Consider the following 144,179-nt stretch of genomic DNA (forward strand, 5'->3'; position numbering starts at 1 on the left):
ATTTTGCTTCCTCGTGGAGTAACCATCACTACTGACATTCACTGTTAACAAGTGAGAGGTCTTGCAGACGCAATCCAACAACAACGACGAGGAACACTGAGTCAAGTTCTACTAATCCACGATAACTCCAGACTGCATTTACCTAGACCGACGAAGAGCACTATACAGCAGTTGGGTTGGGACGTCATTCTACACCCATCTTATTCACCTCATCTTGCGCCTTCAGATTTTCAGATTTTTACCTTTTCCGTTTTTGTCGAGCAGCCTTCAAGCAACCTCTTTTCCGGGTGAAAATGTGCTCCGAACATGGTTCCTCGCCTCAAAACCACGTGATTTATACAGTAAGGAATCGGAAAGCTACCGCAGTGTCGGCACACTGTTGTTAACAGTGATAGAGAATATATTATTTATGACTAAAGTTTCTGTTATGTGTATCTGTTGTGTTTGTTAAACTTACGAAAAAACATTACTACGCTATGTTCCAACCCAATGCAACGGAATGGTGAATGTGTTTTGTGTGTGTGTGTGTGTGTGTGTGTGTGGGTGTGTGTGTGTGTGGGTGTGTGTGTGTGTGGGTGTGTGTGTGTGTGGGTGTGTGTGGGTGTGTGTGAATGAGAGAGAGAGAGAGAGAGAGAGAGAGAGAGAGAGAGAGAGAGAGAGAGGTGGGTGGTTCATTAATAAGGCGTTGTCGTTAGTATCGTGTCCGTGTCGTGACGATACCACAAACGCACAAGCCATAGTGCGTCGCCTGTTGCCGTAACACAGAGGGAAACTTATTTGTGCGGGCTACATATGTTGCAGGCGTTACTTGTTCCAGATACTTCACATGCAACAGATAATCATAATGCTTTAATTATTCCTACGAAACATTTATGTTACATTGTTAAATTTGTTGTGACTGGTCGTACACAGTGAAACCTCTGTGTCAGAGAATAGTAGCACTGCAGCAGAGGGGGCAAAAAGTGACTGCGCCAACTGATAAAGTAGTGTGTCGTGAGTAGTGTTATAACTGGTTTTCGGCAACATCGGAAATGTTCCAGCTCTTTCGTACAAATTCAGGCAACTAAAGAAGTCGTGTCGATTGTCCTAGTACAACTGCAGCATTTCTTCTATTCTGTTACAGCCTCACTATCGGCGTGATATGGTACTGTGACACGTCCGTTTCAGTTTGTGGTAGGATTGCAGAATGTAGCTGCAAAGACACAAAAAAATAATTACTTCACTTCATTTTCGATATGACGATTATAAATTTATAACTTTCGGTCTCACACACACTCTGCTGCTTCGGCCACTCCTGCGGCGCAGAAGACTTGCAAGTTGCTCTGGCAGCATATGTGGTGACAGGCGTTACTTCCTAGCAGTATTCCTAGTCACGTAAGTATACACGTAGACACACACACATTATACACAGGGTGTAAAAAAAAGGTACGGCGAAACTTTCAGGAAACATTCCTCACACACAAATAAAGAAAAGATGTTATGTGGACATGTGTCCGGAAACGCTTAATTTCCATGTTAGAGCTCATTTTAGTTTCGTCAGTGTGTACTGTACTTCCTCGATTCACCGCCAGTTGGCCCAATTGAAGGAAGGTAATGAAGTTGACTTCGGTGCTTGTGTTGACATGCGACTCGTTGCTTTACAGTACTAGCATCAAGCACATCAGTACGTAGCATCAACAGGTTAGTGTTCATCACGAACGTGGTTTTACAGTCAGTGCAATGTTTACAAATGCGGAGTTGGCAGATGCCCATTTGATGTATGGATTAGCAGGGGGCAATAGCCGTGGCGCTGTACGTTTGTATCGAGACAGATTTTCAGAACGAAGGTGTCCCGACAGGAAGACGTTCGAAGCAATTGATCGGCGTCTTAGGGAGCACGGAACATTCCAGCCTATGACTCGCGACTGGGGAAGACCTAGAACGACGAGGACACCTGCAATGCACGAGGCAATTCTTCGTGCAGTTGACGATAACCCTAATGTCAGCGTCAGAGAAGTTGCTGCTGTACAAGGTAACGTTGACCACGTCACTGTATGGAGAGTGCTACGGGAGAATCAGTTGTTTCCGTACCACGTACAGCGTGTGCAGGCACTATCAGCAGCTGATTGGCCTCCACGGGTACACTTTTGCGAACGGTTCATCCAACAATGGTACGTTCTGTTGCTGTGTGTTTCCATTCCGTGATTAATGTGGTTTGAAGAGAAGTAATAAAATGAGCTCTAACATGCAAAGTAAGCGTTTCCGGACACATGGCCACATAGCATATTTTCTTTCTTTGTGTGTGAGGAATGTTTCCTGAAAGTTTGGCCGTACCTTTTTGTAACACCCTTTATATATATATAGAAATACACGTTGCTACTATGCTCTTGACGTTGGGATGCATTCGAAATCACTAATGAATGAGCGGGACATAACTGGAGATATAAGCGGGTCGCAGAACTGTTGTGAACTGTCCCATCGTTAGTATCGCTAGTTTTATTACCCTCCGTGGTGTACTGGTGAGATTCGCTGGCTGACTGAATTGCCCCGGCAAGGATCGGATCCCAGTGACCACCTGACGGAGGAAATCAGAAGTTTCTCCATATAAACAAATAAGTAAATAAATAGTAAATAGCGTAACTGTAACCCTACGCGTCCAAGTGTCACCAAATCGTACGGTCTGGTACCACACATTTAATAAATTTCAGTGTTTCCCGTAACCTTAAGACCTTCTTGTACATGTAACCAGACATTCTTGTTAATTTATAAACAAACGTTTTGTACTGTATCATATTCGCTTTCCTGTGATCCGTTTTCCGCTATATTTAATGTCTTATTTTATTCTGTGCACAAGAAACTACAAACTATGTTGAAAATGTGGAAACGATTAGCTTTACTTAATATACGCTATGTCACAGCGCGCAACCAGAGATAAAATACGACATGCTACTGCAACACAGCATTCCACTCTCTGGAAAATGAAGAATTTTGTAATTTGAGATTTTGCGGAGTTAGTTAATGCAATTTCCAGTACATTTTATTGTGGATGGACATCTTGATAAAATTGTAACTGATAGAATTCCGTCCGATTGTGGAAGAGTTTTGAGATATGATTGTGTTAGGGACTGTTAGGACTGATTTTAAGGATATTTGTTATTAAGTTCCAGGTCGGCGCCCAGTGTTTTTCTTAAAATTACCAGAATGTCAGTTTTCATGTTTACGGATATTTTTCTACGCATGTTGCGGGGCTGAGTGAAGTATGTTGTTGCCTTTTGAGCAGTTCATTTGATTAGGTAATTTCATTTCATAAGTACAGGTAGCTGACAGCCCGTTCATTCTGTATACAGAGCTCCGTAGGGTCACAGATGCGGACTCCCTGCCGCTTAGAACGGGAGACTTAACACTTTTGTCAATATACTACTATTACCGCATTTCAGCTCTGATGCCGCACAACTTCGCTGAACATATGTAAATACATTCTTCTTAGAAGGTATTCAGGTTGGATTTCTATTGACACAACGAGGTTTCAAAGGTAATTTATTGAAGCGAAGTCATAAAATTCCTAGTAAAAAGTTTTCATTCAACCACAATATTTCACAGAAACCAAAAACTTTTCAGAGTTCCATAATTTTTCTCGTAATAAGTAATACAGTCTCATGGATAAGAAGAGCGAGCTGGCGTGACACTCTTTAAAACAAGCCTTTTTTCGTAGGGGCAAAATATTATTACGAAATTTTGAGAACACTGTCCTCTGAATGCGAAAATATTTTGCTGCCTTCCATTTACGTACATAAGATTGTGCACCGTCATAAAATACAATCCTGGAAATTGAAATAAGAACACCGTGAATTCATTGTCCCAGGAAGGGGAAACTTTATTGACACATTCCTGGGGTCAGATACATCACATGATCACACTGACAGAACCACAGGCACATAGACACAGGCAACAGAGCATGCACAATGTCGGCACTAGTACAGTGTATATCCACCTTTCGCAGCAATGCAGGCTGCTATTCTCCCATGGAGACGATCGTAGAGATGCTGGATGTAGTCCTGTGGAACGGCTTGCCATGCCATTTCCACCTGGCGCCTCAGTTGGACCAGCGTTCGTGCTGGACGTGCAGACCGCGTGAGACGACGCTTCATCCAGTCCCAAACATGCTCAATGGGGGACAGATCCGGAGATCTTGCTGGCCAGGGTAGTTGACTTACACCTTCTAGAGCACGTTGGGTGGCACGGGATACATGCGGACGTGCATTGTCCTGTTGGAACAGCAAGTTCCCTTGCCGGTCTAGGAATGGTAGAACGATGGGTTCGATGACGGTTTGGATGTACCGTGCACTATTCAGTGTCCCCTCGACGATCACCAGTGGTGTAAGACCAGTGTAGGAGATCGCTCCCCACACCATGATGCTGGGTGTTGGCCCTGTGTGCCTCGGTCGTATGCAGTCCTGATTGTGGCGCTCACCTGCACGGCGCCAAACACGCATACGACCATCATTGGCACCAAGGCAGAAGCGACTCTCATCGCTGAAGACGACACGTCTCCATTCGTCCCTCCATTCACGCCTGTCGCGACACCACTGGAGGCGGGCTGCACGATGTTGGGGCGTGAGCGGAAGACGGCCTAACGGTGTGCGGGACCGTAGCCCAGCTTCATGGAGACGGTTGCGAATGGTCCTCGCCGATACCCCAGGAGCAACAGTGTCCCTAATTTGCTGGGAAGTGGCGGTGCGGTCCCCTACGGCACTGCGTAGGATCCTACGGTCTTGGCGTGCATCCGTGCGTCGCTGCGGTCCGGTCCCAGGTCGACGGGCACGTGCACCTTCCGCCGATCACTGGCGACGACATCGATGTACTGTGGAGACCTCACGCCCCACGTGTTGAGCAATTCGGCGGTACGTCCACCCGGCCTCCCGCATGCCCACTATACGCCCTCGCTCAAAGTCCGTCAACCGCACATACGGTTCACGTCCACGCTGTCGCGGCATGCTACCAGTGTTAAAGACTGCGATGGAGCTCCGTATGCCACGGCAAACTGGCTGACACTGACGGCGGCGGTGCACAAATGCTGCGCAGCTAGCGCCATTTGACGGCCAACACCGCGGTTCCTGGTGTGTCCGCTGTGCCGTGCGTGTGATCATTGCTTGTACAGCCCTCTCGCAGTGTCCGGAGCAAATATGGTGGGTCTGACACACCGGTGTCAATGTGTTCTTTTTTCCATTTCCAGGAGTGTATATAACTCGTCGCACGCACAGAATTACGTTTTCATTTGTGAAATTTGAGTCACACATTGCTACGCTACATTTGATTATTTTTCTGCTTATTTATTTGTCATTTTTGAGTAGAGTATACGCACTACTAACTCAGGAAGGAGGCTTCATATTTTCTTGGTACAAGCGAGCAGGCAGGCCTAGATGTTCGTGGACTGATTTGACCGTTGGAGAATAGTCACAGTGGCTTCAGAGAAGGGACGTGGTTCCCCAGGACAGAGCAGTTTGCTGAAGGCGTCGTGGTTGGTATGCCCCTGCCCCGTGCTTTGTAGATAAATGCCGGCCGTTTCCTCCCCTGAAGGCATCTCTGACAAATGTTCAAATGTGTGTGACATGGGACTTAACTGCTAAGGTCACCAGTCCTTAACCTAAATTACCCTAAGGACAAACACACACATTCATGCCCGAGGGAGGACTCGAACCTCCGCCGGGACCAGACATCCTGACACTAAGCCGCTCCGAGTCCCCACTGTATAACATTTAGCTGAACGAATATACCTCCCTGTGTGCGGCTTTGCTCGACCATCGTGAGAATATTCTTTGCCTTTCACTCCGGAGTTTTGTTATCCTACCAAAGCGGGTCTCGGCCGTTACCTTACTGCGGCGCAAAGCGATCGAATAATACGCGGGAGCATGGCTAGCAGCATATATCAACTTTTTGTAACGCGGGATGCGTTCTGTACACGAAGACATGGAAACTATTGCAGAATTCCCCTGTATTCACGCCAACATAGCGATATTCTCGCTGATCGCTTCGCCAATGGCCGGGAGTGCTCCTCTCCATGTAGAGTTTTTCAAAAAATGGGGAACTGGTTTTGACGGAACAGGTGTTACGGAGTCAGAATTGCGGCATTCGTGATCGTGAGGTCTTCGGGGCAGCCGTTCGCTGCCGCCATCTAGGCCGTCCTCACCACCGTCGACTGGCGTTCTCTGGCGCACACTGGATGAGTTAGGAGTTAAAAATCATTCAGAAACCTAGATCGCGCAAAATACATTTTTTATTCAAGACAACCTGTTTCAACAGTCTCAACAGTCTTCTTCATGTCTTAAACATTGTTTAGTAGTAAAACATGTTCATTCTACGCTGACCTTGTGGACAAGATGTCAAGTGGACATGGCCTTTTGGACAAGATGCTGTGTGTTTTTAAATATTTTAGCTATGACGAACATTTATAATGTGCTGAATTTTATCCACTTGACATCTTGTGCGTGATGTCAACATAATATTGACATGTCTTACTACAAAAAAAATTTTAGACCTGAAGATGATAGCGAAGACTGTTAAAACCGGTTGTCTTGAATAAAAAATGTGCTTTGCGCGATCTTGGCTTTTGAATGGTTTTAACAATTAAAACAGATCGCCCTTAAATACTCTCATAATGAGATAATTCAATTGAGTTAGGAGTGTTCTATGTGCTGTGTTTTTCCAAGAAAGCGTAATCCACTTCTGAGCAGCTCACAATTTGTCAGATATTACTACGCAACTTATGTCGCTAAATCAGTTTTATTTTTGTGAATCCTGCACTCGCTGACTTTCCACCTGCCTACACTTTCATCAAAGATACCAATGTCATCAGCGAATCGTATCATTGATATCCTTTCACCTTGAATTTTTATTACACTCCTGAACCTTTCTTTTATTTCCATCATTGCTTCTTCGATGTACAGACTGAACAGTATGAGCGAAACGCTACAACCCTGCCTTACATCTTTTGTAATCCGAGGACTTCGTTCTTGGCATTCCACGCTTATTATTCCTTCTTGACCCTTGTATATTATATATTTTACCCGTCTCTCCCTATAACTTATCCCAATTTTCTACAGAATTTCCAACTTAATGCCCCATTTTACACTGTCGAACACTTTTTCCAGGCCGACAAATCCAATGAATGCGTCTTAATTTTTCTTTAGTCTAGCTTCCATTATCCACCGCACCGTAAAAACTGCCTCTCTGGTGCCTTTACCTTTCCTAAAGCCAAACTGATCGGCACCTAACACATCCTCAATTTTCTTTTCCGTTCCTCTGTATATTATTCTTGTTAGCAACTTGGATACATGAGCTGTTAAGATGACTGTGCGATAATTCTCGTACTTGTCAGATCTTGCAGTCTTCGGTGCACTGATTAGGAAAGCTTGTAGCTGCATTTTTTTTGTGGAGTCATATGGTACATTCACACAGTGTTAGGGAGATTTTGTAACTTCAACTGAAATTCTAGAGAACTTTGTGTTCCAATGATGTGCGTACTTTGTACTTGTTTATACAGGAGTGGAATCTTCATCATTTTATGTCATTTGTATTCAGTAATTTAATATGAATAAATATCTTTGTATTGAAAGTACGTAGCCGGCAGTCAATCCAGACACATGCAGCTCATCTCGATGCGCCACTCTTGCCATGAAGACACACTTATGCTTTTTAAAAGTCTACTCTCTTTATTACGAGTCCGCTATGATGGCTCAAAAACAAATGTGTGGTTATCACACAGCCTGATTTCATAAACTGTACAGTGTACTTCTGATGATGGCAGCCCAGTCTATACTAGTAGTCCAGTGTACCTACATTCTATCAAGCCAGTAAAAACTTCATACTTGAATCTTTCTTCATAGTGTATTCAGATTTTATTTGAATTTCTGAACCTATAATTCTCCTATAATATTAGCTGGTTGGGCGACACACTAGATATAAATGTAACCATTTTACCTGTGTTTATAATTTGTTTGTCTCATTGAGACACCATTCTGTTGCAGTACTGCGACCCAAACTTCTGATCATTCAGTTTATTCGCAGATATTTTGATCACTTGTTTAACTGATGCATAACAAGCGTTATATTTCCTCATGCAGCATGATACAGATGATGTAGGTAAAGTTGGGTAGCCACAAATTTGTGCGATAAAGAAATCTTTAGAGGCAATATTTCACATTTTCCTCCTGGGCTCTTATAGAGTGAAACGACAGAAGACAATGAAGTTGCGTCTTGCACCCTGTGACAGCTGTAGATATTGATGTATCGCATGGTTATACTAAAACTGCTCCTACTTAACACGTTACAATGCGGAAACTAATTACTACACGAGCACCAAACGTGATAGCATTAATGTCCAGTGTATGGGATGCGTGATTTCCTTGCGTCACAGCGACACAGTCCAGCTCCAACTGTGGCCACCAGGTGCCGTGATCAGTCATCCTGATTCATAGTCTCACACACCTGACCAGTCGTAGTGCACTTGTTGACGTGTCAACATGAGCTTGGACAAAAATGGCAGGGCATTATTCGTGAAGCTGTGTTATCAAAACAACATAAACGCTGCAGTTGCGCTTCGAGAATATCGCCGGCTGAAAGGATTACGGAAGGGTCCTCTTTCTCCACCTGCTGTGTGTAGCGTGAAGTAGTAGTTCGAATCAACTGGAGAACTGGGCGTCGCTTCGAGAAGAGGCCGACGACCGGTTGCACCACAGCTGGTTGATGAAATCGCTGTTGCTATGGCAGACAACGCTGGTCGCTGTTCTCGGACGTGCGCGTGCTGTGCCACGACAGTTCAACATCCCGTGGTCCACTGTAGGGAAGGTCCTTCGAACCATTCTCAAATGCTACCCGTACAAGATCCGTATCGTACAGCAGCTTGCACCACAGGCGTACAACGAAGCGTTGAATTCGATCTCGCAAGGGCTGAAGTTGCGGAGGGCTGGCCTGCACCGTCCTATGGACGAAGCTCATTTTTCTCTGCCGGGTGAGGCGAACACACACAATTTCCGTGTGTGGGGATCTTCACCTCCAGCCACTGTGCACGAAGTTCCTCTGTATGGTGAACACGTCACCGTACAGTGTTGCTTCACAGCTACGTTCATCATTGGCCCACACTTTTTTGAACAGGCTGGCGCTCGAGGACCAAAGTCGTGCAGTGTGACTGGCCAGCGATCCTGCGATATGCCTCGCCAGCATCTCATACCCGACCTAAAGGCGAGAGATGTATTGGCCTCAACAGTTTTCATGCAAGATGAGGCCCCACCGCACGTCGCTCGTGAAGTTCGCCTGCTTCTCCGAAACACATCTGGAAACGATGGAATTATCAGCCCATCGTTTCCAAATGCTTGGAAGCACGATCATCTGATCTCACTCGTTGTGATTTCTGGTTGTAGGGCTACCTGAAGGGCAGGGTGTACCAGGAGAACATTCACACATGTGCTGATACGAAGCGCAGCATACCAAGAGAGGCAGTCAGCATACCTGTGGACATGCTTCGTTCTGCAGTGCAGAATGCCATGCTGCGCTATCAGACTCTTCTGGACATTGATGGGCTCCATATTGCCTTTCTCTAGCAGTAATGGTACCGGTATGTAATGGTATGATTGTGACGTCGCAAGTTACTACGGGATAACATTTACTCCAGTAAGATACGTAGATGTGGAGCCAGTGGCTGTGACGAAGCTGCAGGAAGGCGCCTCAGCTACGGATCACCGCGCAGCTGACGCTATGTGGCCGTGCGAACGGGCTACCGTGTCACCTAGTTAGACCGTTTATTCATACCTCCTACGAATCTAAATATTTCATAGAAAATATTAACGAATTGTTTTCTAACTTGGCATACTACTTTTTGTTATTAAGTAGAAGATCTCATAAAAATTACAGCTTTGTAACTATAGTAGTTTCGGAGATTGAGAAAATTACCAACACTTAGGGTATAAAATTCAATTAGGAACAATAACCGTTTGCTTCTGTTATCAATTTAAATCATAACCACAGTTCTCAATGTGTAGAATCATTTAATTGGGATTTTTGTTTTTAAAAACTTCAATTATTTCGCATTTCGTAGTATGAAATTAATGACAAATTAATATTTGTTTACTATGTTGTTGTGTGAATGAATGGGAATGAATGAGAATGTGTATGTGGGACATACGTAACATTTGATATTGCTTTCTGTAAAACATTACGCAATCGGATCGTGGGGATGGCTGTATTTTACCCACATTGCTGATTACATATGCCAAAGTGTGATTGCATTTCTAAGAAGGCAGCCAGAATATCAGTTTGAAGTGTAATCGGTTTCTAAATTAATTTTTTTGCGGACTTTTTATTAAACATTATATTAATATTTGCATTTTAGAATGACGCAAATTACTTTCTGAGGAGTGACTGGCTTAGGGAAGTTTTAGCGCGAGAATCATCTCGAAGGATCCTTCTGATTGGTCAGAGTGATCAGTCAGTCAGGATTAAGCTGTTCCCGCACGCAGAAACTCAGATAGGGAGAGAGTGGGGAGACATCGGGAGAGTGGATCGCCAGCTATCGGACGTGAAAGGTCACGGTGCTCATTATGTGTAAAACGAAGAGATACTGAGTTCTCGCGTTTAGTACGAGTCGTGACTAAAGCTGTCGCAGTTACGAGCATTCTGATGAAAGTCTGAAGTTTCTGGATTGTATTGTTGGAAAGTTACTAGCTTGTGAACTTTCGGCCTTAGTGAAAATTCCGCGTGACAATTCTGTTTTCATTTAAGGAGTATTTGGCGAGCACGTCTTTTATGTAAACCCACTGAATAAGACCGAATGTAGAACTCGGAAATAGTGGTGAATCAGAAACTGTGAGATCGCAAACATGAACGGGTCGGACTTGTGTAGATTTCTGGCTGCTTTGCAAGTGAAATTTGTTATTTGACTGGGTACTGAGAATGATAGAATAGTACATGTGGACTTGGTAGCCATAAAAGTGTGTTATTAAGCAATAAACATTACTGGTCTTGAAATTTTAGGACGCTCATTTCAGTCAAAAAATACACCATATTACCACCCGAAATCTTGATATATAGGAACTCTCGGGAACTGTTTCCACCACTAGAGTTACGCGGCCTCTGATGAGTAGGTATTAGGCGACGTTTTCTTCAACGCTGCTTTTCCGCCTTCTTTAAGTACCTACGATTGCAGAGTGAAGGGACGTCGAGCGGAAGGCGTACTGAGATAGGTGAACATTTAATATGAACAGTACGACGAATGTTCGAGACAAATATTTTAACCCGCCCCGCCGCATGGTGTACCGTAGCAGCACATCAAAAATGTTTCTTCAATTGAGTTTATTCTGCATTATTCCTCTTCTCAATGCGATTGGCATTAACGCTACGAAGTCTGGTACTCGTACGGTAATTAGTTTCCGTATTATAACGTGTTAAGTAGGGAAAATTTAATTATAACCACCCGGTAGGAGTTCACTGAGATATGATGCACCCGATACAAAAGCTTTACTCAATCCAACATTTAGGTTTATATACTTAAGAAAGTTGCAGTAAAAATACTAATAGGTATAGCAGGATAAGATAACTTAAAATTTACATTTTTAATGAACATATAAACGAGTGAGAAAATTTATGCCTAGAGAGACAGACTTGTAAGTAGGCAGCTTACGTTTTTATGTTGGTAACGCCATGTAGCGCTCTGTATGAAAATCACTGGCTGTGCTGTGTGCAGTCTGTGGCTGGTTTGCATTGTTGTTTGCTATTGTAGTGTTGGGCAGCTGGATGTTAACAGAGCGTAGCGTTGCGCAGTTGGAGGTGAGCCGCCAGCAGTGGTGGATGTGGGGAGTGAGATGGCGTAGTTTTGAGAGCGGATGATCTGGACAGAGACAGTAAATTTGTAAGACTGGATGTCATGAAGTGATATATATATATATATATATATATATATATATTATGACTTTTGAACACTATTAAGGTAAATACATTGTTTGTTCTCTATCAAAATCTTTTATTTGCTAACTGTGCCTATCAGTAGTTAGTGCCCTCACTAGTTTGAATCTTTTATTTAGCTGGCAGTTGTGGCGCTCTCTGTATTGCAGTAGTTCGAGTAACGAAGATTTTGTGAGGTAAGTGATTTGTGAAAGGTATAGGTTAATGTTAGTAAGGGCCATTCTTTCGTAGGGATTATTGAAAGTCAGATTGCGTTGCGCTAAAAATATTGTGTGTCAGTTTAGTGTTGATCAGAATAGGTAAAGAGCGAAATGTCTGAGTACGTTCAGTTCTGCTCAGCTGTTTGAAAATCAAATAATGTAAGGGGTTTATCAGCACAGTAATTCATTAATTTTTCTAAGGGGACGTTACAGACTATGTGATCAAAAGTATCCAAACATCCTTAAAAACATACGTTTTTCATATTAGGTGCATTGTGCTGCCACCTACGCCAGGTACTCCATATCAGTGACCTCAATAGTCATTAGACATCGTGAGAGAGGAGAACTCACGGACTTCGAACGTGGTCAGGTGATTGGTTGTCACTTGTGTCATACGTCTGTACGCGAGATTTCCGCACACCTAAACATCCATAGGTCCACTGTTCCCGATGTGATAGTGAAGGGTAAACGTGAAGGGACACGTACAGTACAAAATCGTACAGGCCAACCTCGTCTGTTGACTGACAGAGAACGTCGACAGTTGAAGAGGGTCGTAATGTGTAATACGCGGACATCTATCCAGATCATCACATACGAATTCCAAACTGTATCAGGATCCACTGCAAGTACTATGACAGTTAGGCGGGAGATGAGAAAACTTGGATTTCATGATCTAGCGGCTTCTCATAAGCCACACATCACGCAGGTAAATGCCGAACGACGCTTCGCTTGGTGTAAGGAGCGTATATAATGGACGATTGAACAGTGGAAAAACGTTGTGTGGAGTGACGAATCACGGTAAAGAATGTGGCGATCCCATGGCAGACTGTGGGTATGGCGAATGCGCGATGAACGTCCTCTGCCAGCGTGTGTAGTGCTAACAGTTAAATTCGGAGGCGCTGGAGTTATGGCGTGGTCGTGTTTTTCATGGAGGGCGCTTGCACCACTTATTGTTTTGCGTGGCACTATCACACCACAAGCCTACACTGATGTTTTGAGCACCTCCTTGCTTCCCACTGCTGAAGAGCAGTCTGGGGATGGCGACTGCATCTTTCAATACGATTGAGCATCTGTTGATAATCCACAGCCTATGGCGGAGTGGTTATACGATAAAAACATCTTTGTAATGGACTGGCCTGGACAGAGTCCTGACCTGACTCCTGCAGAACATGTTTTGGAAAGCCGACTTCGTGCCAGGCCTCACCGGCCGACATCGATACCTCTCCTCAGTGCAGCACTCCGTGAAGAATGGGCTGCCATTACCCAGGAAACTTCCAGCACCTGATTGAACGTATGCCTGCGACAGTGGAAGCTGTCATCAAGGCTAAGGTTGGGCCACCATCATATTGAATTCCATAAAGTACCGGTGGAGGACGCCACGAACTTTTAAGCCATTTTCAGCCAGGTGTCCAAATACTTTTGATCACACAGTACATGTGGGGTTGTTCAAATTTCCTATTACAGGTTCTAGGGATTTTAGAGGGAGCTTTCTATAAGAAGTCTTGACGAAGAGCTCATCTCCAGAGATGCACATTTTGGATCTAAAATCGATCTGAGGATCAGATCACTTCTAAATCTCCCGCTTCATAGTACTGACTCAGCGGAGACAGCGATCTCTGTCCTGTGTGCTGCAAGAGCACCTGGCATGGCCGGTGTTTCCAGTCCTGGTCCTTGGGTTCTCTTGTACCGGTCGGAGGACGTCCTGCTCAACGTCGAGAGTGCAGTGCGTCCTCGGAGCATCACGGCCAACCCTCCAAGTTTCGAAAGTACCAAGTTTTTCCAGCTACCGTTGTTGTTGTTGTACGAAGGTGTCATGTGATGTCATTATTACAACGAGGCCTGACAACGACACTCTCTTATCAGCTCTGAACTGGGAGATTTAAAAGTGATTCGAGCTCCAAACTTATTTCATATCTAGACGGTACATTTCTCTCTACAGCCCCTGGAGACCAGTGATAGGAATTTTGAGAAAGAAATGGAAGTATAAAAGAAAGAAAAGACACCGTACAGTGACTGCAGACACATGCCAAAAATCAAGTAAGAAATTAACCACACAACATAAATGTTTTCAGGTAATAATCAAAGCTCTGGGGGGTCTATTCCAGTAGATTTTTCAGACGTATATCGGGGTCTCTGGAGATCCACAGTTACGTTATCTTCCCAGGCTTTCTTCCAATATTGTACGATATGGAAGTTGCTATTTTCTGAGTATATAGCTTCCACAAATAATGATTTTCTAGAGTGGAGTCGTTTAACAGTTATGAAATCAGACACCAAAAGAAAAGGATGTGTTATTGATTGAGCTGAATTTTTCTAAACTTTCTAAGGAATGCTTTCTACCGTCGCAGTTTGGTGGAGGCATGTAACACCAGATTGGTAGAAAATGGGAGTACCTTCAATTCTGCACAAAATAATTCGTATTGTGTGAATTATTTATAGTTCCATGTCTATTTTCTCGGTCTGGAGGTCTTTAACCCAATTGGAGCTACTGAATAGGCCGCAGCTGAAGCAGTTGTGCGAAACAAAGATGCCAAAGAGCCGGCTGTGTGATGCCACGTATCTTCCGTATGACGCCATTATCTGTACAGAGTTTCCCCGGCAGTCTCTGTCAGTCGAGGTATCACATAACCGACGCCTTCAAGCTGGACTACTCGCCCATCTCTCACACTTGTGTAGCAGCAGCGGTCGGAACAGCAGGACGTGCTTATGCTATGGTAGTTAACCAGGAAGTGACGCCTGATAGGCAGACAGCCCGCTCACATCACGGGTGCAGCAGGGCATTCTTAAGGGACACGTTCCTGAAAAACACACCGTTTTATTCTTATTTCACCTCTTCAGAATGTTCTAGGTTTATGCTTAGGGTCCTATTTCCTTTCAAGGCTTCTCTTCTGGTTCCTTGATTCCTGCCTTCTTCCGTTTGCCAGGTGTTCAATTTACTTTTTAGCTGCAAAGAAGCGCTATAAATCTATTTTCCTGAAGATGTCCTGTTTGGAATTTCCTAACTCACAGTCCATTCTCTCTATTACCCTCATCTTCCCAGCGTTCCCATCATTAAATACAAGAACTGCTACAGACGTTGCAGTTCTCACAACAGCAGCAGATGAAAATTTGGTTTTATGGCGTCGTTTCCGTATGAGTGAGTTGAGAGACTGCTTTGGATTCTCGGTTTGCTAAAAGTATACAGCGTGTTTGTAGATTTCCAGGACTTATAAGTGGGGACTGAGTACATCATATTTTGAATAGGAACCCATGTCCGGAAACGTACCGTCTCCATTCAATGAACCGAGCGAGGTGGCGCAGTGGTTAGCACACTGGACTCGCATTCGGGAGGACGACGGTTCAATTCCGTCTCCGACCATCCTGATTTAGGTTTTCCGTGATTTCCCTAAATCGTTTCAGGCGAATGCCGAAATGGTTCCTTTGAAAGGGCACGGCCGATTCCCTTCCCAATCCTTCCCTAACCCGAGCTTGCGCTCCGTCTCTAATGACCTCGTTGTCGACGGGACGTTAAACACTAACCACCACCACCACCACCACCACCACCACCACCACCACCACCATCCATTCAATGACAGATTCAATTCAGATATGTAACGCATCCACGTCTGATAAGGGAAAGAGAAAATTCTCACGCTTGCTTGTCCCGGTATGCAATAGAATAGGCTGGATCACGTGGACTACTACTTTTGGGGTCTCAAGCAATGTTTCATTTATGAGACACCTGTAGAGACAGAGGAAGATGTGCTGGCACGAGTACTGACCACTGCACTAGAAACTGAACAGACACCAGGTGGGGTGGAGAGTGTGCACCAGAACCTGCTTAGTACGTACTGTGTCTGCAACAACGTTGGTGGTCGCCACATCGAGCCGCTGTTGTAATGCATCAGTACTGTTCTGTACATAAAATACGTTGGGTTCTTCGTCTTCTTCATCCCCCCCCCCCCTCCTCCCTAAAAAAAGTTCAATTGTGTGTGAAATCTTATGGGACTTAACTGCTAAGGTCATCAGTCCCTAAACTTACACACTACTTAACCTACAGTATCCTAAGGACAAACACACACACACACACCCATGCCCGAGGGAGGATTCGAACCTCCACCGGGACCCGCCGCACAGTCCATGACTGCAGTGCCCTACACCGCTCGGCTAATCCCGCGCGGCTTTCTTCCCCTTCTTTTCTTTAAAATAATTCAGACGTATAATGATTAATACAAACAAATGTGCTTAAGTGATAAAAGGATGTTTCATTACTTTTCCTTTCGAATTGTTACCTGATAACTGTACTATGTCACAGTTTATTCAATTCCTTAACCGAAAGTGGACGAGCTAAATATCAAAATCGAAATTGTCGTAGAACAGAAACTACATTTTCATGGACACGGGATCCTATTCAAAATATTTTGTACTCACTCCCCCTTTTTCCAGTCATCAGTCTTCTCATTGCTTTAATGCGAATTCCTCTCCTGTATCAACATCTTCATCTCAGAGTAGCACTTGCAACCAGTGTTCTCAATTATCTGCTGGATGTATTCCAGCCTCTGTCTTCCTATACAGTGTTTACCCTTTACAGCTCCTTCTGCTACCATGGAAGGCATTCCCTGATGTCTTAACAGCTGTCCTTTCATCCTGTCCCTTCCTCTTGTTAGAATTTTCCACATATTCCTTTTCTCTCCAATTCTTCGCAGAAACTCCTCATTCCTTACCTCATCAGTCCACCTAAATTTCAACATCCGTCTGTAGCAACACATCTCAAATGCTTCGATTCTTTTCTGTTCCGGGTTTCCCACAGTACATATTTCACTACCATACAATGCTGTGCTCCAAACGTACATTCTCACAAATTTCTTCCTCAAATTAACGGCTATGTTTGATAGTAGTGAACTTCTCTTGGTCAGGAATGTCCTTTTTTCCAGTGCTAGTCTGATTTTCATGTCCTCCCTGCTACGTCCGTCATTGGTTATTTCGCTGCTTAGGTAGTAGAGTTCCTGATCTACTTCGTGACCATCAATCCTGTTCTTAAGTTTCCCTCTACGAGTCTTCTAGTTCGTTATGGGAATTTCCGAACACACTGTATATCACAGCTTTCTAGATGTATTCCGTGCATGTTTAAATGTGTGTGAAATCTTATTGGACTTAACTGCTAAGGTCATCAGCCCTAAGCTTACACACTACTTGACCTAAATTATGCTAAGGACAAACACACACACCCGGGCGGAGGGAGGACTCGAACCTCCGTCGGGACCAGCCGCACAGTCCATAACTGCAGCACCTGAGACCGCTCGGCTAATCCCGCGTGGCCGTGCAAGTTTCCCTGATGATAGTCTACGGAATTGTTGTTCACCATGCTAGTATTAAAGTGATGCCTCAAATAATGGGTATGAGAGGAAGGTCACATCACATGTGCGTTTTCATCATTGTTACTTTGGGACTTTATTGTCAATGATGTCTGCCAATGAATAAAAAAAATCTATGAGTTTCGTGAACGTACTCCGTTAAGGGGGTAGGACGTCAAATGGGACGACTTGGAGCAGAAGAGACACCACAGGAATTTTTAATTTCCACTGTCTATACTTTTAAAAATGAATTCATAACACTTTGTCAGAATGACCAGAAAGGATTCAGGATATACACTTACAGTGGTGGAAGTTCAAAAATATAAGAAAATAATTTATTTTTTTACATTTGTATTTCAACTTTTTTTCACTTACCATTGGCTGCATTTGTTGCTATAGGTACACTTTTCTTCACAAGTAAGGGAGATTCTTCGATGAATTTTGCACAGCATACGAACCATACTTACAGGTGTATGAAACTCTAGAATTTTCCAAACCTATTAAAAACTGTGGTAAAAATTGAGATAATGAACTATAAAATTTGAGTTCTTTCTAAACATGAAGTTTAAAATGTAACAGCACATTCATTTTTTCATAAATTAAATAATTTGTAGAGTTTCATACACCTGTAAGTATGGTTTGTATGCTGTGCAAAATTCATCGAAGAATCTCTCTTACATATGAAGAAACGGGTACCTATAGCAACAAACGTAGCCACTAGAAGGGAAAAAATGATGAACTTTCACATGTAAAAAAAAAAAATTATATACACACACACACACACACACACACACACACACACACACACACATATATATATATATATATATATATATATTATTTTTAACTTCCACTGCTATGATTGTGAATCCTGAATACTTCCTGGTCATGTTGACGAAGTTTTATGAATTTATTCGTAAAAGTATAGACAGTGGAAATTAAAATGTCCTGTGGTGCCTCTCCTGCTCCAAGTCGGCCCGTTTGACGTCCTTAAGGGGTAGGACGTTAAACTGGACGACTTGGAGCAGGAGAGGCACCACAGGACACTTTAATTTCCACTGTCTATTAAAACCTGTGGAAAATTGAGATAATTAACTACAAAATTTGAATTTTTTCTAAACATGAAAATTAAAATGTAACAGATCATTCATTTTTTCATAGATAGATTCTAGAATTTCTTCCACCTGTAAGTATGGTTTGTATACTGTGCGAAATTCGCCGAAGAATCTCCGTTACTTTTGAAGAAAAGTGTACCTATAACAACAAATGCAGCCAATAGTAAGTGAAAAAAATCATGAAATTTCACATGTAAAAAAAATTATTTTATTATTTTGAACTTCCACTGCTATGAGTGTGAGTCCTGAATCCTTTCTGGTCATCCTCACAAAGTTTAATGAATTTATTTGTAAATGTATAGACGGTGAAAATTAAAATGTCCTGTGGTACCTCTCCTGCTCCGAGGCTGCCCGTTTGACGCCCTACCGCTTTAAGTCGGATATCTCTAGTAAAAAGCGACGCCTGATATGTAGACAGCCCGCTCAGCTGTGGCGCCTGTCGTGCTGCAGCTGCGGCCGGAGCGGCAGTGTGCGCGGTAGTAAGATGCGACGCCTGATATGTAAACAGCCCGCTGAGCTGCGGCGCCTGTCGTGCTGCAGCTGCGGCCGGAGCGGCAGTGTGCGCTCTAGTAAGATGCGACGCCTGCTAGGCAGACAGGCCGCTCACCTCCGCCGCCGTTTGTGTTGCAGCAGCGGCCGGAGCAGCAGGGCGTGCTGTGCGCGCTGCAGCGCGACGCGTCGTGGAAGTGCCTGGCGCTGACGCTGCTCATCTGCGGCTGCCTGGGCGCCGTCACGTGGTGCCGCCTCGCCGAGGTCACCAAGGTCAGCTCGCAGGCCGCGCGCAGGCCCGCTCCCGCGCCCGCGCCAGCGCCCGCGCTGCAGCGCGCCAGCGGCGGTGGCGCCAGCGGTGGTGGCGGTGGCGCCAGCAGTGGCAGTGGCGGTGGCGCCAGCGGGCACGTGCGCGCCCCGCTCCGCCCCGCCTCCGGCCAGGCCGCGCTCTGCTCGCCAGTCTGCCCGCCCGTACGTATCTGGCCACACCACATCACCCGCCTCCTCCTCCTCCTACCACCATTCTCTGTCTCTCTCTGTCTCTGTCTCTCTGCACCACCTCCGTACCTCTCCAAAAAGGCACCCCCTCCCCCATTCTCTCTCTCTCTCTCTCTCTCTCTATCGCGCTTAATCTCTGTCTCTGCCGCTTCTACAAAGTAAACCGCAACCAGCTGACACTTCTTAACACACAGTCCTACTCCAAACATTTGTCATACTAAACAGTGAGACGAACTATATGCTAGGCAGAGGCAACAGATGTTTTCCAAATCGGTAGTATGTCTAATCATCATCAGAATATCCAGAAGTCACACACTTATGATATATCAATTATATGTTTCTCAAGTGGGTAGCATTGAGGTGACAAAAGTCATGGGATAACGATATACACGTATGCAGATAGCAGCGAGACGTACGACGAACATATCCATTCGGAAAGTGAGACGAAATTTGGTGTTAATGCGCTATGGCAGTAGACTACTACCATGAGTGTCTTTGCTATCAGCACGACATCGCCTGCAATACCTCTCCTGGGCTCGTGTCGATATCGGTTTATCCTAGGCCATTGGAAAACTGTGGCCTGATCACACGGGTCACGGTTTCAGTTGGCAAGAGCTGATGGCAGGGTTCTAGTGTGGCGCAGCCTCCAAGTTGTCAACAAGGCAACGTGTAAGCTCGCGATGGCTCCATAATGGTGTGAGCTGCGTTTACATGAAATGGACTGGGTTCTCTGGTCCTACTGAACCGACAGGCGGTTTGCAGCCATCCAGAAACCTCATGTTCCCAACCAACGATGGAATTTTTATGGACGACAGTGCCCCTTGTCAGTAGGCCACGGTTGTTTGCGATTGGTTTGAAGGACATTTTGCACAATTTGAGCAAATGATTCGACCACTCAGATCGCCTGACATGAATCTCATCGAATATATGTGGGAGTAACCGTGAGGCGAGTTCACGCACGAAATCCTGCACCGGCAAAGTTTTGCAGTTTCACATATCTGTGTAGGCAGCATGACGGAATATTTGTGCAGGGGACTACCAACGACCTCTTGTGTCCGCGCCACGCCGAGCTGCAGCACTACGCCGAACACTGGCAGGTCCGAAACGATATTGGGAGGTGTCCCATGACTTTTGTCACATCTGTGTGTGATGAAATGAGATGTAAAGAAGTATAATACAGAATACAAACATTTTACCAAATAAACCTATTATTTTCAAGTCATTAGCATTAAACACAAGATTGAGAAGGAGATCAATATCCCTCCGGCAACTGTCAATACAGATAATGTCATTTTAGTAGACATTCTACTATGGATATAGGGCACAGCATTTTGATGAAGGAACACGTGTTTTTCGAAAGGACTGTACGTCAGAAAGAGAGCTAAATATGTCGTATACAGGTTGCTGATATTTTGTACAGGAAGCAAATGAAGAGTGGAAATGAATATGTTCGAACAGTAATTTTTTGCACAAAACGCGTTTTCAGTGCTGCTGTGTCCTCTGTTGCATTCCCTAGACTTAATCCAGATGTCAAACCACACGTTAGTTGATGGTGCAAGGTCGTTTTACCAAGTGGTGTTTCCCTTTGGAGTCCCAAAATATGAATGATATGGGAAATGGTTTTTGTTAAATAATTACCACTGTAAATCTGAATGTGTTTACCACAAATAAAATGTAGTGACTCAAGCTTAATGACACGTGGAACAATAATTTCCTTACTGGCATTTTCTTCTATGAACTTGGAACATTCTTAGTAAAGCAGTTATTTTCCAATTTCTCTCATTATTTTTTGCGATGACGTCGCGAGCAGCATAATTCTTTGGTATCAATATATCTTCTCAATTTTCTTGATTAAAATCAGGCTGAGATAGATTGCTTTTCCGTTGTCTTGGCAAACGTGGTATTTGGCACTTAAAAAGTTTTCCATTTCCACTGTTCAAATGTTTTAATATCAGTAATATTATTTGCAAGAGTTTGGAAGGAGAACAATGTATCTTCAGCAACTAGTATTGCAAACACCGTCCTTATGGCAGACATTATACGTTGGAAGGAGGGTTACATGAAAAGGCAGAATAGAGGGAACTGATGTTTCGTAGAGGGAAAATATGATTTTCGAATCACTAGTACTGTTTACAAGGCATGGAGAGGAGGATTATGTTCCCCTCCAGCAATTGTGAACACAAACTCTTGGTAAACATTGTGCCATGGAACATAGGGCACAGAGTTTTTGTGGAACAATTTTTTGTTTATAAGTGGGTTTATGTTGGACAGGTGGGAGGCAGGAGATAATTGCTCCCCATCAACCATGAGCAGAGCCATTGCCATTTTGACAGACATGATGCCATAGACTCTGGTAGGATATAGGGGATCATCATCAGTGTTCTGCCAAAAGGCAGGTTTTCACATGGTAGTTCTCCAGGCTGTCCGATCTTCTGCCATCCTCTTCAGGGATAAATATGGTTTTCAACTTTGTGAATAAGTTGGAATTGGAGATGAGGAGTAAAATTTCCTCCTCCGTCAACTGTCAACAGTGCCAAAGCAACTTTCACAAACATCGTACTATGGTATGGGCAACCAGTTTTAGCAGAGCAAGCATATTTATTGATTCAGGCAGACACATTGTCCTACAGTATTTTACACACTGACTGACAAAAAATTGTACTCACTTTTAGGTTGAAGTTGTAAGATAATTTTGTTGATCATCCATTGATAGGTAACTGTGCTTTGTGAAGTGTCAAGTATGACATTGCATTCAGTGTATTTAAAGAACGATGTCGTGGGACAACTAAAGGGGCAGTCAGTTTCTGTCAACAGACCATCAGTTGAAAGTACGTGACAAATGCTGCAACTGGAAATAGTTACGTTTCTGACTCCAAGAAGCGAACCTTCCTTTACTGTGATGTAATGATAATTAATGACTTGAAGACTGTCACTTGACTGACTGATTCTCTGTGAATAAACACAAATTACAGTTCTGTGCACATCTAACCGTGTGTGTCAAGGTGCAAAACCGGTAATGTTCAACAGTATCATCTTACAGTCTTTCATCTGAAAATTGTTAATCAGACGTTTTTATAGGTTTTGGTAAATTGGAAGTGATGGCGGTGTCAGCTGTCCTGAATGTAAATAGTTCTGTATCAGTATCTGTGGTTTTGAGAGCTGTAGAGCAGTACATACTTTCAGAAAAAACAAATATTGTTTCATGAGTGTAGTATTGGAAGGGTAGTCTCTCTTCACAAGGCTCAAGTGCTCCTTCTGCAAATTCAGTAAACATGATCACTGACTCTGCACTGGTAGATGTCAACAATGAAAGTAAATGTTTTTCGAATGGATAATGCATTTTTAGGGGAGGAGGTGCTGGCGACATCCACTGTGTCACGAATACTGAAATGGCGATTTATTCAGCACTCTGATGGCAGCTGGTGAATGGAGACAAGTAATGTTCTTCTCATTTTCTTTCAATTTACTATCCGTTTCCAAAACATCTGCATTCCCTTACTTTCATTGTCAATTTTGGATCATTATACAAAAAAATTATTCCTGCACTTTGCACTAAAATATCAGCTGTTGGAATTTTATAACAAAGTCTAGGCGAGACAGTGACCATACCAAGTTTGCAGTCCTCCTATTGCTCTCTCTCTCTCTCTCTCTCTCTCTCTCTCTCTCTCTCTCTCTCGTCAGCTCATTGACCACGTGAACACATGTGGAGCTTTCTTGGTGTATGACTGAAACCTCCAACTGGTCTCAGGTTCCAACAAACATCAACAGAATTCCAGCAGAGTTTCTATAAACGGTCATATTCAATATCCTACAAATTAATCAAAGCACTAAGTTACCATATCTGTGACTGACGCTATGATAGCGATACAATTTACAAAGCTAGACAATGTTGTTTTTCAGCAAGCTTGTGCCTGTCACCTTTGGTGGGATACACTCACCCTACTTCCATGCACTCATAACGCTGTCACCCCATATGATAACCGATTTACTTTCCTTTGGAAGTTTGATTTCAATTGATTTCGCTGCAGTACAGAAGTTTAGCTAAGGTGTTCGAGAAACAAACAATAATCTCGTACTCACAACCTCCGGAAGCTTACATTTCCGGCAGTCTAGTGGACCCTTATCATATCTTGCCTATGAATGAATGACTGGGTTTTGAAAGGAGCAGAATTCCAACAGTGAACTTATATTTTATTACCATTCTTTTTCTATTATGGGATGTCAACATTTGAGTAGTTTATGGTGCGTCTAGCAGTTCATCCTTCTCTTAACAACTATTCTCAGGAGGATACCCTTTAAGGAATATCTGCACATTGTCGGGGATCCTGTTCTTTCTTTATATCACACACATTTTGATACGTATTTAACATAGGTGAATGGAGACAAACGTACGTAGGTGCCAAGGAACTTGCCGACTCATATGCACCAAAGTGCCGTCAAAGTTTGTGGTGACATCCATGTATAAAAATATCTCGATGTTCTAGGTGTGAAAGGTCTGCGTCAGGACTTAAGCTTTCGAGAAAAGGTTCACTATTTTCATGAGGAGCTGAGTGACTTTTGGGGCCAATGTTTGTTTCTTGGATAGCAGTTTGGCTTACTAATGGCGGCATAACACCATCTAACGTGAAACGAGATCATCTTTCGTGATGCCCAGAGGAAGTTTTGTTGTTCCTTTTGCGCCATAATTCTGATCTTGAAATGTGGGAGAGGTGGAAGAAAAGTAGGGGGCTTCGCTTACTTCACTGGACATTTGTGACATGTAAACCCCACTCACGGTATTTTACTCCACCAATGGTAAACTAGAACACTGCTAACTAAGAAACAAACTTTGGTCCCAAATGTCAGTCAGGTCCGCATGAAGACAGTGAATGTTTCTGAAATCTTGATTGTTAAATGTGACAGTTCTATAACTGCAGCTTTGTTCTATCCAGTTAAACAGGTGGAAACGACATCGTTTCCTACATCTATTATGAAAATCTGACAGTTCTTGCTAATAACACTACATTCTTATTTATAAACACGCCACACTTATTGCTTGAAATTTAAAAAAAAAATAATGTTATAATTATGCTTGAAATGGCAGCATTCTACGTGTGTTTACTCTTTAACCTTGGAAGATAGCAGATCTATGAGTTTTTTTAAAATAATTCGACATAATCATTGTGAAAACAATGGTTTCTACTTTTTACCCTCCCTCAGACACATTTGTGAAGAGTTGTATGATCACCAGCGATCAGTTTCTTTTTGTACCACTGTAAAAGTTTCATTTATCATGCATACTTTTTCAGAATTAGGATAGTATCCTTCGATTCTGTGCCGAATATTTGCAAACTCATATTTTTGTTCCACAGTTGGTTGGTTTGTACACTTCACTGTGTAGATTAATCCGTACAGTGGCTATTTTTGGAGGGTTTCTTGCGTGGAACTAAGAGAGGTTTAAAGAGCTGCATCATGTAGCTACCGAAGGTTAGTGTGATTTGCATTTGTTTATTGGTATCTGTGACACGAAGACATGATCGACCGAAAATAATTGTCCATAAATAAATACCATTTAAAGTAGACTTTGGCAGTCTCCTGGTGCTGTTCTTTGAAAACATCGAAGCTGTGAAGTACATGTTTAGAAAACACGAAGAATGCTTTAACTTAAAAATTTTTCCTGTAACCAAAAATTACATCCCAACTTACACTATTATTTAGAAAGCGTGGGCTTAAATTAGTGACCCTTAAACTTCCAAGAACACCATGTTCAATTTTGTTTCCATTTTCACTCGACCCTCGGGCTGCCCCAGTGGTATCATTACCGAATCGTCATGAGATGGTCCGTTTAAAAAGAAACGCGGGCAGCTAGATATCAGGAAACTGTACTGGAAACCGAACTAACGCCTGCAGACACCCATATACGAGTATACTGAATGGGTACAATTAAACAGTGCTGCAGTGTGGGGTGCATATATTGCACGACTCTGAAGCATCGAAGGTGCGTTCATAAATCGGTACACCTGTCGAGTATGCTGAAAGAATAGTAGTTCCTCCTTTTTGCCACCGGGGGAGAATAAGGCGCTGTTAGCAGTCAGAATGTGAAATGTCTCCTGTTTTGATGTTAGTATGCTGTTTGTCGCTTAGTGATGCGTGTTGATTTCTTTTGTGAAATGACTGTTTGTATAAAGGGTTAAGAACGTTGAAGTTTTCCATTCGAAACGCAAAGTCTGTTGAGAAGAAAGAACGCGCACAGCTGGTAAAGCTGTGTTATCAGAACGGCATCAACAGCAGCACTGCACTGCGGTATTGTGGCTGACAGCAACAGATACGAAGAGACTGCATGTCAATAAATAGGCTGATAACTATGATCAAGAAATCTTAAGAAACAGCTGAATTGGTTTGGTACAGCAGGCAGGAAGAGGCTGCACGATCCCATGACAGTTGTTGAAGTTGCTGTAGCTGTTAGGCGACTGTGTAGCACATGCCGAAAATGCTGCAGCCAGAGCTCAAGCTGTGTCACAGGAATTGTCTCTCCACTCGTCAACAATTCACAAGATTTTGCCGGGCATTTTACAATGGTATCCCTACAAGACTCAGAATATGCACAAAATCAAGCTCCAAGATATGTTACAACGCCGTTACTTTCCTCTTCGTTTTTTGGGACGCATAGAAGTGGATGACACGTGTCTGGGGATTATTGTCGGGATGGACGCGGCACATGTTGCTCTGCATAGTGCCCTGAATGCACAGAACTGTTGGATATGGCTTTCCACTCCACCACATGTTGTGCAGGAACATCGACTGCACTCGTTTGATGAGACTGTGCGGTGTAGTTTCACAAGCTTCTTCATCCTCGGTCTGATTTTCTTCGAGGAGATGACACCTCGCGAGCCTGTTAAATGTACAGCGACATCTGCGCTTTATATGGCCCTCATTGTGCAGCACATGATGCCAGATCTGCAAGAACTTAACTGCAACGATATTAGTGTTTTCACTCAAGATGGAAGGACACTACACGTCGCCTGCCAGCTGAAAGATTTGCTTCGAGGAATGATCTTTAGACAATTTCAACGTGTGTGGCCTTCCAGATCTGCTCACCTAAATCCGTGTGACTTCTGGTTGTGGGAATATCTGAAAGATCTTGTATGTCAGTGTTGTAACCACTCTCTTCGTGATTTGAAGGATAGCGTACTCGTATATCGCCCTGATTATCCCCGACATGCAGGGAACAAAGGTTAGTCACGCCATGATACAGATGCAGCATGTTTTATGACTCGGGGGACTGTATTCAACACGTGCTATAACTTGTGACCGCATCTCAATAAACGTGCCAGAACCATCGTTATCATGAGTTTCATCGTTCCTCCGCTTTTCCTGAACTCTCACCACATTCTGACTGCTTACAGCGCCATATTTTCACCTCGTGGCAGAAAGTGGAACAATCATTTTTTTTCAACATACTCCACGAACGCACTGATTAATGAACATATCTACGATGTTTCAACATCCTGTGATGTATACAGCCCACACTGCAGCACTGTCCGCCCCCGGTAGATGAGTGGTCACCGCGACAGAATGTCAATCCTAACGGCCCGGGTTCGATTTCCGGCTGGGTCGGAGATTTTCTGGAGATTTTCTCCGCTCAGGGACTGGGTGTAGTGTTGTCCTAATCATCATAATTTCATCTCCATCGACGAGCAAGTCGCCGAAGTGGCGTCAAATCGAAAGACTTGCACCAGGCGAACGGTGTACACGACGGGAGGCCCTAGTCACGCGACTGCAGCACTCTGACCGCTGTTAGTTTAATTGCAGCCAACTGGTGCGACACAGCAGTCTGTTACCTGAAGAGGCCCAGAAAGCACTCTGACGGCCGGAACTGAAGGCTACTTTTGACTATGCACAAGTTGCTAGATGTCATTTTGATTTAAAATATTAGATATGCATCATCTGGCAGAAAAAAAGAAATAGAACAAAGAAAAAAACTGGAAGAAGAGACTTATTAATAGTTATGAAAATGTATTTTGGAACGTGCTCTGTTGCAGAAATGGGTTTGTGCATTTGAGAGGTATTGTGGGTATTCTGTTAAACCTCTGTAAATTTCGGGCACTTTAAGTGTGTTTGAGTGGCATCCTTTACAAGCATCATGCTAAATATCAAAATGTTCAAGTATGTGTCCTACTTTATATCCCCATTTCTTAAAGTAAAGCTTTTTCATTACTACGTATATTTCAGAGTTCTTTGAAGTGGGCATCAAATGACCTCTATGTTTAGCCTGTGCACGATTTTGGACGGGCGCCACGTTTCATCGTATACACACCCGAGATTCTGTGAAACACTTTTCTCTAGTGATCTACTCTTTCCTAATGCGACATTTCATGACGATATTGACTGGCAGGGCAGAATACTACTGTTTTATTTTTCCCTTCCTTCTTATAAAAGGTGCGGCTGAAAAATTCGGTGAATGTTCTCATATTTTAAAAACCGCAGTGGTTAGGATGACATGCCCACTCATACGCAATGAGACACATGTCAGACCCCCTTCGCCCCCAGTCGTGAAAATGGCCTAAGTAAAGCAGTGGTGCACGGTGTGATCAAGTGGTGCACGGTGTGATCAAGCTGAGTGGGTCACTGTGGGACCTCAATGACTGCAAAATGGAGCAACGTGTTGACATGAGGTTTTGCTTCAGATTAGAGAAAAAGGCGACCGAGCCCATATAATACTAGTGTAGCTGTATGGCGTTGAAGCAGTGGGTAAAGAGCGCGTGCGCAGGTGGTTTAGATGGACTGGAACGGAAAAGAAGGTGCCGAGGACCGACTGTCACCACGCACCATGCCAGACAACACTGACTGAGTCTGACAGGTGCTTAAGGATGATTGCAGGCTTTCAGAACGAGAACAGAAGATCTGGAGGTAGGCAAAGGCGGTGTCAGCACTACTGTTACGAAAATCTGAAAAGATTGACGATTTGTACCATGTTTGTACTATACACGCTCACAGAGAGCAAACTTGGATGCGAACGACTGGAGATTTCATTGACGTGTCTGACCAGAATCCGTTCAGACACGTCAACGAGACCTGGCGCTACCAGTACGATCAGGAGACAAACCGGCAGTCGATGACGAGGTGTTCATCGTCATCCCCGCCTACCACCTACTGAAAGTATGTCGGTGACGAAATCCCGGATTAAGTGCACTTACTATGTAGCTACATACATAATTTCATGTTGATAGCTGTCAGAATATTTTATGATCTGAAGATGGCAGTAGACGAAACTGGTAGTAGTGAAGTATAAAAGTGCTTTGCAAAAACAGACATAATGTCTGATGGGATAACAGCAATCAGTGATTTTATAATCTTACTTATAATCCGTCTTGATTGCAAATTTTTTATTCATATGACCGGTTTCGGTTCATTCAGAACCATCTTCAGATCTGATATATCTGATGTATCTGATATACCTGAAATATCAGATCTGAAGATGGTTCTGAATGAACCGAAACCGGTCATATGAATAAAAAAACTTGCAATCAAGACGGATAAGAAGTAGCAGTATAAAAGTGCCTCACAAGGGTTGAGTGCGCCCAGCTTGCCAGACCCGCTTGCGCTCGGTAGACCCGGACGGTGACCCATCCAAGTGCTAGCCAAGCCCGTCAGCGCTCAACTTGGGTGATGTCACGTGAGCCACTGCGACAAGGCCGTTGGCAGGATGGGCCAACTCCAATAATGATTAACTCGGAAATGGTGCATCGTATCCATTTTTTCTTAAAAATTATTTCTCAGGACCACACACTCTGCAACACCTTCTCAAGCTTTTCAGACTATTTTTGACCAAACAGACGCATGGGATTTTATGCATTTCTGCGTTATTCCGTACCGATAAGTTACGCCATGCCACCAAAACATTTACAAGTATCCACAGGTATTCTTTTCAATGGCGAAAGACTAATCATTTCGTTTGCCACAATCAAAGACTACAGTCTCCCAGCATTGGTTTCCACTGACTTCTCACAGCCTGCTAGTGGAATTCATTTTCATATTTTCTGAAGTGTGGTCGCTATATGTTGGCTCTCATTGGACGAAGTAATGCTTCCCGTTATTTTGTTTCCATTACTGCACAGTTCTAGGTGTGACGCTAAGAGAAACACAGTCCACAGAATGTCACAAGTAATAACGTAATCGTAGGTGGTTGGCCACATTACTGAACCTAATAGTTGAAGGCTTGGAACAACTGTGATCAGCGCAGTATTTATCTGGCGTGCCACAAAACGGCATAGCTAAGAGTAGTGTGCATAATTTCCTCTGATGTTTCAACAGATATTTGCAACTTCTATTTTGCATTGTGCAATTGGAGTCAGTGCAAACAAATACCCCTCATCAAATCTTTCATCCGACGTTCGCTATCAACAGAAAGCGTCGGTTTCTTCCACGTTACTAACAATATGATTTCTATAGCGCAATTCCATGCGCCCATTACATATAAAAAGCACTTCATGCCACGAGTTGCCTAGCGGGACCATCCGACCTCCGTGTCATTCTCAGAGAAGGATGCGGATAGGAGGGGCGAGGGGTCAGCACATCGCTCTCCCGGTAGTAAGATGGTATTCTTGACCGAAGCCGCTACTATTCGGTCGAGTAGCTCCTCAATTGGCATCACGAGGCTGAGTGCACCCCGAAAAATGACAACAGCGCATGGCGGTCTGGATGGTTACCCATCCGACCACGCCCGACAGCGCTTAACTTCGGTGATCTCACGGGAACCGGTGTATCCACTGCGGCAAGGCCATTGGCAATCCCATTAGATATACCGCTCCCAAATTAGTCTAGTGCCATGTTCGTTTTATCGATATGTATTGAGAGGGACGGTAAACCACGGAGTACAGCCACTACTTGGTCAGCGACAGCACCACCCTGGCTCATTGCTGACTGCTACTGCGAGATGGCAGCGCTGCCCAGTCGTTGCTGCAGTACTGGTTATTCTCCGTGGTTTACTGCTCCTGGTAACAAACATCGATAAAACATGTATCTCACTAGACTAATTTGGGATCGCTCTATCTAATGGGCAAGTAGAATTCTGCTTTAAAAATCATTCCGTTTATAAAGCTAAACAAACGGACGCTTGCCACAGACAATGGGCTTCTGGACTGAACCCAGCCACGCATCGTAATATCTGACGAAACACCAGAGAAAATGTGCCTGACGGACGACTCATAGGATTGGTTGGTTGGTTGATTGATTGATTGATTGATTGATTGATTGATTGATTGATTTGGGGGTACGGGACCATACAGCGAGGTCATCGGTCCCATCGGATTAGCGAAGGATGGGGAAAGAAGTAGGTCGTACCCTTTCAAAGGAACCATCCCGGCATTTTCGTGAAGCGATGTAGGGAAATCACGGAAAACCTAAATCAGGACAACAGGACGCGGGTTTGAACCGAATGCAAGACCAGTGTGCTAACCAGTGCACCGTCTCTTGATCGACTCTTTAGAAGAGACAGCCTTGTATGCACACCGAGAAAAAAATTCATCATTGCCCTTAACACACAACCCCCCCCCCCCCCCCACCCTACCGCCGCCGCCGCCACACCAAACGCTACGCTAATACCGTGTAACCCCCCATCAATTCAGCGAGTAACGTGTCCGTCAGTGTCTTCTGGATTATCACACCGTGTGAACACACTCTTTGGTTAGATCTCGTACGGCCGTCAAAAACTGCTGGAATATTGCTAAATTTCACCTGCTGTTCCAGATACTTCCAGAGATTTTCTAGGGGACTGAGATCGCACGAATTAGCCGGGCAATCGACATGCGAATTTTTGTGGCCCTGAGAATACGGCTGTTGTGACCTAGGAAGATGGGCGTGTCCACAGAATACTCGTCATAAATGTGTGGAACGAAGACTGACTCCATAATGTTGCAATAAACAGCCTGGTTCGTTTTCTCTGTAGCCTGAACGAGCACACTCGAGTCGTGGTGCAAAGACCCCGCCACTGAACCACTCCTGGCTAGAGCTACACCCTCTGAAGACTGCGCGGTAAACGCCTGATTGTGTCGCTGTTGCAAGGAGCGCCTCGCGTCATTTGATAGGGGACAGAAAGTGGCCACCCGCCGGACCTCACTACACTACTCTACACTGCACTACACGCCAGCGGTCAGCATCTACGCGCTCCGTGCGTTGTCTGAGGAGACGCGCAGTTTTGTGTATCGCTCTTCCACTAGGTACCCGTCACCAAATGTCCACTGCACGGAGTTTTGCTTGCCACAGTTTCCGCTCAAAAAATCTTTGATACGGACCTGCATTCACAGAAATCATCTCTTCCTGGCGGTTTTGACAGTTCTTGACGCTCATCTCCGATCCCTGTCAGTTAGGGTTCGAGTTCTGAAACTACCGTAGACTATTATAAGTAAGCGTTGACTACAATAGTTTTCCTAGTAGCCTTGGTCAGTTAAGATTGTGACCACGTCACCTGTACGCTGCGAGAGTTGCATTCCCTATTGGGCGTTACCTCATCTCGATCGCTTTGTTTATGTTTACTTGATTCCCATAGAAACTGGAAGCGGTGAATCACCTAAAAACTATGTGCGTTTCAAAAAAGTAATGCTTTCTGTTTCGCAGTGTAGCTTAAATAGGGAGTACGTAAACATCCTAAATTCTTGCCGTAAACTAGGGTGATGGTGTCTAATGTAAGTTAACATGTTGGATAAATAAATATGGAAGTTGGACAAGATACACTTTAAGAGGCAGACCAGCTTTGTTACCTTGAGAGTACACTAGATGTACATTGAAGGGGTAAGTAATACAAGCAGCAAAAACTACACAAGACAAAACGGTGTCCTGTACAACACTAACATCTACTAACACATAAGAAATGTAAACATTGAGACCACAAAAATTTTAATGAAGAAACGTATCGGTAACCTTGCTCTAATTTTTCTGTGAATTCCTTCATTTAATTTTGTATTTCCAGTTCGATTCAGAAACTCTTACTTATCCTATACTATGTGTTACTGTCAAACAACAATAGACTCTTGACAACAAATTTCATCTGTGGATTAATGCAGTCTGAGACCGACTGACATCCTCGTAAATGAAGAAATATGTACGTCTCTGGATCCCACACATAACAGTAATTACTTTTTCCGCAATGAGAACACTTTCGCCAAGTGAGAAGTTAACCCCTGTACATTACACTGTAGGACATCAGTGAATGGAAATATCCTAACTTTTTGAATTCAAAAACCGGTAAAAGAATCTACTATACTGCTTTTCCACGTTTACTTTTCAATAATATTGGCAGTCAACATTTTCCATCTTTTGCCCTATTTATTACTTCCTGTTCTTGCAGTACGTTAATGAAATGGGGAGATATCAGCAGTAGAATACAAGATGAGGTGTGGTTATTTTTTTCTTCAAATTTCAAAGCTAGTCCACTTCAGAAAACAGTTTATGACTCGAACAAAACAATTACAATGTTGCATGTGAATGCTTCTCTGCTCTGCTGGACAACAATCTCAGTATTTTCAGCAATGAGCGCTAGTTCTGTCCCCTGGTTCAAATGTAGCAGATCATCATTGACATATACCACAAACAGTAATGGACCCATGATCGAAAACTGTGGAACACCCATATGTCAGAGAAAGGGGGTGAAATCTGATACGTCCTCTGAACATTTAGAGAATATATTCAGTGCATTCCACCACTGACCTGAAAGCATATCCTCCTGCACATATCAAAGTGCGTGGAAACCTTACCTTTATATAAAAGATAGTATTTCTTCTGATATCCAAAATACTCTGACACGCCAATTAAGTTTTAAGTAATCCTATTTCTGATGTTACCAGTACTTATATCTTGGCAGGTACGGCGAATTACTCTGTTTAAGGAAACAAATTTGCGTCTATTGGGAAAAACATTGCGTCCAAATGTTCAGATGTGTGTGAAATCTTATGGGACTTAACTGCTAAGGTCACCAGTCCCTAAGCTTACACGCTGCTTAACCTAAATTATCCTAAGGACAAACACACACCCCCATGCCCGAGGGAGGACTCGAACCTCCGCCGGGAGCAGCCGCACAGTCCATGACTGCAGAGCCTTTGACTGCTCGGCTAATCCCGCGCGGCCGTTGTGTCCCATTGTTTTCTCAACACCTGTGTTACTCTGGTAGTGGTCATATGGTTTTGTCTGGTGGCTATCGAGCATAAAGGAATTTACTTTGTATCCATTTATTTCGAACATAGTATTCGCATCTACAAGACGATTGTGCTTTCTCGACGCATCTTATTTCCTCTAGACACGAATACGTAAGCAAACAACGCCATATTGTACATTTTTGTTGCTATAGTATCGAAACTGAACCTTGTCGAACTTTAACGGTGGTAACACGTTGTGGCAGCTTTCAGCTGGACGGAAATAGAAACAATAGGACAGAGAAAGATTTTATCATTAAAAGTAAACAAGGACCTGGTCGAGATCCTGACGGCGTGCCGTCACAAGCAGTATGGGTGCAGAAGGAGGCGATACAGTCAACGCCGACCAGCTCACTAAGGCCAGAGATAGCAGCTGGTGTCACATGTGCTCACTGCAAGGTAGTATTATGTAGCTACGTTTGCTTTGAATAAAATTTCGTACACTTTAACATTTTAGTAACTACATCTTATCAGTGCTCATTCTGTTCTTTCAAAGCAGTCCATTCGTTCTTCTAATAAAATGGTTCCATAAATTTATTCCTTCTAGAGTCCAATAGGACGTAACGGTCAGAACTAAAGTAGTGATACATCTCTAAACATTAACTTACAACTCTAAACATTAACTTACTATGCATTCCAGAAACAATTTCTCTATTTATGATCCAACTTTTTTAGTAATTGAGTGGACTAAAAGATCACTTCTGTATCACTACATGTTTATAACCACAGGTATTGGAAAATTAATTCTCCATCATCAGGCATTTCATCACAGACAATTTTAACGACATGGCACAGCAAGGGCTATTGCAGCCATTGGTAGTGTTATTGCTTTGCAGTGGTATACGGCATGTGTGTGTGTGTGTGTGTGTGTGTGTGTGTGTGTGTGTGTGTTGCCAGACCCCTCTCCCTGCTACCATGGTCCATATAACTGGAGGCGGGAGACCCGTGCTATCAATTTTTTCTTCCAATTCTGTTATACACGTCTTTTTCCGTGGGACCAGATTAAGCAGAAAATCTTCATGGCCATCGAACGAGTCAGTACATGAAATTAACATCAGAAAATTTAGGAACAGATAAAATAAAATTCACACTGATCCTAGGTAGACAAGCTGCCGAGTATATATTATCACGGGCAACAATCTAACACAAGAATTCGCTTATTTTTTTCCAGGAACTCCACGACAGAATAGAAGGTGTGAGCCATGAGGAAATCCTTCAGTTTGGACATTAAAATGCGAGGTTTACTGCTGAAACGTTTTTTTTTAATTCCTGTGGTAGTTAAACAAAATGGATTCAGTAGAATCCTGTGAAACATCTGCGCAAAAGTCAAGGGGGTGCGGTCCAAATGCAGACTGGATTACTGTCTATTATTAACTGAAACAATGTTGCTAATTCTTCGGAAGAAGCTCGCATTGTTAACTAGAAACGAGCTGAAGAAAATAAATCTCGTACATCTAGCGGCTAATATCGGAATTCCCAGAGTTCTGAATAGTATTCGACAAGAGGTTCCTGAACTCTCACCAGATATTGCTCGAACTGCCCCTTATTCTGCAAATGGCAATAGGTACCCCTGAATATAATGCCATTTGTCATTAGCGAATGAAAGTAATTGACTTTCAAGTTCGGCTATCAAATATTTCGTATACTCTTCGAATGGTAAACATATCTGCATTCAGTTTTTGAACAAGATCCAGAATATGGTCTTGCCGTGACACTTCACCATCTAGCTGGACACCTAGGAATTTGGACTGTTCAGACTCAGTAATCATATGCTCATTCTGTGTAATCAAAATACCGGTTTCAGTCGAATTGGGTGCTACAAACTGTAAAAAGTTGCTGTGATTGAGCATCAATTTATTTTGTATATGCCATGAACATAGGTCTTAGACTGCAGTATTTGATACTGAGCCTACATTGCATTGAACATCCTTCACTACCAAGTTGTCCGCGCCGGTAGCTGAGTGGTCAGCGTGACGCCTTGGCGTCCTACGGGCCCGGGTTCGATTACCGGCTGGGTCGGGGATTTTCTCCGCCAGGGACTGGGTGTTGTGTTGTCTTCATCATCATTTCATCCCCATCCGGCGCGCAGGTCGCCCAGTCTGGCCTCGAATGTAACAAGACCTGCACCAAGGCGGCCGGATCTGCCCCGCTAGGGGCCTCCCGGCAAATGACGCCAAACGCTCATTTTCATTTCACTTCCAAGTTAGTCATCAGCAAATAGAATTTTTTTAGGAACACTTGTCATTTTGGAAGGTCTGTCATTTACACGCAGGGTGAGTCAGATGGCCCCACTGCTGAGTTTTATGCAGCTCACAGTGTCTTAAAATACCACACACAATATTTTCATTTTCATTCGCTCGTTTGGTGCAAACTGTTAGTCCTACAGAAAAAATGAACACTACATTTTTGTAGGAAATGTAATGTAATTAAATTTTGTACTGGGATACGTTATCGCAGGAGGCTATGATTTATAACTTATGCTATAAAAACGCGTTTGAAGGTAGCTTTTGCATGTTTTACGTGAATAATTAGAAAACTATGGCCTCTAGCGAAACGTGTCCTTGTAGAAAATATACCAACATTAAATTATACCTACACAAAGGTCCTATTCATGATTTCTGTATGACAAATAGTTTGCACATAGACAGCTAGGGAATATGAAACCCTTCCACATGGTATTTGAAGGCTTTGCGGGTTGCTTAAAAGCCGGAGTAGGGGCAGCCGCCTCACCTTATATACAGGGTGTTACAAAAAGGTACGGCCAAACTTTCAGGAAACATTCCTCACACACAAATAAAGAAAAGATGTTATGTGGACATGTGTCCGGAACCGCTTAATTTCCATGTTAGAGCTCATTTTAGTTTCGTCAGTTTGTACTGTACTTCCTCGGTTCACCGCCATGATTTCATACAGGATACTCTACCTGTGCTGCTGGAACATGTGCCTTTACAAGTACAATAGAACACGTGGTTCATGCACGATGGAGCTCCTGCACATATCAGTCGAAGTGTCCGTACGCTTCTCAACAACAGATTCGGTGACCGATGGATTGGTAGAGGCGGACCAATTTCATGGCCTCCACGCTCTCCTGACCTCAACTCTCTTGACTTTGATTTATGGGGGCGTTTGAAAGCTCTTGTCTACGCGACCCCGTTACCAAATGTAGAGACTCTTCGTGCTCGTATTGTGGACAGCTGTGATACAATACGCCATTCCCCAGGGCTGCATCAGCGCATCAGGGATTCCATGCGACGGAGGGTGGATGCATGTATCCTCGATAACGGAGGACATTTTGAACATTTCCTGTAACAAAGTGTTTGGAGTCACGCTGGTACGTTCTGTTGCTGTGTGTTTCCGTTCCATGATTAATGTGATTTGAAGAGAAGTAATAAAATGAGCTCTAACATGGAAAGTAAGCGTTTCCGGTCACATAACATATTTTCTTTCTTTGCGTGTGAGGAATGTTTCCTGAAAGTTTGGCCGTACCTTTTTGTAACACCCTGTATAAGAAACAGTAGTGGTCCGTACAGTGACTCCACGTTATAGCCATTCTTACTACTGTGGAGAATGAGGTTCTGCAGATTGTCTTCAAAATATGAAAAGAATCAATTGTGATATACTGCTCTTATTCCATAACCGTCCAACTTCTGCAGTAATATTCTGTAATCAACACAGTCGAACACCTTATAAAAACGAAAGAAGCCGCCTAATGTTCGAAACTCTTTGTCTGATGCGTCCACTGCCTTGCAGAGGAACGGGAATACAGCATTTTCAGTTGTCAAACCACTTTAATACCAAACTGTAGCTCAGTGTGTCAGTGTTGAAGTCACGGTCAAATGCCTGAAAATGGAGATTAGTCCTACATGGCCGGTAGCATTCAATAGTATGATGTGAAGGCAGACGAGAATATCATTTACTCTGTTCGGGAAACGATCTAACATAATTTCTATAAAATTCTTCTGAGTTGCATGAAGCGTCATGTTGTGGACTCACAAGCAACGTTCAGGCTTACACAGCAAGAGTGCTTCAGTTGGATGTGTGGTCACCAACACTAAACACCCTTGGCCAACGCTGCTTCATCATTTCTGCAACATGACGCTGTCTGCTACATAGAAGAATTAACTCTGCCTGTGAAAGCCCAATTGATACATGTTACCGCGATGATGGGATGTGGAAATTTATTCGATCTAAAAAGAGTTAACAAGACGTTTTAAACACCGGCTTGCCTCGCTAATTATCCTCACCCACGTGTAGGCTTCCCTTAGGTGATCTTAGCCAGTAGTATAGTGACGGTGATTTTGGTGTGGACGGGTTCTGAGGTGTTTGCGTTCGTCTTTCCCGCAGATGCTACCCTCGTGCAAACAGCGGGCCTGTTGACGTCAGAGGAACGCTCACCAATACTTACACAGAGACGAAAAGGTAAAGGGCCACGGCCACTACACGAGAATACAGCACGTACTCTGTAGCTCCGTAGATGTCTTAGTGCAACCTCACTTAGTCCCACTAGATGACTAGACACCATTAGTCGAACACAGCAGCCAAAAACCGGGGGAAAAGAAAGTAATCTAATTTTTTTTTGGCATTTACAGTATCGTTTCGATCGCAGTTATACACTGCAATGTGGGAGAAGCGTTGTAAACGATACAGTAAATCCTGAAACATATCGAATGCATGCCATTAGTAGCCATCGTAGCAAACAAAGGACTAACTAACGCTGCAGAAAAGTCACATATATGTTCTCCCTCACTTCTACACGTCAGTAAGGCAAATGAATGTGATCACATGGCTGCCCACGTTTTCGAATCAGAAAAAATGTACGAAATGTACTGTAAATTATTTGCGTAGACCACGTCGATCTGATCAGAGTAGAGGGACTAATGTTTGACAGATTAGAAATAAGCATTGTAAACAATGCAATAAATGCTGAAAAGGATTACCTCCATGCATTGACTAGTCCTGGTAGCTACACAAATGAGTAATTAAGGTTGTCGACAACACGTACATATAAAGTACTGAGCCGCAAGAATACGGCCCCCCTGTTTAACAGCGTGTCGGCCCACCTTGGAGAAGCAGCACAGTACCGATTCTGCGTGGCACGGATCCGGTAAGTCCCCAGCAGAAACGTTGAAGCAAGGATCACGCAATTCCCGTAAATTCCGCGACACAGAGTGGCAGGCTTGTTGTGTTCCAGATTAGGCAAATTTGTTGGCCGAAACATCAACCTGAGTTCGCTGTCGCGGCCCTTAGAACAACTTTCGCTCGAGTTCAGCCCTGCGGCACGGGCCCTTATCCTGCTGGAAGATGCTGTCACCGTCGACGAAGTCACAGAACATAAGGAAACGCAGTTAGTTGACATTCATGTTGATGTTCTGCGTAGCTACCACGGTGTCTTCCATTACTATCAGGATAAAATTTATTCCAATCCGTTGCGCCGCGGTGGTACAGCAACCTTCTATCGTGATTAATGTTAAAAGACAGTTCTACGTTGCAGAGTGCTCTTTACTGGCTCCCAGACAAGGAATTTCACCTGGGTAGTGACTCATCAGGTCGTCTGCAAGTACAATAAAAATTGGCGCCGTCCTATCGTGACCTTCTATACCCAACAGTGAAAATCAATGAAGTGTCTATTGTTCCTTATCTATATTAGCGATATAGGAGACAATCTGAGTAGCCGTCTCAGATCGTTTGCAGATGATGCTGTCATTTACCGTCTTGTAAAGTCATCAGATGATCAAAACGAATTGCAAAATGATTTAGATAAGATATCTGTATGGTGCGAAAAGTGGCAATTGACCCTGAATAAAGGAAAGTGCGAAGTTATTCACATGAGTACTAAAAGAAATCAGCTAAAATTCGATTACGCGATAAGTCACACAAATCTGAAGGCTGTAAATTCAACTAAATACTTAGGGATTACAATTACAAATAACTTAAATTGGAACGATCACATAGATATTGTTGTGGGTAGGGCTAACCAAAGACTGCGATTCACTGGCAGAACACTTAGAAGGTCTACCAAAGAGACTGCTTACACTACGCTTGTCCCCCCTATTCTGTAGTATTGCTGTGCGGTGTGGGATCCGAATCAGGTGGGACTGACGGATGACATCGAAAAAGTAGAAAGAAGGACAGAACGTTTTGTATTATCGCGAAATACGGGAGATAGTGTCACAGATATGATACGTGAATTGGAGTCGCAGTCATTAAAACAAAGGCATTTTTCGTTGCGGCGGGATCTTCTCATGAAATTTTAATCACCAGTTTTCTCCTCCGATTGCGAAAACATTCTGTTGCCACCCACCTACAAAGGGAAAAATGATCATCACGATAAAATAAGAGAAATCAGGGCTAGCACGGAAAAATTTAAGTGCTCATTTTTCTCGCGTGCCGTTCGAGAGTGGAACGGTAGAGAGACCGCTTGAAGGTGGTTCATTGAACCCTCTGCCACGCACTTTATTGTGAACAGCAGAGTAATCACGTAGATGTAGAAATAGGTAAGACGTAAAGGATAGGGAAGTACGTAAAAAATTTTCTGCATGCTATCCTACCCTCTACGTGTTACTTATTTACGTCACGTGCCAACAACCTTACCGCAGTCGTAACACCGCTTCCCGTCACATCACCGGAGATAAGCGCTGTCGGGTTGGCCTAGCACTTGGATGGGCCACCATCTCGGCCTGCCGAGTGCTGTCACTAGGAGTGTTGCGCTCAGCCCTTGTGAGGCCAGTTGAGGGGCTACTTGATGGCAGGTAGCGGCACCGGCCACGGAAACTGACGACGTCTGCGAGAGAAGTGTGCTGACCACATGCCCTACATAACCGCATCTGGTGACGCCGAAGGGCTCACGTTGGCACGGCGACCGGTCGGTACCGTTGCGCCTTTAAGGCCTGTTCGGACAGTGTTTCTGTTTACATCATACGAAAATGTTACATTTTCTATATACACTACTGGCCATTAACATTGTTACACCAAGAATAAATGCAGATGATAAACGGGTATTCATTGGACAAATATATTATCCTAGAACATATGTGATTACATTTTCACGCAGTTTGGGTGCATAGATCCTGAGAAATCAGTACCCAGAACAACCACCTCTGGCCGTAATAACGGCCTTGATACGCCTGGGCGTTGAGTCAAACAGACCTTGGATGGCGTCTACAGGCACAGCTGCCCATGCAGCTTCAACACGATACCACAGTTCATCAAGAGTAGTGACCGGCGTATTGAGACGAGCCAGTTGCTCGGCCACCATTGACCAGACATTTTCAGTTGGTCAGAGATCTGGAGAATGTGGCGGCCAGGGCAGCAGTAGAACATTTTCTGTATCCAGAAAGGCCCGTACAGGACCTGTAACATGCGGTCGTGCATTATGCTGCCGAAATGTAGGGTTACGCAGGCATCGAATCAAGGGTAGAGCCGCGGGTCGTAAGACATCTGAAATGTAACGTCCACATTTCGAAGTGCCGTAAATGCGAACAAGAAGTGACCGAGACGTGTAACCAATGGCACCCCATACCATCACCCCGGGTGATACGCCAGTGTGGCGATGACGAATACACGCTTCCAATGTGCGTTCGCCGCGATGTCGCCAAACACCGATGCGACCATCATGATGGTATAAACAGAACCTGGATTCATCCGAAGAAATGATGTTTTGCCATCGCAGGCGCTCCTGTCTGATGCAGCGTCAAGGGTAACCGCAGCCACGGTCTCCGAGCTGATAGTCCGTGCTGCTGCAAACGTCGTCGAACTGTTCGTGCAGATGGTTGTTGTCTTGCAAACGTCCCCATCTGTGGACTCAGGGATGGAGACGTGGCTGCACGATCCGTTACAGCCATGCGGATAAGATGCCTGTCATCTCGACTGCTAGTGATACGAGGCCTTTGGGATCCAGCACGGCGTTCCGTATTACCCTCCCGAATCCACCGATTCCATATTCTGCTAACAGTCTCGACCAACGCGAGCAGCAATGTCGCGATACGATAAACCGCAATCGCGATAGGCTACAATGCGACCTTTATCAGAGTAGGAAACGCGATGGTACGCATTTCTTCTCCTTACACAAGGCACCACAACAACGTTTCACCAGGCAACGCCGGTCAACTGCTGTTTGTGTATGAGAAATCGGTTGCAAACTTTCCTCATGTCAGCTGGTTGTAGGTGTCGCCACTGGCGCCAACCTTGTGTGAATGCTCTGAAAAGCTAATCATTTGCAAATCACACATCTCCTTCCTGTCGGTTAAATTTTGCGTCTGCAGCGCGTCATCTTCGTGGTGGAGCAATTTTAATGGCCAGTAGTGTATTTACTATTTTAGTTTTCACTTTTGAGTATAGTAGCTCAGGACAAGACCACTGCCGATTATTTATTAGTCCAATTTTCATTTTACTTGCAGATAACGTGATGATGGCGTACCCGGGTGAGACTCGTTGTCTTTCAGCCAATAAAGAGCGCTTTGCAGACTAGGACGTATTTAAATATTAATACTATCAAAGTCTCGTGGAAGCACTCTGTGTCCCATATACCGCAATAATGCCCAACCAACCTTCGTCCGTGGCGCGATGCAAGTTTCATGCGGCAGTTCGCGAGGATGATGGAATACCATCGATGTGGTGTAAGACGAAGCGTGATTAATCCGAGCAGACGACACGTTTCCACTGATCCACGGTTCATTCTGGATGATGTGGTAGCCAGTGGAATCGGAAATGACGATGTTACTGCGCCGACAAGGGTACGCGTGGAGGTCCCCTGCTACCAAGCCGCCGTGTTCGACAGTGTCCGCTGGTCGGTGAGATCGTAAACAGCTGTGCCGGCTCCAGCACCGTGCTCTGCCGGAGGTCGCCGCCTGTCACGACTTACAGAGCGGGCAGGCCTCCGACGTCCACGTTCCGTGGTGAGGCGTGGAAGGCCTTCACCGCCCCACAACCACTCTCCACAGACGCTGACGGTTGCAGCGCGCGGACAGCCGACCAGCTCCGCCGTTTCCGAGAGTTTCGTTCCCACGCACCGCGGCACGACTATCTGCTATTTGTCAGAGTCGCCTATGTCGGTGGTTTTCCTCATTAGAGGCTCGCACAGGATTCCTATCCGTCACTGCTCCGCTACTGTACTTTCCTTACTACGTCACCTACCTGCAAAGTGGTATTGCACCTCGCGGTGGGTGGTGAACGTAACGTTTTGATTTACCGATGTGTAAACGCTCCACCACACCGGTACGTCAATAAGGAAGCCAATTCCGACCAGAAGACTAACTTTTTTGAACGCCTTTACACCGGAATACAGTACTGCCATACTGTCATTCATCTTCTTTTTGTCTGTGTTGAGTGACACATCGTTAAAAATTCAGAAAGAAGGAAGGCAATCAGAAAATTGTTCGTGCAACTATTTATTTGATACTCATCAAATCCTGACGAGGACTGATGTGTAGACAAAGAACAAGGAACATTTTTGCGTTTAATAGAACGTAAAAACAAGTAATAAAGGGTGGTTCAAAAAGAAAGAACTAATTTCAGTTGTTTTTTTACAGACAAACTACGAAAGATAGAAACACATTGCGCATGTCACTGGATAGAGGAACATTCAGAGTTTTATGTTCGCACGGACACTATTCCATACGCTCAACATGCATTTGTTTATTTGTTTGTCTTCTTCCAGGGTGCATAAACAATAGGGTCATATGCACCAATATCAGAACCGTGGAACAAAAAGAAAATGGTTCAGATGGCTCTGAGCATTATGGGACCTAACATCTGAGGTCATCAGTCCCCTAGAACTTAGAACTACGTAAACCTAACTAACCTAAGGACACCACATACATCCATGCCCGAGGCAGGATTCGAGCCTGCGACCGTAGCGGTCGCGCGGTTCCCGACTGAAGCGCCTAGAACCGACGGCCACTCCGGCCGGCTACCGTAGAACACGAAGGGAAACAGAGGAGATAAGAATGACTACTTATCAGGCCCAAACGACGGAAGGTAAGTCAGCTAAAAACTGGGACTAGGAGAAAGGTCCATAAAATACGCCTGGTCCTGAAATTAAGATTAAATGTCCTCCGCCATATAGCTACGACGGATGGAAAGTAAAACGCGGTCGACAGCCCGCGCGCCGTTCGCTAAAACGGCCGATAACTCAGACGGCAACGCAAACGAGAACATAACTGGTTACAAAAACGGCATGCCGTCAGGAAATGGCGGACCGTCAAAGGCGAGGGAAATGAGTACAGTGTGGTGGGGGAGCACCTCTTACCAAATGGCGATGGCTTAAAAGAGAGTACCGTATAAGCAACCTAGCTAAAATGACCTCCTCCTGGCGAGAGGGCCGAGAGCAGGTCGTCCAAGTCGCTGGCAGAGGCTTGTTCCCATGAAGAGAGGACCAACGGCGACGGAAAAGTGGCACCGCCTCTCGACAGGCTGCAACACAGAGTTCATCGGAGGGAATACAGGAGCTCGCGCGTTGAGGCACGAGGACTGCAGCCTCGGCGGCAGCGTCAGACCGTCGTGGTCAGGAACCCACAGCACCAGGCGTTGCTCGAGAAATGTCCTGTATACTGAATCGACAGTTCCAACAAATCAGTTTCTCAGCTGTTGAAGAGCAGCTTCCATACTTGGGACAAAGACTCTGTCGTATGTACCCCACAGGCAACAATCTCAAGGTATGAGGTCTGGTAACCTGGGAGGCGAGAAGTACTCGACAACATATTATCGGCCATCTCCTCCAATCCGACATTGTGGATGGTAATGCCGCACCTCTAGGCGAAAGTGAGGCGGTGCGCCGTCATGCGTGGAAATGCAATCATTGCGATCCTCGTGAAGACGACGAAACGAACAATTTTGATGTCCAGTTATGAAATTCCTGTCACGGTTTCCTCCGCAAAAAAGAAAGGTCCATAAGAAGGAACGGCCTGAAACACATTCAATTTCGTTGAGTCCCAGTCATGTTCCGCGACAACGCCAGGATTTTGTGAACCCCTAAATTCTTACACTACAGTGATTCCCTTTATCCAATAGATGAAACGTCTATTCGTTCGAAAAGAGGAGTCGTTCAGAAAAAAAGCTTCCTCTGCCGTATCCTGGCGATTTGAAATCCGTAGTTTCTGTTACGGTCGCCGGGATGCAACTGCAACTTGTAAGGCTGCACACACGGGCTGTTGTTTCAGAACACGCCACCTCGTTATTTGAGGACACGGGAGTTGCTGTCCCGCCCGCCTTACCGATTCCCGAGCGCCTCGTGCGAACGCATCTCGGATACGCTCGGCTTCATCGGACGGCCATGGCTGACCAGTACTGTTCCACTTGCATGTGCAACCCGCTTCCAAGAATTCTGTATGCCAATCGTGCACCTGCTTGTGCAAAGGCGGCTTCTTGCTGAATCGACGGCGCACTGCACGCTGCACTGGAACAATAGACTGACTTCGCGCAAATTCCAACACACAAAATGATTTCCCTTGTGATGTAGTCGGCATATTGTTACAAGCAGAAAAGAGCGCAGCTGTGTCAAAACTCTGAACCTCTCTCTATCCACTGCGTTTCTGTCTTTTGTAGTTTGTCTCTAAGAAACAGTTGAAATTAGTTCATTACTTTTGAATTAGCCTGTATGTGGATGAGCGAGATAACAAAGTAGTTGCAACGATAGATTTTATAATTTCAGTTAAGTACGTTGTTACCGTCTCTGTTCCCAGAATGAACTCACCTTGGCGCTGAGTCGGCGCTGTCTTCCCACTTTCTGGCACATTACAACTGTGAGCCAGGTCTCGAGCCGGACTCGAACCGGGAACCTTTGGTTTCCGCGAGTAATGCTCATGCCAGTTGAGCTATCCAGTACGGGTTACCGCCAGCCCTCACGGCTACTTTTCAACCAGTAGCATTTCTGGGAATTATACCTGAATAGCTCAGTCGGTGACCACGAAGCCACTCTAAGGCACCGAAACCTTAACCCCCATTAAGTATCAAAACAGTACAAAGTGAAAGAGTCATTTCAGTCGTACTGATCTGTCTGGAACTGAACTGTGCGTTCCGAACTACCTTATGTAAGATCAAAAGTACCAGGACAACTATTAGCAGATACTGCACTGAAGACCCAAAGAAACTGGTATACCTGCCTAATACAGTGTAGAGCCCCCGCGAGCACGCAGCAGTGCCGCAACACGACGTGGCACGGACTAACGTCTGACGTAGTGCTGGGGGGGGGGGGGGGGAATTGACACCATGAATCCTGCAGGGCTTTCCATAAACCGAGAGGAGTACGAGCGGGTGGACATCTCATCTGAACGGCACGTTGCAACACACCTTAGATGTGCTCAATAGTGTTCACGTCTGGGGAGTTTGGTGGCTATCGGAAGTGTCTAAACTCAGAAGAGTGTTGCTGGAACCACACAATAGGAATTCTGGACTTGTGGAGTGTCGCATTGTCCTGCCGGAATTGCCCAAGTCCGTCGGAATGCACAATGGCCATGAATGGATGTAGGTGATCAGACAGAATTCTTACGTACGTATCACCTGTCACAGTCGTATCTAGACGTATCAGGCGTCCCATGTAACTAACTGCACACGTCTCACACCATTACAGAGCCTCAAGTAGCTTAAACAGTCACCTGCTGACATGCAAGGTCGATGCATTCCTGCTGATGCCTCCATACCCGTACAAGTCCATCCGTCGATACAAGTTGAAGGAGACTCGTCCGAACAGGTAACATGTCTCCAGCCATCAACAGTTTGATGTCTGTGTCGACGGGCCCAGGCGAGGTATAAAGCTGTGTGTCCTGCAGTCATCAAGGGTACACGAATGGGCCGTCGGCTCCGAAAGCCCACATCGATGAAGTATCGTTGAATGGTTCGCTCGCTGGCACTTGTTCATGGCCCAACATTGAAATCTGCTGCAGTTTGCGGAAGGGTTGCACTTCTGTCACGTTGAACGATTCTCTTCAATCGTCGTGGGTCCCATTCTTGCAGGATCTTTTTCCGGGAGCAGCGATGTCGGAGATTTGATGTTTTGCCGGATTCCTGATATTCACGGTACACTTGTGAAATGGTCTTACGGAGAAATCCCCACTTCATTGCTACCTCGGAGGTGCTGCGTCCCATCGCTCGTGCGCCGACTGTACCACCACGTTCGAAATCACTTAAATCAGTAACCGATCTAACAAGTGCGCCAGACACTTTTTGTCATATATAGGCGTTGCCGACCGCAGCGCCGTGTTCTGTCTGCTTACATACCTCTGAATTGCATGCCTATACCAGTTTCTTTGGCGCTCCATTGTAGTATGGGATGTCTCCACATCGAGCCTTTACGACGGTTTGAGGTCTGTTGGGGACGCTTTCTGGGAGGCATCTGAAAATCTCCCTCGAGAACCAAACCGGAGACACTGGGTTTGGAGCGAAATCTACGTTCTGCCTCATACCATTGGGTTCAAGTGGGAATACTAGATAGGCCAGCCCATTTCAGGAATAATACTGTCCACAAACCACTGCTTACAGATACTGCCTTACGACACAGTGCGTTATCGTGCTGAAGCAAACAACTATCCTCTCCGAACTCCACCTCTACTGTACGCTGTTATAATGCTACGAAGTGTCTTAGGGACAATAACGATACCACACCCTAACCACGACGAGCACTCCCATTCAGTAACACCATCTCCATCATAGTTCAGGATTGGCGCTATACATGATAGCATTAGCCAAACCCACATCCTTCCATCGAGTTCCCCCGCGGTACGGCGTGAGTCTTCACTCCAAATCACTCGTATCCCGTCACCCAGTGTCCAGTGGCGTCACTGTTTACGTCACCTCGTGTGCCGCTTAGCGCTGACTACAGAAATACGTGCCTTAAGGGGAACTGCTCAACCATTATACCACTTTTTAACTCGCTACGCACTGTCCTCGTGCTAACTGGATTGGTGGTAGATCTTTGAGGCTCCCGAGTTTTTCCTTCCGCTGATTTTACGCGGTTTTTTTTTTTCGACGGCCATTCTCAATGCTCGACCGTTCCTCTTCGTCACGACGTCACGTCCGCCTGTACTTGTTTTAGCTGCCCTTGTTCCTCCACATTTCAGTTTCACAGTCACATCACCAACAGTCGAGGTGGGCAGTTTCTGAAGGGTTGAAGTGTCCCTCACGGATGTGATACCCAATGACTAGTCAATATTCGAAGTCACTGACCTCTCCTTACCGAACTATGTTAGCATTACTTTACTGTCAACAATGTCTCCCCCCCCCCACTCCCCCCCCTCCCCCAAAGTCGCTTTTTATAGCCGGCAGGTCCGCTTCTCGTGACACCCAGCTGTGTACTAAGGGCTGTTCGGATACTTTTGGTCAGGTAGTATATGGGCAGGACTATAGGCTGAATTCTTAGTGACAGAAAGATATTGTCATTGGAAGACGTCATGTAAGCATATCACTGATGAAACAACGCGTTATCTTTCCACTTCGAATGATTACCTTTGTTTATTTACCATTTACGTGCATAACACAGTACCCTCTCACTTTTGCTTTCTTTTCCTGTAACATTCTTTCATCACTTTTTTACCTCGCCCTGACCGCTTCGCACTAGTTCTAGTAGCAAATGCAGACCTTGTACCTCTGTAATTTCCACAATTTCCTCTTGAAAAAATAATTCGTCTCACCTTTATCTTCTTCTTCTTCTTCTTCTTCTTCTTCTTCAATGTACCCCCTTTCTCAGTCACTTTTAACTTTTCCAGTCCAGCCTGTTGCTAATTCCTTACGGCACAGATACTGTTCTGGTAGCCCGTTGTTATTCATTGTGTTCAATTATCTTCTTTTCCTTATTCTTTCTGTTATTTTTTCTATGTTTTTATATATTTCCATCGTCAGTACATAATTACAAACTTACTGGATATCATGTGTTGATTTACCGATATATAAACGCTTCATCACACCGTTTCATCAATAAGGAAACCCGTTCCCACCAGAAGATTAACTTTTTGAATACCTCTACATCGGAATCTAATATAGTAACAGCAATATGTTCAAATGTGTGTGAATTCTAAGGGGCCAAACTGCTGAGGTAATCAGTCCCTAGACTTACACACTACTTAAACTAACTTATGCTATAAACAAAACACACACCCATGCCCGAGGGAGGACTCGAACCTCCGGCGGGAGGGGCCGCGTAATCCGTGACATGGCGCCTCAAACCATGCTGTCGCTCCGCGCGGCATAGTCACAGCACCTTCCATCGCCATAGCACAGTTCTCCGTAATTATTATTTTCAAAACTACTAGCTTTATAACCTACAGCTAGGCATCCGCTGGTGTGAAGACATTCTGCTTTGACGACACTGTTCTAATAGGTCATTTTTGCGCTTCTTCATATGCAATTTTCATTGCAATTATTCTTGATTATTCCATATACCGCTTCCATTTTCTACACCTACATCCATATTCCGCAAGCCACCTGACAGTGTGTGGCGGAGGGTACCTTGAGAACCTCTATGGTTCTCCCTTCTATTCCAGTCTCGTATTGTTCCTGGAAATAAAGATTGTCGGTATGCCTCTGTGTGGGCTCTAATCACTCTGATTTTATCCTCATGGTCTCTTCGCGAAGTATACGTAGGAGGGAGCAATATACTGCTTGACTCCTCGGTGAAGGTATGTTCTCGAAACTTCAACAAAAGCCCGTACCGAGCTACTGAGCGTCTCTCTTGCAGTCTTCCACTGGAGTTTATCTGTCATCTCCGTAACGCTTTCGCGATTTCTAAATGATCCTGTAACGAAGCGCGCTGCTTTCCGTTGGATCTTCTCTATCTCTTGTATCAACCCTATTTGGTACGGATCCCACACTGGTGAGCCGGCTGCGGTGGTCTCGCGGTTCGAGGAGCTCAGTCCGGAACCGCGCGACTGCTACGGTCGCAGGTTCGAATCCTGTCTCGGGCATGGATGTGTGTGATGTCCTTAGGTTAGTTAGGTTTAAGTAGTTCTAAGTTATAGGGGACTGATGACCACATATGTTAAGTCCAATAGTGCTCAGAGCCATTTGAACCAACCACCCTGGTGAGCAGTATTCAAACAGTGGGCGAACAAGTGTACTGTAACCTACTGCCTTTGTCTTCGAACTGCATTTCCTTAGGATTCTTCCAATGAATCTCAATCCGGCATCTGCTTTACCGACGATTAATTTTATATGGTCATTCTATTTTAAATCCCTCCTAATGCCTACTCCCAGATACTTTATGGAATTAACTGCTTCCAGGTGCTGACCTGCTATATTGTAGCTAAATGATAAACGATCTTTCTTTCTATGTATTCGCAGCACTTTATACTTGTCTACATTGAGATTCAATTGCCATTCCCTGCACCATGCGTCAATTCGTTGCAGATCCTCCTGCATTTCAGTACAATTTTCCATTGTTACAACTTCTCGATATACTACAGCATCATCCGCAAAAAGCCTCAGTGAACTTCCGATGTTATCCACAAGGTCATTTATGTATATTGTGAATAGCAACGGTCCTACGACACTCCCCTGCGGCACACCTGAAATCACTCTTACTTCGGAATACTTCTCTCCATTGAGAATGACATGCTGCGTTCTGTTATCTAGGAACTCTTCAGTCTAATCACACAATTGGTCCGATAGTCCATATGCTCTTACTTTGTTCATTAAACGACTGTGGGGAACTGTATCAAACGCCATGTGGAAGTCAAGAAACAAGGCATCTACCTGGGAACCCGTGTCTATGGCCCTCTGAGTCTCGTGGACGAATAGCGCGAGCTGGGTTTCACACGATCGTCTTTTTCGAAATCCATGCTGACTCCTACAGAATAGATTTCTGGACTCCAGAAAAGTCATTATACTCGAACATAATACACTCCTGGAAATGGAAAAAAGAACACATTGACACCGGTGTGTCAGACCCACCATACTTGCTCCAGACACTGCGAGAGGGCTGTACAAGCAATGATCACACGCACGGCACAGCGGACACACCAGGAACCGCGGTGTTGGCCGTCGAATGGCGCTAGCTGCGCGGCATTTGTGCACCGCCGCCGTCAGTGTCAGCCAGTATGCCGTGGCATACGGAGCTCCATCGCAGTCTTTAACACTGGTAGCATGCCGCGACAGCGTGGACGTGAACCGTATGTGCAGTTGACGGACTTTGAGCGAGGGCGTATAGTGGGCATGCGGGAGGCCGGGTGGACGTACCGCCGAATTGCTCAACACGTGGGGCGTGAGGTCTCCACAGTACATCGATGTTGTCGCCAGTGGTCGGCGGAAGGTGCACGTGCCCGTCGACCTGGGACCGGACCGCAGCGACGCACGGATGCACGCCAAGACCGTAGGATCCTACGCAGTGCCGTAGGGGGCCGCACCGCCACTTCCCAGCAAATTAGGGACACTGTTGCTCCTGGGGTATCGGCGAGGACCATTCGCAACCGTCTCCATGAAGCTGGGCTACGGTCCCGCACACCGTTAGGCCGTCTTCCGCTCACGCCCCAACATCGTGCAGCCCGCCTCCAGTGGTGTCGCGACAGGCGTGAATGGAGGGACGAATGGAGACGTGTCGTCTTCAGCGATGAGAGTCGCTTCTGCCTTGGTGCCAATGATGGTCGTATGCGTGTTTGGCGCCGTGCAGGTGAGCGCCACAATCAGGACTGCATACGAACGAGGCACACAGGGCCAACACCCGGCATCATGGTGTGGGGAGCGATCTCCTACACTGGCCGTACACCACTGGTGATCGTCGAGGGGACACTGAATAGTGCACGGTACATCCAAACTGTCATCGAACCCATCGTTCTACCATTCCTAGACCGACAAGGGAACTTGCTGTTCCAACAGGACAATGCACGTCCGCATGTATCCCGTGCCACCTAACGTGCTCTAGAAGGTGTAAGTCAACTACCCTGGCCAGCAAGATCTCCGGATCTGTCCCCCATTGAGCATGTTTGGGACTGGATGAAGCGTCGTCTCACGCGGTCTGCACGTCCAGCACGAACGCTGGTCCAACTGAGGCGCCAGGTGGAAATGGCATGGCAAGCCGTTCCACAGGACTACATCCAGCATCTCTACGATCGTCTCCATGGGAGAATAGCAGCCTGCATTGCTGCGAAAGGTGGATATACACTGTACTAGTGCCGACATTGTGCATGCTCTGTTGCCTGTGTCTATGTGCCTGTGGTTCTGTCAGTGAGATCATGTGATGTATCTGACCCCAGGAATGTGTCAATAAAGTTTCCCCTTCCTGGGACAATGAATTCACGGTGTTCTTATTTCAATTTCCAGGAGTGTACGTGTTCCAAAATTCTACAACTGATCGACGGTAGAGATCTAGGTCCATAGTTCTGCACATCTGTTCGACGTCCCTTCTTGAAAACGGGGATGACCTGTGCCCTTCTCCAATCTTTTGGATAGAACGCTACGCTCTTCTAGAGACCTACGGTACACCGCTGAAAGAAGGGGCAAGTTCCTTCACGTACTCTGTGTAAAATCGAACTGATATCCCATCAGGTCCAGTAGCCTTTCCTCTTTTGAGCGATTTTAATTGTTCTTCTATCCCACTGTCATCTATTTCGATGTCTACCTTTTTGTCATCTGTGCGACAATCTAGAGAAGTAACTACAGTGCAGTCTTCCTGTGTGAAACAGCTTTGGAGGAAGACATTTAGTGTTTCGGCCTTTAGTTGGTTGGTTGGTTGGCTGGTTGTTTTGGGGAGGGAGACCAGACAGCGAAGTCATCGGTCTCATCGGGTTAGAGAAGGACGGGGAAGGAAGTCGGCCGTGCCCTTTGAAAGGAACCATCCCGGCATTTGCCTGGAGCTATTTAGGGAAATCGCGGAAAACCTAAATCAGGATGGCCGGACGCGGGATTGAACCGTCGTCCTCCCGAATGCGAGTCCAGTGTCTAACCACTGCGCCACCTCGCTCGGTCGGCCTTTAGTCTGTCTTCCTCTGTTGAAGTACCATTTTGGTCACAGAGTGTCTGTACATTTTGCTTTATTCTTCCTACCACTTCGACATAAGACTACAATTTCTTAGGATTTTTTGCAAAGTCAGTATATAGAACTTTACTTTCGAATTCGTTGAACCCCTCTCGCATAGCCCTCCTCACACTACATATCGTTTCGTGTAATTTTTGTTTGTCTGAAAGTCTTTGGCTGTGTTTATGTTTGCTGTGAAATTCCCTTTGCTTGCGCAGCAGTTATCTAACTTGGTTGTTGTACCACGGTGACTTTTCCATCTCTTACGATATTGCTTGGCACATACTCGTCTAATGTATATTGTACGATGGTTTTGAACTTTGTCCACTGATCCTCAACAATATCTTTACTTGAGACAAAACTTTTGTGTTGAGCCGTCAAGTACTCTCAAATCTGCTATTTGTCACTTTTGCAAAAACAGAAAAATCTTACTACCTTTTTAATCCTCTGGTTTACACTCTTAAACTCTTCAAACTTTTCTGTTTAAAGTAATTTCTATCACTAAAGCGTTTGCTGCAAATTTATATTAGTAAGTAATCATAGGAGATTCTTAAAGACACTAACTAATGGATGCTAGTACACTGGACAGCTCTTCCTCAAACTGCAGGTGTTCCCATATGTGGTACTGACATTGAAAGTTCTCCGAAATAAGAAATCCATTCCCTCAAGACATCATCACAGCTCTACAAACGTGTGCTGCACCTTCTAGCAGCCGAAGGGTTACCACAGTACCAAAGTTTTCTCATACGCGTAAAGCGACACAGTCCACAAACCTGCCTGTGAGGGCTTATAAACAAAGCATGGTTGTTGTTGTTGTTGTTGTTTTTTAGCGGTAGTGCTTGGCAAGCAGTTGCTTCAGCAAAGGCAGAGCTTGATTTGAGCTGGCTCTCTGCTGGTTAGCGTTTTATTTCAGGCGACATGTTTCGGCGAGAAGGCGCTTGCACGCACTCATTTCCATTTTAAAAAAAAATCAGCCACTCTGATGTCATTTTTGGATAGCATATTTATTTTATGGTGGTGGCACAGCAAACGTCAGTCTTGCTGCATCGTCCGTTGAAATTAGCCCACAGTAGATACGGAATTTTTTAGTACATCTTTAATGCATGGAATCAAATTGCATGGCAATTGATTCGAGTAGCGATAGTGTGTAGACACAATGTTTATTGCTAAGGACCTTCGTTCATCTGTAAGTTGGAGGGTGAAACTGCGCACAAAATCGGCGAAATTTTGTGCTTATGAGGGGACTTGCTCAAAGTGAAGACGCCACTGGAAGAACACGACCACTTTCAGTGATACAGGAAAATATACCAAGCGAGGTTTCTGTAGGTGAAAAGCATATTATGTTGCACTAAGAGTTGTGGGCGTAGCAACGGCACTCGGTTCTTGTCATTTTAAATGAATCTAATCCGTATTTGTATTCCAAGCTAGCTGTCCTTACGTCATCAGTTCAATAGTGTTGCAAGAAGAATTTGACAAAGCACTGTAAGACTCGAGTCGAAACGAGACCCCTGAGTAGATGACACTACCTCAGAGCTATTAACTTCCTAGGGTGAGCTAGTCATGACAAAACAGTTTCACCTGGTGCACAAAATACGGTACATGAGACAAGCGAAATGCTCTAAGGCTTCAAGAATAACAAAATAATTAGAATTGCAAAAAGTGGAAGTTGCTGTCAGCTGTGATTACTATGTAACCACCAGTTTAATAAATCATGATTGTAAAACAGTGACCCAAATTATTTACAGACGTATGGGAAAACTGGTAGAAGTCGATCTCAGGGAATATCAGTTCGTGTTCCAGAGAAATGTAAGAATAAGCGAGGGAGACATGCATCCTACGATTTATCTCAGAAAATAGAGTAATTAGGGACAAACCTACATTTATGACTCCTACAGATTTAGAGAAAGTTTTTGAGAATATTGACCGGAACACACGCTTTGAAATTCTGGATGGGGCAAGGGTAAAATACAAGGAGCGAAACGTTATTCATAACTTATATAGAAACCTGACTGCACTTTTAAGAGTCGAAGGACATGAAAGGGAAACAATGCTTGAGAAAGGGCTATCCCAGATTTTATCTAATCTGTACATTGAGAAAGGAGTAAAGAAAACCAAAGACAAAATTGGAGAAGTAACTAAAATTCAAGGAGAAAACTTTTTATATTCCCTGATGACGTCCAAAGACAGCAAAGGTCTTGGAAGGGCAATTTGACGGAATGCATAGTGCCTTCAAAAGATGTTATGAGATGACAATCAATAACAAAAAGGTTAGTTATGCAGAATGAGATTTTCACTCTGCAGCGGAGTGTGCGCTGATATGAAACTTCCTGGTAGATTAAAACTGTGTGCCCGACCGAGACTCGAACTCGGGACCTTTGCCTTTCGCGGGCAAGTGCTCTACCATCTGAGCCACCGAAGCACGACTCATGCCCGGTACTCACAGGTTTACTTCTGCCAGTATCTCGTCTCCTACCTTCCAAACTTTAAGGCAAAGGTCCCGAGTTCGAGTCTCGGTCGGGCACACAGTTTTAATCTGCCAGAAAGTTTCAAGGTTAATTATGTTGGTGAGTCTTTTCTGATGGAATTTGTCTGGAAGGTACTCTTTTAATAAAGTGAAGCGTCGGCGATAAGCAGTTACGAACATAACAGAAGCTTTTGAAATGTGATTCTGCAGAAGAAGGCTGAAGATCAGATGGATAGATTACGTAGCTAAGGAATCGAATTATCGAAAGTAAATTTATGACACACACTGAGTAAACGTACGGACTGTTTGATAGGATACATTTTGAAGGATAAAGGAATCGAGAATTTGGTAATCGAAGGAAAAATTGGGGTAAATCATGTAGACGGAAGTCAAGGCTCGAATACACTAATCATATTAAAATGGATGCAGGTCGCAGTAGTTATGCAGAGGTAAAGAGGCATGCACAGGACATTAGCATCGAGAGCTGCATGTGCGTGAATGGGATTGAAACCCCTTTCATATGGCTGTATATTGCTCAAATAATACTAGGTCCGAAAGTGTTAGCATACAGGTTTCTAAATACTACTATCATAACGCTGATTGGTTCGTTTGTGGTTTCAGTGTATCCATTTGTGTTTGTTGGAGGAGAGGGAGAGAGAGAGAATAGAGAGAGAGAGAGAGAGAGAGAGAGAGAGAGAGAGATGAGGTCGAAATACTGAATTCGGTCCACTAACGTCGAAATGTCAGGTACTGCTGAGAGATTCTACAGAGATTAAGCGAAAGACTATGCTGCAATTTTGCCCAAGTTCCTAGTGCAACGGAGGGTCCCTAGAGACTGGGAAGAAGCAGAAAGAAAGACTACGAAGCAATGCCTGTAATTAGAAACGTCGGTTATATTGGGACGCCATGTTATCTGGACTGTGTGTGACACCACATCATCCAGTGTGTAGCTGCAGACTGACTTGGCGGTTTGTATCCCACAAGGAGAATTCCCGTTAAGCGCCACCATCTGCACATACTACAGGCCCTTACTGCTGTTCTGGGCGCTTGAGTTGGGAGCGCAAGAGTCTCACCAACTTGGCAGGCAGGTCTATTGTTATGGGCACTGGCTACCTGACGTGGGCATCACACATTGGCAGCTCCCGGAGACGAAACTGTTTAAAGACTCAGTCCCAGCTAGGATGTAACATCCTATCACGGTCACCGTTGCCTTGTATTGTCACCCTAGGTGGATGTTCCTCACAAAAATACTAGATCGCTTTTGCGGACGAGTTCAAATGCAGATATGCGCATCTGTTAAGTTGCCATCACCTGGCTTGGCTCTACCTCCAGATACCTCACAGAAGAAGTATTCTTGATCACTTCATATGTTCCGCACAGTGGAATCTATCAAACATTCTCCGCTATGTCAGCGAAAATTTATACTTATAAATTATTTGATGAAGTGCTAACAAATAAACTGCAGCTATAGCTACAATGATAGATGACAAAACTAAATGAAATGTAGAAAGTCTAATCTATGTTGTCTTATTTACAGCAAACCCTCCCCAGACTGATTTAGGTACATCTGTTCCTTAGTACAGAAAAGCTGACAATTGGTTTTCAACTAGTCTCGCAGATAAAAATGACATTTCATCTCAAGGTAGGACAAGACATACAAGATTAATAGCTACATGTATAAATAAAATCTTATTCGAATTACTTTTGTGTATATAGACCTATATGGATCACAATAAATTTCTCTTCCAATATGAAACACACAGTTCCACCATATTCATGTAAAATTCAGATGATTAAACCATTATTTACAGCTTGACAAATATGTACTACATTACTAAATGCTAATTCAGTTTTTGAGGTTTGATTTGTAGCTAAAAAATCCGGGTGCAATCTGAATTACTAAGCATAGCCCTATTAATTGCAGAAAAATTCTTCTAAATACTTTTAAGCCAGTTAATAAGTTACCAATAATTTTAAATAAAGAATGCCTTAATAAGAATCCATTAATTTATGTCCTTTAACTTATTTTTCACATAGGACCTCGATTAATATTGGTAAGTTTGAGACTTGCCTATAATGCTAATATTGTTATTATTATTACTGTAATTATTTTACTGCTAACAAATAAAAGCACAAATAACTCTTTTACTGCATAACAAATAACTCTTTTAAATTTAATTCTCTCTTTTGGCTCAAGAACACTTAAAATCGTTACGTAAATTTAGCCCATATTAATTAACGAAATAGTCACGAAACCAAATGTACTGAGGTAAGTACCAGTGTAGTTTGGGTACACAGTTATATCAAAGTTTCCACCCCTTTGGAGGATTGGAACCTCATTGCCACCGCCCAGAATCAGGCAAGATCGTACAAGAGTATGGTTGTGTTCGACTGTTCTTTGTGCCACTGACAGAGGGTAACAGATCAAGTTACGACGTATACGGTACTATAAAAATAGATGCAAGTAAAACGTAGAATTCTGAAATTTGCAGAACTGTAACTGAAAATAATTTCAGCAATAATAATAATAATAATAATAATAATAATAAGCTGTTATTTTCCATCAGAAAGCTAACACCTATATTTGAATTCTTGAACATCTGTACGATTTGCAAACCATTTTTCACTACAGCATCACTACGCTAAGCCAGAGCAACTTTGTACTCTATTTTACTATTAGCAATGCTTTGTTACTTGTTCTGCTGAATCCCTATCTCATCTTCCTTTTATTTTTCTACCTACCAATATGTTTCGTCTAAACCGCAAATGTTTTTTATGCTTTACACTTCAGAGATGAACAGTGTCGCCCATCTTGACATGAACAACAGTGTCACACATAAGGCACGGACAAGGGCATTTGCCTACACCTTACGCATGGCGTCATTCTCACAAGGTATTTCGTGCTACATGGGTTGCGTCGCAATGATCCGATAATGCTCTAACAGAATGTATCGACAGGAATAACACCGGATACTGGACGCGTCCAAAGAACAGCTGTGCGTGTGGTAACAGGTTTGTCTGATCCGTGGATTAGTGTCGCGGAGATACTACTGAAACGGCAGACGCTTGAAGACATAGGTGGAGTATCTGGCGAAAGCCTGCTTTCAGAGTTACAACAGCGAATATTAATGAGGCATCTAGGAAAATTTTACAGTCTCCTGCATATCACCCAGAGACTAATTTCATGAGACACAGAGGCGTTTAACCATTTTCCTGGATATCGTGTCCGAATTGGATGGAAGAGACCATAATGTCTGCTTTTATGAGAAGTACTCCCTGCCACGCACTTCAAGGAGGTTTTTAGAATGTGGATACACACGCAGAGGGTCACTGGCTGAGACCTGACACTTGTGAAGTGTAAAGTATTGAAACATTCGCGGTATAGACGGAGCATTGTAATAATAGCGCCAAAAATTGATCATTACCTATAAATTCTGACTTTGTACCTCCTTTTCATTTCTACCTGATTTGTTGTTAAGATCTTTTTCTGCACGTGGCAATGCTTTTGTGTATGTTTCTTAATAATATTCTTGTTTTATGTTTATTGAAAAAAATCATAATATTCTATATGTCTAATTTCTTACTTATACAGTTCCGAAATTAAAATTGTTTGTCCTGCAACGATGTTAAAATATAATTAAATTATAACAGTAATAAAGATATAGCATAAAAATGTACTCCTACTTGGTTTTGCACATGTCTATAATGGCCAGGGAAAGTGTCATCAACTCTATCAGTAGCGACCCCCCATATGACAAAAGAGAAAAGTAAATACGAGGCAAATGAGTGAAATATTTTAGTATCTGTTGTTTCACTTGTTATTACATAAGGCATGTTCGAGACACGTCTCCGCTAAATTCTTCACACCAACACATCTGCTGTTAACTCTGGCACCTCATTCTGTCCTTTTTTGAAGCAGCAGCCTTTGCTCTTCCGTACCTTTCCCAACTTTGGGCTAGTATTCCTTTGGGTCCCGTGCCTCGATGTGTAAAAATGGAACATTTAGAGGATCGCTTTTTTTTCTGTGCGTGCGTGTGTGTGTGTGTGTGTGTGTGTGTGTGTGTGTGTGTGTGTGCGACTCTTAGGACCCTTTTTCTCAGGAGTGAGTAGGCGTACCAAGCTGAAATTTATGTCACATATTAAGACATATTAAAGTCTACGATCCCTTAAACTCCTAAGTCACTTCAGTCAAAAGATACGGCCATTTATATCACACATTCTGATAATCGTAAAAACTCTCAAAAAACCTATAGAGTGCTTCCCGTTGACCTACAATCATGAATTGTGGCGAGAAGCAAGGTTTCACAGTAAAAGAAAAACGGAAAAAATTATGAATTTCTTGTTATACAACACGAAAAAATGTTTTCGTCCTTTTTCATCCATCTCTGTGTTTGTCTGTCCTACTGTCCCCTTACCCCCTGTAACAGTTCGGCATATCAAGTTCAAATTTATGTCACATACTAAGCTATATGGTCCTTTGGCAGCGAGAAATGTCACATATTTTGATACTCACTCCCCCTCCCCCCCCCCCCCCCCACCATGAACCATGGACCTTGCCGTTGGTGGGGAGGCTTGCGTGCATCAGTGACACAGATAGCCGTACTGTAGGTGTAACCATAACGGAGGGGTATCTGTTGAGAGGCCAGACACAGGTGTGGTTCCTGAAGAGGGGGCAGCAGCCTTTTCAGTAGTTGTAGGGGCAACAGTCCTTACGATTGAGTGATCTGGCCGCGTAACATTAGTCGAAATGGCCTTGCTGTCCTGGTACTGCGAACGGCTGAAAGCAAGGGGAAAGTATGACCGTAATTTTTCCCGAGGGCATGCAGCTTTACTGTATGGTTAAATGGCGTCCTCTTGGGTAAAATATTCCAGAAAAAAAATAGTCCCCAGTTCGGATCTCCGGGCGGGGACTACTCAGGAGGACGTCGTTATCACGAGAAACAAAACTATTGTTCTACGGATCGGAGCGTGGAATGTCAGATCCCTTGATCGGGCTGGTAGGGAAATGGATAGGTTAAAGTTAGATAAAGTGTGAATTAGTGAAGTTCGGTGGCAGGACGAACAACACCTCTGGTCAGGTGAATACAGGGTTATAAATACAAAATCAAATAGGGGGAATGCAGGTGTAGCTTTAATAATGATTAAAAAAATAGGAACGCGGGTCAGCTACTACGAACAGAATAGTGAACGCATTATTTTGGCCAAGATACAAAATGTTCAAATGTGTGTGAATTCCTAAGGGACCAAACTGCTGAGGTCATCGGTCCATAGACTTACACACTACTTAAACTAACTTACGCTAAGAACAACACACACGCCCTTGCCCGAGGGAGGACTCGAACCTCCGGCGGGTGGGGCCTCGCAGTCCGTGACATAGCGCCTCAAACCGTGCGGCCACTCCGCGCGGGCCAAGATAGACACGAAGCCCACATCTGCCACAGTAGGACAAGTTTATATGCCAACTAGGTCCGCAAATGACGAAGAGATTGAGGAAATGTATGATGAGATAAAAAAAAATTGTTCCGATAGTGAAGGGAGTCGAAAATTTAATAGTCATGGGAGACTGGAATTTGATAGCAGGAAAAGGAAGAGAACGAAAAGTAGTAGGTGAATGTGCAGTGGGGGTAAGGAATGGAAGAGGAAGCTACCTGGTAGAATTTTGCACAGGGCGTAACTTAATCATAGTTAACACTTGGTTCAAGAATCATGAAAGAAGGTTGTATACGTGGAAGAGGCCTGGAGACACTGGAAGGTTTCTGATAGATTATACAATGGTATGACAGAGTTTTCGGAACCAGATATTAAATTATAAGACATATCCAGGGGCAGATGTGGGCTCTGACCACAATCTATTGCTTATGAACTTTAGATTAAAACTGAAGAAACTGCAAAAAGGTGGTAATTTAAGGTGATGGGACATGGATAGACTGAAAGAACCATAGTTTGTGGAGAGTTTCAGAGAGAGCATTAGGGAATGTTTGCCAGGAACAAAGAAATGAAGAATGGGTAGCTTTGAGAGATGAAATAGTGAATGCAGCAGAGGATCAAGTAGGTAAAAAGACGAGGGCTAGTGGAAATCCTTCGGTAACAGAAGAGATATTGAATTTAATTGATGAAAGGAGAAAATATAAAAATACAGTAAATGAAGAAGGCAAAAAGGAATACAAACATCTCAAAAATGAGATCGACAGGAAATGCAAAATGGCTAAGTAGGGATAGCTACAGGACAAGTGTAAGGATGTGGAGGCATATATTACTAAGGGTAAGATAGATACTGCCTATAGGAAAATTAAAGAGACCTGTGTAGAAAGGAGAACCACTTGTATTAATATAAAGAGCTCAGATGGAAAACCAGTTCTAAGCAGAGAAGGAAAAGCAGAAAGATGGAAGGAGTATGGAGAGGATCTACACAAGGGCGATGTACTTGAGGTCAACACTATGGAAATTGAAGGGGACGTAAGTGATACGGCAATGTCGAGCCACACTGCTTCTATAGACGTCCCTAACTGCCAAAACGTTGCCTGTGCAAGACTTTGTGCACAAACTGACCTCTCGTTTACGTCCCGTAAATGTTCCATGGGATACATGTCAGGGATCTGGGTGGCCAAATCATTCGCTCGAAATGTCCAGAATGTTCTTCAAACAAGTCGTGGACATTTGTGGCGCAGTGGCAGGGCACATTGTCATCCAAAAATCCCATCGTTGTTTCGCTGCAAATGGTGTCCCACTGTGAAGGCTTTCATAAGCCCAGATATGATTGTAGTGATACCTGAAGATCCCATCGCATGAAGATCCAGCCGCACCAGTGAATAAGGTACATAATTAGAACTTCAGGAACACACCACACTGCCTTAATTTTTGTTGACGGCAAGTTTTTCTGGGCGGAATGTCAGCCTCATTTAATCCGTGCACCCGTTGTAGTCGATGCGGATACGAAAGATTTTCATGTGAACTATTCAAGTCATCACATGATGACTCTTCTCGCAGGTCTACTGTAGTTTCATGCACAGTACACAGAACCCGTCCTACAAGCTCACCATTTCCAACGCTCTCCTAAAAAAAGCCTCTGTGTCACAAGCTTGGTGGAGTCACACAAGCGTTTTTTTTTGTTTTTTTTTCGCAAGATAACTGGATTCCAGAGTAAAGTTCAGCACAAAGTTGACGTGCTGCGTCCACATTCCGGTCATATGGGCTGCACATGCGGTACACATCCATCATTTCAGACGCTGAACACATCGTTGTGACGGAAGTAACTCTAAAACAGAAGAAACGCTGATGTCATTCCCTGTTCGAGAAGAGTAAACACGTATCACCATCGGGCTCTTACTCACCCCTGGGGTGGAAACTGTGTACCCCATCTGTCGTTATCTGGAGCAAATTCTGTTTGCAGTCGTGAGGAAGTTTTCTAAACGTTTTCATAACGTGCATATGAGACGGGACGTGGGTATCTGCCCCCTACACACCTAATGTGATGTGCAAAACAAATGACAATCAGACCCAACGAAGCAATTGCCACGATGAACTGTAAACAAGAAAAGACGCACGTTTTGGGTAAATTAAAAAGCCGGGAGTCACCACGTACAATTCCATTCACTTCATCCTAACGATCTTCGGGAGGACGACAGTTCAATCCCGCGTCCGGCCATCCTGATTTAGGTTTTCCGTGATTTCCCTAAATCGCTCCAGGCAAATGCCGGGATGGTTCCTTTGAAAGGGCACGGCCGACTTCCTTCCCCGTCCCTCCCTAAATCCGACGAGACCGATGACCTCGCTGTCTGGTCTCCTCCCCCCAGACAATCCAATCCAAATCCTTCCTAACGATCGATTTTCGGACGCTATCTTCGTATGAACTTTTTGTAACGTTTTAATTTCAATAACAGATCTCTAAAATTTCTGACATATGTTTTTATACGGCCTGTATTCATAGAGCCACACAAGGATCTGCTGTCAAAAACTTTGTTATCTTGCTAGTAGTTTTGGTCTATACACAGACCACCTTCTCGCACAGTTCAAGAAATTCGTTATTACATTTTGCGTTTTCGACGCATTGCATATAATTGCCTCAATCTCAAGTTAAATAGCCGATCAGTGTGTTGTCTGTCTTAACAACAGGCACGAACATCACAGAAGATAGCAGTTCAAATCCGTCTCATTGTAGAGATCCATACAGGTTATAGTGTTATTTGTCTCCTGCTCCTCCTATACCGCCTCACTCTTAGCATTCTTACATTTTCCTGTAAAGTCGAGTATTTCCTGAGTCAGCTGCGGTTTGTGAGTCCCTGGCTTCACTCCACCCCCATTATACTGGCCTCAGCCACTCGCAAGATATATACTATCTAATCAAAAGTATGTGGGCATCTATTAGTGGACGTTAACATGGAGTTTCTCCACCCTTCTCCTTTGTGAAGCTTGAAGTCTGCTGAGGACACTTTCAGTGACGTGTCTGAATGTCTGTGGAGTAATGGCAGCCCATTCTTGCTCGAGATCCGACCAGAGAAGGTGGTCATGTTGGGAGCTGGGGTCTGGAGACAAGTCGACGTTATGACTCATCCACAACGGTCCTCTTCGGTTTAGGTCCCTACTTCGGGCAGGCCAGTCCATTTCAGGAATATCACTGTCCCCAAAGTATAATCTCACAGATACTGATTTATGATGGGTGTACTGTAATGCTGATGCAAACAGTCATCGTTTCCGAAGTGGTCCTCTACTGCAAGCAGTACACACCGCTGTAAAATTCATCATTCCGTTTCACATGCGGTGCCGTAAGAGGACCACACCCTAACCACGAAACCACCCCTATACCACAACAGCACCTTCTCCGTACTTCACTACTTGCAGGTACCTTACTCCAGGATTTCCTTAAACCCAAATCCTCCACTCGGATTTGGCGCAGGCCTTTGCATTACTCATCTCGTTCACAGCCAACCACTCTCCAGTGGCGACCCTCTTTACGTCATCTGACCGTCGCTTAGCACTGACTATAGAAATTCGTTAATTAGTCGTTTGACTCCCTGCGTACAGTCGTCGTGCTAGGTGTACTGCTGATAGCACTTTGGAACTCTTGCGTGATTACTTCCGCAGATTTCAGACAATCTCTCCCTATCACAGAGGCCTTCAACATATTCCTTCCACCTATTCGCTCTCTTCTCTGCATTTAACAGCGGTATTCACAATTCTGCCATTGCTTTCAGTTTCATCGAGGGATGTTTTGACTTTTCTGCATGCTGAATCAGTCCTTCCAAAATTATCTCTTCATATTCTTGATGCAGCCATTTCCCCTTTGCTTTCCTACTTCCTATTTATTTCATTCCTAAGTGACTTGTATTTCTGTATTTCAGAATTTCTCTCAACATTTTTTTTTAATTTCCTACTTTCGTCGATCAACTGAAGAATTTTTTTCTTTTACCTATGGTTTCTTCGCAGCTACCTTCTTTGTGCCTATGCTTTTTTTTTTCAACTTTTGTGATTCCCTTTTTCAGAGACGTCCATTCCTCTTCAAGTGAACTGCCTATTGAGCTATTCCTTATCGCTGTATCTATAGCCTGTATCTATAACTTCAAGCGTATCTCTTCATTCCTGCAGGGTGACAATTCTTAAACTATAGGAAATAAAATCCTCCTAAATTCTGAACGGGCTTCGTTAGTAAGTTCAAACTGTACGATTGGCCGAGGGGAATTATGGAAATTACTATGGCATGCATGGTTTGGTTTAGCGACGAAGCCCACTTTAATTTGGACGGGTTCTTCAATAAGCAAAATTGACGCTTTTGGGGACTGAGAATCCGCATTTCGCGATCGAGATGTATCTTCATCCTCAACGGGTGACTGTGTCGTGTGCAGTGTCCAGTCATGGAATAACCGGTGCGATATTCCGTGATGGCACAGTGACTACCGAACGGTACTTGAAGGTTTTGGTAGATGATTCAATTCCCATTGTCCAAAGTGACACTGATTTCGACAAGACGCGGTTCATGCAAGACAGAGCTCGACCGCATCGAAACAGGAGAGTGTTTGATGTCCTGGAGGAGCGCTTTGGGGACCGCATTCTGGCTCTGCGGCACACAGAGGCTACTAGCATGGGTCTCGATTGGCCGCCATATTCTCCGGATACTGAACACATGCGACTTCTTTTTTGTGCTACTATATTAAAGACAAGGTGAACCGTAATAACCCCAAAACCACTGCTGAGCTGAAGACAGTCATTCAGGAGGTCGTTGACAGCATCGATGTTCCGACACTGCATCGGGTCATGCAGAATTTCGCTATTCGTCTGCGCACATCATCGCCAATAATGGCAGGCATATCGAAAACGTCGTAACCTAAATCCGAATATACGAATAAAGTGTGAGGACGCAGTAGTTCGTAAATTAATTTAAATTCTTTTTCATGCAGTTGAATATGGCCGCCATGTAAGTACATCTGCATCCCACTTGTTTGGGCATTGATTGTTCTTGACTATTTTCTTGAAAGTCAGCGTGCTCTTCATCACTACTACATTATGATACGAGTGTGTATCTGCTGCTGGTGCGCCTTACAATACAGTATCTGATTTCGGAATCTCTGCGTCACCATGATGTAGTAATATACGGTAAATCATCGAGTAGAACAGAAGTGATATCTGGCGTTCCGGAAGGTAGTGTCATAGGCTCTCTGCTGTTCCTGATTTACATAAATAATATAGTATAGGTGATAACCTGAGCAGCCCCCTTCGATTGTTTGCAGATGACACTGTAATTTACGGTCTAGTAAAATCATCAGACGATAAATTCCAATTACAAAATGATCTAGAGAGAATTTCTGTATGGAGCGAAAAGTGGCAATTGGCACTAAACAAAGAAAAGAGGGAGGTCATCCACATGGGTACTAAAAGAAATCCGATAAATTTTGGGTATACGATAAATCGCTAAAATCTAAGGGCTCTCAGTGCCATTAAATACCTAAGAATTATAATTGCGAGCAACTTAAATTGAAAGACCAAATAGATAATATTGCGAGGAAGGCAAAACAAAGACTGCGCTTTGTTGGCAGAACACTTGGAATTTGCGACAAACTCACTAAAGAGACAGCCTACATTACACTTGTCCGTCCTCTGCTGGAATATTGCTGCGCGGTATGGGATCCTTACCGGGTAGGATTGACGGAGGGCATCGAAAAAGTGCAAAGAAGGGCATCTCGTTTCGTGTTGTCACGTAATAGGGGTGAGAGTGTCACTGATATGATACGCGAGTTGGGATGGCAGTCACTGAAACAAAGGCGGTTTTCTTTGTGGCGAGATCTGTTTACCAAATTTCAATCACTAACTTTCTCTTTCGAATATTTTGTTGACACCCACCTACGTAGGGAGAAATGATCATCATAATAAAATAAGAGAAATCGGAGCTCGAACGGAAAGATTTAGATGTTCCTTTTCCCCACGCGCCATTCGAGAGTGGAATGGTAGATAAGTAGTATGAAAATGGTTCGACGTACCCTCTGCCAGGCACTTAAGTGTGAATTGCAGAGTAACCATGCAGATGTAGATGTAGAATGTAACTGAAATCTTCCCCCATCTGCTGGCCTTTTCTAAGTGTACCTCCTCCTCCGCCGGCCGAAGTGGCCGTGCGGTTAAAGGCGCTGCAGTCTGGAACCGCAAGACCGCTACGGTCGCAGGTTCGAATCCTGCCTCGGGCATGGATGTTTGTGATGTCCTTAGGTTAGTTAGGTTTAACTAGTTCTAAGTTCTAGGGGACTAATGACCTCAGCAGTTGAGTCCCATAGTGCTCAGAGCCATTTGAACCTCCTCCTCCTGCGATCCTTGAGTAGGACATTCGCTATTACTAGCTGATGTTTGTTGTAGAACTCAAGTAGCCTTTCACCTGTCTTATAATCCTTCTAGCAATCCCTATTCACCCTAAACCTTTCTGCTACTCGTTCTCGTATATCCTCACTCCAATCCCCCATGACTATTAGATTTTCATCTCCCTTTATGTACTGAATAACGTGTTCAGTATCCTCATATAATTTCTCTCTTCATCCACTCCTTGCGTCGTCGGCAAGTACACCAGATGTGACGTGGTCAGAGATGATTTGCTGCCGATGCTGATGAGAACAACCCTGTCTGAACTGTTCATAGTAACTCACTTTCCGCCCTACCTTCCTATTCGTAACGGAGGCTGAATTCCTCATCCAATTTTCTTTGCAAGCGCGGAAATAAGAATTGCAACATCACGAGATGAATCCTACTCCCGTTATACTATTTTTCTGCTGCTGTTGACATTAGGATATATTCATCTGACCGGAAATCCTAGTCTTCTTTCATTTCCCTCTGCCTCTCCTGAAATCTAGTAATCATTTACGCATTACACAGAGGTGTCCGTTCACTTCTGATCAGACGATGTGCGTCCACAGTGCGAACCCGTGAACTCGTGTTTCCGGCGACCCTGCCACGGGGACCTCTGTAGCCACGCCTTATCTCGCTGCATCGAGTGCCCCCCCCCCCCCCTACTTCACCCCCACCCACCCAACTCCCCCTTGTCGTGACGTCACGTAGCGCTGATGGCGCGGAGCCCGCCTTATCTCGGATCTCGTGAACTCGGCCGCCTCTGTGTGGCTGGCCGAGCTCTCCAAGTGCGACTGCCGCCCAGCTCTACACTCCGGGGCACGCCCGCAGAAGAACACCTCCATGCGACGTACACTGAACCATCTACATCTACATGATTACTCTGCAATTCACATTTAAGTGCGTGGCAGAGGGTTCATCGAACCACAATCATACTATCTCTTTACCATTCCAATCCCGAACAGCGCGCGGGAAAAACGAACACCTAAACCTTTCTGTTCGAGCTCTGATTTCTATTATTTTAGTTTGGTGATCATTCCTACCTATGTAGGTTGGGCTCAACAAAATATTTTCGCATTCGGAAGAGAAAGTTGGTGACTGAAATTTCGTAAATAGACCTCGCCGCGACGAAAAACATCTTTGCTTCCATCCCGACTCGCGTATCATATCTGCCACACTCTCTCCCCTATTACGTGATAATACAAAACGAGCTGCCCTTTTTAGCACCCTTTCGATGTCCTCCGTCAATCCCACCTGATGAGGATCCCACACTGCGCAGCAGTATTCTAACAGAGGACGAACGAGTGTAGTGTAAGCTGTCTCTTTAGTGGAGAGATTAGGGCTCCTACAGAGGCATATAGGCAGTCATTTTTCTCTCGTTCTGTTTGGGAGTGGGAGAGAAGATATTAGTTGTGGTACGAGGTACCCTCCGCCACGCACCGTATGTTGGATTGCGGATGTATGTAGCTGTAGACTGTTGGGCGGGGATGCAATGTGAATTCCAAGGAATGGACTATCCTTTGGTGGTGAAATATTTTCATCGGTTCACGACGTTTCTCACCTAGGGCTCAATGCCCACATTCAAATCTGATCCCTTGTGTGAGCAGTGACAGACTATTGGGGGGTCGTGGTTTAGGTTCACTCTCCACCATACCAAGAGTGCCCAAGGGCAGCCCTACTGTAGCTGGTGTTCACTACACCCTAAGGTAGGGGGAAACTCCGCAACACCTGACACCCAGTGCACAAAACCGTAGCGTAGTGTCGAATGAGTGGGCCTCCCTCAGGTTTTACAACTCCAATTGGTTCTGGGAACAGCTCACATAAGCCCTCTGGTGCAACTGGGGGCACCGTATTGTCTACACTGGTAGCACTGCTTTCCAGATAAGCGTAGGATTAGCTGACAGTGGTAGTGCACGGTCTGGATCTGCCTGACAGTCTGTGGCTTTGCTGGTGACGAGGGTGAGCTGCAGCAGGTTGTGACGGAGCGGACGCTGGCGCCGTGTGCCGCAGGTGATCATCAACTTCTCGCTGTACCCCATCACGCGCACGCGCCAGATGTCGCCGTGCGAGGACGGCTACCTGTACGTGCCGGTGGCCTTCCTGGCGCTGCTCTACCTGGTCTACCTGGTCGAGTGCTGGCACTGCACAGCGCGCCTCGACCTGCAGGGCCCGCGCGCCGAGGCGGCGCAGGTGCTCGAGCGGGTGCGGCTCATGAAGGAGGCCCAGCCCGTCGTCTGGTGAGTCCCGCCACGCTCACGTCTCTCACACGCCTGTACACACCGACACCACAGACAGAAACCGCCCAGTTCGTAGACAGGATGCGAGTCGAGGAGGACGACAAGCCTGTATCACTCACTGAGCATAAAAGTTTACCGTTTTTGGTACTACAGTACAACCCAAGTTGTTGTTGTTGTTGTTGTTGTTGTCGTCTTCGGTTTCGAGACTGGTTTGATGCAGCTCTCCATGCTACTCTATCCTGTGCAAGCTTCTTCATCTCCCAGTACTTACTGCAGCCTACATCCTTCTGAAGCTTCTTAGTGTATTCATCTCTTGGTCTCCCTCTACGGTTTTTACCCTCCACGCTGCCCTCCAATACTAAATTGGTGATCCATTGATGCCTCAGAACATGTCCTACCAACCGATCCCTTCTTCTAGTCAAGTTGTGCCACAAACTTCTCTTCTCCCCAATTCGATTCAATACCTCCTCATTAGTTATGTGATCTACCCATCTAATCTTCAGCATTCTTCTGTAGCACCACATTTCGCAAGCATCTATTCTCTTCTTGTCCAAACTATTTATCGTCCACGTTTCACTTCCATACATGGCTACACTCCATACAAATATTTTCAGAAAAGAATTCCTGACACTTAAATCTATACTCGATGTTAACAAATTTCTCTTCTTCAGAAACGCTTTCCTTGCCATTGCCAGTCTACATTTTACATCCTCTCTAGTTCGACCATCATCAGTTATTTTGCTCCCCAAACAGCAAAACTAAATTCGACTACATTCCATTATCATCGTTTTGCTTTTGTTGATGTTCATCTTATATCCTCCTTTCAAGACACTGTCCATTCCGTTCAACTACTCTTCCAAGTCCTTTGCTGTCTCTGACAGAACTGCAATGTCATCCGCAAACCTCAAAGTTTTTATTTCTTCTCCATGGATTTTAATACCTACTGCGAATCTTTCTTTTGTTTCCTTTACTGCTTGTTCAATATATAGATTGAATAACATCGGGGATAGGCTACAACCTTGTCTCACTCCCCTCCCAACCACTGCTTCCTTTTCATGCCCATCGACTCTTACAACTGCCATCTGGTTTCTGTACAAATTGTAAATAGCCTTTCGCTCCCTGTATTTTACTCCTGCCACCTTTAGAATTTGAAAGAAAGTATTCCAGTCAACATTCTCAAAAGCTTTCTCTAAGTCTACGAATGTTAGAAACGTAGGTTTGCCTTTCGTTAATCTATTTTCTAAGTTAAGTCGTAGGGTCAGTATTGCCTCTACGGAATCCAAACTGATCTTCCCCGAGATCGGCTTCTACCAGTTTTTCCATTCACCTGTTAATCGAACTAAAGAGGGAAAGCCATATGGATCACAACTTTTTTCTGTTAAGCCATGTGAACTGTGGCGCTCGTTACTTGCGCGCCAGTCTCATGGATGTCCATTAGCGATCCTTCGATGCTTCTTATCTTTGCTTGCCTTGTTGTTTTTTTGCGCATTCGCGGGGCGAATGGCTGTTGACGTTTGCTCGGGCTACCTGCTGAGACGCCGCGAGGTACGAGGTGGGAAGCAACCACGTATATGTGGAGTTGGTTGTACGCGGCCTGCCGGTTCAGCATGGAGGATGTGTGTTGGCTGCCTGCCTGTCTGCTCTCCTCATTTTGCTTGTGTTTCTTTTGAAGGAAAGGAGCAAATACGTAAGACTTTCTGTAAACAATTTTGGTGGCCTCTTAAGTATGGCCTTAGTGTTTAAACTGCCTTTGGGGAGAGCTAATTCTTTTGAATTTAAATACTTGGTGTTCCATGTCCTCTATAATATTTTGGGGGTTTTATTTGAATTTTCTCTTTGGGGTTCCTTCCTTGAGCTTGGCTAAATGGTTACTTGTACAGCGGGGAATGACTCCTGGTTAAAACTCGGAGAAGATGTTTGATGTTACTGCCCCTTCCGGCATTCGGCTTTTCAATTAACTGTTGTCATCCCTTCGAGGAACCTGGTGCCACTCCTCGTAAATTAATGCTGGTTTATGTGTACTTAATTTTGAACTGGCCATTTGAATTTATATTTTGGAGCGCAGTATAGCACTAAGGCAACCTCACTGTGTACCACCTTGTGCCCCGGTCTAGTACCTTAATATTCAGTTGCACGAATTAGTTCCGCTAGCGGTTTTACTGATGTGCTCCCTTCAAAATATTGTCTTGTATAAGCTTGCCCGATGTGTGTCTGGGAACACAGAGATGAGCTTTAGTGTCACTTCAGTGCTAGTCAGTCAATGGACTCTTCACTTTGGCTTGGCTTCCACTGAAGAGTTTGAGTGGAGCGTAGTGTGTTCGATTTGTTATTCATTTAATTACTGTAAGTTTGTTTATTTAATGGGGAGCAAGACATTTAAAGACTGTTGGTATAAACTCCCCTAGTTGCTGGGTGTGGCTAATTCGTTCCCAATGGCCTACTACTTATTCAATGGCAAGGCTGTTGATTAGTTGGTTACTGTGAGTACAAATTCACGCTATTTATTGTTGCCGAAATTCTTGAAGTGTCTGTGTCGAGATTCAATCACTAGTTACGTGTTTGAGCTAAATTGATATAAACCTTACATTGCCTCCTTAAAATTTGTTGCGAGCAGAAACCCTTAAGAGAACAGTTTCTCACTGCTTACGTTAACCTTTACTGGGAGCAATATTTCATGAAGTTAAATTTTGTCTTAAAATGTGTATTTCTCTGATGTGATAAACGAGTGATAAAAGAAAAAGGCAAAGGGGCCTGGTCCTTCCTATTGTGTCCGGTTTGTAACACGTATCACCATGATCTAATAAGGAATACATTACTTTGTTATCTACAATGAAGCACCAAAGAAACAGGTATAGGCATGCGTATTCAAATACAGAGATATGTAAACAGACAGAATACGGCACTGCGGTCGGCAACGCCTGTATAAGACAACAAGTGTCTGGTGCAGTTGTTAGATCAGTTACTACTGCTACAATGTCAGGTTATCAAGTGAGTTTGAACGTGGTGTTATATAGTCGCGCACGAGCGGTGGGACACAGCATCTCCGAGGTAGCGATGAAGTGGGTATTTTGTCATACGACCATTGCACGAGTGTACCGGGAATATCAGGAATACGGTAAAACTTCAAATCTCCGACATCACTGCTGCCAGGAAAAGATCCTGGAAGAACGGGACCAACGACCAGCCAAGAGAAACGTTCAAAGTGACAGAAGTGCAACCTTCCGAAAATTACTGCGGATTTGAATGCTGGGCCTTCAACAAATGTCAGCGTGAGAAACATTTAACGGAACACCATCGATATGGGCTTCCGGAGCCGAAGACCTACTCGTGTACCCTTGATGACTGCACGACACAAAGCTTTACGCTTCGCCTGGATCCGCGAACATTGACATTGGGCTGTTGATGACAGGAATCATGTTGGCTGGTCGGACGAGTCTCGTTTCAAATTGTATCGAGCGGATAGACGTGTACGGTTATGCAGAGAAAGTTAAGAATCCATGGACCCTGAATGCCAGCAGGGGACTGTTCAGGCTGGTGGAGGCTCGGTAATGGCGTGGGGCGTGTGCAGTTGGAGTGATGTGGGACACGTCTGGACACGTCTGGATATGAGTCTGACAGGTGACACGTACGCAACCATCCTGTCTCATCACTTGCATCCATTCATGTCCACTGGGCATTCCGACAGACGTGGGCAATTCCAGCAGTCCAATGCGACATCCCACACGTCCAGAATTGCTACAGAGTGGCTCCAGGAACACTCTTGTGAGTTTAAACACTTCCGCTGCCCACCAAACTCCCCAGAAATGAACATAATTGAGCATATTTGCGATGCCTTGCAACGTACTGTTCAGAGGAGATATTCACCCGTTCGTACTCTTACGGAATTATGGACAGCCCTGCAGGATTCATGGTGTCATTTTCCTCCAGCACTACTTCAGACATTGGTCGAGTTCATGCCAAGTCGTGTTTCGGCACTTCTCAGTGCTCTTGTTCGCCCTGCACGATATTAGGCAGTTGTACCAGTTTCTTTGGCTCTGCAGTGTAATTACGGTACGTAGTTTTCAAACTTTTCTACGGTTTCATTGTTCGTGATTTCTTGCGAATCGTTCGGGACAAACCATTCATCCACCTTGCACGTACTTACGTCTTCACATCCAAGAATTCTTTTTTATCATTTCTGTCAAGTTTTCAATATTTTCCAAGTCCTCTCCTTCACGAGCATCAAACAGTTTTCTTAGCACCTTTGAAGAGTTTCTTCCTTCCCATTATACAACGCTTGGGCAAACCAGTAAATTACGTTTTTACATTTACTATACCTTCAGCTGTTCATTCGTTCATGTTTTTGTTATGTATGTCACTATCTTGCAGGATGCTTCTCAAAACTAGCCTACGGCCCTGGTATTTAAATATCATTATTACGCTCTGATCCAATGTCGAAATTAGACTGGCAGCGTTCGGGGATGTGGGGGGTGGGGAGGAGGAGCCACACACAAGAAATCAATACTATTTACTTCTTGTGGATGCGTATGTACAGTGTCAGTAAGTTCTATTGTTTATGGACACGTTAGTCAAAAACCTTACAGTTTCAGTACAACTGTTCCCTAAAACATGTAGCAAACATTTCATCAGACATCCAGCAGTTTTTTGTGCTTTATAACACCCTTGTAGTGAATTTTGGGAACATCCTTCAGTGCTCGATGCTTTTCAGTTTCCTGATAAATGGTGGGGTATTCCACGTGTGACAGAAGCATTTGATTCCAAAAGAACAGTTCTCTGTACTTTCTCTGCTTGTCAGCAGGAAATTTGGAAATCTGTCGTAAAGTATTATGGACGAAACTGCTGAGATCATTGTTCCCTAAGCTTACACACTACTTAATCTAACTTAAACTAACTTACGCTAAAAACACACACACCCTCATGCCCGAAGGAGGACTCGAACCTCCGACGGGGGCAGCCTCGCGGACCGTGACAAGGTACCCAAGACCGCGCGGCTACCACGCACGGCAGATTGTCAGCAGGGGACTGTTCAAGTTGCTGGAGACGCTGTAATGGTGAGAAGCGTGTGCAGTAGGAGTGACATGGTTCTCCATGTAGGTCTAGATACGACTCTGACAGATGACATGTACTTAAGCATCCTGTCTGAACACCTGCGACCATTCATGTACATTGTGCATTCTGACGGTCAATTCCAGCAGGATAATGCGACACCGCACACATCCATAACTGCCACATAGTGGCTCCAGGAACACTCGTCTGAGTTCAGATACTTCCGCTGGCTGCCAAACTTCCCAGTCAAGAACATTATTGAGCATATCTGGGATGCCTTGCAAAAGGCTGTCTAGATGAGATCTCCACCTTCTCGTACTTTCACGGATTTATGGACAGCCCTGCAGGATTTATGGAGTCAGTTCCCTCCAGCACTACTCCAGACATTAGTCGACGCTATGCCACGTCGTGTTGCGGCACTTCTGCTTGCTCGCGGGGACGCTACACGATATTAGGCAAGTGTACCAGTTTCTTCGGTTCTTTAGTGTACTTCTAAGAGGTAGTTATAACGTATGAGAGAATGAAGAAAGGGCAATCACGAATCGTTGACACATTCTTGGTGTGCCTAATTTACTATACTATTAGATACAAAACAAACGCTAATTTATCTGCTGGTAAGCTGTTCATATGAGGTCACTCTTTGCCCGTGTACTATATATTACACACACTGTTCACACTGCAGTCTTTCTACAGCGTTTCCAAATCGCAGATGTAGCCGTTTCCTGTTTCATTTTACTCTAAATTTCTCGTTAGCACTTTTAGCCTCTGGCATTACGAGTGGCAACGATAAAGCTGCCTTCTGCCGCATCCAATTCCAGCCCACGGTGTGGCGAGGGAGTCGGGCAGCCGGTGGAGGGACGTTATCCGATGCGGCACCTGACGCCGCAAGAATCGATCTGCCACATCGAAATTCGACGCAGCCGTCATTTCTGGCAGCGGCCGTCGGTTTTGTTCTGCGGTTACCGCCAGAAATGAAACCCTGTCACGGTCGCCAGACGTGGAGCTTCCTCGCGGCGATCGCTTGCTCCGCAGCTGGGACGTGCTTCCCACGTGTCGGCCGGCGCAGGTCGCGCTGAGACACGGCTGGCCCTCGTTCTGTGAACGTGACAGCCCCATCTTGGAAAGTACGATTCTGATGGACGAGGTTACCTTAAAACACGATTTTCGTCATAGCTTTCGAAGGTGATCAATTTCTGAAGGCAGTACGATGCCATTCTCATATAAATTGGAAAAACGGTTTTGAAGATTATATGATTTGCGAGCGGTGTAGCATATGAAACATTTAACATGATTTAACAGAATCGTCGGTAGCTGGCTGTGTAGTGTCTAGGGCCGGTAATCGTGAAGTAGCTGGTACTAGTACTAAAATTTGTTTTACTTTCATTTAAATTCCACATTAACAAATACAAATGTTACTCAACTAATATTTAGTCATCATTTTTGTAAGTGTAATATCTTGTTATTTATAACAGACCTGCTAATTATCAGAGAATTAATGATAATTCGATGTAGGTATACAAAACACCTTATGGTTAAATGAATGAAAGTATTACATACAAGGTGATTATAATTAAAGTTAAACTTTCACAGCATTGGAGACATAACACCACTGGACAGAATGACGTCAAATTGCAACGGAATACTATCAGAGAAGGGAGGAAAACGTATGATAGAAGAAGAAAAATAGAGTGAAAATTGATCAATAGATGGCGTTGTATGTGTCACATTATGTAAATGGAGACACCTGTCATGCGCCCGACCCATTGAAGTTGGTATAAACACGCCGGGTACACGGCTTTTCCTCCTTTCGCGTCTGCGACATTCACCATGACTGTCTCAATGCAGGATCGCGCTCTGCTTGTAAAGCTGTTGTAAGAATGATGACTGTGCACACGTCGCTCTGCAGAAGTTCCGGACGCTTAAGGGTTTCAAAAAAGACGCTGTTCCGATGACGCGTGGGTCTGCAGAAAATGATTCGAAAATTCGGAAAGACAGGTTATTTTGGTTCAAAAATGGTTCAAATGGCTCTGAGCACTATGGGACTTAACATCTATGGTCATCAGTCCCCTAGAACTTAGAACTACTTAAACCTAACTAACCTAAGGACATCACACAACACCCAGTCATCACGAGGAAGAGAAAGGTTCTTTTGGTGTGTAACATGGTAGAGGGAGGAAAGGAATTAATTCGACCTTAGTGGAAGCATTGGCCACAGGAATACAGGAGGAGACGATTGGTGGTGTTCAAACGTTTAGTGCACGGAGAATTGCCCGAACATTGGACGTACCCGTGAGCACAGTACGTGATATCCTACGAGACATCCTTCTTTACTATCCGTTCAAAATTACCCATGTGCACGAGCTGCTTCTTGTTGAGCTGCCAGTAAGATAGACCTTTGCTTTAGAATTTCTTGCTCGCACGCAAGTGGACAGTGATTGGCCGTTAAAGATTTTGTGGACAGACGAAGCCCACTTCCGTCTGACAAGATATGTCAATACACAGAATTGTCGAATATGGGCAACGGAAAATCCACACGCAAATCAACCAATACCACTTCATCCTGAAAAGGCCACTGTGTGGTGCGCGTTTACGGTATCGTTTATCACAGGGCCATATTTTTCCGAACAGACAGCTGCTTCCGGTTCTTTCTTCAAGCCCTTAAGTGTCCGGAACTTCTGCAGAGCGACGTGTGCTTCCGTCACTGGTAAACGCTATGAGTGTCTCTTGCGCAACCGCGTCATTTCAGCTCTCCATCAGCGTGGATGGGGTCATTTTTGTGCGAGATGTCGCACCTCCACGCATTGCAAATCCAGTTAAGCAGCTGCTGAAGCGCCATTTCGGAAATGCAAGAATTATCAGCCGCGATTTCTCTACAGCCTGGCCGTCCCGACAACCTGGTCTTAATCCGTGTGACTTCGGGCTGTGTGGCTATCTGAAAGATGATGTGTTCAGTGTTGCGATTACAAACTTAGCTGCATTGAAGGCGCGCATTGCGCAACATATTCTGAACGTCAGCTCGGAAACACTTCGATCAGTTGTGGAACGTGCTGTTTCTCGATTTCGACTTGTTGCAGAAAACGGTGGCTTGCATATTGAACATGTTTTACGCCAGTCACACGGAAATTAATAATCCGATTTGATTTTGACTGATGTTTTTTTTATGCGGTTTTTGGTCTCAGTACAATTAAAAACCGATGTGACTGATGCATTTTGCGGTTTTTGGCCTCAGGACAATTAAAAGCCTATTTTTCCCATCCGATGTCGTATGACCTTGCCGTGGTGGATGGGCTTAAGTCAGTAACAGTATCACACCTGCACACTCATGCACACCGAGTACTGCAGTTTGTTTAGCGTCAAACGTGCACCTTAGGCATTGTATGATTATTTGTCACTTCTAGTCGACCACTATTAAATTATGATGCTTACAGAGCCATCTATTGCTACTTTCCGTTGCAATCTGACGTCATTCTGACCAGTGGTTTATTACTACAGCGGTTTGAAAGTTTAACTTTAATTATAATCACCCTGTACATGGACAATACCGTTAAGTTTCCTGAAATAGATAAGTATTTTATTTCCTGCTGCTATCTTCGCTCGGCATGCTTTTTAATGTCTTTTTTTTCGAAGTAGGTACACATGTACAAAGCAGACAGCATTATATGTACAAAATGAAAGGAAGATAATTATGATTTTTTGTGCATGAAAGGAGCTAGCTTTTCCCCTATGCTTCACTCGTGTTCGCTAATGTTACACTTACATATAAACTCTAAGAAAAAAATTATTACAGTTTCAAAAAAACTGAGCAAGTCAGCAACGCGTTGGTCCACGTCTGGTACGTCATCGCGACTGTCACCAATAAGTCTAGCGACCGCGAAAACTGTGGCTTTGATAATGGTGTCAGCGTTTATCGAATATTTTTACGTGTCGCTTTTTCTCATAGCGGCCCTCATCTCTAGAGGTGGCTGCGGCATATTATCCGCACAATATCTTTATACAAACAGTGAGTCATGTACGTGAAAAATTTGATTGAAACAGTTGCAGACGTTCCTGAATAAAGCTTCTACGTTGCTCAACTTTCGTCACCATCCCTATTGGGGAATGATTTTTTGAGTCTTCAGACTTCTGACTGGTCTGATGCTGCCCAGCACGAATTACTCTCCTGTGCCATCTCTGAGTAGCAACGGCAACCTACGCCCTCTTATTTGCTGGTTTCATTCCAGTGTTTGACTTCCTATCCAGTTTTTATCCTCATAGCTCTCTCTGCTACCACGAAAGTTACTTCCTGACCTCTTAAGAGATGTCTACATAGAAACTCGACATTTCTTATCGGTCCGTCTAATTTTCAATATTCTTCTGTAGTAACACATCTCAAATGCGGCTCTTGTTGCCACTGTGCACTTCTGCATACCACTCCGAAGTACACAGCACACGGTGCATTCAGGGAACCACATATTAAAGCGTAACAAAAACTTCGATCGCAAGCTGTTGCCGTGTTCTGGCTTTATCTGCGCGATGCCTTGAGGAGAAAACTTCGGGGCTTCAAGAATCTGCATCTACGTCTGCATCTACATCCCGCAAGCAACCGTGCGTTGTTCGGCGGAGGGTACTTTGCTCCTCTTCACCATTTTCGTGATCCACTCTCGAATGGTCCACGAGGAAAAACGTAGCTGGTAACCATCCGTGAGGGCTCGAATGAGTCTAATTTTGTCTTCACGGTCTTTTGGCTCTGAGCACTATGGGACTTAACATCTGTGGTCATCAGTCCCCTAGAACTTAGAACTACTTAAACCTAACTGACCTAAGGACATCACACAACACCCAGTCATCACGAGGCAGTGAAAATCCCTGACCCTGCCGGGAATCGAACCCGGGAACCCGGGCGTGGGAAACGAGAACGCTACCGCACGACCACGAGCTGCGGACTTCACGGTCTTTTCGCGAGACATAAATATGGGGAAGCAACCAACATACTAACTCACTCTTCTAAGAACATACGCGCTCCGAACTTTATCGGTTAACCACCTTGCGATGCAGAACGCCTCTCTTGCAGAGTGTGCCACTGGAGGAGGTTGACCACATCCGTGATGCTTTCGCGGTTACTAACTGAACGTTTAACGAAACGTGCTGCTCTTCTCTCGATCTTCTCTATTTCCCCTATCGCGTACGGATCCAGCACTGACGAGTAATATTCGGGCATTTATTGAACGAAGGTTTGGTCAGCTGCGTCCTTTGTGGTGGCCTACACTTGCTGAGGATTCTTCTGGTGAATCCCAGCCTTGCGTCTGCCTCACCTGCGATTAGTATCACGTGATATTCTCACTTTAAATCGCGCCGTACCTACACTCCTAGATATTTCACCGATGTGACTGCTATATTCGCTGTTCGTACGCTGAATAACTTTTGCTGAATGTAGAGACATCAGTGTATTACTTCAACGAATGTTGACTTTTTGGAAACTATTTAGTGGCCATGGCCACAAATACGGAAACAGATAACTAGTTGGTTGGTTGGTTGATTTGTGGCAGGGGACCAGACAGCGATGTCACAGGCCCCATCGGGTGAGGGAAGGATAGCGAAGGCAGTCGGCCGTGCCTTTTCAAAGGAATCATCTCTCCATTTGCCTGAAGCGATTTAGGGAAATCACGGGAAACCTAATTCGGGATGGCCGGACGCGGGTTTGAACCATCGTCCTCCCGAAAGCGAGTCCAGTGTGGCAAATTAGTTTCGACTGCCTCCACTCACTTTCAGATAAGAATAAGAAAAGTTGTGTCCAAGGTAAGAGGACACTTTTGTCAATTCGTTGTTAACAACGCATGGGAACGTCAACTTCGAACTCGTGCTTGTAACACAAGTTAATTACTTGATACACAAGTTACAAGCACGAGTTCGAAGCTGACATTCCCAGGCATTATTAAGAACCAACTGACAAAAGTGTCTTCTTACCTTAGACACGACTTTTTATATTCTGATTTAAAGATGAGCGAAGACGGTCGACACTAATTATCTATTTCCCTATATGCGATCTTGGTCAATACAGATTTTGCAGAAAAAAACCAACATATATTTTAGTGAAGTATTCTACGTAGATTGTCACTAGACGTACGACGTCTTCAACCGGATGTCTGCCAGTTAAGATTATTTCGGCAGTTGTGATAATCATTCTCCTTGGTCTGTCAGGCCTGAGTTCGTACAATCCCCGTCTCCGGTTACTGCGAAGCTTAATACAATCCAACAGATTTGAAGTATTGACTGTACATGTTTTGTAGGCAATGTCTTTCGTAGACAATTCCGAGTTTCAGAACTGGCGCCCTGTCTTAGCTACCATACTTAACTTACTATAATAAACGAAGAAAGACCGTCTGGTTCACAAAATCTAGCAGTTTCAATCTGCCCTGCAAATCATGTTCAGGTCTGGCTCCGCTAGGTACAGTTTGTCAACAGTACTTTGAGTTTTATGTTATTCGTGCCACTATTGACGAACTGCACCTTGCGACGCCAGACCTGAAGATGGTGTGCAGGGCAGATCGAAACTGACAGATATAGTGACCCAGACGGTGGTACTCGTTTATTAAAACTCCAGTTTCTCAGTACCTGCCAGGAGCCATAGCCTGCCCTTTCATGGTTCCGCTGCATACCTCTCCATGCAGTCGTTCGCGAATATTTGCACGACATGACGACTCCACTTGTTAGTCCCGCGGTGAAACAGCACCACGATTTTACGTTTCGTGAGATACAGATCTTTGCATTTGACAGCTGGTTTCCAGTCTTAGTACACGGTTTACATTTTGTCCAGACCTTCCTTGCAGTTTGTATCGGACTTGGTTCCTTCATAGATAGTAAACCATTTATTACGACCCTGGCATGCCAACGAAACTATCCACTAACATCTGCTGCCATTGCTATAAAACGTAGACAGCTAACTCCCTATTAGACTGATCTGTACCGCACCAGACGTTACTCCAAAAGTGCCTGTAGATGGCCTCCATTCAGGATAACGTGTTGAGTCTCGTGCGTATCTGAAAAAAATTATCCAGTCGCCAACATGGCTACCTATCCCTCAGTAACGTGTTTTCTATTTTATAAACTATCATTTCTACAAGCTCCTACATCTGTACGGACAAAACAAACTTTTAGTGCCAGAAGTGCCGTTGCTTTTCCCTGCATCACAATTGAACGTCACAAAACATTTTCCACAATAAAATTTGCTTTATTTTTTACTCACAAATGTACTACCCAAAACTGTGGATGTTCTACACTATTAATTTATTCAATTAACTAGTTCTCATCTTAAAAGGCCGCCATCAGACTGACTACCGTCGCGAAACAATTTTTACATTAAGTAGAAATCAAACTGGTATCTTTCAACTTGTGTGAAGTGAGAGCCTTTCATCGATGACTACCCAATCCACTTTCTTTAGGCACCGAACATTCACGGTTTATCTTCTAAAATACAAGTATAGGGCCTATAAGATATTTATCATGTTTTTACTATGGTGACGGCCTCCAAATTTTTTGAGTCGTTGCCTTCGGTGTGGAAGGACCTGTATTCGATTCCCTGTACCTCCTTCGATTTTTCTGAGGTAGACAGTGAGGTCCAGTGAGAAGCTGATTGAACTAAGGAGTGATAGCATCACCAGCATCCGTCTACTCTACCTCGGCCATCAGAAACTGCTGTCTACTGTGTGATCGGCAACACGCTACGTGTTACATTTGAAAGCTCACTGTGTCACGTAGGCGTTACTCGCACGCAACTGACAGCTTATTTACAAAATTACACTTAGAGCACACTAGATTTCGTATTACTCAATTTCAGGAAATAATCGTGTGATTTGTTCTGTTTCTATTTTTAATTCTCTTTTTTATTGTTTTCCTAACGACGAATCTCATTTTCCTGAGAATCAACATAGCGGTGCACTCGAACGAATTTCCTCCTGAGTACTCTAATATGGGATGTACACAATTTCAGTGCCTCGGTGTGCGCCAGGACTGATTCCTTGATCGCCGCATTCTTGATTTCTTCCTCTACTTTATATATTTTGTGCACTATACGCGCATAACTTAGCTGCACAAGTCCCTATTAAACCAAAAGCGGTTATTCCCGCCTCTTACGTCTTCACAGGCAGATATTTGTAGTAAAAACGGAAATTTTCGTTGTAGTTCTAACAGAGATCCCCAGGCTCATTTTATCTTTTTCTTCAAAAACTCCATGCACAGACAATTACCGGTGCATGAGACTCCGTGAGCAGCGTAATCGGAAGGTTCCTCCAGTTGTACAACAGACTCGTTTCGCATCGGAACCAGGGTTCGCAGATATGGTATATGGAACAAGGGAGTAACGAGCTGTAACTGAAGGTAGCCGGTGAAGCACAGCAGAGCAAGGACGATCGGGCACTTCACATGGACAATGCTTTGGAAACTGCGCTAACAGTGAGTCGTATGCCAGGCAGTTCTTAGCCACATAATGAGAGATTTTGGGTCGTGTAAAAATTACAAGAGTAGGCTCAACAACCACCGGACTGATAGATGCCAGAAGCATTTTGTGAAGAGGCTGTCGTAATCCCATTTGGTGATTAACTGCAAATGTAATTCCTGTAAGTGCTCTTATTTGAAATACCCTCTCATACATAAAGTTTACACCCCTGAATTTAAACTGAAGAGCCAAAGAAACTGATATAGCCATGTATATTCAAAGATAGAAGTATGTAAACAGACAGAATACGGCACCGCGGTAAGACAAGTGTCTGGCGCTGTTGTTATATCGGTTACTGCTGCTACAATGGCAGGTTATCAAGATTCAAGTGCGTTTGAACGTGGTGTTATAGTCGTCGCACGAGGCAGCGATGAAGTGGGGATTTTTCCATACAACCATTTCACGAGTTTACTGTGAATATCAGGAATCCGACATAACATCAAATCTCCGACATCGCACCGGCCGGAAAAGGATCCTACAAGAACTGGACCGACGACGACTGAAGATAATCGTTCAACGTGACAGAAGTGCAACCCTTCCGCAAATTGCTGCAGATTTAGGTGCCGGGCCATCAACAAGTGTCAGCGTGCTAAGCATTCAACATCATCAATATGGGCTTTTGGAGCCGAAGGCCCACTCGTGTACCCTTGATGTCTGCACGACACAAAGCGTTACACCTCACCTGGGCCCGTCAACACCGACAATGGACTGTTGATGACTGGAAACATGTTGCTTCGTCGGACATATCTCGTTTCAAATTGATTCGACTAGATGGACGTGTCCGGGTAAGTTGACAACCTCATGACTCCATTGAACCTGCATGCCAGCAGAGGACTGTTCAAGGTGGTGGAGGTTTTGTAATGCGGTGCGGCGTGTGCAGTTGGAGTGGTATGGGACCATTGATACATCTAGATGCGACTCTGATAGGTGATACGTACGCAAGAATCCTGTCTGATCACCTGCATCCATTCACGTCCATTGAGCATTCCGGCGAACTTGAGCAATTCCAGCAGGACAATGCGACACCTCACACGTTCAGAATTGCTACAGAGTGGCTCCAGGAACACTCTTCTGAGTTTGAACACTTCTGATGGCCAGCATCAGATCCCTCCACCCTACTTGCGATATTAGTACAGTCGGTGTCACGTCGGGTTGCGGTATTTCTTGGTGCTCGCCGGGGCCCTACACGATACTAGGCAGGTGTACCCGTTTCTTCGGCTCTTCAGTGTATAAGAAAGCTTTATAGCTGCTTGTTATTGAAATATGACCATGAAAACGGTATATTTACCTTGGGCATACTAAATACTTTCCGTCCTCTGTAACTGAGTGGTCAACGTAGATGGCTGCCATTGGGGTTCAAAAAATGGTTCAAATGGCTCTGAGCACTATGGGACTTAACATCTGTGGTCATCAGTCCCCTAGAACTTAGAACTACTTAAACCTAACTAACCTAAGGACATCACACACATCCATGCCCGAGGCAGGATTCGAACCTGCGACCATAGCAGTCCCGCGGTTCCGGACTGAGCGCCTGAACCTCTAGACCACCGCGGCCGGCCATTGGGGTTCGATTCCCGGTACTGCCGACGACTTTTCCTCGGTGGAAGGACTGGTTGGGGTGCACCCGGCCTCTTGCTGCCAAATGAAGAGCGACTCTACTGAATAATGGCTGCTGCCTTGTGTGGAAAGTCTCCAAAAGGACCGGGAGAGCTGTGTGTTCAGCACATGCCCTTCATACTGCATTCGCATGGCAGAGGATGACATGGCGGCCGGTCGACGTCCCTCGGGCCTTCACCGTCTGGACGAGGAGCTCTCACACTAACTATTTAATAGATTCACGTGAATTTAACAAGAACAATCTGTAATAAACGTCACAATTCACATGACTAATGACAGTTCAGATGACCAGTGACCAAGCTTACGACTCAACTGTGTGCAATCAGTATGCTGGGCCTTTCTTGTTATCCAGCCAATACCCGACACAAAATAGCTACGCTCTATACTACGTGACGATACATTCTTTCACCAACAGCAGTAGCGGACAATTTTGAACATGGCCGATAATGCAGCAACCGTAGACGAAATTTATAATATTACTTGAAAATACAGCTCTTCGGTTGCACAGATAAAAGATTTTCAACTTTACCTAGGTTTCAACTGCTCTAAGACAGCCTTCATCAGAAGTAAAAAAATTTTACATTACCTATAACAGAGTTTTGGAATAATATAAAAATTATTAAATTAAACATATGTAATAAAATTACATCATAGCTAACTGCTACGGTACAGTAGACAGAGAAAGCATACTTACAAAGAGTAAATAGTTATGAAATGGTTTAGAGCAACAGTGCTCACGTTAAAGATAAAAATATATTTGTACATTATAAAATTTTCCTAGGAATGCACAACTTGATTAAGACGCGCCGCTAAGGGTCGCGTGTGCGGCCGGCACTGTAAGCAGCATCAGACTGACAGGCGCGCGCGCCGTCGATGTTAGCAAGTCGGCACCTTGTATCGCGCCATCTGGTATTGAATGCTTGTAATTTACAGTGACAACAGCTGTCAGAAGCATTGGAACAGGAGTGCATGTAATGTGCTGATTACATTATGTCAGATAGTATGTACCAGATCGAAAGTTGAACAAAATATTATACTGTAAGACTGGGAGAGAGAACAATATTTAAGGCTACAGTTCGGGAAGCATAATAGCAATATTCCGCGTTAAGTGATTTTAAGCAACGGATTTACACCATCAAAGAAATTTTTATCACGTAATTGTAATTGCTCATTGAGGATTAAATGGTCGTTACGGGAAAAATGTTTGAAAATTTCCAACTGTTCAAGAGTATCAAGTCTGAAGCCTTTCTTTTCCGTATGTAAGATACTAATATCATGAACATCTTTAGGTTTGTGTCCTGTGATAAGGTGGTCAGCGAATGACGAATTATGTACGTTCGTACCTTTTTTCCCTAATATATGCTCTTTATATCTAATCGCATTAACCACCTGTTCGAGATCTTTAACAAACTACATGTAAACTTGAAAACAGCTCCCGACAGTTAAATTATTTAGGCTTAACTTTGACAATAGTGAATGACAAAATCTCTTTCAATATTTTTCGTAAGGATTCTTTCACGCTGCGTGAAACATATCAAGAAAATAAAATCTACCTACCTCTGAAAAGTAAGAGAAATTTCATAGAATGGGAATCTCACGAGGTTAAAAGGTCCTAATATTAGGACATATTGATAGAAAGCCGATTCTGTACCGTGCTTCGAAAATGAAACAGTTTAACAAAGCAACGAACGTAACATGTGAATATGGAAAACGCGTCCGAAAGTTCCGAAAGTACCTTGAAAATCACCCCGCAAGCCTCGTAATACGAGAAAGAAAATGAGCATCCGTCATTATCTCTGTGTCTGCGAGTGAACAGTCGACTTTGATCACTTGGACTCTATTCTTAGACAAGGATCAAGCATCCTATCACATCCGCGCCTCTCGAGTAACAGCCGCCTACCAGGGCTTGCTTTGCTCCTACCAGGCACGTGCTGCGTTCGACTCTCATGGCGTGACTCGGCCGCTCAAAGAGCATCTTACAGTCCTCCTACTGAGCGTGTCTAAAGAATTGTATGCAAAGATCGATAGCTAGATACAAGAACGTAACTTCACCGTTTGTTACAGATTTAACATCACGCGAAAACAGTTCTGTACTGAAAGTTGTGAAAATGACAGTCAGCTTGAAGTTTCGGTGCCGAGCCCTACCTGGGAACAGTGACACTGTGTTCTCAGAGGGGGAGTGTGTTTGGAGCGCGCGTCTCCACCGTGTCCGCGCGCCACCGGCTGCTGCGATTCGTTGCGGAGGCCGGCGCGCGGTAAGTAAGGGTGTTCCGGTTGAGCGCCGCCCTTCCGCCCCCGGGGCCCTCACAAAGGACCGGGGCAGCCGCCTCAGCGCCCTCGCAGGCCACGCGTGAACGCCCGGGCGGCTAAAAGCGGACACGGGCGCCGTGTAGCGCTGGCGACCCTTCCAGGAGACCAGAGGGCAGCGCGGCTCCGTCTCGACTCCCTCATTTCTTGATGACAGTAAATTGAGGGCAGATTAAATCTTTTGGAGGGGCGTTTGGAGTTCCGGGTTCTATAATGTGAAATGGTGCAAGATATTCCAAATTCTGAGAAAAGTCATAGTAAACTGCAGCAAAAGGTGTGTGATGTAAAACATATACAGGAAGTGAGAGGTAACAACAGGAATAGGAAGGGTGTATGACAGGGTTGCAGATTTTCACTCCTAATGCTCAATCTACAGGGAAAACTGAGACAGAATGGACTACCAGTATAGAATGATTTCAATCTTCAAATTTCACCTAGTGGCGCTAGAGTCTACAAAAACTGACAGATCATTAACAAACCATGTGCATTTTGCTTCAGTAAGGTTTCAACTGCTCCTACACGGGAGTTGCTTAGTGAATACGCTGTTCTATTATAGCTTTCTGGACCATTTCAAACTAAGATAAAACTGCCATAGTTTTTTCTTAACAATCAACGTTTAGTCCAACTAAATCAGAATATTCTTAGCTGTCATTAGATACAGTGCAGTTAGTGGAAAAAAAATGTTCACTATGATCGATGAATATTTTCTCGCCAGCCTGTGTGGCCGAGTGTTTCTAGGCGCTTCAGTCTGGAACTGTGCTGCTACCACAGTCGCAGGTTCGAATTCTGCCTCGGGCATGGATGTGTCTGATGTCCTTAGGTTAGTTAGGTTTAAGTAGTTCTAAGTTCTAGGGGACTGATGACCTCAGACGTTCAGTCCCATAGTGCTCAGAGCCATTTGAACCATTTCAACCAATATTTTCTCAACAGAAACGCGTTTGGGGCGGATTGGTCTACTGGCATAGTCCATTCCACCCAGGTCGCCTTTTATTCCTCATATGACGAATTCTATCGCATGGACTGCCCCTCTGTTTTGCAGATGATATGTGATTATGCAAGGAAAACGGAGAGAAAACACTGGTCTACGAAAAACATGGAATAAGTTGTTGAATCAGTAATTAATAAAACGATGACCCACGAAAAATCACAGAAGCAATTTGTTGTACCTTTGACTACTTTAAAACCATTCATGAAAATGGAAAGAGGTAATCCCATTTCAGCAACTGACAACACCTGCGTAAAAATCAGTGCGTTTTCAATAAGGAGCATGAGTTGGAACATTGAAAATGGCTCGAGAAATTGGGCCCTTGAATTTCCGGCTCTCCATCCTGCCTTAAATTTCAGGAAGCATTAGGCTCGTAACTCGCGTACTGACAGATATTGACGACGATGAAGCCCAGCTTACTTGTAGGATGTGTCATCGGGAAATAAAAAAAAACGTTGTCCATTCCGCCCCGTGCATGGCGCGGAACTGACTTAGAGACACTTATTTAGCTTACTGAGATAACAAAAGAAATAACGAATGAAATAACGAATGAAATAAGTTATTTTATGTTACCTTCATTTACAAATGTTACAAAAATGTTTGAATAAACTGTTCCCAATTTTTCTAAAATTTTTTACCATTGACACCTACAAAATTTGCTCCCAGCGTTAGGCTGGCCGTCGCAAACATCGAAGAAGCAGTGACTGAAGTAAAAGAAAAGTATAAGAGTGGGATTAAATTCGCGGTGAAAGGATATCATTGATAACATTCACTGAACAGGATATACTGAATGGAACGAATCCTCTAAGGAGTGCAGAATATAGATTGAGAGAAAGCAGAAAAGACTAAAATAACGAGGAGCGGCAGAATTGAGTTTGGGGAAGAATTCAATATAAAAATTAGTAAGGACAAAGTTAAATAATGCTCCTATATTGGAAGGCAAGTAGCACACCATGGATGAAGCAAGGACGACATAAAAAGGCAAACTAGCAGAGGCAAAGAAGACATTCAGGACCGAGAGAAATCTGCCAATGTAGAAGACAGGTTGTAATCAGGAAAGGAACTTCTGAGAATGTGTATTTGGAGCACAGGACTGTGTGGAAGCGAATCATAGTCTGTCGGAAAATCTGAAACGAAGAAACTCTACCTGTATGAGATGTGGTGCTGTAGCAAGTTGTTGAAAATTAGGTGGACTGAGAACATAAGGAAAAGGATGATTGCAATTGTAAAAGTAACGGTTGAATTTTGAAGCGTGGTTTCGTCAATAAGATGCCTGCTTTGTGACTTGACGTCTGCTTTCAGGAGGGCAATCATAAATCGCTTTCCAAATATTATTCGACAAAGCAGTCCTAATGTCATATCCAAGGCGTCCCTTCCTCCATATCTGCCGAATCCCACGACTGTCTGGACCAAGGACAGTCACATGCCCTTACGAGGTAGGACTGCTGTAAATAATTTAGAAGATTCAAAGGAGAGCTGTCAGTTTGGTCACGAGAGCTGGTTGAGTCAGCAGGATACCGTCATGCAGATGGTCGTCGCCTCCCTTGTGCGTCTGCCACAAGAGTTGGATGAGCATCACGTTGTTGTTTCCTATTAAAATTCTGACAACGTACTTTTCTAGAGGACTCAGGCCAACTCACAGCCTCATCCTACATATATTTCGTGAAGATATTACATTATGTGATCAAAAGTATCCGGACACAGCCAATACATACGTTTTTCATACAAGGTGCGTTGTGATGCCACCTACTGCCAGGGTACTCCGTATCAGCGACCTCTGTAGTCATTAGACATCGTGAGAGAGCAGAATGGGGCACTCCGTGGAACTCATGGACTTCGAACGTGGTCAGGGATTGGGTGTCACTTGTGTCATACGTCTGTACGAGAGATTTCCACACTCTTAAACATCGCTAGGTCTACTGTTTCCGAAATGATAGTGAAGTGGAAACGTGAATGGACACGTACAGCACAAAAACGTACAGGCCGATGTCGTCTGTTGACTGACAGAGACCGCCGACAGTTGAAGAGGGTCGTAATGTGTAATAGGCAGACATCTATCCAGACTATCACTCAGGAATTCCAAACTGCATCAGGATCCACTGCAAATACTATGACAGTTAGAAGAGAGGTGACAAAACCTGGATTTCTTGGTCGAGCGACTGCTCATAAGCCACACATCACGCCAGTAAATCCCAAACGACGCCTCGCTTGGTGTAAGGAGCGTAAACATTGGACGCTTGAACAGTGGAAAAACGTTGTGTAGAGTGACGAATCACGGTATACAACATGGCGATCCGATGGCAGGGAGTGGGTATGGCGAATGCTCGGTGAACGTCACCTGTGAGCGTGTGTAGTGCCAACAGTAAAATTCGGAGGCGCTAGTGTTATGGTGTGGTCGTGTTTTTCACGGAGGGGGCTTGCGTCCTTTGTTGTTCGTTTTGCGTGGCACTTTCACAGCACAGGCGTACATTGATGTTTTGATCACATTGTTGCTCTCCACTGGGTATTAAAGGTGCCGGTGTGTACAGCAATCTGGACCACCACCTCTGAATGTCCCGCTGTATGGTGGTACAACATGCAATGTGTGGATTTCACAAGCAATAAAAATGGCGGAAATGATGTTCAGGTTGACCTGTATTCAAATTTTCTGTACAGGTTCCGCAGCTCTCGGAACCGAGTCGATGCAAAAATTTTTTTGATGTGTGTGTATGTAAAGAAAAATTGTGCTAAATCTGATCCCTGTGGTAGCTCATATTAAATCCACAGTGTTTGCTGTTTCGATGGGCAGGGACTTCCACCTTTATGACACTTCTTCATGATGTATGCGGTATACCTCCATGATGGCAGCAGGTCATTTTACTGCAATATACAAAACAATGGCATCATAACTGATCCCTGCAGTAGCTTATTATACCGAAACTGCACTTTCTGTTTAGCTGAACATGGCTATCGGTTGAAACTTCCTGGCAGATTAAAACTGTGTGCCCGACCGGGACTCGAACTCGAGACCTTTGCGTTTCGCGGGCAAGTGCTCTACCATCTGAGCTACCGAAGCACGACTCACGCCCGGTCCTCACAGCTTGGGAAGGTAGGAGACGAGGTACTGGCAGAAGTAAAGCAGCAGATGGTAGAGCACTTGCCCGCGAATCGCAAAGGTCCCGAGTTCGAGTCCCGGTCGGGCACACAGTTTTAATCTGCCAGGAAGTTTCATATCAGCGCACACTCCGCTGCAGAGTGAAAATCTCATTATGGCTATCGGTTGTTTCTTGCTGGGTGAGCTGCTGCCTGCCGCAGTGCGAGAAGCTCCAGCAGACGGTCCGGTGTGCAGGTGGAAGGCGGTGTGCTACCACTACGTGCGCCGCAAGAGGCAGGTGACGCGCTACCGGCACGGCGACGCCTTCACGTCGACGCAGGTCTACTACGAGCGCGTCAACTCGCACGCGGCGGGCGCCTGCTTCTCCTACAGCTACTGCGGCGTCCGCGACATCTCGCGGGAGCTCAAGCTGGACGCCGACTGCCCGCTCACCAAGATACGCTTCAGCAAGGGTGCGTACCGCCATTGCGCGATCTCTGCCTACCGCTGCAGCACTGGCCGATTCAGAGGGGTCAGCCTTCATGCGGGGCTCCACGTTTTCCTGTCTCGCACATCTTTTCACCTCTGCACGGCTACTACAGTCGACCTCCTCTTCCATCTTTTCAGTACAGTCTACTCCCCGCTTGCCCCTACTATTTTTTCCCCTCTACCGCTTCTTCCAGAGCCATTTCTAGATGGTACAGCATGTGTCCCACTAACCCGCTCCTTTACCTTCTAAGGCTCTTCCTTACACTTAGATCCTCTCCTAATCTTTTTACTATTTCATTGCATACTTTATCTGCCTACCAATAAATTCTAGGATAATAAAAACTAGGGTAAAACTGAACAATTCAGCAAAGCTGAAAGCACCGATTTCTTCAAGAGGTGGTAATGTAGAAAAGGGAATTTATAAACAAAATAATGTACGTACAGAATACAAGAATATATCTTCCAGTAAATCGCATCAATGACATTTTGTGGAATATATTCAGTGGAAACTAAGATAGTACTTCGTGAAAAACAACAGAAGAAGTGAAATATTTTAAAATACGCGTATGTAAAATATCGGACGAATACGAACCCTATTATATGAATGTAATTAGTTGGTATTGAACAAAAGAGAAGAAAAACAAATACAAGGAACAGAACCGAGATTTCTTCGGTGAGGGGATGCAAACGAATAGATAAAATACGAAATGAAGATAATCGAACGCAGTTGAAATGCTGGAGTGTGAAAGAAAAATTGGATAAAAACAAAAAAGAAATGGAACGAATGCTTGCAAAAAATTCATCGAGAGAAACTGTCACCTCACATAAAGAACTTTAAACCAAAAAGAAAAGGCGATCATTCGAGACTGAGAAAAAGATGGAAACTATGAGACACGACAATTGGCCTAATTAAGAAATTGCAGAGAAAGGAGATGTGGCCACTACATGGACGACATTCTTTGCTGGTATTACATTTGAAATGCCTCCACTTCCTTCTTCCCTGGATTTTTCCATGTTCCGCTTGTCACTTCCATGCAGTAATCTTCTTCAGGTGACGGAATTATTTGACTTCGTTCACTTCTCTGTCATAGCGCCTTGTTACATACGTCTTTGCTTTATTTATCCTTCAGCCGTAATCTGTGCTGTCTGTCTGTCGGTTTCAAGACGTTGCACAAGTCTACTTAATCTCTGGCATCACAGACTACGCCATCCAAAAACGTTAACGTTGGTATCTGTGTTCTTCTAGTACAATTTAATGCCACGAGGCTGCAACTCACAGCCTCGTTGAGAAATTAAAACTGTGTACGGTAACAGATTTTGATCCCTCTTACTGTCTGTCCTGTAGGGTTCTGTGTTTGACTTCTCTGCCATTAAATGTGGTCTCCAACAGAAGACGAATTTTCGTAATTGCTCTCCGCATCGGCGGAGTTATATACTAGGAGTTCGATTGAACGTTATTCTAAACTCTGAGGGGGAAAAAATTGGAAAAAAAGGCGAATCACGATGGAATTATCCAAATGGGACGGAAATCGGCAGGTGTGATGTACATATACAAATGATTAGAATTTCAGAAGAATTGGATGAGTTGTTCGAGAGAAACAATCTCATCAAACGGAGCAAGTCAGTAGCGATAGGGTTCACCCCTGGCCCTTATTCAAGCAATTGTTCGGCTTGGCACTGATTGGTACCGACTCCTCTGAGTCTAAACACTAAACTCCCCAGACATGAACATTACTGTTGCTCGGTGTGCCAAATTATGTCTGACTGGCGCGTTAGATTGTCAAAATTTCCGTGTTGGTTGGAGGGCCCAGCCCATAAAGCTGTAAATGTTTTCAATTGAGAGACATCCAGCGGCCTTGTTGACTGAAGTAGGGTTTGGTAAACACGAAGACAAGCAGTAGAAAGTCTCGGCTTATGCGGGCAGCCATTATCTTGCCGAAGTGTAAACTGAGGCTGGCAACATAACGGGGCGTAGAGTATCGTCGACGTACCGCTGTGCTGTAAGGGCACCACGGATGACGACCAAAGGAGTCCTGTTGTGAAATGAGACGACACCGCGCCGCAGAACTGCTGGTTGTCAAGCCATATGCTGGGCGACAGTCAAGTTATGTGCCACTGGGGTCCATTGTTTCTCCAGGCACGTCTTAGGCCTGTAACCTCATTGGCTGGAGCAGAGCCCTGATGGCGAGCGAGACGTGTCTGGAGACGCCCTGGACAGTGGTGGAATACCAATGTGACAGTCGCCCACCATACGTCCCAACAACCAGGAGTGATGGTCAGGGGCCCATTTCATTTTATAGCAGGATCCATTTGGTTGTCATCCACGGTACCCTTACACCACCACCACCACCACCACCACCACCACCACCACCACCACCACCACCACCCTGATATGTGGACTGTATTGTACATCCTGTTTTGTTGTCCTTCATGGCAAACCATCTTGCCCTCATAGTTTAGCAAGATAATGCCGACCCGCACACGGCATGAGTTTGTACTCCTTTGGAGAGCAATGTATCCAGACCTCTTCCCATTTGAGAACGTTTGGAGCCAAATGTGTGCCGACGCATTACTGAGTTGCTCGATTTGTGAATCCCTTTCTATTGAGTAAATCATCCAATTTTCATGAAATTGTAATCACTTCTTTGCACCCACTTTAGAACCAGGTAACACCGAGACAAGGGATTCTTCCAAAATCAAGTAACGAAGTCCAAAGGCAGACAGTTGAAAAACTAGTAGATGTTTACTTCAGTGCCACCGTCCACTCTGACCTGTCAGATCAGAGAGAGCTGTTGGTGTCAGTATCCTACTACGACAACTATTCCGGGAGGGTCGGCAGTGAGCAGCTGAGTGTATCGCTGTGCAGGCTTCGCGTTCGCCAATGTGGAGGCGGCGGCCGAGTTCGAGGAGCAGCGGGCGCGCTTCTTCGGCGAGTACGAGCGCGTCGACGACTACCTGGAGATGCGGGAGGGGCTCGACGTGGCGCACTTCCGCGACGAGCAGCTGACGGTGGCGCCCGGCGTCGGCGCCTCCCTCTACAGCCCCACCGTCTTCTGGGTGTGCTCGCTGCTGCTGCTGTCCTGGCCGCTGCGCCTGCTGCTGCAGTGCCGCACCGCCTACCTCCACTACCAGGTAGGCTAGGCCGAGCCAGTAGTAAGTGTGCTGTTTGCTGCAGTGCCGCACCGCCTACCTCCACTACCAGGTAGGCTAGGCCGAGCCAGTAGTAAGTGTGCTGTTTGCTGCAGTGCCGCACCGCCTACCTCCACTACCAGGTAGGCTAGGCCGAGCCAGTAGTAAGTGTGCTGTTTGCTGCAGTGCCGCACTGCCTACCTTCACTACCAGTTAGGCTAGGCACAGACAGTTGTATGTATGCTGTCTGCTGCACTGCCACACTGTAGAATGCTGCCTGCTGCAATGCTGCACTACCTACCTCGACCACCAGGTAGCGTGGGCCAAGACAGCATATGCTGTTTGCTGCAGTGCTATGCTGCCTACCCAGATTACCAAGTACGGTGGACCGAGTCAGTAGCATGCTGTATCCTGTAGGGGCACACTGCATACCTCCACTACCAGGTAGAGTAGGAGGAGCCAGTAGTTTGCTGTTTGCGGCAGTGCCACGCCACCTACCTCCACTACCAGGTAGTCTGCTGTAGCAGTGTCATCATGTTCAATGTGCCTACGTTTCTGAAGAGTTCCTGCATCACTATCACAGGTTAAACATCTGCCCACGTGCTTTTAAGCGCACGTTCGGCAAGGCAGCAGTAAACTAGACGTCGTCGTGCCATTCGCCTACTCCTACAACTCTCTGGAGCCAAGGAAAGTCCCAGCGTCAGCTGCACTCCTTGCCCAGAGTTGGATTCAGCGTGAGTGGGCAGCAGCACGGGAGACACAGCGAGGCCTGGCGAACAACTCAGGTCCAACATGCTGCTTCCATTGCTGTACAGAGTGTCCCAATTTCTCGTGACTGCCAGAAACAACTTTCTCCCCAGAAGCAAATTTTAAAATGTATGCCAGGGCAATATCAACCAGCAAAACTGACTTTGTCGCTCGCTACCAAGATACCAACTGCAGGGCATCCTTTTTAAATAGCACCCAGAGTTTATCCGTTAATACACATCCACTTGCCAAGACTTCTTCAAAAACTTGTCACAGCTCAGCATTCTGGTAAACATGAGGTCATTAACGACACAACACAAAACCCACATTGACTCTCGTGTGACAGAGCAGAGCGCAGTCGCCCACCGTAATGCAGCTCGTCCACTTGCTCGAGCCGACAGTAAACAAACACACGGAAGATGCACCTTGGTCATTCAGTCAATCGTCTTCAGTCGAAGGTTTCTGTGAGTGCAACGTGCACCAATGAAAAGAAGATCGAATAATTTCTGTCTGGAATCCCAATGAGTGGAAGAAAATTGCCTTCAGCAGTCAGTCCCACTATGGATTGTGCCCCGAAGACCAGCGAACACGTGTCTGCAGATGCCCCGGACAGTGGTGGGCTACCAGTCTGACTGGCGGCGTCTGTCTGGCTCGACAACAGCGAGTAATCGTCCGGGGTTCACCTCTGTTCACAGCAGGATTCCTTTGGTTGTCACCCGCGGTACCCTCACAGCACAACGGGACGCCGACGATGTCCCACGCCCTCTTTTCTTCCTTTAATGACAAGCCTTCCTGGGCTTGAACTGCTGCTAGATAATGTCTGCTCGTACAGGGACGAGAGTTTCTACTGCTCGAACTCTAGCTTGGTCAGAAAACTCGCCGAATCTACCCACATTTGGAGCACTATGTGCAAGGCCCTCCAACCGGCACGTTATTGCATGATCTAAAGCGGTAATTCGACAGAATTTGGCTCGATGTCCCTCATGATGGCATCCAACAACTCTGTCACTTAATGCCACGCCCTACAACTGCTTGCGTAAGTGCCAGAGACGGAACATCGCATTACTGACTTGATGAATTGGTGACGCTGTTTCTCTCGAAAAAATATTCCACTTTTCCTTAAATTTCAATCATTTGTTTTTCTGTATATATGCGTTACATCTACAGATTTCCGCCCCATTCCGATAATTCCTTCCCAGTGCTCTGTCTCTCTATTTTCCTTTTTTTTTTTTTTCTTAGAGAGTATATCTGGAAATCTACCAATCCATGAATCCATAACAGTCAGAATCGCTGACGAACTGCGTTCCAAATGTGACCAAAGACGTCATTAAGGGCGTAGACAAGGGTGACGTCGAATTTTGAAATCGATATTCATTATTCTGTTTTCAATAAAATAACAAACAAATGAGGAAACTGACTTTAGACCTCTACTGTACATCCTTAAGATTGTACTGTGTTACTTTTTAACTAAGAAACTGGCACCCAGAGGACACTACAGCACATCCATGAACGGGAGGGCATTTGAACGCCACAATTTTGAACCAAGAACATAATATCAAAAGCTGCTTCGAAAGTAATAGCGTTGTTTAATGTACGACAAATACATATTTAAAAGAATTGTTTTCACAAAATGGCGGCACCCTGAAATAAGTCAATTTTTTCGACAAACAATAAGAATGTACACCTAAATTTTAAGGTAAAACATATCAAAAACCCTATGTACTTCAGTAGAAAAACGGCGACTCACACGACACAAAGAGCTATATTGCAATTGCACTTATACACACTACGTGATCAAAAGTATCCGCACGCCCTCAAAAACATGCCTTTTCATATTAGGTGCATTGTCCTGCCACCTACTCCATATCAGCGACCTCAGTAGTCACTAGACATCGTGAGAGAGCAGAATGGGGCGCTCCGCGGAACTCACGTTCTTCGAACGTGGTCAGGTGACTGGGTGTCATTTATGTCATACGTCTATGTGTGAGGTTTCCACACTCCTAGACATCCCTAGGTTTACTGTTTCCGATGTGATAGCGAAGTGGAAACGTGAAGGGACACGTACAGCACAAAAGCGTAGAGGCCGACCTGGTCTGTTGACAGAGACATCGCCGACAGTTGAAGAGGGTCGTAATGCGTAACAGGCAGACGTCTGTCCAGACCATCACACAGGAATTCCAAACTGCATCAGGATCCACTGCAAGTACTATGACAGCTAGGCGGGAGGTGAGAAAACTTGGATTTCATGGTCGAGCGGCTGCTGAAAAGCCGCACATCACGGCCGTAAATGCCTACCGACGTCTCGCTTGGTGTAAGGAGCGTAAATAATGGACGATTGAACAGTGGAAAATATGTTGTGCGGAGTGACGAATCACGGTACACTATGTGGCAATCCGATGGTAGATTGTGGGTATGGCGAATGACCAGTGAAAGTGATCTGCTAGTGTGTGTAGTGCCAAATGTAAATATCGAAGGGGGTAGTGTTATGGTGTGATCGTGTTTTTCCTGGAGGGGCGTGCATGTTGTTCTTTTTGCATGTCACTATCACAGCACAAGCCTACACTGATGTTTTAAGCACCTTCTTGCTTCCCACCGTTGAAGAGCAATTGGGGGATGGCGATTGCATCTTTCAACACGATGGAGCACCAGTTCATAATGCACGGCTTGTGACAGAGTGGTTACACGACAATAACATCGCTGTAATGGACTGGCCTGTTCAGAGTCCTGACCTGAATCCTATAGAATACCCTTGGGATGTTTTGGAACGCCGACTTCGTGCCAGGCCTCACCGACCGACATCGATACCTCTCCTCAGTGCAGCACTCTGTGAAGAATGGGCTGCCATTCAACAAGAAACCTTCCAGCTCCTGGCTGAACGTATGCATGCGAGAGTGGAAGCTGTCATTAAGACTAAGAATGGGCCAACACCATACTGAATTCCAGCATTACCGATGGAGGGCGCCACGAACTTTTAAGTCATTTTCAGCCAGGTGTCCGGATGCTTTGAGTAGTAGTTCTCGCAACTTGATAAATTTTTTTTTAATAAAAAAACAAGTGTTTAAAGTTTCAAGTTGTATTTTTTAAAGTTGAAACTGAACAAACCATTGATCGGCATTGTCAGAACTGAACAGTCGGCGTTTCTTTCGCCGATGTCGAAACACGGTCACTCTGACGAAATTATGTCGACTGACAGGCTACCGCTTGCCAAACGATGCGTTTTTGCACTACTGTGGTTACTTAATACACTTTTTCTATTCGTATAAATACATTTATCTGTCATTTTCCAGCAAACACGTTTTTCTTCGTGTAGAAAATAAGCGATATGACGAGTTAAGCAGACGCGACATAAGCAAGTGCTTTCAAACTGGTTGGTTAAAATAGTTGAGAATACTGAATGAGGGGCTCCATATGGTTCCCAAGTTGTGGAGCGACCGTAAACCATAAAATTACCAAATAAGCAGCAACCAGTCGCAAGATCATGTTTTCTTTATTTAATTTTGCATATCGATTTCAACTGATTAACAGCCATCATCGGTGCTACAAATACAAGAAAACTTCATACTAGCTGTAGTGGGGATGTTTCTAACCTGCTCAATTAATTGTTTACTATTCTTCATGGAAAATTGTTTACGGAATCTAGTTTTTTTAATATGTATAAACATTTTCGCGCAGTACTGAAGGGACCCCCCTCCCCCCTCCCCTTATTGTTCACGATTGGTCTCACACAGGGTACCCTTTTTTATGGACCAACAGATATATGATGTGGATTTACGTCTCATGATATACGTGCACACCGTAAGAGCCCCTACGAATTCTCAATTCATCCTATCGAGCCTGTGTTAATTTTCCCACGTATGAAATGTGCTAGAACTTTATTTCTACATTTGGTCTTGTTTCTTTAATAAGTTTGTTTCGTTCATGTCGTATCTCAACTTAGTTTACTTTACATGTGCATTCAGTTATGTGGCGCCATCTGCAGGGAGGGGGGGGGGGGAAATCCCATCTTCCTGAATATCTTTTACTGTACACTAGATGGATGCCAACACCGTTTTTACGCTTTGGCGTTATGATTAAGTTTGATCTTCGATATTCCTTGAAAAAATTTTTAAAAATTTTTTAAAAAGTTTTTATAATTTTTATATATGGTGTGCTTCTCACCTATGTTTGTACCTATTTTTACTTATTTGTACAATCGCTTTTTGGCGTATATAACTGTACTATGTGATTGACAAAATCTTTGCCAATGTATCCATTTTTGTAAATTTTTCAGTATTTTTTTCATTATATTTTACCGGACTTTGTATTTCATTTCATCTTCTCACCTTTATTTTAGCTATATTTTCTGCATAGAGGGCGGGTTTGCTTTGTAGCGCCCCCTTTTGGTTTCTCGTTGTCATAGTCAATTCTCTACGTATCACTCCATACTTGACGTCTGTTTGTTGTTGTTGTGGTCTTCAGTCCAGAGACTGGTTTGATGCAGCTCTCCATGCTGCTCTATCCCGTGCAAGCTTCTTCATCTCCCAATACCTACTGCAACCTACATCCTTCTGAATCTGTTTAGTGTATTCATCTCTTGGTCTCCCTCTACGATTTTTACCCTCCACGCTGCCCTCCAATACTAAATTGGTGATCCCTTGATGCCTCAGAACATGTCCTACCAACCGTCTGTTTAAGACATACACGTTGAAAGGTAAATTTGTACGTGCATTTTAAATGGTTTAATGCGTCTATATACATTTAACTATGCTTTATGTACATTTATTCATTTGGTTACTGTTATTGATTATTTTTATTCTTGTATTTGTAGCACCGATGATGGTTGTTAATCAGTTTAAATCGATATACAAAATTAAATAAAGAAAACATGATCTTGCGACTGGTTGCTGCTTATTTGGTAATTTTAGTTGAGAATAGTATTTTAGTTGATACAGATGCCCTCTGTGATACTGTCGGAAACTAACAGGACGCCTATTCCGTCGGGAACTACTGAAGTATTACATCAGTTGCAGTCGAGCTCTCGGATGCGCCTGACCCACACGCAATAAAGCGCGGTTTTACCATCGCACCATGCCGGCATTTACCTACTGTACAATCGAGGAACAATGTTCTGCCTTCGGGCTGGGAAGCTCTGGAAGCTTCTCTGGGTCGGTGGTCGGCCGCAAGAGTTGACTACAGAGGGCGAGGCGGAAGCGTGGCAGGTGGACCGGGCGCTGTCAGTGCAGTGATGGCACTGTAAGCGCGAATGAAGCCGACGTTTGCAGTAAGGTATGATCGTACTGTGTCTCACCTGAGAAGCTACTCTAAAGCCTCTTGGAACTGTTGATCACTGTTGGCACAGTCTGTCTCCTGTGAAATGCCGAAAACTATTTGTGGTTCGTGGGGAAGGTGCTGTATTTAAGAGTGGTCAGTCCTTTGCAGTGTATCCATGGTGTGTTAAAACGAACGCTAAGGGCATCCTTACAAGGATGTCCCTCTGACAGTTTTTGTAGCAGTCTGGCGCTAGTGATGTCATTACAGGTGCTTGCATATTATTTGCTAAGCTGATGAAATGTTGTTGTTTCCAGTGTCTAACATACAAATGTTTCAGGGCAACAAACCAGTTTCCAAGTCCCATGTATATGAGGGCACGGTCTGTGCCAATGAACTCCATGTAATGTTGCTTCTGTGAAAGGAAAACACGTCATATACACGTTCTACGTTACTGAACTGTTGGACAGGATATTGGCAGAGGTTGAAGCGTGCTGCAACAGAAAAGAAGCATCTTTCTGTCTTTATTATAGATTTCTGTATATCTGTAAAGGGTGTTATCCTTCGTGGTTCTAACTTGGATGGAAAGACTAGTGGGTTCTATCATTATGTGCAGCCAATTGCAGGTGGTTGCTCACGTCGGTACCAATGATGTGTGTCACTTTGGTTCAGAAGAGATTCTCTCTGGTTTCGAGCGGCTAACAGAACTGGTAAAGGCTGCCAGTCTTGCTTGCAAGATGAAAGCAGAGCTGACCATTTGCAGCATAGTCGACAGGGCCGATTGCAGACCTCTGGTACAGAGCCGAGTGGAGGCTCTGAATCAAAGGCTCAGACGGTTCTGCCACCGTGTAGGCTGCAGATTCCTCGACTTGCGCCATACGGTGGTTGGGTTTTCGGTTCCACTGAATAGGTCAGGTGTCCATTACACGCAGGAGACGACTACATAGGTAGGAGGGGGCGGTTTTTTTAGGTTAGATGGTCTCGGGAAAACACAAGAAGGGCTTCAGTCACGAAGGGTGCAGGCTGAACACAGGAAGAACGTAGATGCAGGAACCATTGGTATAACAGTTGTAAACTGTCGTAGCTGTGTTGGGAAAGTACCAAAGCTCGAAGCGCTAATAGAAAGCACTGATGCTCAAATCGTTATAGGCAGTGAAAGCTGGCTAAAGCAGGATATAAGATCAGCCGCAATTTTTGCGAAGAACCTAACGGTGTTCCGAAAGGATACGCTAAACACGGTTGACAGAGGCTTGTTTGTTGCTACCAGAAGTAGTTTAACTTGTCACGAAATTGAAGTAGATATTTCCTGTGAGTTAGTATGGCCAGAGGTGTCATTGTTGGCAACCGGAATAAAATAATAATTGGATTCTTTTACCGACCTCGCAATTCAGATGATAGAGTTGCTGAAAGGTTCCAAGAGAAAATGAGTTTGATTTCAAACATGTACCCGACTCATACGATTATAGTTGGTGGTGACTTTAATTTACCCTCGATATGTTGGCGAAAATACATGATTAATTCCGGAGGCACGCACAAAATATCATCCGAAATTGTGCTAAACGCATCCGAGCAGTTAGTTCATGAGCCCACGCGAATAGTAAACGGTTGTGATAACACACTTGACCTCTTACAGAAATAATCCTGAGTTAATAACGAGCATCCCAACGGATACAGGGATTAATGAACACAGGGTTGTCGTAGCGAGCTTGAATATTGTGATCCCCAAATCCTCCAAAAATAAACGTATAATATACCTATTCAAAAAAGCAGATAAAAATTCACCGACGCCTTCCCGAGAGACAATCTCCACTCATTCCAAATTAATAATGTAAGTGTAGACCAGATGTGGCTTAAATTCAAAGAAATAGTAACGGCAGCACTTGAGAGATTTCTACCAAAGAAATTAAAAAACGACGGAGCTGATCCTCCTCCGTATACAAAACGGGTTAGAACACTGTTGCAGAAACAACGAAACAAACATGCCAAATTTAAAAAGACGCAAAATCCCCAAGACTGGCGATCTTTTACAGAAGCTCGAAATTTATCGTGGACTTCAATGCAAGATGCTTATAACAGTTTGCGCAACGAAAGTTTGTCTCGAAACCTGGCAGAAAATCCAAAGAGATTCTGGTCGTATGTGAAGTATGTTAGCGGCAAGAGACAATCAAAGCCCTCTCTGCGCGATAGCAATGGAGATACTATCGCAGACAGTGCTGCCAAAGCAGAGCTACTAAACACAGCCTTCCGCAATGCCTTCAAAAAAGAAAACTAAGCAAATATTCCAGAATCCGAATCGAAAACAGCTGCCAACATGAGTAACGTAGCAGAAAATTTCCTCGGGGTAGTGAAGCAACTTAAATCACTTAATATAAGCAAGTCTTCTGGTCCAGACTGTATATCAATTAGGTTCCTTTCGGATTATGCTGATGCATTATTCCACACTTAACAATCATATACAACCGTTAGCTCGACGAAAGATCCGTAGCCAAAGACCCGAAAGTTGCACAGGTCACACCAATTTTCAATAAAGGTAGTAGGAGTAATCGACTAAATTACAGGCCAATATCGTTAACGTCGATATGCAGTAGGATTTTGGAACATATATTATGTTCGAACATTATGAATAACTTCGAAGGAAACGGTCTATTGACAGACAGTCTGGCGGCCAGGGTGGCCGAGCGGTTCTAGGCGCTACAGTCTGGAACCGAGCGACCGTTACTGTCGCAGGTTCGAATCCTGCCTCGGGGGTGGATGTGTGTGATGTCCTTAGGTTAGTTAGGTTTAAGTAGTTCTAAGTTCTAGGGGACTGATGACCTCAGAAGTTAAGTCCCATAGTGCTCAGAGACATTTGAACCAATTTGGACACACAGTCAACATGTGTTTCACAGGCAAGGTGATTTCTGAACCCAACTAGCTCTTTATTCATATGAAATGTTGAGGGCTTTTGACAAGGGATTTCAGATCGATGCCGTATTTCTAGATTTCCAGAAGGCTTTTGACACTTTACCACACAACCGGATTTACTGAAATTGAGATCTTATGGAATATCAAATGGTTCTGAGCACTATGGGACTTAACTTCTAAGGTCATCAGTCCCCTAGAACTTAGAACTACTTAAACCTAACTAACCTAAGAACATCACACACATCCATGCCCGAGGCAGGATTCGAACCTGCGACCGTAGCGGCCGTCTTATGGAATATCGTCTCAGTTATGTGACTGGATCTGTGATTTCCTGTCAGAGAGGTCACCGTTCGTAGTAACTGATAGAATGTCATCGAGTAAAACAGAAGTGATTTCAGGCGTTCCCCAAGGTAGTGTTATAGGAACTTTTCTGTTCCTTATCAATACAAACGATTTAGGAGGCAATCTGAGCAGCCGTCTTCGGTTGTTTGCAGATGACGCTGTCGTTTATAGACTAATAAAATCACCAAAAGATCAAAACAAACTGCAAAACGATTTATAAAAGACCCTAAATAACGAAAGTGGGGGGTGATCCACATCAGTGCTAAAAGGAACTCGTCAAACTTCAGTTACACGATAAATCAGTCTAATCTAAAAGCCGTAAATTCAACTAAATACCAAAGTATTACAATTACGAACAACTTAAATTGGAAGGCACACAGAAAATGTTGTGGGGAAGGCTAACCAAAGACTGCGTTTTACTGGCAGGACACTTAGAAAATGTAACAGACCTACTAAGGAGACTTCCTGCACTTCGCTTGTCCGTCCTCTTTTAGAATACTGCTGCGCGGTGTGGGATCCTTACCAGATAGGACTGATGGAGTACATCGATAAAGTTCGAAGGAAGGCACCACGTTTTGTATTACCGCGAAATGTGGAAGAGAGTATCACAGAAATAACACAGGACTTGGGCTGGACATCATTAAAAGAAAGGCGTTTTTCGTTGCGACGGAATCTTCTCACGAAATTCGAATCACCAACTTTCTCTTCCGAATGAGAAAATATTTTGTTGACACCGGCCTACATAGGGAGGAACGATCACCACGATAAAATAAGGGAAATCAGAGCTCGTACGGAAAGATATGGGTGTCCGTTTTTTTCCGCGCGCTATACGAGATTGGAATAATAGAGAATTGTGAAGCAGCACTACAGGCCTGACAACGACGGGGCGTGCTGTGAATGACGTCATCAGTCTCATGTGGAGGCAGTAGCGCCCACTCATCCTCCAAAGCCGTTCGCTAGTCTGGTTGGTGCATGCTGACGTCACGCAACCCGTCTTCGTAGTTATCCCTTACAGCTCTATGGGATTTAAACCGGGAGAGCGAACAGGCCGAGTCACGCGTTCGCTATCTGCCATTTCGAAGAAATATCAACCACTCACGCTCTATGAGGTCGAGCATTATTGTCGATCTGTACGAAGTCTGCCGGTCGGGGTGGCCGAGCGGTTGTAGGCGCTACAGTCTGGAACCGCGCGACCGCTACGTTCGCAGGTTCGAATCGTACCTCTGGCATGGATGTGTGTCATGTCCTTAGGTTAGTTAGGTTTAAGTAGTTCTAAGTTCTAGGGGACTGATGACCACAGCAGTTAGGTCCCACAGTGCTCAGAGCCATTTGTACAAAGTCTCGCAAAAATCGTACATGAGGTCCCAAGACATGGTCAATGTACCGGACAGCGGTTATACCTTTCCGATTCATCCGTACAATTTCATGAAGAGGTCTTCGACTGGTCAACATAGTCGCTGCTCACACCATTAGGGATCCTCGTCCATATCGGTCTCTTTACACAGTGTTTGCGTTCCCTCCAGATGCGAATCCGTCGAGAATCACATTCCAGACCAAATCGTGTCTCATCTGTGGGAAGAACATTGGCCTACAGTTCGGCAGCCGATGTGGCATTGGCTGCACTCTGGATGTCCCCTTCAGTGAAGACGCGTCAGAGGTAGACATACATCAGGTCTCCGACAGTAAAGGCCACTCTGCCGAAACACTTTGCCTCGCTGCATCTCGTCCAGTGGGTGCTGCGTGGTCAGAGGCCAGTTGCCGTGCAGTACTAAGGCGCCACCGTCCTGTCCTTAACGGCCGAATAACGATCCACTCTTTGTGTTACACGTGGACAGTCCTGCCCTGGTCTTTTGGGATACAGTTTCTGTCTCTACAAACTATCGTCACATCGGAGAAACTACAGGACGATTCCCTGTAAGCCATCGGGCCACATCAGCTTGTGACTGTCCTGCTTCCGTTCTTTCTAAGGCCCTCCACTGCAGGTGGTGTGAGGCAACCGGACAAATACTGTCCCGTTTCGTGGGTGCCCCGACGTCATCGCTGGCGTGGTTTTCCGTTGACCGGAATGCCACTTTCCGTGCGGAACGCTGTCGTACAGACATCTGTTTGAGAGTTTATAAGATTATGTCGGTACTTCGACGCAAGACGGCGAAAAAGTGGTCTGTTCATTTAATTCTGGACACCAGTGTATTAAGTAATAGAACCCAGTACGTTGTCCTCGATGGTGAGTGTTCATCGGAGGTGAGGGTGTCATCTGGAGTGCTCCAGGGAAGTGTGGTAGCTCCGCCGTTGTTTTCTATCTACACTGTTTGCTGATGATGCTGTGGTGTACGGGAAGGTGTCGTCGTTGAGTGACTGTAGTAGGATACAAGATGACTTGGACAGGATTTGTGATTGGTGTAAAGAATGGCAGCTAACTCTAAATATAGATAAATGTAAATTAATGCAGATGAATAGGAAATGTTTGAATACTCTATTAGTAGTGTAACGCTTGACACAGTCACGTCCATTAAATATTTGGGCGTAACATTGCAGAGCGATATGATATGGGACAAGCATGTAATGGCAGATGTGGGGAAGGCGGATAGTCGTCTTCGGTTCATTGGTAGAATTTTGGGAAGATGTGGTTCATTTGTAAAGGAGACCGCTTATAAAACACTAATACGACCTATTCTTGAGTACTGCTCGAGCGTTTGGGATCCATATCAGGTAGGATTGAGGGAGGACATAGAAGCAATTCAGAGACGGGCTGCTAGGTTTGTTACTGGTAGGTTTGATCATCACGCGAGTGTTTCGGAAATGCTTCAGGAGCTCGGGTGGGAGTCTCTAGAGGAAAGGAGGCGCTCTTTTCGTGAATCGCTACTGAGGAAATTTAGAGAACCAGCATTTGAGGGGAGAAGATGCATAGTTGTGCTACGAGGTACCCTCCGCCACGCACCGTATGGTGGATTGTGGAGTATATATGTAGATGTAGAACTCCCTGCTCCCGTAACAACATATTTTAACATTTATGACACACTTAAAATCAATTAATCTTAAAATTAGACTCCATAAGGAACATTTTAAGCCGATAAAAGAATTCCACCCCGGTGAACCCCTTTATGCAGGTGCTCACGGCGTTTTTCCTCAACAGTGCAAGTGCAGCAGTGTGAGGCGACTGTATTCGTGTTGACAGGACGCTTGACGCAGCTGGGTGGGCGTAGCCGCGCCGCTGCGGAGGCCGCACGGATCCTCCCGGCAAGTGTTTGCGTCGTCCCCTCCCCTCCCTCCCTCCCTCCCTCCCTCCAGACTGCAGCCGGCCAGCCAGCCTCCCAAAGCACTCGCGCCACTGCCGGCTCTGCAAACACGGGCTCCATTTTCACTGTGCGGCAGCCGGGGCCGGCAATCGCCTGTGTGTGTGTTTGGCACTGAATGTCGGCCTGGCCGGCGACATCTCCGGGCTGTTGACAGGAAAGGCGACGCTAGGCGGGAGCCACACGTGTTTGCGCGCCTCGTCGTCCCTATATCTCTCGCTCACCGACATCCCTCCACGGTACTAAATCACCTCCCGCAACATTCTCTCACACACGCGGCTTGGGCCAGACTCAAAGCTTACCTAATGTGACCTGTTTCTGATTGCATTTTCTGATGCTGAGAAATTAGAGGGAGTGGGAGCGATCTCGTTTACTTGGTAAAAACTTACTGAAGCCAACATCGCACAAGGCCATGCGCACAAGATGCTTCTTGGGTTCAAATGTTTTACTTATGACAAACCTTCACATTATGTGCTATATGTTATCTACATGACGGGGTGAGATCGAACACAAAACGAACCTGCCGGCCGGAGTGGCCGAGTTATTCTGGGCGCTACAGTCTGGAACCGCACGACCGCTGCGGTCGCAGGTTCGAATCCTGCCTCGGGCATGGATGTGTGTGATGTCCTTAGGTTAGTTAGGTTTAACTAGTTCTAAGTTCTAGGGAACTGATAACCTCAGCAGTTAAGTCCCATAGTGCTCAGAGCCATTTGAACAAAATGAACCCAATTTATAACATAAAATTTTGAAAACCTGAATATGATAGCAAAGTCTGTCAAAAGTGGTTATTTATAGAATGAGATTTTCACGCTACAGTGGAGTGTGCGCTGATATGAAACTTCCTGGCAGATTAAAACTGTGTGCCTGACCAAGGCTCGAACTCGGGACCTTTCCCTTTCGCGGGCAAGTGCTCTACCATCATTTTTTTTGTTTTTGTTTTTTTAAATCCCATTTTGTTCGCTTTTAGTTCGTGGCATCTGCTCGGGGTGGACGTCGTAAGACATCCTTTTAAGTTCGTTGTTGATCGATTAAATCAGTTTTTTTTTATTACAGAGGGCAGCTAACACTCTGACCGAACACGCTGATCTACCGTGCCGGCAACATCATCTGACCTACCCAAGCACGACTCACGCCCCGTCCTCACAGCTTTACTTCCGCCAGTTTGGAAGGTAGGAGACGAGATACTGGCGGAAGTAAAGGCATGAGGACGGGCCGTGAGTCGTGCTCGGGTAGCTCAGTTGGTAGAGCACTTGCCCGCAAAAGGCAAAGGTCCCGAGTTCGAGTCTCGGTCTGGCACACAGTTTTATTCTGCAAGGAAGTTTGATTATTCAAAAATAAAGAAATATTTATACGATCTTGGCCTTAGACAGTTTTTACCAAGTAACCTTTCCTTCTTCTAAATGGAGCAATGCTAATTTTTGCCCCTGCAATACCAGACCCAATGTGAAAAATTCAGCGATTCAAGTCTCTTGTAGATGTAACGAAAAATCACGAAAACACTTAGCCGGCCGGGGTGGCCGAGCGGTTCTAGGCGCTACGGTCTGGAACCGTGCGACCGCTACGGTCGCAAGTTCGAATCCTGCCTCGGGTATGGATGTGTGTGACGTCAATAGGTTATTAGGTTTAAGTAGTTCTAAGTTCTAGGGGACTGATGACCTCAGCAGTTAAGTCCCATAGTGCTCAGAGCCACGAAAACACTTTGATCGTGGGCACACTTTTTGGCTCTGAATGGGCCTCCGTCCGGAACTTAACGACTCTCTCCGTGGAAACTATCGCCGCCAGATTAAGACCCACTGAAATGCTGGAGGTTGGAGTTTACAAAGATTTAAACATGATTCGTAATAAAGAAAATGTGACACTGCGGGAGAGTCATTTAGCCGGCATTAAGCTAAGATAATTAATATTTTTGTTTCACCTACAATGTGCGACAAATGATCGGATATCTGCGAGAACATGTAAAAACATTTTCATCACTTTGAAAGATGAGCCCCGGCAGAAGGTTGTAAGAGATTGATGGTACTCGTGGGTTGTGAAGTTGGAAATGTACAACGCGAGGTACTTCTCGCAATGACTATGAGTCTCTCTCTCTCTCTCTCTCTCTCTCTCTCTCTCTCTCTCTCTCTCTCTCTCGACGTCTTCTAATGATGATGATTATATCCCCTTCGGTGCAGAAGAAATGACACTGCAACTGCTCTGATCTTAGGAAAATGACAATCTACTTCTTAGTAAAGACCACACACATGCGGACACACACACACACCTTAATACTTAACATAAATATTTAGTTATGTTACCACGACATCCGCGAAATGTAGAAGAGATTGACCTCATTTACAAATATACCATCACACCAACAGCTTGTTCCCCCTGTCAGCTTGAAGCTACATGTACACGAACTAGTGGTGTAAATTGTACATCTACCAGCATATTTTAAAGCATTAACCAAAGAATTACCCCACCCTTGGGGCAGTAATTACAGATATAATCTTAAGAACCCCCTGCACTGGAAAGTTTGCTCTCATAAAATCACTCATTCCACGCTCTCACTTTCTTATTCTTCTTCTCGCTCTGCCACCAGTCTTTGATTCCGATCTCTGCATCCCAACCAAAATTGTTATTTAAGTATAATTTTATCACTGTAGCCAACATAATTATTGTACTTAAAGGTTGCAACATATCACCTGATTATATAAACGAGTAGGAATTTTAAGCTGTATAAACTTGACGAAACTGGATTTAGATACCACCTGAAATATTTGCTTCAACGCATGTATTCAGCACCTTAAAACAAAAAAAAACTCCAAAGTCCTTTAAAAGTTATTCTGTAATAATGTTGTTGTGATGCATACTCTTTGTACTTGGGGATATTGTTTCTCTTCTGTTATATGATCCTTGCACGTAATAATTATCAGACGTCATATTTGTTTACAAAATATGACAGTATACATGTGTACGACAGTGAAAGGAACCTGTTACCACTGAAGGTACTATATTTTACTTATTTTATTTTTACCGTTAGATATATATTTAGTTTTTTGTGAAAGAAACACAAAACGATGTTCTGAAATAGAGTTTTGTTTTTCCGCGAGACAGTGCCAAAAGTTCCTCCAAAAAAAGGTAACACAAAACACATACATGTCGTACTGACAAATGTAAATCCACCTGATGATGGAGGTTTAAACCTTTGAAACGCGTCGTGGAGATAAATAAACAGAGACTGGTAACAGTAGACTTGTTGTTTCATTTGATGTCAACAACAGTGACGGTAAAGTCTTCCCATTTTAAGACCACCTCAGTACTATTTAAGCGACAAGTTGTTTCATTGCGTGCTGTTAGTCCTGCCACAGCATAGTTTCTACTGAATGTTTACACTTAGTGATTACACAGTCTGTTGTGTGTGCAAAGTGCTAAGACACAGCTTCAATAAAGCGCGATATCATTTTATCGTAAGTATTCTGAGCAGCGAATCAAGTTATCACATTACCGCTCATTACTGTAAGCAAAACGCGACCGCAACTGCGTACGTCCGCCACCCACGCGCGACCGTTCAGTCTGTCAGCCGCCACACAGCACCGACGCCACCCGCGCAGCCGTACTCGGCCGCGTTTTGTACCAGACTCTGACCAGCAATGCCAGCGCAGGTGCTGTCTCGACCCGTTCGGGTGATCAGGGGACAGTTCACAAGGATCGGCATCTCTCGTCCGAGAGAGAGCGACCGCGCTGCCGCCACGTGGACTGCGACGTAATCATCCGCCACCACGACGTCGCCAACGCGTAATGGGCTCTCCGTCAGTGGGGCTCGCTAAATACTGCACAATTTCACGGATACCCGCTTGCCATAAATGTTGCAATCTGACGTCTGTAAGGAATATTTGTTACCGACAAAACTTTTAGAATTTCCCGGATAAAATGTTCTTTTTTTAAGTGATAAATTCTTTCTTCCATATTTTTAAAATCGGCTGCATATTTGCACACCCGCAAAATCATGCACTGCAATAATAAAGTAAATAAATGAACCCAAAGACTGAACAATAAACAGTGGAGACTAGTATATTGGAAAACCGCCTCAGTTGCGAAAAATTTTCTGGTCTGTACCCAGGTTTCGGCTACAATCATCTAGCCTTCTTCAGGAGCATAAAATTACTATAACATGCCAGAGTAAGGCACAGTCAACATTAAAAAATTAAAACCTATTGTACAGTTTTTTAATGTTGACTGTGCCTCACTCTGGCATGTTGTAGTAATTTTATGCTCCTGAAGAAGGCTACATTATTCTAGCCGAAACCTGGGTAAAGACCAGAAAATTTTTCGCAACTGAGGATGATTTTTCAATATATTAGTCTATCACAGTTGCTGACGGGGTTGCAATATTCTAAAAATTCTTACAGTGGAGACTATTTGCTGACACAATTCTATTGGTCAATTTTTTAATAACTGTGTTCAAAGTGTGAACTATTTGCATTGCGACACTCAGAGGCGGTCCACTTACTCTCACAGATAAGTACACATGGGCCAGAGACGAATCACCAATAGCCGTGGAATGCGGCATCTCTGGTGTCTGTAGACATATCAGTGTGCCCGCAGAATCCGTTTGTGTAAGAGCAGTTCTTTTGTTTCGTAATAAAAATGATAAGCGTGATAATAGAGTGAATAATTGTTAGGTTTCACATGAAACTTGGAAAAACTGCAACAGAAACCGATCTTTTACTACAAAAAAGTGTATGGTGAAGATTGATTATCACGTAGTCGAGTCGTTCAAGAGTTTCCAACAAGGCGGAGAAGACGTTCAAGATGACTCAGGCCCCGGACGCCCTTCGACGTCAAGAACTGGTGAAAATATCGCAAAAGTTTATAATATCATTCGATGTGACCGTCGGTTGAGTATTCGATCTATTGCTGTAACTGTAGAAATAGACGAAGCATACGTAAGGAAGATTTTACACATTCATTGAGAAGACTGGTTCAAATGGCTCTGAGCGCTATGGGACAACATCTGTGGTCATCAGTCGCCTAGAACTTAGAACTACTTAAACCTAACTAACCCAAGGACATCACACACATCCATGCCCGAGGCAGGATTCGAACCTGCGACACTAACAGTCGCGCGGCTCCGGAATAAAGTGCCTAGAACCGCTCGGCCACAGAGGCCGGCTAATCAGAAGAGTCCGTGAGAAAATAATAAAGAAGAGGATCCGAACTGTGGAGCACCAAGTCATGGGTTCTGCATCTAGACAACACACCGGCTCATACTGCAATTGTGTGTTAAGAGGTTTAAAGCGAAGAATTTTAGTATTGGCCACACACATTATTCACCTGGTCTAACACTGTGTAAATGATCTGTTGCGCAAGGTCAAATCTGTACTAAGGAACAAGATTTGAGCACGTTGGAGCAGTAAGAGAGAAAGCGGCACGTGTCATCAAGGAGCTCACAAAGGAAGACTTCAAGCACTGCTCCCATGAATGGGAAATTCACATGCAGCGTTGTAGGGACAGAGGAGAAGAGGCACGGAGTATACTGAGGGTGACAGTAACTAAACATGTATCTTTTTGAAACACGACGTGTACAAACAAGACATGTTGCCTGTAATTGAAAAAGTGTCACGATGACCTCTGCAATGGCAGAAGATTGCAGACTGGTCCTCCACTGGGATCTCTAGGAAGGGACTGCCGAGGGGGAGGAGACCGTGAGAGAAAGGATTCAATAACCAACGAAAGGATAACGTTTTACGAGTCGGGGCGTAGAATGTCGGAAGTCTCAACGGGGCAGGAAAGCTAGAAAATCTGAAGAGGCGAATGCAAAGGTTCAATCTACATACAGTGAGGCTCAAAGAAGTGACATGCGAGGAAGACAAAGATTTCTGAACAGATGAGTATAGCGTTAATATCAACAGCAGCATAGAAGGATTTGTTATGGTGGTGGTGGTTAGTGTTTAACGTCCCGTCGACAACGAGGTCATTAGAGACGGAGCGCAAGCTCGGGTTAGGGAAGGATTGGGAAGGAAATCGGCCGTGCCCTTTCAAAGGAACCATCCCGGCATTTGCCTGAAACGATTTAGGGAAATCACGGAAAACCTAAATCAGGATGGCTGGAGACGGGAGATTTGTTATGAACAGCAAGTCAGGGCAGAGAGTGACTTACTGTGAACAGTCCAGTGATAGGGTTGTTGTCATCAGAATCGATAGCAACGCAGCACCGACAACGATGACTCAGGTATGAATGTCGACGTCGCAGTACGAAAATGAAGAGACAGAAAATATATACGTATAACGGACGGTAATTCACCACGTAAAGGCAAATGAAAATGTAAAACTCCCAGTGTGTCTAGTACGCAGAACAGTTGGCTGCAGGCGATCGGCCGGCCGGAGTGGCCGAGCGGTTCTAGGCGCTACAGTCTGGAGCCGCGCGACCGCTACGGTCGCAGGTTCGAATCCTGCCTCGGGCATGGATGTGTGTGATGTCCTTAGGTTAGTTAGGGTTAAGTAGTTCAAGGTTCTAGGGGACTGATGACCTCAGATGTTGAGTCTCATAGTGCTCCGAACCATTTTGATACTAGTAGACTCGCTCTTCCTGCCAGTGCTAGACTGCTTTTCGTTTCCTCCACGCTCCGTCTGTCATGGGTTTTTTCCTGCCTAGGTAGCAGAATTCCTTAACTCTCTCTGAACAACGCTTCAATTCGTATGAAAATGTACGGAAATGGCTGGTCGAGTGGTTCGCTTCAAAAGAAGCACTGTTTCTTTTGGCGTGGCATTGACAGCCTGCTGGATAGGTGGGAGAAATGTATAAATAGCAATGGAGATTAGTTTGAATAAAAAATTGCTTGTCAGTTTCAAACAAAAGACGTGTAATTATTGCAACCAAATTCCGGTTTCGTACTTCTACACCTGGTAATTCTGTATCAGCCCGTTCTGCCGACGACTCACTTGGCACAAAAAATCTGTAGTGCAGCACGTAGCGCTTCATCAGATCAAATACAATGTAAGGAGCATTCTCTCGGCTTATTTGCAGTGTACGCATGGTAAAAACTGAAAATAAAAACAAAATTTTCGAATGGCGACACGAGTGCAAGACTCTTGGATTACCGATCTGCACTCTTCCCGCTAAGTCAAATGCTGCATGGAATCTAACATAGATTCCGTGCCCAACTCCCCTGCTAAAAATGGTAGTTTTTCTGAACGCTTGGCCATTTGGAGCTAACACTTCTCCTATTTGGCCCAGCCCTGAATAGACCACAAATTCAGACGAAATCTGTGATCACAAGTAAGCGTGGTCCCATTGTACGTTTCATCTTTTCTGTCCCTTGTATCGGTAAATTCCACACAGCGCTGGTAGCTTTTCGACCCCAGTTGGCAATATGTACGATTATTGCGTTATGACGCTTGTGCACGATGTTGCGGGGAAGAGGTTGTGTAGCCCCCCGGGAGCAGCACAAACGCGGGGCCGGGTACTGACCCCTGGGGTAGTACACAGACCCCCCACAGCATCTGGAGCGGCTGGATTCCATGCTGCCTCCGGCGCTCAGCGGGGGCGACAGCCTCTAGGAGGAGGTCGTAATGAAGCAATAAACTGCTGGGTGGACAAAGGGCCGGCCGAAGCGCCAAGGGCCGCGCCTGTAGCCCAGAAGAGGTGCGGGTAGCGAGGGCCCGTCCTACGGCAGTCGGACGCCGCCGCCGCTTTCATTTTAAACGAGTGTAGCACAGAAGACTCGGGGACCGACTGCACTCGCGTGGCTGTATTCGAGGAGAAAAAATATCTGTCTGCACACTTTACTGCATAGACTTTCTCTGGGGAAACGGCGGGACGAAATCATAGCAAGTGTTTCGAACTTAGATGCAACTATCTGAGAAACGTGGATTCGCCAGGCTCAGAATATACGGCACGGTAGAAGGCATGAGTACCATTACAGATACGAGGTGCATACAGACGTAAATCTCATTAACCATGTTATGAATGCAGTTATCCTGTCATTAAGGTAGTTTGGTCGCGTCTCGGACAGTAGGTGTGTGTGATGGGCAAAAATCCGTGAAATATGAAAAAAAAACACTCATAGGTGAAGCTAAAAATATACGACTTACGAACGTTATCATATACATGAAAATCTTTTTATTGTTTCATTTATGACGCAATGTAATGGTGATGAGAGCCTTCATCGTGTTTCATCCTTACTGTGGTAGGCGGAAGTGAGTGACCGTGACTGGCAGATATCTGAATACAATGCACACTGTGGAACGCTTACTTGCCCTAGAAAAAGCTATATTCTATATGAATTTTCAACTTTACAGTATTTGTGATTGTGCTCTCACTTATACAATCGTCACACAGTTCAGTCCACACTGGCATCGGCATTACGTTGCATCACGGAGACACATTTAAAACTCAGATGGCACCACCGGGCCAATGCGAAGTGATTGACAAAAACGCACTAAATCGTGGAAAGGATTATACTCACGAAGGATAAGCGAAATATATATCTGAAATCATTGTAGTGTACTGTTCGATTATTCATTTAGTAGCTACGAGTTTTCTTATCTTTGAGTATATCTGGATTGTTTTCTTTGTGCCTCTGTCACAAAAATGGCTCTCAGCACTATGGGACTTAACATCTGAGGTCATCAGTCCCCTAGACTTAGAACTGCTTAGACCTAACTAACCTAAGGACATCACACACATCCATGCCCGAGACAAGATTCGAACCTGCGACTGTAGCAGCAGCGGGGTTCCGGACTGAAGCGCCTAGAACCAAATGTCTTGGATATTAGTTGAAAGTAATGAATAGCGTCTGAAAAGGTTGTGACGTAAGCATCAAAAAAAGTAGAACAAGAGAATGAAATGTAATAGAAATGAATCATGAGATTCTGAAGACATTACACTACATCCGCGAGCCACCGTTCGGTGCGTGGTGCAGGGTACCGTGTACCTGTACTAGTCATTCACCCTCCTGCAAATAGGTCTAGGGAGAAACGACTATGTATATGCCTACGTATGAGTCCTGATTTCTCCTATCTTTGCGGTCGGTACGAGAAATGCATGTTCACGGCAGTGGAATCGCTCTGCAGTCAGCTTCTCTAAATTTTCTCAGTAGCGTTCCTCGAAAAGAGCGTCATCTTCTCTCCAATCGTTCCCTTCTCAATTCCCGAAGCTCCTCCGTAATACTTGCGTGTTGTTCGAACATACCAGTATCAAATCTAGCCATCTGGCTCTGAATTGCTTCGATGTCTTCTTTTAATCTGACCTGGTACCACAAACGCTCGAGCAGCACTCAATTATAGCTCGCACTGGCGTCCTAAATTCCATCTCCTTTACAGATAAACCACTCTTTCTCAAAAGTCGACGATACACCTCCCCTACCACAATCCTCACATGATTCTTGCATTTCATATCACTTTGAAAAGTTGTGTCTACAAATTTAAGTGACGTGACTGCCAAGCATTTCACTACTAATTCCGTATTCAAATATTAAGGATTTGTTATTCATACTCATTAGAATTACATGCATTTTTCTATATTTACAAATTTTGTCTAAGTCATCTTCTATCCTCCTACAGTGACAACTTCCACACCATCCCGTACACTACATCCACTACATCATCATCAGCAAACAACCTCAGATTCTTGTCCACCCTGCCCTCCAGACCATTTATGTATATAGAAAATAATTACAGTCCTATTCCACTTCCCTGGGGCAGTCATGACGATACCCTTTTCTCTGCATATGTACGTGAACCTATTGCATTTGCTCGTACTTTCTTCAACAGCCTGCAGTGGAGCACCATGTCAAATGCTTTCCGGAAATCTAGAGGTATAGTATTCGTGACTGTTGCCATTCATCCGTAGTTTGCAGTGTATCATATGAGAAAAGAGCAAGCTGAGTATCGCAAGAGCGATGCTTTCTAAAACCGTGCTGGTTCGTGGACATAAACTTATGGTTCTCAAGAAAATTTATCACATTCGAACTGAGATTATGTTCAAGGATTCTGCAGCAAAACTATATTCTGCAGGTCCGTTCTTTTACTCGTCTTATATACATGAGTGAAAGATTAGCGATAAACGCAAACTGAGTAAGAAGCCAGGGCCGTAGAACATTTTTTGTACACCCGAACTGGGATTCCACCTGGACCTGGTGACTCACTTGTTTTCAAGTCTTTCACTTGTTTCTCTACGCTAAGGATGCTTATCATTATGTCGTCGAAACGGGAGTGCGTTCGGTGGTCAAACGGCCGTATGTTTGTACGATTCTCCTGTGTGAACTATAACTTAGACGCGAAATTTGAAACTTCGCCTGTCGTTTTGCTGTCTTGAACTGCCGCACCAGACTGGTCAACGAGTGAGTGGCTCGAAGCCTTAGACACTACAGAACGAGACACTAAAAGATGTCCGTCAGTTTTTCAATTTGGGCATCGAAGTAACTGAGGATGGCCGAAGTACAAAGGATATAAAATGCTTAGTGGCAGTAGCAAGGAAAAAGTTTTTGAAATAGAGGAATTTGTTAACAACTGATATAAATAGTGGTGTTAATAACCTTGTACAGAAGTACTACAGACAGTTCAGACAAGGAGAGAATATAAGCATGTGAAATGTGGTGCTAACGAAGATGATGAAGCTTACATGGCTTGATTGCGTAACTAATGAGGATGTAATGAATAGAATACGAAAAACTTGATTAAAAGAAGGGATCGGCTGCTAGTACACATCCTGGAGCTTCAAGGAGTAGAGTCAATTTGGTAATAGGGGGAAGTGTGGGGTAAAGCTTGTAGAGCAAGCAGCTTCACGTGGAGTACGCATAAAGGCGAAATACGCCTTTAAAACCGAATTACTAAAATTTCTGTTCTACGTTTGCGGTGTTAGTATTGATCAATAATACGTGAACTGTGCATGACGTGGTGCAAAAGCTACAGTCTTTAATGCAGAATTTGAAGCCCTACCGAGAACGTTCTAACCCAACGGCAATACCATTCTTTCTATGGGCGGGGAGGGAACCACGGACCGGGACTTTTAGATTAGCAATAAAATGCGATATACAGTAACCTATAGATCACCACCTCTTTTGGCCTACTTCCTCCCGACCTTAACCACCTTGAACTCTACATAAATGGCGTCGGTTGACTAAAATACCTGTCTTCAAGTGCGAACAATTACCTTATCTTAGTACAAGTAATGAGTGAACGCCAAATTGTTTAAAGAATCGAAATCGTATGTCTAAAAGAGTTTCAAATATTTGATTTTCTTACAAATGAGTTGGTGTGTTAAATATTTGACGTTAAGCAGATAAGCGAGTAACAGATTAATGAAGGTTTGAAATTATGTGTAAAGTTTGTTGCTCTCTTTCTCGAATACTGGATGAATATAGCCTGGGTAATTTACGCGCAGTAAGGTGCTCTGTCTCGAGGATTACACACATTTTCGAACTTCAACTTTTGCTTAATGTGTTAAACCTCTACCATAAGACTCTACCTCTTAATGATTAGATTTAATGAGTAAATTTCAATAACTCGTAAACAGTTACAAGAAATATCGGAACTCAAAGCTTTTTAGTACGTTACATAGGCAACCTGCAACTGGGCCCATGTGCCGGACTAGCCATTTAATAATACAGATAAATTGAGCACGATTTTATGTGTGAGAAGATACGTATAACAACTAAAGCTGATCTTAAAACATAAATCCTAATGAGAATTACACACTTTCACAACTTTCTTTAGGATTGAAAAAACTTCTTCAAGATTAAGAAACATTTACAATTACAATACCCTTTTCAAGATCAGAAACTCGTTCTGAATATTAAAAAAAAAGTATTTTGATAATATCTTCAAGCGTTGTGTGGATACTTATGAACAGTTTGGCTTGAAGTTTAAATTTGCTATTGCTACCCGAGTCTGTATAGAGTCTGAGGATGTCTGCAGCATTAAGAGATGAAACGTTAGGCACAGAATCTATGCGTGGAACCAAAGCCCCATGTTCGTGTAAGAAGACATTCAAGATTAAAAAAAAAGAAAGATACACATCCTTCAAGATTTATAGATGACGTCTCTCAAGATTTAAGAGAGATCTCCTTCCATGTTTAAAATGGACCTCCTTGAGGATTTAAAAGACCAATCTTTAACAAATACCTCCTTCAAGATTAAAAAAAGTTCACCAAAATTTAAAAAAAACTGTTAATAGGTTGAATGAACAGCATTAAGGTTCCGCAATAACCTTTATTATTGAACATTAATACTGCGTATTCAGGTTATTAATATGTCTAAGTTCCTCCAAAAACTGATGGAATACTCCATAAATATTTAAATAAACCGAAATGAAGATATTGAAGAAGTCCTTCCAGATTCAAATACCTCGTGGTAGATTAAAAATCTTTTGAGATTAGAAAAAGTATGATTCAAAAAGCTCTTTGAAGATTTAAAAAAACTTGTCCAAAAATGAAAATCTTGAAAATTAAAAATCGTCATAAAAAATAAAAATAAAATATGCTGAAAAATAGAAGTAAAGCATCTTGAAAGGGAGAATAACATCTTGGCAAGTAAAATAACTTGCTGAAAGGAAAAAAAGTTGGAAGCAAATTATGTATTTAGCGATGCCTTTTTGACTCAGCGCGTGTGTGTGTGTGTGTGTGTGGGGGGGGGGGGGGGTTGGGGGGGGGGGGGGGGTTGAGGAAATTCTGAATTGTTTCGCCTTTGCTATCTGGGCAGTGTTGTCATTTTTTGGCGAAATTTTTTCACAGATGTTCCTATGTTATCTCTGTGTAGTCCTAATACACGAAAATATATTCGTGCTGCATAAGAGCCGACTTTTCTGTCCACATGGAAATGTCGCCAAAAGAGGGCAGATGTAATTACCAGAGTGAAATTTCTCTTCCGTCTCTTTTTTTTCTTTTTCTGTCGTGGACAGGAACGACTACATTCAAATTCTGTATCCAGAACAGGACGCCTTGTGTACTGGTAGTGGAACATGAGGAGAAGTGGTAGGTTTTCTGGTTCCCGCTGCTGATACGAAGAGCGTACACAGCATTCATTCCCTCCATCAGATCTGACAGACAGCGCAGCCGACCAAAACCGCGGCAAGTTTACAACGTTTCCACCTGCTTTGTTTTCAGTGACTCATGCAGCTAACGCGATTCATCTGCGTCAAAAATCGAAATAAACTGTAAAATGTTGCCTCAGTACACGACACTGTTCACTATAGTTTCAGAGTAAGTACGGCTCACTATTCGACAAGGCAATACGATATACCACAATTAAATTTGTTGTCAGTGCAAGCTGTTTTCATGGAAGACGTATGTATTTTCGGCTTCTGAGTTAACGTATGCAGTAAAGTGAAACGGCTGTGCCTGGGCCGTCCGCCCTCTCCACCAGCAACCCCTCCGACACCAGCGTCGTGCAGGCGGCCTACACAGTGCAGCGACAGGAGCCACACCTGCAGACGGCAGCCACAAGACGTCGCAGGCTGCAGCGAGAGGGCGCTGGGCCAGGGCACAAATGTGCCTCCGCAGGGTCACGTGGCCTCACACAGAGCCTGCCAGGGCATTTGGGATGGCGCCGAGCAGCGCCAGGACAGTTCATTCCTGGAAGTCCCCTGGGCCAAGCACCGACCACAGCAGTGGTCCGTGAATCAGAGGCCTCGTTAAAGACCCACCATAATCTCTAGCGTCTGTCGCCGCCGCAGTTCGTAGCCGCCAGTCACTGCTAGTTTTAAACGTCTCTTTTAAGGCATCGTTCACGCAAGAGAATCGTTCAAACATATCGTCGTTTGACCATCGCACAGACTCCCGCATCGAGGTCAGTAATAAACTCTCCTGCTGAGTGTCTCGCCCGGCGCGAAGTCCGAAGCGACTGGAAAAAAGCGTAGGTGACTCCAGTATACAAGAAGGGACCCGCCAAATTACGGACCAATGTCCCTAATATCGCTTTGCTGCAGGACCCTTCAACATATTCTCAGTTCGAATATAATAAAATTCCTTGAGACATAAGCTTATGTGCACGAAAGCGTCGCTCACCCGAAACTCAGTTTGCCCTTTTGTCACGTGATATACTGCGAACTATGGATGAAGAGCAACAGGCAGACTCGATATTTCTAGATTTCCGGGAAACGTCCGACACGGTGCTCCATTGCAGGCTGTTAGCGAAGGTAGGAGCGAATGTAACAGGTTGACAGATATGTGACTGGCTGACAGATTTCTTACGCTACAGAACCCATTGTGTCGTCCTCGACGGCGAGTGTTCATCAGAGTCAAGCGTCTCGCCAGGAGTGCCCCAGGGAAGTGTGACAGCAGCGCTGTTGTCCTCGATATACATAAATGATTTGACGGACAGGGTAGGCTGCAATCTCCGTTTGTTTGCTGATATTCCTGTGGTGTACGGTGAGGTGTCGGTGTTGAGTGGCTGTACGGAGATACGACTTAGACAAAATTGCCAGTTGGTGTGATAAATGGCAGCTAGCCATAATGTTCGAATACGACATTAGTGGTGAGACGGTCACTTTGATGAAGTACCTAAGCGTAACGTGGCAAAGCGGTATAAAATGAGATGAGCATGTGAGGACTTGTAGTATGGAATGCGACGGTCGATTTCAGTTTATTGAAAGAATTTTAGGAAAGTGTAGTTCATCTGTGAAGACGGCCGAAGAGCGACCTGTTCTTCAGACAGCTCCAGTGTTTGGAATCCGTACCAGATCTGATTAAAGGAAGAGGTCTCGAAGTAATTCAGAGGTGCTAGATTTCTTACTGGTAGGTTCGAACAACACGCAAGTATTGCGGAGATGCGTCGGGAAGTCAAATTTGAATCCCTCGATGGGAGGCGATATTCTTCTCGAGGACCACTACTGCGACAATTCAGAGAACCGGCATTTGAAGCTCACTGCACAGTGATTCTAATGCGGCCAACATAAATTTCGCGTAAGAATCACGAAGATAAGATACGAGAAATTAAGGCTCATACAGGGGCATATAGATAATCGTTTAGCCTCGCTCTATTTGCAAGTGGAATAGGAAGGGAAATGACTAGTAGTAGTACAGGGTACCCTCGACCACGCACCGTACGTCGGCTGGCGGAGAATGGATGTAGATGTAGATGTAGATGTACGTGGGGCATCGCCAGGAAGTTGCCTCTACAGCGAAGACTGCAATGGACTTTGATGTCAGCTCTCACAGTTACTCCGTGTTGTAACTTTTCAGGACCAAAGTGAGCTCCCACTTTGTAGTTTTTTGGGGCTGCCTGACCAATTAGGGACATGCGTCGATCAAATGATAATAAGAACTTTACTACGAATGGTTCTTGTAAAAATGAATACTTTTGTTTATGTACTCTTTAATGAACTTGTTTTGCATTGTTTAACTGAGCTGTATTCTAAGTGCACCTCCACCAGCGTTGGACACACCGAAAGCTGCATCTCCTCAACGAAGACAACTCGGTGCAGCTCTGCGATTTCATGGGTGTCAACAGATGACCGGAGTGCTCACTGCTTTGCTTTACCTCGCGCCTTCAGTTCCTGGACACCACCAACGTGATATGCGGGATATTTTGACTTCTGAACCGATTTCTGAGCACCGCCGGACCAGCAGCCTCCGCACCCTTTTTTGATGGCCAACGCAGCCCCACGTGCCTCCCCTCAGCCGGTTCAGTGTCCGTCAAAATGGCCCGTCTGCGCATAGTCTTCACTTCTGAAACTGATCCTCACTCTCGGAAACGAGTGACCGATCTTGTTGAACTGTTAGGCATTGCGGCACTTCGATGTTTGTCACAAAATGCGTCTACGAAACGCGCAGAAGAGCAACTGGCAAAACACTGTCGCAAAACGGAAACTTGCAGTTACTGCTAAAACGGAATGTTTACCAAGCAACGTACTGCGCCGTACTATATCCGCCATGTGACCTCTACCCGTTACACACGGTGTCTCATTTCGTTGTGGGAGAGAGGCACGAATTGTTCCGCTGCATCCATTTTCAGTAAGTTATGACAAGAACAAAAATTCTTAGTACTAGTCCACTCCAAACTGAAGAATGTCCTCATGCCTCACTCCTATTAAGCTGCGGATTTCGTAGATAAAAATTAACCAGACTGTTGTGTTATACTGTCTGTTATGCTAGTATTCATACGCAACAGCTTATACTTGGTGTAAATTTCATTTTCCCTCTCATTAACTTTTCTGATGTTAATTTTATGTGCTGTCTCGTCCTATGATCACGGAGATTTGTTCCTCCTACGGAAATAGACGTCCAAAATAAAAAGTAATACTCCTAGTGCGACTACAGCAACTCGGCTACGTCCCAGTGGCTGTGGGGTAGCAGCCTAGCCACGCAAGTGAGGGCCGTAGTCGCATCAGGCACCCATCGCAGAGTTCAATGACCCACATGACGGCTTCTAAAACCGAATCTCCTCCTCGCTGTACAACGTGCTGCTACTATTGGGGTCGTAGGAAATAAGCGTCTCTTTAGCAAAGACCAATTTGATTCAGGGGATGGCATGTTATTTATTTAGTCCTGCAATTCTTGCCACAGCACTGTTAGTACACACACACACACACACACACACACACACACAGTATAACTCAACTTTTCACCCGTGGGAATCAGTACTCGAAACTCGTGAATAACAATGGGGTCTTTATAACCACGTAATCGGTACTAACGTTGTACACAGGGTGAATCACCTAAAGCTCGCACCGCAGATATTGTGGAAATGGGAAGTGCTATTGATGTGTGATTTTCACAGAAGAGATTGGTAGCCAGGGGTTCGTATTTTTAGCCAATAAACAGGTCGCAATAATACTTAGAAAGTGTATTTTTTGTGCAAACATGCACTTTTAAATGTAGAATGGCTACTGACATAAACAAGCTATAAGTAGGGTAAATTAGAATGCCAGTCATGTTTGTTCAAATGGTTCAAATGGCTCTGAGCACTATGGGACTTAACATCTATGGTCATCAGTCCCCTAGAACTTAGAACTACTTAAACCTAACTAACCTAAGGACAGCACACAACACCCAGTCATCATGAGGCAGAGAAAATCCCTGGCCCCGCCGGGAATCGAACCCGGGAACCCGGGCGTGGGAAGCGAGAACGCTACCGCACGACCACGAGCTGCGGACAGTCATGTTTGTTGCAGGGTTCAAGTGCAAGTCGTTTACTAGATACCGTATTTTGAAACATCTTCACACGGACACTTGTTTGTGCCATTCAGTTCGCGTAATTGCTGGATACGATGTTGTTATCTTCGCTTACAGTGTGCTTGCGTATTCCTTGGGTGGACTGTGACCTGCTAGCCAATTAGTGTCTGACGGTCCAAGCAGCAGGTCCTGAGCGGACGATGGGATTTACCAATGCAGGAAAAGCCGACATGGTCCTGGTCTGTGGAGAGTGTAGGAAGGGTGCAGTTCGTTCTTGTACGGTGTATGCGGCAAGATATTCCAGTAGCCGTCAACCACTCGACGATTATTTATCAACTAGTGACATCTAGAGTAGTAACGTAACATCTTTAGACAACATAACACAAGGAAACAAGTGACAACGAAAGAGGGGGAAGTAAATGTTGTTGCTGCTATCTTAGTTGATCGGCACGGCAGCTGCCACGCAGTCGCACGAGGAAGTGGTATGAGGCAGGCAAGCGTCATACACATTGTCCATCGGCATAGGGTCCATCACTATCTTATCTCTCTTCGTCAAAAGTTGCATGTAAACGATTGTGAGAATCGTGTTAACTACTGTACATCGGTGTTAATACAGGATTCTCCAGATGTACCGTGTATCTTGCTTAGTGGCGAAGCCCCATTTACCGCTCATGACCAAGTAAACCGCCGAAACATGCACGCTGTTCTGTTCACCATCCCCGTTGGCTTCATCAGGTGAAACGTCAGCGCCCACGGAGTGTAAAATTGTGGCGTCAGATAGTGAACTATCAGTTCATAGACCAGTTTCTGTAGACAGAACAATGAACACTCGCAAGTACCGCAGAATCCTAACAGACCATCTTCCACGGATGCTACAAGGTGTTAGTCTGAGGGTCAGGAGGAACCTGTAGTACCAACATAATGGCTGTCCAACCCATAGCGCACGAAACACTACAGAGCGTCTTCACTGATTGCTTACAGATCGTTGGATTGGACGCAGAGGACCTGCACCGTGGCCAGCCTGTTCCCCATACTTGACGACGGTAGTCCTTTTACTGTGGGGAAAGCTGAAAGATGCTGCCTACAAGGACGTATCAACTACGCCCGATGATATGCAACGACGTATTACGCAGCCTGTTTGGACATATCCGCTGAAATGCTAGCACGTCTGCAGCAGTCTTTCCACCGGACTTGAAGCTTGTATTGCCGCTATCGGTAGTACATGGGTTGTTACTGCGTGCTACCACAGGTATTGTACAAGTGTCAATCTGGAAACATTCCAAAATACCATATCCTCCCAACGAGTCGCACTAGGTTCCTGCAACAAACATCACTGGCATTCTAATTTATCCCACTTTCACTCTGTTTATGTCAATAGGCACTGTTTCATTCAAAAAAGTGTATTTTAGCACCAAAAGTATTATTAAATCTGTTTATTGAATAACAATATAAGCCCCTGACTACCAATACATTCTGTGAAAATCGCACGTAACTAGGTCTTGTGTTTTCCAACATACTTTCCGTGTGGTGTATAACTGTTTTTGAGATTTATCACAAAAGCTAAGAAAGATTAGCACACCTTCACACACCTGAAACTCGTGACTTCATGGAGGATTCTGCCTCGAACGTTTCGACCAATCACGGCCCAGACAAAATCCACGCTGCTTCCTGGTCATGTTTCTGTCAGCCAACGACGAGGCGCCGTCTCCAAGTGGAGTGTGACGCCCTGGCCCCCGACCGGAGTTTTACAACATAGCAATATCCTACTTCCACAGTAGGGCTTGTAACATGTTGCACAACACCACGATATACTCGGTACCAATTTGCTATAAATGTTCACTAGCCTCCGGTGACTGATCGAACGGATCCAATGAACTATTTGTAGACACATTTACACTCTAAGATGGAAATAAAAATTAAGCGCAACGGATGAATATGTGAATGGGACGGAAATATGTAATAGTGCTGTGCATGTACAGGCAAATAAATGGTTACAAACCCACAATAACTGGATGGTTTATTCAATAGAAAGAGCTTCACAAACTGAGTAAGCGAATAACGCATCCGCCCACCTCCCGCTCTTAAATAAGCATTTATTCGGGTTGGCATTGATTGATGGGGTTCTTGGACGTTCTCCTGAGGGGTATGTGTCAAATTCTGTCGCAGATTACAGCGGCAATATCGTCAAAATTCGGAGCTGGTTTGAGGGCCCTGTTCATCCTGTTCCAAATGGTCTCAATTGAGAACAGATCCGGCGACCTTGCCGGGGAAGTTGGGGTTTGGCAAGAACGAAGACAGGCAGTATAAATTCTCGTCGTGTTCGGTCGGGCATTATCTTGCTGAAATGAAAGGCGCACAGATTGCGACGGAGGACGACGTAATGGGGTGTAGAATATCGTCGACGTACAGCTGTGCTCTAAGGGTGCCGCTGATGGCAACCAAAGGGCTGCTCTTATGGAAGGGCACTCAGGCTGTCTGACACTACTAGCCGTCAGGCTGTTCTGCAGGTGACAGCCAGGGTAGCGTCCCACCGCTGTCTAGAGTGTCTGCTGATCACCAGGGCCGAGACTGAAGGTAGATACATCATGCACAATGAGATTCCAGGCCGAAGATATGTCTGGAGACGCCCTGGACAGTGGTGGGACACCAACCTCGCTGTCGCCTGCCATATGGCCGGACAACATGGAGTCGTACTGTGGGGTGTCACTTCTTTTCACAGCAGGACCCCTCTGGTTCAAATGGCTCTGAGCACTATGGGACTCAACTGCTGAGGTCATTAGTCCCCTAGAACTTAGAACTAGTTAAACCTAACTAACCTAAGGACATCACAAACATCCATGCCCGAGGCAGGATTCGAACCTGCGACTGTAGCGGTCTTGCGGTTCCAGACTGCAGCGCCTTTAACCGCACGGCCACTTCGGCCGGCCAGGACCCCTCTGGTTTCATCCGCGGCACTCTTACAGCATAGCGGCACTCCAACGAAGTTTTGTTACCCTTCGTTACAAGTCATCCTGGGCTTACATTCCAGCAAGATAGTGCCCACCTGCAGACGGCGAGAATTTCTACTGATCGTGTAAGTGCTTGAACTCCCAGTTGTGTGCTGGTCGAGTGGAGCGCAGAGTGTTCGTGCCATATTTGATATCCTCTTTTTACTGTACTACCACCTCGTTGTATTACAGGGCTATTACAAATGATTCAAGCGATTTCATAAATTCACTGTAGCTCCATTCATTGACATATGGTCACGACACACTACAGATACGTAGAAAAACTCAAAGTTTTGTTCGGCTGAAGCCGCACTTCAGGTTTCTGCCGCCAGAGCGCTCGAGAGCGCAGTGAGACAAAATGGCGACAGGAGCCGAGAAAGCGTATGTCGTGCTTGAAATACACTCACATCAGTCAGTCATAACAGTGCAACGACACTTCAGGACGAAGTTCAACAAAGATCCACCAACTGTTAACTCCATTCGGCAATGGTATGCGCAGTTTAAAGCTTCTGGATGCCTCTGTAAGGGGAAATCAACGGGTCGGCCTGCAGTGAGCGAAGAAACGGTTGAACGCGTGCGGGCAAGTTTCACGCGTAGCCGCGGAAGCCGACGAATAAAGCAAGCAGGGAGCTAAACGTACCACAGCCGACGGTTTGGAAAGTCTTACGGAAAAGGCTAAAGCAGAAGCATTTCTTAAACAGGAGATTGGAAAACCGATGGTTCGGTCGTGGTGGAGATTATGATCAACAATTCATGTCGTGGCCACCACGCTCTCCCGACTTAACCCCATGCGATTTCTTTCTGTGGGGTTATGTGAAAGATTCAGTGTTTAAACCTCCTCTAACAAGAAACGTGCCAGAACTGCGAGCTCGCATCAACGATGCTTTCGAACTCATTGATGGGGACATGCTGCGCCGAGTGTGGGAGGAACTTGATTATCGGCTTGATGTCTGCCGAATCACTAAAGGGGCATATATCGAACATTTGTGAATGCCTAAAAAAACTTTTTGAGTTTTTGTATGTGTGTGCAAAGCATTGTGAAAATATTTCAAATAATAAAGTTATTGTAGAGCTGTGAAATCGCTTCAATCATTTGTAATAACCCTGCAATTTCAATTACTGCTGTAACTGAGTGCCGTGCCCTTGAGCGGCAGCAGCGGCACTTATCGATATAAGACCTGGCGTATTATCTTTGATGACTGCAATTACTTCCTGGTTGTCGTGTGTTGGCAGAGAGTTGGGATGTGCCAGGAAGTGGGAAGGCGCGTGCAGTGCAGTTCGGACCTGGCAGTCGTAGAGTTGGGCCGCGGCGGAAGTCGGTCGGGTTGGAGCGCTAGTGAGGCTCGGATGGCCATGACTCGGCCGACCGTGGCCGGCACTGATCTGTTGACGGCCTCGGTTGGTCGTCGGTCGGTCGTCTTACCGGATGACGTGTATTTGCTCGCCGATCGCCTACGGGTTGGCGGTGTGTGTCTCAACTCGTTTTTCGCCCGTGTCATTGCTCGGTCACCGCTTTTAGCATTGGTTGCGTGCTTCGTCCTAGTGTTTGTGAAATTGAGAGTAGCTTGTGATATGGACTGCTCAGTTATTGTAATGCTCTCTCCGTGCTGGTGTGCGAGGAGTCGGTTGGTTTTCGTGGAGCAGCAAGGAAATCTCCGTGGGGCGTGGTTTGCCTGGACCCGCTGGCGGTCTCTACGCAGTGTCGGAGAGTGTGTGGTGCTGTTCCCATTGCTACGAGATCCGTGCCTCACCCACCCTGGACATGAAACTTGAGTTTGGATTTACTTTATCAGCGAGTCAAGACTGTTCACATTGTGCCATCTGGTTCTCGTTGTTGGCTGTTGGGACACGCCGGCGAGCAACAACGTGTGTGTTCGAGTTTGCGAAGGTTTAGCCACTGCCCGGTGGAATCTAACTGTATTTGGTTACTTACAATTGAAGTGCACCAGCGGAATTTTCTGCCTTGTGGCCGTTAACGTTCCGGTTACGTGCCCTGGCCGTTGACGTAAATTCAGGTGGTGTCCTTTCCTAACCGTGTTGTCGCTGTCCAGCACGGCGTGTAGTTCGACAGCTTAATGTATGCTTGGTTGTGGGCGTCCGTGCCTTTTACGTTTTGCATTGAACTCCCAGTTGTGTGCTGGTCGAGTGGGGCGCAAGTTACCTTGTCGGTGGGTCCGTTGACTGTCTGTTAGTTGGGTTGTCGTCAGATCGAGGCTGGTTGGGCCGACTACCTGTCTAGCCTAAGTGAACGTTAGCATTTCAAGTGTTGGCCGACCCCAAATTTCTGAGCGCCGTTAGCTGCACTGCCTTTTCTTATGTTCTGTTGTGTGTATTTGTATGGCTCATAGCCGATGGTTTTGAATTACAGGTGAATTGGTTTTAGTGGTGTTTTAACTCATGGGCCTTCATCCGCTTTAAAATTAAAATTCCTTGCTTGTCAAGTGTTAGATTGTTTGAGGCTTCAGCGTAATTTAAGATAAGGCTGTCTCGTATTTTACCTTGAGTTTAAAGTCATGGGGCCTTCAGCCGTTTTTTAACTAAGGATCTTTGTCTTTCGAGCATCAGCCTAATTGAAGGCCTTCTGCATTATGTTTTTTATTTAGTTTTACCTTGAGTCTTAAATCATCGGCCTTCAGCCGTCTTTAAATTAAGTTTGCTGCTTTCCAAGATTTTCGAGCCATCAGCCAAATTATAGAACTTACTTAACGTGAGGCCTTCTGCCTTCCAAACATTCTCTTTGGCGTCTGAATTTTCAGTTAATGGCTTTTAGCCTTTCTTTTTTTAATTATAGTGGTTGTTCCCTTAAGGCATAAGATAGTGTGGCGTTTTCAGCCGATAACAAAATCCAAGAATTTGTACTGTAATGTTTGCTCAAATAAATAAAGTTATATGTGTTCGAGTGTAAATGACAGCCACTCATTTTGGCCCCTTTCCACAATTCCAATTACCTATCCTGTCCTACGGGTTTATCAGGGCATTTCACCCATCCCTCCCCAGCTGAGATCGTTTGGAACATTATGAGCAGGATCCTCCAATCATTTCGCGATATTGACGGTGAACCTTCATATGGACAGAATTTCGCATGGCATTCATCAGGAGGACATGCATAAACTCTGTCACTCAATTCCAAGCCGAATAACTGCCTGCATGAAGTACAGAGGCGGACCAACTATTACTGACTGGCTCAATTTATCAAGCTCTTTCTCTTAAATAAATTATCCAGTTTTTCTGATGTAATAATTTGTTTGTCTGCACATTCACATCACATCTACCTACACTGAAGCGCCAAAGAAACAGGTATAGGCATACGTATTCAAATACAGAGATATGTAAACAGGCACACTCCGGTTCTACGGTCGGCACAGTTGTTAGATGGGTTACTGTTGTTACAATGAGAGGTTAGCAAGATTTAAGTGAGTTTGAACGTGAAGTCACGGTCCGTGCACGAGCGATGGGACACAGCATCTCCGAGGTAGCGATGAAATGTGGATTTTCCCGTACGACAATTTCACGAGTATACCGTCAACCCGGTAAAACTCCAAATATCCGACATCTCTCCGACCGGAAAAAGATCCTGCAAGAACGGGACCAACGACGACTGAAGAGAATCGTCCAGAATGACAGAAGCGCACCGCTTCCGGAAATTTCTGCAGATTTCAATGCTGGGCTATCAACAAGTGTCAGCGTGCGAACCATTTAAAAGAAAGTCATCAATATGGGCTTTTGGAGCCGAAAACCCACTCTATATCCCTGATGACTGCACGACGCAAGGCTTTACGCCTCTCCTGGGCTGTTGATGACTGGAAACATGTTGCCTGGTAGGGCGAGTCTCATTTCAAATTGTAACGAGTACACGGTCGCGTACGGGTACGGAGACAACCTCGTAAACCCATGTACCTCGCATATGAGCAGGGACTTTTCAAGCTGATGAAGGCTCTGTAATGGTGTGGGGCGCGTGCGGTTGGAGTTTCATGGGAGCCCTGATACGTCTAGCTACGACCCTGACAGGTGACACGTACGTAAGCATCCTATCATTTGCATCCGTTCACGTCCATTGTGCATTCCGACACATTTGAGCACCTACAGCATGACAAGCGACACCCCTTACGTCCAGAATTGCTGTAGAGTCGCTCCAGGAACACTCAAATACTTCCGCTGGCCACAAACTCCCCAGACGCGAACATTACTGAGCATATCTGGGACACCTTGCCACGTGGTGTTCAGAAGAGATCTCCACCCGCTCGTACTCTTACTGATTTATGAACAGCCCTGCAGGATTCATGGCGTCAGTTCCCTGCAGCATAGGCAGGTGTACCAGTTTCTTTCACTCTTCAGTGTATTCTCATTCGGATAATTCCTTCGTAGTGCATCGTTGTTTTTGTCTTCAAGTATATTTTTATGTGGGCTACTTTTCGATCGCACCTTACATCTCCTGTTGCACTACCTTTTAAGTCGTTAAATTCCGCAGACAGCGGCTCGTTACGACGTACCCTGGAGACTGCGGTGTGGCTCTGAGTAGCGACAGGGCTGGACGTCTGGAGCCCCTCTCGGCCCCCGTGGTGCGGGCCGCCTCCACCGGCGCCTCGGCTCTGCCGCTGCCGCCACTTGCCGCGAGTTCCCGCTGCCCCGATTAATGACGCAATAAAGCCGGCGGAGGCGCGCCGCGGGAAAAGCGGGCGAGTTTTCCGGCGGGGCGCCGAGTCGGGAAATGGCGGCCCTTCCTCCCTCCGCCCTTTATCACCCCTCCCTCCCCCTCCCCCGAGCCTCGGCGCACGTGACCCACTTCTGCCTCGCCGCCGTCCGGAGAAGCTGTGCGCGCGCGTAACCACTCAGCGTGCAGCTCCAGCGGCAACTTCACAAGAGTAGAGCAAGAAAATGAAAGTGTCTTTTCTACTCATTAGTGAAGAGGATGTTCTCTTTTCTTTTGCTTTCCCATATTGTCGTTATCGACTTCAGTCTGAAGGCTGCTTCGACGCAGTTCTCCACACAACTCTTTCCTACGCATCTCTCCGTAGCTACTGTGATCCAAATCCGTCTCAACCTGCGTACTGTATTCAAGCTCTGGTCTCCGTCTACAATTTTTACCCCCTCGCTACTTTACTCGCAAACTAACGATCCCTTAACACCTCAGCATGTCTCATATCAAACAGTCCTTCGTGAACTCAAGTTGAGCCATAATTTTTTTTTCTTTTCCCCAATTAGATTCAACACCCCATCACAACATACTTGATGAACCTATCTAATCTTTAGCATTCTTACGTTGTTGTTGTCGTTGTTGTGGTCGTTGTTGTGGTCTTCAGTCCAAAGAGTGGTTTGATCTTGCTCTCCACGCTACTCCATCCTATGCGCGCCTCTTCATCTCCGGGTAACTCCTGCAACCTACATCCTTCTGAATCTGCTTACTGTGTTCATCTCTCGGTCTCCCTCTACGACTTTTAATGCCCCCCCCCCCCTTCCCCACAAACACATTTCTCTCCATGCCAAAGAACGCGTCCTACCAACCGATCCCTTCATGTCAGGCTGTGCCACCCCTCAGTTTTACTCTGTACCTCCTCATTAGTTACGTGACCTTCCAAATCAACCTTCAGTATTCTTGCCTTACACCACATTTCTTTGCCTAATCTGTTTATCGCCTACATTTCACCTCCCTGCGTGGCCACACTCCAGACAAATACCGCCATAGAAGGCTTTCTAAGACATAAATCTGTGTTCCATGATAGCAAATTTCTCTTCTCCAGAAAAGCTTTCCTCGCCATTGCCAGTGCACATTTTATACCCTCTCTACTTCGACCATCATGAGTTACTTTGCTGCCCAAATGGCAAAACTCGTCTACTGGTTTAGGTGTCTCGTTTCCTAATCTAATTCCCTCAGCGTCACCCGATTTAATTCGACTACATTCCATCATTCTTGTTTGTTTTTGTTGATGTTTATCTTTCGTTCTCCTTCAAGACACTGTCCATTCCGTTAAACTGCTCTTCCAACTCTTTTGCTGTCTCTCTCAGAATTATGCCATCGGCAAAACTCGAAGTTTTTATATCTTCTCGCTGGGCTTTAGCTCCTACCTCAAATTTTTCTTATTTTTCTTTACTGCTTACTCACTGCACAGATTGAATAACATCGAGGATAGGCTACAACCCTGTTTCAATCCCTTCCGAACCATTGTATCCATTTTGCGCCCCTCAACTCTTATAACTGCCTTCGGGTTTCTACACAAATTGTATATAGCATTTCGCCCCCTTTATTTTACTCCTTCTACCCTCAGAATGGCACTGAGCACTATGGGATTTAACATCTGAGGTCATCAGTCCCCTTGCTACCTACTGAATTTCAAAGACAGTATTCGAGTCAACATTGTCAAATACTTTCTCTAAGTCTACAAATGCCAGAAACATAAGTTTGCCCTTTCTCTACCTATCTTCTAACATAAGTCGTACTGTCAATATTGCCCTCCGTGTGCTTACATTTCTCCGGAATCCAAACTGATCTTCCCCAAGGTCGGCTTCCACCAGTTTTTCCATTATTCTGTAAAGAATTCATGTTAGTATTTTGCAACTATTGCTTATTAAATTGATAGTTCGTGAATTTTTCACAGCTGTCAGCAACTGCTTCCTTTGGTATTGTATTTATTACATTCTTCTTGAAGTTTGAGGGTGTTTCGTCTGTCTCATTCATCTTGCACACCAAATGGAAGAGTTTTGTCATGGCTGGCTGTTCCAATGCTATCAGCAGTTTTGACGGTATGTCGCCTACCCCTGGGGCCTTGTCCCGAATTAAATGTTTTAGAGCTCTGTCAGATTATTCTCGCAGTATCGTATCTCATCTTCATCTGCATTCACCCCCATTTCTTCCGTAGCACCAGATTTCAAAAGCTTCTCTCTTCGTCTTATCGGTAGTGCTTATCACGTTTCATTTCCTAATACGCTATAATTCGTGTAAATACTTTAAAAAAATATTTCTTAACACAAATATTTTTAATGGATATTGACACATTTGTCTTTTACAGAAAAGCTTTCCTTGCTCTTGCCGGTATGAATGTATATTTCTTATCATCTGTCGTTGAGGTTTTGTCAGTCACCTTGCTGCCCAAATAGCAAACCTCATCCGCTACTTTTAGTATCTCATTCCCTAATTTAATCTCCTTGGCATCGCGTGATCTAATTCTAATTTATTCCATCGTCCGTGTTTCACTTTTGTTCATGGTTATTTTACAGTCTCTTTTCAAGATCCTATCTATTTCATTAAATGATACTGTCATTTGCATCCGTGACAAAATTTCGATGTCGTTAGCAAACCTCAATGTTTTTACTTCAACTCCTCGAACTGTAATTTCCTGTCTGAATTTCTTCTTGGTTTCCGCCACATCTGTCTAAATGCCCAGACTGAATATTATCAGGGTAGTTTACAGCACTACCTCACTGTTTCGTCACACTTCTTCCGTTTCATGTCCTTCGAATCACATAACTGTAGTCTCGTTTCTCTACTAGCTGTACACCTATATGTATGTCTACGTGATTACTGACCAATTCACAATTACCTGGCAGAGGGTTCATCGAACTATGTTCAAGCTATTCCTCTGTGGTTCCAATCTCGAAAGGCGTGCACAAGAAACGAGCCCGCTACGGTCGCAGGTTCGAATCCTGCCTCGGGCATGGATGTGTGTGATGTCCTTAGCTTAGTTAGGTTTAATTAGTTCTAAGTTCTAGGCGACTGATGACCTCAGAAGTTAAGTCGCATAGTGCTCAGAGCCATTTGAAACGAGCACCGAAACCTTTCTGTACGAGCTCTGATTTCTCTTATTTTGTTACGATGATCGTTTCTCTGAATGTTGGTAGGCGCAAATAAGATATTGTCACAATGCAAAAAGCGTTTCACTGCGTGTGTTTCAACTCCTTCAAAGATTGAGACAGTGTATTCCAGTCAACGTCGAAAAATCCTTTCTCCTAATCTACAAAATCTCTAAATTTTGGTTTGCCTTCCTGTAACAACTGTCCTAAGAAACTTCCGGAACTGAAACTCATGTTTTCCGAGTGTGGTTTCTACCAATTTTTCCATTCTTCTGTAATTTTGTAAATAACGTGTCAATATTTTGCAAGTATGACTTACTACACCGATGCTTCGGAAATTTCACTCGTGACGACATTTGTGGTCTTTTTTGTTAGTGGAATCTTATTCTTCTTGAAGTCTGGAATGTTTACTCTGGGTGTCCCGGCAGAGTGACGAACCAAAACGTTTTTGTTAGACCTCTACAAAAGCCCTACTCTCACACTGCACCCGACTGTTTAAGAAGAGCCGATAAAGTAGGCCCTTTCCCCGTGCTGTGTGACGCTTCTGTCTGAAGTATTTCTGTTGACTGTAGGTAGAGCAGTGGGTGTCTGTGTAGTGCAGTGTGATGTGTGCAATTGACGACGATGAGAGAAGGGAGAGGGTGAAACTCTACATCAGCACGCCTTCTAGTCCTGCTTAATAGTGTGACGTAACCTAAAGTGGTATTCCGGTATTCGGAGTCCTAATCATGTAGGTGTGACAGCACATAGTGAAGCAATTCAAAGAGGTTCGCAAGAAGTTGGTCGAGCCATTATCATATTCTAGTAAAAGTTCCCAGGGAAGTTAAATGGCATCCATGCAATAAAGACCTCGAATCTCCCACGAAACCTTGTAGAGCTGGTTTCACTAGAAGACTGTGTGACAATTATTTTACCACAACCCTCTATTTCGTAGGAATCACGAAAATAAGAACGTGAGACGTGTTAGGGTAAGTACAGAGGAATGTAGAAATTCTTTCACTTGCTGAATACGCAATTGTGATAGGACAGAAATCTGACAATATTAGTACGAAGAGCCCTCCGCCGTGGACAAGTCAAGCGGTGTGTCAGCACTGTCTTCTCTATATTTGTGGCATTTTACGAGTAGCCTACCAGTGGATCAAAGTCCGACACCTGCTTCACACACAAATGGGCCTTTGTGATCATTCTGTCTCACACTCCGACAAATTTTTGTACCAAGTTATTTTTTTGAATTGGTTAACTTCAGCTGTGACTCACTGATCATAGGACACTACGATTGCCGGCTGGGGTGGCCGAGCGGTTCTAGGCGCTACAATCTGGAACCGCGAGACTGCTACGGTCGCAGGTTCGAATCCTGCCTCGGGCATGCATGTGTGTGATGTCCTCAGATTAGTTGGTTTCAGTAGTTCAAAGTTCTTCGGTACTGATGACCTCAGAAGTTAAGTCCCATAGTGCTCAGAACCATTTGAACACTACGATTTTTTCCGTTTACTGAAGTACACGATCTGAAATTTTAAACGAAGTCGTCAACATTGGCATCTTATGAAGAACTGCCTGGATGTTTGTACGTCTTTCGTCAGTCACTACTCATTATAGATAAATGCGTCATCTGCAAAACGTCTGACGCTCGTTTTTTATATCCGCCAGCTCATTAACACACGGCATAAACAGCAAGAGCCACAACACAATTCCTGGCGCAATTATGCCGCCTTGCCTCACAAGTGCATCACATCTCTCACATACACCTGCGAAAAGTTTCAACGACAACAGTGACAAACATCATTCGAGTATATGACCGCACTCGCTTTTGTAAGAGCTTTCCGACGCCATTGAAGAAGGAAGTGTACTGTTCCAATCCGCTGTATCCTAGAGCTTTAACCTTCCTGCAATACAGCTAGGTTTATCAGGTTGCCTACCCGTCAGATGTCAAGGGCATAACAGCAACATGTTTACGATGAGGCTTGCGCCACACAGCCAAGCACCGCCAATATCGCTGCATTTTTTCCTTACGCTGACCACTTGTATGAAGATAGAGTGGGAGAAGTAATCTACCATTTTGTCACTATTTAAGAGGCCACTCCTGTTCAATTATGACTTTACATGACTCAAGTGAAGTGAAGCGATCAGCTGACCCCTCCACGTTTTGCAGACAGCAGTTCAGGAGTTGCCCACCAGCGGTCATCGAGTAATCTACGAGCTATCCCCCAGATTCCTATTCTGGGTGAAGCCTGCCTCGGTAGCTGCGGGGTCAGCAGCGTAGAGTGCTAACAGAACGGACCCGGGTTCGATTACCGGCCGGATCGAAGATTTGGGTGTTGATTTGTCCCTACGTTCTACCTTCGTAACTGACAGGAAAATCGTCTCTAACACGCCGTCGCACTGTCTTTCCGTTACTGAGATTGGTGAATGGGCACGAACTGAAAGCCAATAAATTAAAAGTAAGAAGGAAAAGAATATTCTGCTTTAAGATATTTACAGACTACTGTCAGCAAGCTGGTCTGCCTTCATTGGACTTTGAATCAGGAACGTATAACATATGCTGTCTGGGCTTTGTTTCTAAAAGATTTTCAGTCAACCCGAGTGTTTTACCCAGAGTCTCCTCCTCCTATATCGGTTGTATATTTTGTGCCTTGAATAAATGGGGTGACTTGTTAACACCGCATTTGCAGTTACACAGCCACCTTGGGAAAAAAATGGTTCAAATGGCTCTGAGCACTGTGGGACTTAACATCTGAGGTCATCAGTCCCCTAGAACTTAGAACTGCTTAAACCTACCTAACCTAAGGACATCACAGACATCCATGCCCGAGGCAGGATTCGAACCTGCGACCGCGCGGTTCCTGACTGAAGACCTCGGAGAGGCTGATGTTTATTTAGCGTGCAGTAGAGCACTCTGCGACTGCGAAAATTTGTTTAAACATTTCAGTTGAATAGCAGTTAACAAACTTACGCCCTCCTCTGCGTAATAATAAGTGGTGATACACGAACCTCGTTTCTGAGTCTTAAGCTGTTCGGAAACGAAAACGGCTGTTAACACTTTCATGATTGCGCGTGCATGGTATTTCACTGGAGGATTTAATTGCCAGGTTTGCCTTTTCATCATCCTAACTGTAAAATCGTCAGCTTCACGAGACCCGTAGTTTCCGATCATCCATGCCCAAACATCGTCCCCTGGTGAATCATATACACGAGAGTTTCGTGAGATTTCGACTACATCTCGGTGTTGCACTGTGTCCAGCAATTGTTGACAACAATGACCTGCTTTAAGAAGCGAATGGACTGGCTGTAGACATTACCGAAGGTAACAGATGTCTGAATCAGATTATCCTGCTCCAATTACGCGTAAGAAATATTCCCTTCTCTTACGGCACTACTTTAACTCCGAGAAAGTAGACAGTTACGTGAATTGTGGGTTACACTGCCTGCGCGAACTAGACTTTTAACTTGCGCGCAAGAAGGCAGCTTGGAGCAAAGTAGCGCACGTAAATCAGAAACTTCTGACCGCATTGAAAAAAGCTGGCTTTCAGTGGCTCTGAAGGCAGCTGTTCCATGGAAGTTCTGCTGTGTGGTCAGAACACTCGTAAAAAGTGACTCGCTTTAAACAAACGTGCAAACTGCAGTTTCTGGTCGTCTCGTTGGTCACAATGAAGCACATTAGTAACGGACTACCAACGGCATGGATTCCGTAGGTAAGCCAAATAGTGCTCTGCTTTTCTCGTCGGGACATCTTGCAACACACGCGACCAGGCAAGTGAGGCATTTACGTCTACATCCACGTCTACATCCACATGGATAATCTGCAAATCACACTTAAGTGCCTTCCAGAAGGTGTATCGAACCACCTTCACAATAACTCTCTATTATTCCAATCCCGAACAGCACGCGGAAAAAGCGAATGCCTACATCTATCCGTGCGAGCTTCAATTTCCCTTACTATGGTGATCGTTTCTCCCTATGTAGGTCGGCGTCAACAAAATGTTTTCGCATTCGGAGGAGAAAGTTTGTGACTGAAATTTGGTGACAAGGTTCCACCGAAACGAAAATCGCCTTTCTTTTAATGGTGTCCATCACAAATCCTGTATTAACTCCGTGACACTCTCTCCCCTATTTCGCGATAACACAAAACATGCAGCCAATCATTGAACTTTTTCGATGTATTCCGTTAATCTTGTATCGTGAGGATCCCACACAGAGCAGCAGTATTCTAAAGAGGATTGACAAACATAATGTAGGCAGTCTCTGTAACAAATTTGTTACACTTTTTGAGCGTTCTGCCAATAAAACGCAGCCTTTGATTCGCCTTCCCCACAACATTTTCTATGTGCCTCTTCCAATTTAAGTTATTTGTAGCTGTAATTCCTAGGTATTTAACTGAATTTACGGCCTTTTCATTAGACTGATTTACCGTATAACCGATGTTTAACGGATTCATCACTCATGTGGATGACCTCACACTTTTCTTTATTTAGGGTCAATTGCCAGTTTTCGCACCATACACATATCTTTTCTAAATCGTTTTGCAATTTCTTTTGATCTTCTGATGACTTTACTAGGCGATAAACAACCGCACCATCTGCAAACAACCTAAGAGCGGATTTTTACATGGATAAGGAAAAGAAGAGGGCCTATAACAATACCTTTGGGAACGCCAGAAATCACTTCTGTTTTACTCGATGACTTTCCGTCAGTTACCACGAAGTGTGACCTCTCTGACAGTAAATCACAAATCCAGTAGCATAACTGAGACGATATTACATAAGCACGCAATTTCACTACAAGCCGCTTGGGTGGTATAGTGTCAAAAAACTTTGGGAAATCTAGAAATACGGAATTTATTTGGAATCGTTTGTCAATAGCACTCGACAATTCGTGTGTCAAGAACTAGTTGTGTTTCACAACAACGTTATTTTCTAAATCCGTGTTGGCTGCGTGTCAATAACCCTTCTCTTCGAGGCAATTCTTAATGTTCGAACACAATATACGTTACAAAATCCTGCTGCTTATTGACGTTAATGATATGGGCCTGCAATTTAGTGGATTAATCCTACTACTTTTCTTGAATATTGGTGTGACCTGTGCAACTTTTCAGTTTTTGTGTACGGATCTTTGGTCGAGCCGGCGGTTGTATCCTATTAAGTATAAAGCTGTTGCATCACCATACTCTGAAAGGAACCTAATGGGTATACCGTCTGACCGGAAGACAAGCTTTTACTAATTGATTTAAGTTGCTTGACTACTCAGAGAATATCTATTTCTGCGTTACTTCTGTTTGCAGTTGTTCTTGATTCGAATTCTGGAATATTTAATCCGTCTTCTTTGCTGAAGGAATTTCAAAGGGCTGTGTACAGTTGTTCTGGTTTCGCAGCACCGTCGTTGATAGTATTTCCATTGCTATCACTCAGAGAGGGCATTGATTAAGTCTTGCCGCTAGCATTCTATACATACTATCATTCTTTAGGTACGACCACAACCCCTTGGGATATTCTGCCAGGTTTCGAGACACTAAATTTCCAGCTCCTTTAAAAGATCGCCAATCCTGGAGATTTTTCTTTCGTTTAAATTTGGCATACTATTTTCGTTTTTCTGCAATAGTGTACTGACCTGTTTTGTGTACCAAGGGAGATCAGCTCCGTCGTTTGTTAATTTATTTGGTATAAATCTTTCAATTTAAATTCAAGCCTCATCTGGTCTATATTTACATTGTTAATTTGGGAGAAATGTAGATTGTCTCTCAGAAAGGCGTCAAATTAATTTTTATCTGTTTTTTGAATAGGCATATCTTTCGTTTATTTTTTGAGGATTTTATGGTTACGAAATTCACTCTCGCTACGAAAACCATGTGTTCAGTAATCCCTGGATGCGCGTTGATGCTCGTTATTAGCTCAGGATTATTTGTTGCTAAGAGGTCAAGTGTGATTTCACAACCGTTTGCTATTCACGACGAGTTGTGAACTAACTGCTTGAAATAATTTTCCGAGAATGCGTTTAGCACAATTTCGGATGATATTTTATGCGTACCTCTGGAATTAAACATGTATTTTCGTCAACATATCGAGGGTAAATTAAAAGTCACCACCAACTATTGTCGTATGATTCGGGTACGTGTTTGGAATCAAACTCAAGTTTTCTTTGAACCTTTCAGCAATTGTACCATCTGAGTTGGGAGGTCGGTAAAAGGACCCAATTACTATTTTGTTCCGGTTACAAACAATGACCTCTGCCCACACTAACTCACAGGAACTATCTACTTCAATTTAACGACGAGATAAACTACTTCTGATAGCAACAAACACGCCACCGCCAACCGTGTTTAGCCTATCCTTTCGGAACACCCTTAGGTTCTTCGCAAAAATTTCGGCTGAGCTAATACCCGGCTTTGGCCAGCTTTCAGTGCCTATAGCGATTTGAGCATCAGTGCTTTCTTTTAGCGCTTGGAGCGCTGATACTTTCCCAACACAGCTACGACAATTTACAACTGTTATACCAGTGGTTCCTGTATCTACGTTCTCCCTGTGTTCAGCCTGCACCCTTTTGTGACTGAAGCCCTTCTTGTGTTTTCCCGAGACCCTCTAACCTAAAAAACCGCCCAGTCCACGCCACACAGCCCCTGCTACCCGTGTAGCCGCCTCCTGCGTATAGTGGACACCTCACCTATTCAGCGGAACCCGTAACCCAACCACCCTTTGGCGCAAGTCAAGTAATCTGCAGCCTAGACGGTCGCAGAAGCGTCTCAGCAGACACAGTACTCCTTGACTTACAAAAGTGCGTCTCATCCAGTACCGGACTTACGCTTCTCATTGCGTGTAGTATCATGCGGAATCTCCGACTGGACTGAGGATTTCTTGGTAGGGACGACGGAGCATATTATACTGGATGTGGGGGGGGAGGGGGGGGGGTAACTTAGGCTGTGCCAGAGAGAAATGTGTCGAGGGCCTTGCTGTTCATGATGCACAGTAATCGCGTTGCAAAGAACCTCAGACATTTCGCCGGTGATGATGTTGTCTACACTGAAATCCTGTCTTAAAAATGCTGCCATATGTTCATTCGGATCTTTACAAGACTTTAAAATGGTGGGAAGATTGGCAGCTTGCCAGAAATATTCAGAAATATAAACTTGTGCGCTTCACAAAGCTTGCCTGTCAGTTTGGAACTGGATCCGTGATATCTGTCGACAGATCACAGTCCGTAGTAACTGAGGGCAGTTATCGAGTAACACAGTAGTGATATGTGGCGTTCCCCAAGAAGTGTTATGGGTCCTCTGCTGTATCTAACCTACACTACGTCGTCATAAACATACGTTTCTCATATTAGGTGCATTGTGCTGCCACCTACTGCCGGGTAATCTATATCAGCGACCTCAGTAGTCATTAGACATCGTGAGAGAGCAGAATGGGGCGCTCCGCGGAGCTCACGGATTCCGAACGTGGTCAGGTGATTGGGTGACACTTGCGTCATACGTCCGTACGCGAGATTTCCAAACTCCTAAACATCCCAGGGTCCACTGTTTCCGATGTGATGGTGAAGTAGAAACGTGAAGGGAAACGTACAGCGCCAAAGCGTACAGGCCGACCTCGTCTGTTGACTGACAGAGACCGCCGACACTTGAAGACGGTCGTAGTGTGTAACAGGCAGACATCTATCCAGACCACCACACAGGAATCCCAAACTGCATTAGGATCCCCTGCAAGCACTATGACAGTTAGGCGGGAGGTGAGGAAACGTGGATTTCATGGTCGAGCGTATGCTCATAAGCCACACATCACGCCGGTAAATACCAAACGACGCATCGCTTGGTGTAAGGAGCATGAACATTGGACGACTGAACAGTGGAAAAACGTGTGGAGTGGCGATCCAGTGGCAGGGTGTGCGTTCGGCGAATGCCCGGTGAACGTCATCTGCTTGCGTGTGTAGTGCCAACAGTAAAATTCGGAGGCCGTGGTGTATGGTGCGGCCGTGTGTTTCATGGCGGCGGCTTGCACCCACTGTTGTTCTGCGTGGCACTATCATAGCACTGGCCTACATTGATTTTTTAAGCACCTTCTTGTTTCCCACTGTTGAAGAGCGATTCGGCGTTGGCGACTGCATCTCGATCGAGCACCTGTTCATAACGCACGGCCTATGGCGGCGTGGTTACACAACGATAACATCCCTGTAACGGACTGGACTGCACAGAGGCCTGATATGAATCCAATAGAACACCTTTCTGACGTTTTCGAACGCGTTGGCAGGCCTCACCGACCGACATGAATACCTCTCCTCAGTGCAGCACTCCGTGAAGAATGGGCTGCCATTCCCCAAGAAACATTCCAGCACCTGACTGAACGTATGCCTGCAAGAGTGGAAGCTCTCATCGAGGCTAATGGTGGGCCAACACCATACTGAATTCTAGCATTACCGATGGAGGGCGCCACGAACTTGTAAATCATTTTGAGCCAGGGGTCCGGATACTTTTGATTACATAGTGTACATAAACGGTTTAGGAGACAATATGAGAAGCCTCTTAGATTGTTTGCACACGGTGGTGTCATTTACAGTCTAGTAAACTCATCGGAAGTTCAGGACTAATTGCAAAATTATTTCCGCAAAGTATGTGTATGGTGCAAAAACTGATAGTTGACACTAATTAACGAAAAGTACCAGGTCATCTACATGAGTACTGAAAGAAATCTGCTAAATGTCGATTACACGATAAAGAAGTAAATCTCAAGGCTGTGAACTCCATTACATATCTACGGATTACAATTACGAACAACTGAAACTGGAACGATCACATAGGTAATATTGTGAGGAAAGATACCTAAAGACTATTGTCAGAAAACTTAGAAGATGTAACAAATCGCTCACGTAGGATAATCGTACAAACATAGCGTCATTTGACTATCGCACAGACTCCCTTATGGACGACATAGTAATAAAAAACCCCGGCGAACAGAAACAACTGAAATATTCAAATGAAAATAAATCACCAGGTCCTGATGGAATTTCAATTCAGTTTTACAATGAGTACTCTATATTGGGCCCTTACCTAACCTACATTTATTGTTGGTATCTCGCTCACCACAAAGTTCCAAGTCACTAGAAAAAGAATGCAGGTGATTCCAGTATATAAGAAGCGTTAAATAACGGACCCCCAGAATTACCAGGACACCTAACTTCGATTTTCTGCAGAATAATTGAAGATCTTCTCAGTTCGAATATAACAGACTTTCTTGAGACTGTGAAGCTTATGTCCACGAATCGGCACGGTTTTAGAAAGCATGGCTCCTGTGAAACACAGATTGCCCTTTTCTCACATGATACAACTACTGATGAAGTGCAACAGGCAGATTCCATACTTCTAGATTTACGGAAAGTATTTGACACGGTGCCGCATGGCATCTTGTTAACGAAGGTAGGAGCATATGGAATCGGTTTACATATGTGTCAATGGCTCAAAGATTTCTTAAGTAAGAGAGCCCAGTATGTTGTCCTCAACGGCGAGT

At 44.7% G+C, this 144,179-nt stretch overlaps 1 protein-coding gene and 1 non-coding gene across 2 annotated transcripts; both read left to right on the top strand.

The window, feature by feature from the left end:
• Positions 1-19,063: 19,063 nt before the first annotated feature.
• On the top strand, positions 19,064-94,451 carry LOC124551197 (transmembrane protein 151B-like). Its single transcript, XM_047126188.1, has 6 exons — positions 19,064-19,138; positions 19,210-19,341; positions 68,957-69,183; positions 90,937-91,154; positions 94,037-94,302; positions 94,416-94,451. The coding sequence occupies exons 1-6, from the start codon at positions 19,064-19,066 to the stop codon at positions 94,449-94,451; spliced, it is 954 nt and encodes a 317-aa protein (XP_046982144.1).
• A 13,603-nt stretch (positions 94,452-108,054) lies between these two features.
• Positions 108,055-108,129, top strand: Trnal-caa. The gene has a single exon. It is a non-coding gene; the product is annotated as a tRNA-Leu (tRNA).
• The last annotated feature ends 36,050 nt before the right edge of the window (positions 108,130-144,179 follow it).

Source organism: Schistocerca americana, chromosome 9, assembly GCF_021461395.2.
Source record: "Schistocerca americana isolate TAMUIC-IGC-003095 chromosome 9, iqSchAmer2.1, whole genome shotgun sequence".
In the NCBI taxonomy this organism is placed as follows: Eukaryota; Metazoa; Arthropoda; class Insecta; order Orthoptera; family Acrididae; genus Schistocerca; species Schistocerca americana.

What these genes read in the sequence shown, in the direction of transcription:
- LOC124551197 (XM_047126188.1), top strand. Translation starts at nt 19,064, where the DNA reads ATGCGACGCCTGATATGTAAACAGCCCGCTGAGCTGCGGCGCCTGTCG. An exon ending in GCCTCGCCGAGGTCACCAAG is followed by an intron (nt 19,342 to 68,956) that starts GTCAGCTCGCAG and finishes CGTGTGCCGCAG; the next exon opens with GTGATCATCAACTTCTCGCT. An exon ending in GAGGCCCAGCCCGTCGTCTG is followed by an intron (nt 69,184 to 90,936) that starts GTGAGTCCCGCC and finishes TCCGGTGTGCAG; the next exon opens with GTGGAAGGCGGTGTGCTACC.